Source organism: Gavia stellata, chromosome 37 (assembly GCF_030936135.1).
Source record: "Gavia stellata isolate bGavSte3 chromosome 37, bGavSte3.hap2, whole genome shotgun sequence".
NCBI lineage: Eukaryota > Metazoa > Chordata > Aves > Gaviiformes > Gaviidae > Gavia > Gavia stellata.
In genome coordinates, this window is record NC_082630.1 from 1,049,073 (window position 1) to 1,191,499 (window position 142,427).

Below are 142,427 nucleotides of genomic sequence, written 5' to 3' on the forward strand. Positions count from 1 at the left end.
GGGTTTGTTTGTTTTGCTGAGGTCGTATGCTGGTCCTTGTAAGTCACTGTGCAGGCAGTAATACATGCAGTTGGCTGTGCAACCAGGTAGCCCTAATAATGCTGTCAAGGTGCATCTGTTACCGTATTTAAAATATTTATGTATGTTCTGTTCAGTGCAGCCTCGTGTTAGCAGGGAATCCAGACCTGTCTGTCTTGATCGCAGCTTTTTTTGGGGGGGTGGTTTTTTGTTTGTTTATTTTGGGTTTTTTGGTGTTTCGGTTTTCCCAGTCATGGCTCCATCACTCCTTAATGGTCATAAACCTTTCAAAGGTGAAAAACAGTCCCAGTATCTTGCAAGCTCACCTTTAGATGTTTTGTTTTTTACAGACATGAAATGCTGTGAATAGCAAATCCAGAATTTCTAAGGCTGATGCCCTTGCATGCCTATGAGAAGAATATGTCACAGAGGAGACCTTAAGCTGCAGCTGCTAGGAGTTGAGCCTGCTCTCTGAGCAGGGTTTGCTACAGCAGAGGCAGGCAATGAAGGAAGATATGTGTCTTCAAGGAACAATTCAGAACCTTTCGAGCTCCTGCTGTCAGACCTGCCCTAAGAGCGTATGACTTGTTTTTAATTGCTGTGTCAAGTTCGGCAGGAGGTACGCTGTATTCCAGGGCTGAGGGGCTGTTAGTCCAATGCACCGTATTTCTTTTTTTAATCAACTTGTTTCCTGTACTATCATATGCATTTCTACCCTAATAACAGAATGCTAGTGCATGGTACAACTTATTTATACAAAGATTTAAGGGGTTTTTTTGTTTGTTTTAATGTGAGGGATTTCATTTTTGTAAGTGGTATTGTGGGTTGGAAACAGATGACGTTTGTAAAACAGCGAGGGACGCTGAGTGCGTGCAGTTCATGCTGCCATTAACTGAGCCCCAGTTCTGCTGCTCAGTTGCATTTGGAAACTCCACTGTTTTTCTTTCTTACTTCTAAGCACTCTCAATCCTACTTGTTATAGCCTCCTCTTATTCCCCACCCCATCCGCGTCAGTTTGGCTTAATGCCAGTAAAGTTCATGTTGGGAACAGCTAAGTCATGCTTAAATTCGGTTTCCAACTTTTTTTTGTTTGTTCCTCCCATGCAAGAATTAGTCAGGGAGATTGACCTGATTTCTAGACTGCAGTTTACAGGCGCTACTTCTTTTAGTTTTTGCAGATGTCCAGCTTTGTCTCACTAAAAAGCTATAGTTAGCATCACCTTTCTAAAACACCATTGGGGTCTGCTCTTAAGATGGCATTGGGGTCTGCTCTTAAGATGGATCCCATGTTCGTGGTGGGGAATTTGATCAAGTAAAGAGGGTCATGGGCTACAGCAGTCTTAATAAACTTCACTTGTTCTAATTGTTCTAATTTGTAGGCTTCCAGAGGTGAGGATGTGTCCTGAAATAAAGTGGGATATTGCAATTCCTCCACAGTGAGATTAAGACACTTAAGATTATCCGGGACCTTTAGTAAGATGGTGAGAGACAGACCTCCGTATAGCTTTGTTCTGCTGTTTAATAACCACCTTCCGTCTGATGAGTTTTCAACTTGATGTTTGTTTGAGTTTGGCTGTGTTTTGAGCGCTGCTACCACAGTATACTGAGACTGAAGTAAGCTAACATAGGAAAGATCTCATACATGCATTAGAAATTTCCGCAGGGAATGCTCCATAGTTATAAGTTTAATTTTAAGAGTGCTATGATCCTGTAAAATCAGGAAATTATTCTCCCAGTAAAGCTGTTTAAAATATTGCTTGCATGAAAGGGAACATTGTAAGATAAGTATTTGGGTTGTGTATATGCGACTTTTTGAGTGATTCTTTATTTTTTGGTCCCTGACCTCCTTGAAGGGATAAAGGAGACATATATTTTGTATATACACTACTTCCTCTGAAAGTAGCTGATAAAAAACCAAGTCTGGCCATGCTGAGTCATATCACAGGTCCATCTAGGCCAGTATCCCGTCCTAAGTTGGCCAAGAGTGGATATCTAGGGTAGAGAATAAGTGCAGGGAAAGCATATAAAATGACTCCGCAGAATGTTCTTGTCACCTTTAGTGATTTGTGAATTGAAGGCTTCCTAGGCTGAAGATGGAATATTTGTATGTAACTGTGTAATGGATTTTTTTTTATTATTTTTAGTGAATTTGTCAAGTCACTTTTTGAATCTATCTAAGCTTTTAGCATCTGCAGCGAAGACTTCTTCAGCTTAACAACTTGTATGAAGTTACTTTTGCTTGGTCTAGCTTGTCTCCTGATGAACACACGTGTGAACAAGGCAGATGCATTTGATGTAAGGCTCTGCCACACTTAATTGCAACATCAGGCCTTGCACTGAAATTCTTGCAGGCTTTCCTCCTAAGTTTGTTACTGTTGCCTCTCCCAGTCATGCTTCTCTGCCGGGTCTTAATTTTCATGTCGGCTAAATAATTGCTGCTATAATGCATCATTTTTTAAGCTGCCTTAAAAATAAGGAGACCATTTACCTGCGAGTGCTATTGACTGTAACTATCTTGATGCCAAATAGAAGGAACAGCTAGCAGAACAGTGTGTCAGAATATACAGTGGGGCTTATTAGCCTCTTTAAGCGTGTTTTTTTGGATATCTTTTTTTTAAAGGCCAAGACTAACTTTATGAAACTATAAAGATTCTCCTGTATGGGCTGGATGAGAGAGCAGTATGCAAGAGCTGATTTCACACTTCTTCATGCTGAGGTTGGCCAAGAGACGGGATTTGGTCCTGTTGTTCTCACTGTTTCTTTCTCACAGCTGCTTTCATTTCTGCTTCACTTGCTATTTCTAGGAAGCCAGTTTTACAGGATCTTACGATTGCTCAGCTCTCTTTCCTGTCTTCATAGGAGAGTGGTGCAATCATTTCCTGACATCCTGTACGTTTCCTACAGGAAAAGACAATCTGAAAGTTCTCATCTTCTCGGTCACTATCTTCAAAAGTATGTATCTTGACATTCTACGGTCTGTACATTTTAAAGCTAAAAGCGATGCAGGTATGTCAAAGTTCATATCCTTGGTCACCCTTTGAATCAGGAACAGCTTTACTGGAGCTCAAGAGAGATATAATCCTGCCATCTCTCCTCCAGTTCCCCTTAACACCACTTAACTTTTAACGTGCAGAAATGATGCTTTCTGCTGTGTGTTGGGGAAGAGACGGTAGTGCCTTACCTCTCCCCTCTGACCACCCTTTGCCACCTCCCTTCTGTAGCTACATTAGCAAATTCAGCTCTAGCAGAGGGCTGGTTGCAGGCTTTAATGCTAGTCAAACAATATTTACACTACATTTTATTGATTTAGAAGGAATGACGATAATGCGTAAGTTAAAAGCATCATTTAAATGTGCTTATGTTTTCTGCAGAAAGGTAACTTCTTCCGTTCTTTTGCCCTTTCTTTTGTGATGCTTCCCGGAGATCTAGGTTAACATGTTACGTCTTGCCATGGGTGTAGACAATGCCTCAGGGTTACTCTGGTAAACCCTTGGTCCGTAGGCCTGAACGTGTTTCTGCAGTATTAGTACTGCCTCAGGAACACATTTTTGATGTGTCAACACCGCTTTGTGCTGCTCCTGTGATCTAAAACAGCTGGAAATTTGTCTCAGGCTGTAATTAAATTGGCTTTTGGTTTGGCTGCATCACTCTGGCTACACCAGAGCATATCCGTAAACTTAGTTCTGTAATTCCATAGTGCCAAATGGCTGCTCTTCACGGTAGTGCCCCGGAGGATTTTGTTCTGTTTCAAAGCCAGTGAAGATTTATGTGACTCCTTTAAATAACAAATGTGTTATCTTTGTACACATGTATTATAACATTGATAAAGGAAAGTGGAATAGTGCGCCGGGGAAAGCAGTTCTACCTTGCCTGACTTTGAGTGCTCATAGACTTCCGTGCTCTGTCTCTCCTCTAGAATTATTTCTTGGAATTACTTTCCACCATTAGTCGCTAGACTGAAATCTTAGTATGCACATGCATCGCTAATGCGTACATCACGTACCGTGCTTTTTGGGTGTCTTGCTTCAAAGTGAAAAATAGTGCGTGGCTAACTTTCTCTGGAAAACTCCTAAACTTCTTTCTATCTGTCTTTGTTGCTGCTACCACCCCACGTCCTGGATCGCTAGCTGATGCCCTGTGATCCAGAGCCTGCGTTGTGCTGTGCTTGCCTTCATGAAGTGGTGCCAAGAGACCTTCAAGAGTAGGGAGGGGATACCTGCCTCTGTACCTGTGTGTTAATGTTGGGTTTTTTATATTTTTGTGATGTTGAGGGTTTGGGACGGTCTATAATTAAATGACTTTTCTTTAAATAACAGAAGAGAAGCCAGCCTTTGAAGAGATTTTGGCAGGGATTCTCTCTGCTGTGCAGTCTGTGGTGACGTGCAGGCAGGCTGGGTGCAGAGCATATGCAGAGCTCACTAGTGGCTTAGGGATGGTCAGTTCAGATGGTCTGGTGAGCATAAAGGAGCCTGAGAATGGCATTAGACTTGCTCATTAGGAAGAAGAAGCACAAATGTTGTGCTGCCAAACACAGCATGTACTTTCTCATTGGAGAGCTTTCCAGTTTCTTACTCCAATACCTGGCATCTGAAAGGGCTGCTACCCCATACAGATGCAGGACTCTTTTTCTATGAGAATCCGGAGCATTTTGCAGCACTTTCTTCTGAATTTCTTTAATATTCGGTTTCTTCCTGTTTCTCCTCTATCATTTTGATTGTACTTTAGCAGACGTTGGATGATATGAACATTTCTCAGCAGCCCTCTTACTGCATTAGTCTGCGGCTCCTTTTTTCCATGTAGTTATCTTGTATATCTAGAAAGAAATCTTCTTTTGTGAAGATCTTTTGAGAAGATCTCTTTGAGATCTTTTGCTCATGTTTTGTTTGGCCATCCTCTATGTCTTGCCCTTTTGACATACTTCTGTCCGCTGCTTCCTTGTGCGCACTACGTGCTGGTCATTTCCTACCTGCCCTTCTCAGTCCTTTTATTGCTGGGGAATGAGCTCTTTTCTCTACTTGAGCTCATCATTCACTGGTGACATTTTTCTCCTTTTAGGGCCTGAAGAAGTGTGACGGTTGAATGACCAGCTCTAGTCTTTTTTTCCAATTTGGTATTTATGTTGTTAATCTTATTTAAGTATGAAGTCAGAGTGCTACAGTAACACTCATTTTTAGGAAGGAAAATATTTCATATTTTGGGGGAAGGACGATAGAACTGCCAAGAAAGCTTAATAAAACAGCCATGCTTAATAAAAGATCCGGCTGACTTCTAAAGCCAGAAAAACACCTTACAGGAAGAGTCAAAATGCATTAGGAAGATCTTTTATTAGTCCTGTTTCAATTCATTTTCTTCCAGGAAAGTGGAGTTAATGTGTATCTGAAAGTCATTTTTGTAGAAGAATTGTAACCAAAAAACCTCAAAACAAAATTAATTTCAGCATAGGCTGTCTGGAGCTCCCTGAAAAAGCAGGAAAAAGGGGCATGAGGCAGCATGCAAACACCACAGGAACAAGATATCCCTCTGTATTTTAATTTGATCATTTTTAGCACTGTGTGTATGCTATGAGGAGGACTAATTTATACATGGCTGAAGCCCTTTCTAACCATCCCCATCTTCTTTGCTTGGCTGTTCATCACAGTGGTAGCGTCTGTAATCCTGGCTCTGTAAAGGCCCTTCTACCCTATTCAGATGCTTTTAGGCTTATTGAATGCAATACCTGGCAAACCTTTCTGATTTGTGGTGGATGTCTTCCAACGAAAACCATAGAAACTGCCTGTGTAGCAGCTGCTCTGTTCAAGCAAGACCTTTTTGCCTGGTAAAAATAACAGCTCTTGCAGCATTTGGCATTAGATTGTCTTTGACTTGTTGGCTGTCAGGCCCAAGAGCACCGGACTCCTGCATGGTATAGCCGGTAATTGTCACCCTTTTAATTTGTGCTGCTGACTTGAAGCATGGTTGCGTCTGCCAAGTTTATGCATGGAGCGAGCTCAGGTGTTTGCAAGGTGAGTTTGCCTTCTTTTCCAAGAGACCGGTTCCGATTTAGTCATAAGCAAAACCTGTGGAAATGTAGCATGTACTTCTGCCGTGACCTGTACTAATTTTGTCATTCCTTCCCCCCGCCCCTTTTTTCCCCAGATAAATGGCTCATTTAAATTGGGAGCTACTAAAATACTCTCTGGCTGGCAAATGCAGTGCCTAGCAGCAGTCATCAAGGACGAACCAAACATGAGTGGAGGAGGGGAACAGGTCGACATTCTTCCGGCCAATTATGTGGTCAAAGATCGCTGGAAAGTGGTGAGTAGCTCCGGCTTTGTGCTTCCTTTGGTGGCCCAAACAGACCTCCTCCTCCTCCTGTAGTAGGATAGAAACTTGCCTAGTTAATCTTGGGCTCCGGCACGCAGCAGCGGAGTGGTATGTTTTTACATGTTAGTAAGATACTGCAAGAAGATGGTTAATATTGCTCTAGTGTTTTTTAGACTGTCTGGTATTTTTAGAAGGCTAAACCTGCCGAGGATTTCTAGGTAGGATTTGAACTGTTGCAGCAGGCTGAGTCATCTTTTAGTAAGAAACTTAGATTTCGAGTTACCCTGGTAAAGAATACTACAGATGTGCCTATAAATAAATTGCATTACAGTAAAATAATTTAAGAGCAAATGTTTAAGGTTGGAATGTCAGCTACTTCGAAAGTCAGAAATTCCATAATTAGCTTGTTGGTACAACTTCTGCGTAAATTTATTAGGATACTTCTTAAAATTGGATCATCACATGTTAAGAGTTTCAGTTCTTCGTGAGACAACTGTCTCGCCTGTTGTGCAAGCCGGATGGGGTACACTGAATTAGTAGCCATTTCATCTTTTATGTATTCATTGAATGCTGTAGATCTCATTATCCATTTAAATTTATGGCATGAGTTTGCCGTTTAAACTCAGCTCTTTGTTTCTTATTGCTGTTGTATATGTCAGATAGATGTGGGTTTTTTATTCATGCTTTTACCTGGTGATAGGAGAGAGAACTATTAGCTTGCTTCTACAGATAGGGTTTCAGATTTAGTTAGATCTTGATTTTTATTACTTTTTTACAGACTGCTTAATATTTATGACCAAAGCACAACTCCGCTAGACATCATGGGCATCTAGGCATGCTCATCACTTCTATAGATTGGACCTGGCTGTCTTGCCTTAGGCACCCAGCAGATGAGTGTGTGCTGAATGATGGCTTGTGAGCAAAGACTTCAGCAGCTTGACCAGAATCATGCAAGAATGCTGTGGTAGAGACATGGGGAGAATCTCATCCTCTAGACATGCATTTCATTGCCACCAGATTTGTTCAGAGGATGCAGTTCCTCTTACGTGTAAGGCTTTCTCTTTAGTCATGAAGTGGTATCTCAGGGATGGTGGGGGAAGTAGCATTGTATTGTCACCTCAGTTAAAGAAACTAGAATATAACATGTGAAAGGATCATGTACCTTTATACTTCTTGAAATTCTGTATGTGTTTTCTGAGAGTTTTTGTTTTCTGGCTTTAAAAGCTTTGCTTTTAAAAAGCTGGAAAAAAAAAATTAAATCCCACGTGTGCCACTGTGTCCATTTTTAACTTGGATTGCCAGCAGTGTCTGAAACATGAAACTCGGAGCAGAAGCCTTGCCTGCTTGAACTACAAGTGATGTGTAGTAGTAGCACTGAGTCGTTTCTCTGTGCTCACTAGCTATGGTGCAGCTGCCCTGTGAGTTTTGCAGTGGGCTGTGAAGAGCAGAGGACCAAAGAGACTCAAGGACTCCGAACTCCCTTTGTTTCCAGGCTGTGGGTAGGTTATTTTCAACAGCCCACTTCAGACCACTTACTATCCTTTCGTTAGACTTGTCTCGTGCCTGTATCTCTTTGTTGCCCTGGACAGTTCCACCTTGCTCTGTTCTCGTTACTCCCCCATGGCCTGCCTTTCTTCATCCTAGCGTTTTGCTCCTGCTTTCTCCACAGCCTTCACTTTTCTGTCTGCCCTATCCCTGAAAAGCCTATTTATATTTAAGCAATTCAAACTGCTCTTCATTCTCCATGCTTCCTGAGAGCAGATGGAGAATCTCCATCTTCTCTGTAATGAGGTACCAAAATGGAGACAACCCCTATCCCCCTCCCAAAGCTTTCTGGCACAGCTGAAGGAAGGTCTTGCTGTGCTCTTGCAGCTCTGGGCTGGAACACGTATACGTGTTTTGGCAGGATGGTACATGTGCAGGTTAACTGACATATAGGACTTGAAACATGCTCCGTGCTTACGGAATTCTCGGAAAATACTGCTTGCAGCTTTTACCTGACCCTCCCTGCAGAAATGGAAGTTTCCTCAGAGCCTAAAATTTGGTCGGATTGGTGCACGTTCTTTGCGAAGCTGAATTTAGAGGCTCTCCTGATGCTAAGGCATTGCTTCAGGTGCATGGTTGCAAATACTCATTCCTCTCCATTCTCCTTTACCCTAGCTAGCTTCGGCTTGTACCACTCTTACTCTTCATCAAACTTTGAGTTTCTCCTTCATAGGCAGGGGTGCTAAAACTTCTGTAAGTGATGGGAGTATTTTTTTAACAGAGTCTAAACAAAGTAACTTTGTTCTTGGAAACGGCAGAACTCTTAAAAGTACCAAAAACTCCAAACAAAGCCTAAAATATGCTTAGTTATGCTCATAGGGGAACATTTAAAACTAACTTTAAATTTGGTAGAGGCACTAAACGTGGGATTCAGTGACCATTGTTGCATGAATCTGTGACTGGGGACTGCTAGAAGCTCCACCCACTAACTCTGCCTTAGAAAACACAGAAATGTGCAGCTATATTTTCAACAACAACTACCTCTAACTGGAGAAATAGCCTTTTATGTTCTATGATGTTGGCTCACAGTAGTTTTCAGTACTGCAGTGAGGTCATTACCCCACTTGAAGGCCCTGAGAAATTACATGACTTGCTACAAGGCGTAAATAGCAATGAGAAATTCCAATTCCCAGCTCTGGATAGAGCTGGGAATTTGGCCTTGTGCTTGCTGAGTTGTGTGTTGTGAGCCTTCATTGAACAGTCATTTCTGCCCCCCCACCCCCAAAAGTGCACGCCCTTTCGGCAGGCCTTCTGTGCTGTCCCCTTGCTGTGCTTCACGTTGGTGGGAGACCAGTCAGAACTGTGAGCTCTATGGGGCTCGAAATAATCTGGAAAAATATAAAAATACCTCTGTTGGCCCAAGGAAATGGATAGCATAGATCAAGTGACAGATGAAAAAGGGAGTATACCTTAAAGTGAGCATACAGCCGTAACATCAGTAGTGGCATTTTTTTCTTATGATAGACCTTTCTGAATCCAACCCATAGCATGCAAGCCGGACAGTCCAAGCTTTGCTGTGATGGATCCTGCTCAAGCAGGTGTGTGGCATATTTATGTGATGCAGGGGTCCAGCTGCCAGAAGGTGTTTTGTGTAATTTGTCCTCCCATTGCGACTGTCTCTGGCTGGGCATCTGCTTGAACCTTGTAGTTCTTCGGTTGGCATACTTCCAGTATTGAGCCAATTTCTAATTTTAGATCGGTGTAATGTATTCCTTGAATTCCTTTCCTCCTCTCCTCCTATATGCTGGCTGACACAGTTTTGACAAATGAAGGTGTTGGTTCTCTGCAGTTAGCCTCTTGGTAGTTCATTTTCCTGTCACTCCAAGTCAGTAAAGTTTGGCTGTCTGACAGTAATGATATTTTTGTTCTTATTTTTGTTTGTATTTTTGGAGAAAGGCATGGACAGGGAGTGCTTATGCTTTTTATGAAAACTTTTGGACTTGAAGAAGTAGTCTTTTGAGTCATCATTCTTTACTTGCAGATATTTTTGATGCTTTGACTGGATGAAATTTGGACGGCACTGGAGGTACTGGAACCGTGTGACTTTTGCTGAGACCCCAGAGGGTGACTTGATCCACACGTGCTCCGAATGATGTCAACCGCTTTATTCAGGGGAGGGAACAAAGTCAAACATAACTTGTACTTGCTTTGAACTAGGTATAGATGTTAAGGCTGAATGGCTGTATCTCTTTATTTCGCCTAAACGCTTCGTACTGGGGATTCACAACTGCGACTTATTAGCAAGACAGAGTTGGCAGCTCCTGCAATGAGCTGTGAATACAAGTGGTGACTCCTGTACACGTGTATGCTCTTTTGTCAGGTGTAATCCATGCTTTGGTTTCTGCCAGGTTTCTGAGGTTCTTGAAGTGAAGTTTTGCTTACTTTGCTTCTCCTGTTTATTTTGGAAACCTTGCTGGAAGGCCCACAAACTTTTGTGGACTCTGCACCTTGTCCTGGTCACAGAAGCCATTTAAGGTTCCAGGAGGGAACCTGGGACAAGGAAGGTGCTTTGTCAGTCTTGGGGCCTGTTTTGGTCTCACTCTGTGCAAAATTGCTTTAAGTGGGCTTTGGCAGGTCTTCAGATGATTTAGAGTGTGGCTGGTTGACTTCTCCTTGACTGGCTTCTCAGTTCATGCCTGGTTTATGTAAGTTAGTTTTCCCCTGAGATCAGTATAACTCCAGTCCTCCTAAGCAAGTTGAGTGGACTCTGAGAGTTTGGTGAATGTAGGTCCACTCTTCCTTACCTGTTGCGAGGTCCACTCTTCCTTATGGAGGTCCACTCTTCCTTACCAGGTGAGGCCTGCTAACCATTTCTGGATCAAGTAGCCCACTGAGCTGGGCTGCAGGAGTTGCAGGCTTGAACACACAAGTGCTCCTGAAAGGCAGTCACAGTAGTCACTGTTTGACCTTGTCAACACTAGAAGCCTGTGGGTGACAGCTTTGACCCTGGCTGAGTTCACCATAAGTCGCTGGTCCCTCAGTCTGGATTCAGAGCACGTGTTCTTGTTCATGACCTTGCCGCCAATCCTGAGACTGAACCACTCGTGCCTTGGTCCTGGAGCGTTTTCCTGGGAAGGTCTAGTCTTTATATAATATCCTTGGGAGGCAGACTTTGTTTAGAGCAGCGGTGTCTTATACACTTGCTAAATAAAAGATTAAATTTGTAACTGAAGGCTGGTTTTGGTTGGGGGGGTGTGTTGCGTTGGTTTTTTGAACTGTCCCTCTGTGAGTACTGATCTCTGTGTAGAGGGAAGGCTGTGTGTTGTGGTTGTTTTGGGTTTTTCTAATAGGCTCTGGAGGATTGTGCTGCAAGAGTCTTTTCAGGACAAATCCAAAATATTTCAGGTTATTTAAAGGAGACTTCAAAGGGAGCCATCTGTGTCCTGTGTAACTACTGATACATCCAGGGGGGCTTTTGGGAGTAGCTTCCCCCGTCAGGACGTGGCTGTTTTGTGTCGGTAGTCCTGAGGGACAGTCCGGTTTGGGGAATTCCTGGAACCCCCTAGTTGGAGACTGCCACACTGAGGGGTCAAGTAGAGTGGCTTTTCGGTAACAGGGCCTAATGTGGCATGAAACCTCTTAGAATACGGAAGAAGCACTGCAATGAGCTGTATGGTCGTGTGGCCGTTAGTGGGATGCTGAAAGAACTGAAATCATGTCTGAGATGCAGCTTACTTAATTTTAGTTGTCTATGTGCAAGTCCAAATAGATACCTGTGTTTGACCAGATGAATTGTTCCCTTGACTCCACAGGCGGTAACGGAAACCGGGACACCCAGCTCACGTACAGGCTCCGTGCATTTAGGTAGAATGAATCCTGCTGGTGTTGTCAGCCTGTATCCGAGTCTTAACAGTAAATGGACTGGTGGAAGGTAGGAAACAGGATGAGAAGAGAATATTCCCAGAGCGGTGAGGCTTAGCATGGGCTGGTGACTCATGATTTACCACTTAGGTGAATCTCGTTAGATGTTCCCTTCTCTTTCTTGACTTTGTGTTTAATGGTTTCATTATTCATTTATTTATTCATACCCTTTGTGTCCAGCAGAAGGCTGCGCTGAGTTCACCTTAGACAGTGAACTCCCACAGAGTACCCAAGCAATGAGGAAATGCCTGTGTGGTAAGCCCCTGACCTCAGCCAAGACCTGGAGTTGCAGGATAACAACTTGCTCTGCAACAAAGGAAAGGAAATGGCTGCTGATGGCCTCTGGATATTGCTGAAAAATCGAGGGGGATGGCAGTGCTGCTAATGATGAATGGGACTATCTGGTGTGCTGGGAAAAGTATGCCGCAGAATAATTTCCATAAGAGGGTGAGAAAGGATGTGAAAAAGCAGAGGCAGCCTGAGGGCTCTTGGACAGTGAGGTGCATCCGTTGGCTGGAATGTGTGTATAAAATCGGTTTTCTGATTCAGCAGAAGCTCTGATCTTGATCTCATGTCATCTCACATTTGTTGCTCTGTAGACTTACATGGGTCCTCTGATTTCACTGTTTTCCCAGGTGAGCAGCCTCAATCCCTGTACCTTTCTTCCTGAACCCGCTTCTCTGCACACGTTTGCTTTTTCTGAGGTAGCAATCCTAGTCTGAACTTGGTTTTTCCAGGCTCCTGATCATTCTCTTCATCCCAAAATGAACCGCTCCTAACTCAGTGAGAGCCTCTAGCAGCAAGTGACTGATTTTGTGCGTCGTACATGACTAGACCTCCCTATGGATCCTTGCAGTGCTGCTATCCTAATCACATTACTGTGTTGTTCCATTTATAGTGTAGTAGCTTTGCATTTTGACTACTGCGTTGGATGTGGGAGCTGTCCCTGTTAAGGCCAGTGAATGGAAAAGGATCATTGTGTGCGTCTGTGCTGGCTCAGCAGTATTTCTCCCCAGATCCATTTCTTGAATTTGCAACCCAGCAAGATGTTTGGGTAGCCTGTGTTTCTTTTCCATCCCAGCTATTTTGTGTTACATTTATTACTGTTGACTTTTGCTTGTTACGTTACCCATTTTCCCACTGAGAGTTTTTTTTAATCATCTTCCTCGAAGTCCTTCCAGATCCCGACTAAACTTTTTGCCTACTGCAGCTTTTACTGTCCCTTTCCCTTCGGTGTCATTAATACGTCAGGCAACAGAAGATCTTGTGTACTGAATCCTGAGGTATTAGCTGGCATGTTGTTGCTATGCTGAACGTAGCATTGTTTTGATTGATAGAAAGATTTTTAATAGCCAGCTCACTTAGTCTGAGCTTCCGAGCAGAAGTAGGGCTGCACTGTAATAATTTATGAATAATACGTGGTGACCTAGTTATTGGGCTGTTTACTGTATGAATATGCCTGTTTAGCCCAGTGGAAGGTTGTGAGGAAAAATAACAAGTAGAAGGAGAAGAAGAATGGCTCCGGACAGCAACTCTGAAAGGGTTATCAAGAAATAGCCTCAGAGACAATAGTCAGGCTGTTAATACGGAAAGTACTACCTTCTTCACACAGAGCTGTTTTTCTTGACCTGGGAGCCAGAAAAGCAAATGGTTTGGGTCACCTGAAGAAGAAAAAAAAACCTGCCCTTGAGAGGCAGGGCCCTTTGTTCAGCAAACTGGACAGATGCACAGGACAGGCCTTCTGTGGTGCAGAAGACACTAAAGTATCATCTAAACCTCATTAAACACTGTGTGAGATACATGTTTGACTGTTTGCCTGACTTAAACTTCTTTTTCTCTTCAAGTGTTATTGCTGCCGACGGAAGGAGGCAGCGCTGAGGGCTTCCTTAGCAGTTGTGAACAGAGGGAACACAAAATGCGGAAGGGAAGGGCTGCAGCTAGGTTCAGTGAACAAGTGCTAAGCAGATGAAAGGAGCCCTGATCTAGCTCTGCTGTAAACCTGAATTTGTTCCTGGGCAGCATACTATGCTTTAAATATACCTAAGAGAAACAAATATAAAGTAATTTTCCTGGCGTAGACATTGACACTTGCAACACGTTAGGAGTCTGTCTTATACGTGCATATGTATAACTGCATGTGCATATGCTGTCAAGTCTCAGCAGAAGGAGAATCAAGGAATCGCCTTCCAAGAAAGGCGGAGGATCCCAGCTTGCTCTCCGAGTGGGTGGCTACTCTAGAACAGGCAGTGATCTGTCTCTAGTAGGTGCATATCAAATATGCTGAAACTCAGACATCTTTAGCTTTGAGTTTATGTCAATTGAAATTGTTTTGATTTCCAAGGAGTGATATCCTTCTATTGTGACACAGTCTTTAATTGTGGTCGGAGACATAAAAAGCATCCTTTGGTGTGGTTTAAAATTAAAAAGAAAAAAAAAAAAGAGAGAGAGAAAGAATGAGAAACAACGGAGCTGTATTTGTGGCTTCTCTGTAACTGTATTGAGGTAATGCAGTTGGTAGTTCTCTGAAACGTGACACTGAAGTAAGCTAGCAGAGCAGGTCAAGCATCTTGTAAAATATTCTAGTGGATGTTTGGTTCTGTATTTAAAATCCTGTGAATCAGATGTAAACTTCATTTAACTCATTTCTTGAAAGCATTAGTTCCAGCTACCATGGTTGTGTTTTACTGCAGAGATGTGTTTTGTCGAGAGGGAATGACAGTTTTTATCTACCGTGGTCTGGATAGTGGTTCTGCTATCTCCTTGAAGGGTCTTTCCTTGAATTTTGGCAAGAACGTTATTGAGGTAATAGGTGTTATCATTTGCTTTTAAATGCATCACATGTCATCACTTGCTAGGCTTGTTCTTTGTTGTTACAGCAAAGAATTTATACATAGCACAGTCAAGTGGGTAGCTGGACTCTTGCCTAGCTGTGCAGTGAAGGGATTCGGGCACAGCACGGTTTGGGAGCCGAGTTTGTTCTCCCTGTGCAGTAAAGAAGCTAGTGCCTGGCTCTGTGAGAGCCAGTTTGATGTTGTCTGTCTTGTACCTTGTACCAAACCTCTTTGTACTTCTCTAGTTGAAGAAGATTGGTGGCGGTGGCTTTGGGGAGATCTATGAGGCGATGGACCTGCTGACCCGTGAGAATGTGGCCTTGAAGGTGGAATCAGCCCAGCAGCCCAAGCAGGTTCTCAAGATGGAAGTGGCTGTCCTGAAAAAGCTGCAAGGTAAGGCAGAAAGCTCTTTGGAAGTGCTCAAGGTCGCTGTGCGGGTTAACAATTAGGATCCAAAGCTGCAAATGTTTTTTATAATTTTCTCTTCAGCTTCCATCTATATGTGATGTTACATTAAGTCGTTCAGCTCAGAAAGTTATTGCATTCTGCAAAGTGTCCTACTCGAGTGAGTTCCAACTACAGGGACTATTTTTGTCCTCCAGGCTGTAAGAACAAGGAGGAGACTTTAACTGAACTATTGCTACACTGGTCTGTGCAGTCTAGTGATACTGATTAGATAATAAGGAATAGAGCAAGCAATGCCTGACTAAGAAATGAGGTTAGCTGATTGCTTCCCAGAGGACCGGGACGATGTTTGTGACTGTAGCACTGTGAGCGTGATGGAGTCTCCAAGTAAAATGGTTGACTAGTAGATGAGTGCAAAAAGTGGATAACATGAAGTATAGGGCAAGTGGCAATTAGTTAATTTTTCGTGTACCTGACTGTCCTGAAGGCAAAGTGTAAAGTGAATTTTAGGTTTTTTAGTTTTGGGAGTGGTGGTTTTGAATTACGTTAATTTGAATGATACGCCTATTCTTAATTTTCCCTAACACGGCTTTATATTGGTTTGGATGTGGAAGTCGGCCCTGGGACCATCGATTTCTGTAGTTGAACCTGGCAAAGCTTATAAGCAAGTTTCAAACTGAATGGGAAGCAGCAAAATGGGAGCCTTCCTTGACTCATGTCCAACCCTGCTTCCACTTAAGAAATTACACTGAAGGGGGATTTGCCTTATACCAGGATGCTGTTTTCTGTTTGCTCAGATGAAACTATAAATGAGGCGAAAAGTTAAAACTTGCTGCGCTGATCTTTAAGGTCGCAGTCATTCTCAGGCGTGAACTAGTAGAATAGGGTGAAAGAAGCCAGCCAGTATCCCAAAGGCGTTTGCGATGCTGATGAGATACCGTTTTAGCAGCAAAGGGTGCGAGGGAGCAGTCTCGCTGCAGTTGTTCCTGGCTGAAGGAACCGTGAGAGGGCTTCTACTAAAAAATGATAGCTGGGGGAGGATGTAAACAAGGAATTTCCAAATCTGCCTTTGAGGAACTGAGAACTGCTGTTTTGCTGAAGTGCATTGTGCATGGATTTCCTTGTGAAGGCAAGGCCAGCTATTGACAGGTACAGTTTACGTGTTCTAGTATAATATGCCTTTGAAGGGATGTTCCTTTTTGCAGGATTCCCACTTGGGCTGAGGAAACACCTTCCCATGAAGCAGTCAGTGAGTAGTATCCTTATCACCAGGGCTCATGCTTCAGAGATAGCGTTGTGGCCCTATGTCCGTGTCCATACCTCTGCCCTTGCACAAAACCTCCAAAGATATGATTGAATTAGAGGATGAGGCTGTTGCAGGTCTTGTGAAACGGGGGTTACTCAATGTTTGTGACAGATCGCATCTAGGTAAAAGTCAGTGAATCATGTTTGAAGGTCAAATATTTTTCCACAGCTCAGCTCTTCCAAGAGGAGGTCTGATAATGCCTTTTTTGAATGCACTGTATTGTAATAGATGCAGCAGAGCGGTGTAAAGAGAATTGAGACAAAGGAGAAGTCAACCCAGGTGATTAGGAGGAAGCTTGCTGTTGATCTGTGAAAGGCCTGGATACCCAGGGCTCCCAGCGAACAGCAGAGCGGGTGGCTGAGGTCTGAAAGCAGTGTAGTGAGGGCAAGCAAGGCAGAGATTTAGATTTTTGCATTTGGTTGTACACTTGGAACTGCTCTGAATTGAGTGAGGGTGTGACTGTAGAGCGGCGGATTATTAGGACACCAAGAGACGATGCTGTCATGCTGGCTAGTGTCAATATGTGTAACATCCAGGGCAGGGAATGCTTGAAAAGCGTGACCTGACGTCGCCAAATCAGAACTAGCACCAGAAAATGTGCAAGGAGTTGACTAATACTCGTGCTTTGCCATCAGTGTTTATTTCTGGAAAGCAGTTGAGAATACCAACTGCTTGAAAAAACACCCACAGTTGTACACAGCGTGACCCTGGTAACTGGGGAGGGAGAGTGGTGGCGTGTGGAGTTAGGGAAGTCCCTTGGCGAAGCCATTAGCAAATATGAAGGGACAGAAAAGACAGGAGCAGCAGAATTGGCTATGCATCAGCTATCCTGCATTTAAGAATGACAAATTACTTCAGCCATATTTTTACAAATCAAGCTGTGCTGTGAATAATTTAGTTTTTTTGGCTCAAGGTTAATCCCCAAATACTTTACTGAAATAAATGATAAAGCTAAAATAAGAAACAAGGTTGAGAGGGCTGGGAATCATGTATTGTCTATGTTTTCGCTGTGAGCTGTTGCGAAGAGGTGAGAAACATTTCAGAAAGGGAGATGCTGACTTTATCCAAACGGTGGACGGAGGAAGTTGGTGGTATTACCATAGGTGATATAGTCGGTTCATGGTTTTCCAGGTGAAAAGCAAGGGAACAGTGTTGTCTAAAATTCCTCTGTACTTTTCTGGTAGAATTGAACATTGCAGTCCCTCTTAAATAGTACAGCTTTATTGTTTGCTATTTGGGTATCACACCAACATTAAAGGACTAATGAGCTGCTGCTCTTTTCAGAGCTTGTGATCAGGGTCTCGCGAGTTGCTAGAGCTTCGCAGAGTTTGGGATAGAGAAGGCTGGCCATTAGCCCATACTGCAGAGCTACTTCAGGACCTGATTTGGGTGCAGCCCGACCTCTCAGTGCAGTAGCTCCTGATCCGTTTGGACTGCGGGCTGTTGCCAACAGTCAGACCTTCTGGGACACTTTCTGGAATAGCCACATAAGGAACACAGCTGCAGGTCCCTCACAATGTCCTTTCTGCACTGGCAGTCCACACAGAACAACTGGGGAACTAACCAGTTAATGACTCTTCTAGAGAGTCTCTATACCTTCTAATAAACACTGTGCGTAGTTTTCTGCTGTGCGGGTGGTCAAACACTGGCCCAGGTTGCCCAGAGAGGTTGTGGAGTCTCTGTCCTCGGCGATATTCAAAACCCAACTGGATGCGGCCCTGGATAATCTGCTCTAGCAGTCTCTGAACAGGGAGGGTGGACTAGGTGATCCCAAGAGGTCCTTTCCAACATAAATGATTCTGTGATACTTGCGCTTGGCTGTGTGAGATCACTGCCACTTCAGTCTCTCTCAACTGCCCTGTAGAGTCATTCTGTTCTGCTCTTACTTGATTTGATTTTTCTAGCTGTATAGTGCTTTTTCTTTATCTGTTTAGATATTAATGTCTTTGCCAAAGGCAAAGTTCTTTCTGACTTGTGTTGTTACTTGCAAGGATCATAGATCATCTTCTGACCAACCTTCCAAATCTTTATACTGTCGTGGGGCTGGGAAGCACCAGCAACGGTGTCGTTTTAGGCTTTGGGTGAAACATGATTGAGAAGTCAGCTTACGGAGTTTCTTGATCAAGCGGGTGATGAGCTGAAGCTCTCAGTTGTCCTGCTGTTGAATATTTACCCAAAAACTTTCTAGCAAAATTTCTGTCTTTGTTCTTGCCTTCCATGGATTATTTTAGGGTAAACCAAAAGCTCTTGGTCCCACGGAGTTGCTATACAGTATTTCCTTGTTCAGGCTGGGCTTGCAGGGCGTAGGACATTCTGTCTGGTGCTACTCTATCTGGCCAATTCTAATCAGAGCACCACAAGATAGCTTTTTTTTTTTTTTTTTGGTCTTTGTCAAGCACTGTTTGGCTTACAGTGTCCTGTTGCTCCCCTCTTCTGACAGGGCCTTGGCACTGTTGAACCAACGCTGTTTTCACGGTGTGTGTTGGTAAGCTTGTTTGGGGAACAAGGAAATTGTATTCTCTTTTTGGTATCATCAGGAACGTTCACCATTTGAAAATGAGTCTTTCTTTCCAAATCCTCACCACGTGGTGGCATTCAGGCAGCTACACCCTGTTGTAGAACCAGTGGCCACTACAAATTACGACCTTGGACCTCTCTTTTACTTGAGATCGCACTGTGTGTTTACCCGCTGTCTGCTGTAGGTGAAGTCCTCTGCTGTTTGTCAACACCAGCAATATGGAAATGATATGAAAAATTCATGATGTACAGCAAAAAGAAATGTGTGTATGTAGTTGGTAAGTATAGGGATAATAAGGTAATAGTATGAAAAAAGATAATAAGAAAAATTATTTTATAGGCGGCTAATAGAGAATTACCCTACTAGGGACAAAAATCTTACCTGTAACAAATTCAGGAGGTGTTTCAGAAATAGTTTGGCACATCTGCACAGGGAACTTCTGCATGAATAGAAGAGAAGACTCTGGAGAGACCTTCTAGCAGTCTTCCAGTACCTGAAAGGGGCCCACAAGAGAGCTGGAGAGGGACTTTCTACAAGGGCGTGTAGGGATGGGACAAGGGGTAATGGCTTTAAGCTGAAAGAAGGTAGATTGAGATTAGATAGAAGGAAGAAATTCTTCACCATGAGGGTGGTGAGGCACTGGAACAGGTTGCCCAGAGAAGTTGTGGCTGCCCCACAACTTCAAGGCCAGGTTGGTCTAGTGGAAGGTGTCTCTGCCCATGGCAGGGGGGTTGGAACTTTGTTGGACTTGATGATCTTACACGTCTTTTCCAACCTTAGTGATTCTGTGAACTAGATGATCTTCAAGGTCCCTTCCAACCCAAAACATTCTAAGATTCTATGAATACAGCTCTTCTGTCAGAAGAATACTATTTTAGTGCCAAGCCCTCATTTTATTACCTTAATCACTACTGTAAAATTATCTTTAAGTGAGATAATTGTATACAATTGTACCATTTGCACGTAATTTTAACCTATTGGGCTTTTCTGCTTTGCAGTCAAGCATTTTGAAACCAAGCCTAAGCTGCATTGGCAAAATACTTCTTGCAGATGCCACTTGTCTCCAGCAGAGAAGGTTGCCGGTTTGGTTGTATCTGCAGGTGTTTTGCTGTGTAGGCAAGCCTTTTGATCACGGACATTAAAAAGCGAATGGAAATAAGATCTGTATGGCTAAGTGAATTAGCAACTTGCTTATCCAGAGAGCGAGAAGGGCCTTTGCTGGGTGTTCTGTGTTTCACCCTCTTAAACTATGCCGGCGTTACTGAGCAGTGTAGTACCAGCAGGTCAGTAGGTAGAAGCAGTTGCTCAGGCATCACCAGCATAGATGGCTTGGGGATTTTACACTGTAAACAGCATGTGTTTTGAGGATTTTGCTTTTAGTTTAAATCTGGTTAGTTTTAATCTGGTCCCCCTGTCTGAGGGACCAGTTGTTGGTTTGGACTGTCCTCTTTAGGATTTGGGGACTATTTGATGTGCACCTGGAATGGAGCTTCTGGGTCTGTTTGCTCAGAAAAGTTTACGTGACCCAAAGCCACTCTGTGAACAACGCTGACACGTGGTAATTGCGATGATTTAAGGCGGTGTGGGGGCTTGCTTTAAAACCTCATTGCTATTATAAACCAGGACTCGGAGGCTCCGGTTCTGTGGAATCATGGGGAGAAAAAATAGGATGGTTTCCTGTCATTGAAGACCTGGAAGGAAGAGTCTTGTCACTTCCAGAAGAGTAGTTGTTTTTCCGTATCTTCAATGCTTTTCTAACCCTTTGGAATACAGACAGACAGAAACCGTCCTGCTCTCTCTGTGACTTTTTTCACCCACCCTGGATTTGCTGTGGAGCAAGACTCAGGAGGCAAAGGAGCATCTGTGAAGTAGTCTGGACTCTGTTCCCATCTCTGAGGTCTTTGAGGTTAATCAAAGCACAACAGCTGTTAGAACAGCTCTTGCACAGCTTTTGAGGAGCTTGGCTTGGGCTATCTCAGGGTCAGTCCGCCCTTCCAACAGCAGCCTTGATTGCATAAATAGTAAAGCAGCATCCCTGATTAAATCCAGTGGGTTATTTTCTCTAGCTTTCGGGCTGCTGCAGAGCAGGGTGTGGAAACCATCTTTACATGCCAAACCAGGCACTGTCTCTCCTCTAGATGCTCAGCTGGGGCTGTGTGAGGCCCAGCAGCAGATGCCTTGAATTCAAAAGTATTCTCCCCACTTCTTGACAGGTCTCTCTGGAGCACTCTGAGGGCTTGCGAGACTAGGACGGTGCAAAAGGATCTCTCACAAGGCGTGCGCTTTGGACACCACCTGGTCCGCAGGCTCCCCGAAATATGGATGTGGCCACGGCATTCAGTTTCCTTTGCTGGGATTCTCCTTGGAGCAGCCTAACAGTCAGATTGTCAGTTAAAACGGCCAGATTACTCTGGTGCTGAGCACTGTTTTCTGTTGATCCGCGGTGGCAATTTTGCCCTGGTGTGAGGCTGCGAGGCCCCGTGTACTTGCCTTTGACCCCACTCGGCAGCCAGATATTCCTAAGCTCCCTTCAGTGTGTCATTCTCTTTGTAAATGCCTTCTTTTCAGCGTAACCAATCTCATTGCGTAGGACTCTGATTAATTTTATTCTGCAGTGCAGCGATCTTCTGCATATTGAGTAGTTGTGCAAGATGCAGCCTGGTCACAGGCGTTGTAGTTTTTGAGTACCTGGTTTTATTACAGCAGATGGTGAAGCAGGTCTGTGTTGCTTGTTCCCCGTTTACTGCTAGGGGTTGGACAGGTAAGGGTTTCCTAACAAAATAAGGGAAGAAAAGGGATATTCCTTGTTTTTTCTCATCCATTCCCAGTCTTTTCTTTTCGCGTATGTGAGGGGTTTTTTTATGTCAAAGTGATGGCTTAACTCTCTGTGATTTGGTTTCTGTTACTTTTGTAGACACGTTTTATATGTTTCTGCAGTATTTTTGCTGGGTTGATGTAACCAAGCTATCCGTAAAGGCTGGAAAGCAGGGTGAATTACCCTTGGCAGGTTTTTAGGCTATCACAGGGTGGCAGATTCAGACACTTGATGTAGCTCTAGCCTCTCTGCCCAGCCCTGCATTTCCCATGTGGAAGAGTCCTATGGATGTTTGAAAGAACACATGTTTTCTGTGTCAACCGTGGTGTCACAGGATGGGGGAAGAACATGGGATGGATGAAAGAGGATTTAAACCACGCTTTTTTTGAGGCTATGTTGAATTCTTGCCCCTTCGCTATTCTGCCTTGCTCTGTGTGGGATCTATGATCAGTTGCTCATCTTAAAGTTTTTGGTGGTCTTGGGAAACAAGTAGAGGAAATCATGCGATGCAAGGTCAGGCAGTTTTAGCTTTTACTGTTCAATTAGAAGATGATGACCAGCCTTTTGTTTTTATGTCCATTAGTTCATTCATTTATTACAGAAGCACTAGCAAGGTTAATCCAGTTGATTAAATCCTAGTTGATTACTGTTGGATAATGTAGTTATTTAAGCCTTACTTTCAGCCTAGAATTTGTTTTCTTTCATGTTCAAAACTCCTTGTCTCCAGCTGAGTTGACAAGTCCCTGAAGTCAGCTAGTTTGTCTGGCCAGAGATGAAGCTTGCTAACTGCAAAGGAAAGAAAACTGTATGCTAGTCAGCTTTGCCAAGCTACAGACACCATTTCCAAGTAAAGTTAGAAAGAAGATGATGAAAATAACTCTCATTTCATTTTCTAGTCCTGATGGGTCCTCCATTTCTTCAGAATATTTGTACAGAAGCGATTTCAATATCCCCACAATAGAAAATCTATGATAAGCTGATAAACCTGATACTGATGTTGACGAGTGAATAAAAAAGAGGATAGCTGTAAAATGTGTATTATATCTACAATGTAGAGTGCATGAGAAACAGCTGCAGCTTTCCAAATGCCGGTGAGAGCAATTGTATAGCTAGATGTCCACAACTGTGCGTATAATAGAGACCCTGACAGTGCCAAGTGCTCAAGCAAGTTATGTCCCTACGCTGTTGGGCTTTTCCTGTGCAGTTGTCTTCAGGGTCGAGCGGCTGGATGACTGTGCCACGATGGTTATTTTTGGCCAGCAGAATACCATTGGTTTTGATACTTCATGTATTACCTGAATAAAAAGAAAGTTGACTGATGATTCTGGAATTAAGCTGAGTTTGTGAACAGAAAGGCAAATGAGTATTTGACAGGGGTAGATCCAGAGGATAATTTAAGCTGGCGGGGGTGTGGGGGGGTACCTCTGGGGGTTTCTAGTACAAGCTCCTCCTGCTCCAAGCAGAAGGAAATAAATCGGGTTGCTCTGGGCCTTTTCCAGTGAAGTTTTGAATGATCTCCAAAGATGGAGATCCCACAGCCTCTCCGGGCCTCTGTTCCAAGGTTTGACCACCCTCGTGGCGAAAAAGAAATGACGCCTAATGGGAATTGCCCATGTTGCAGCTCGTGTCCAACGCCTCTCTGTGCGCCTCTGAGAAAAGTCAGGCTCCATCTTCTCGGCACTCGTCTGTTAGGTGGCTCCGAGCAGCAGTTGGATCCCCCTAAGGCTGAACAAACCCAGTTCTCTGACGCTTTCTTTGAATGTCGTGTTCTCCATATCCCGCAACCACGCCGGTGGCCACCGCTGGGCTTGCGCTGCGATGGCAGTGCCGGTCTTGTACTGCGGAGGAAACGCAAGAATTGGGAAGGTTACAGTCATAAGAGTAACAATGATTGCGGTGAGATTTATGAGAATCCGTGCAGTAGAAGTTTCTTCAGTGTTTTGGGTGGACTGTTAGCAATGAGGCAGCTCGTCTATGGAGATGAATCTCAAAATAATTTTAGCATAAATTTAAAAGATTAAATTCTTGAACTCCTTTGGGGAGAAGAGTGGTTATTTGTTTTCTGCAGGTGAAAATGCAGGAAATAGGGAGTCTGTTACCAAAAAAAAGATACTTCAAATTGCAACAATAATGGCACATATTTCTTTTTTACTATTTATTTGATTAGTTTCATTGCTGTATTGAAAACACGTTGGAATATTTAATAACTTAAACAAGTAAAAGGTTGGAAAGAATATTGCTTTCCAGCAGTTTGAAATTGATCTGTGTGGGAAAATACATTCAAAAAGGATCACCGTTTAATTTTTTAAGTGCTGTGTAATGAATTTTTTTCATGTCATGAAAGTTTTTAGGTACTAACATGGGGGTTTTAGTCATATCTGTACAAGGTGAAGAATATCTATCCTAGGGTGGAAGGGTTTTCCAGATACTTGAAGTTATTTTTATACATGAGGACATGGTTAACGACTGTAATTTTTAAGTTCCCTCAGAACAAGGATGGTGAAGACCATCTCAGTAATGGAAATATTTGTATTTCTGACACAGTATTATATGGGAGATTATTATGTTCATTTTAGTTTAAAGGCAGCAGTAGAAGGAATGTTTTTCTCTGGGTGAACATTAAAACATTGCCTTAACAAAATGCTTGGAAAATGAATGCGTGCGAAACAATAAAACACATGTTCTCTGAAACTTTCCTCAGGTCAGTGTTTATGAACATCGGGCTTGTGATGTGATGTGAGTTCGTTAACAGGCCAAAACTCTTTATAATGTCTAGCTCTGTTCCTTTACTTTGTTGGAAGATAACTGTTTTGGTTAGTAATAAAAAAATACAGATGTAGGACTTATTTTTCTAAATCACGAGCTTGTGATCTTCTGTAGTATCAGCGTGGCTGTTTGGTGGAACAGTCTAGCCAAGGAGCAAGAGAGATCTGGCAGTTAGTGCGGTAAAATGGTTGTGAGGCTCCCCATACTAAGAATCACACAGAATCACTAAGGTTGGAAAAGACCTGTAAGATCATCAAGTCCAACCATCAACCCAACCCCACCATGCCCACTAAACCATGTCCCGCAGTGCCACGTCCACACGTCCCTTGAACACCTCCAGGGATGGTGACTCCACCACCTCCCTGGGCAGCCTCTGCCAGTGCTTCACCACTCTCTCAGGAAAGAAATCTTTCCCAATATCCAGCCTGAACCTCCCCTGGCGCAACTTGAGGCCGTTTCCTCTCGTTCTATTGCTAGTTACATGGGAGAAGAGACCAACACCCACCTCACCACAACCCCCTTTCAGGTAGTTGTAGAGAGCGATGAGGTCTCCCCTCAGCCTCCTCTTCTCCAGCACCTCAATGTCCTTCTTGTAGTATACCTTGAAGAAACTTTTTTTTTGCTTTTCTTACTTTTCTGGGTTTAAAGTATGGTTTGCTGCTCTCTGTGCTATGATCTTCATGCTTGAGGAGGGCATGTGTGAGGACAGAGGGCTATTTCCTTCTGCCTTGAAGGAAAGTATGACAGTCCCATCATCCTGGCTTCGCAGGAGGTTATTAACATGATTGTTCTTGTGGGCTTCATAATTCCGATCAGCCTCAGGACTGATCTGCAGGAATCCCAAAGTCACGCCCGACTGTCAGCCTCCATCTGCTATTTCAGCATGGCACGAACTCGTCCGAGAGAGCAAACAGTTGTAACCTGGTGCCTCCTGTAGTTGAAAAATGAGTAAAAGCCTCGGAAACCCAGAGGGGTCGATGCTGCAAGCATTTATCCCGTCTATATGACCAGCTGGCTGTACGTAATACCACCTCTAAATGTGGCCCCCTTTCTCTACGCTCGGTTATATTCCTTTTATTTCATGCAGGGATTGGCACAGTCTTCCCTACCCCTCTTCCTTCTTCTTTTCCTGGTGTTGCTTGTGTTGCAGAATAACGCATGGGAGAGCTGTTCCGGGGAGAGCCTAAATTCCCAAGACCAACAGGTCAGGTAGGAGCCCATTTTAGGCTGGAAAGGAGGATTCAGTATAAAATCAAGTCAGTTTGGGGATGTAGGTCATCAAGAACCATCATCAGTTCATCATTTGCAGAAATTACAGTAAGCAGAAACATGTTGTTGGCCTAAATGTGCATGCAATTTTCCAGTACAATAAATTAAAAATTTAAATGCTTTTTCTTTCTGTAAAATGTTGTGATCCAGAAAACAATAATGTTATGGAGGAAACTTTTTTTTTTTCAAAAAAAAAAAAAGGTCCCAGGAATATACTCACAATCAAAGAGGCCGTATCAAATTAGCAGGGATGTGTCTTAAGTGACAATCAAGTGTATTGGACACTCCTGTTTGGCTGAGATGATGGATTTAGGTGGCCAGGTTCTCCCTGTCAGAGGATTGGTTTTTAATGTTCTTGTCTGTAGTTTTACAGCAATAAAAAGCACATGGTGTCCTGCCTATCAGTGCTTTGCAATTACTTAAAACTATAAAAGCAAATAAAAATTGGAGTGATTTACCCTTTTTACCACACAGCAGCTCTCAGTGCCAGTAGAAATAGTCATTGTTTTGGCTGTTGCCTCAGTATCCATCTCCTGGTGCTCTGAAAGGCAAAACGAAGCAAAGCGGGACTCACAGTGTGTCTGCAAGCCAGGCTGGTCTGCGGGAATCTGTACGGACTTCAAGGAGTCAGGTCTGGGAGGAGCGCGGACCTGCACTGCCCTCTCCATCCCGTCTGAGACCTGCGCAGATTGCCAGTTTGCTGCAGCACACAGGTATCATAAGCTCCTAAAGAAACATAACTGGTTCTTTCCTGAGAGAGCGGTGAAGCACTGGCAGAGGCTGCCCAGGGAGGTGGTGGAGTCACCATCACTGGAGGTGTTCAAGGAACGTGTGGACGTGGCACTGCGGGACATGGTTTAGTGGGCATGGTGGGGTGGGGTTGATGGTTGGACTTGATGATCTTACAGGTCTTTTCCAACCTTAGTGATTCTGAGGTTATTCAGATATGTTGTCTTTGTAGCCACAAATCTGGCTTTAAGGCTGCCTTCGCATCGGCAGGCAGCGTAGCCATCCGTGTCGGGACCCATGGCAGGAAGACGTGTAGGACAGTTGAGGCTTGCTGGCGGTCCCTTCTCGGTAACGCCCGGGTCAGGACGTGCGCTACATCCAGACAGTGTCTCAAGGAGTTCCCTCAGAAAACCAAAAACCTGTATGTCAAAATCAACACTGAATTTGCAATGAATTTGCAGATAGTAGGAAACCGGTGGCACCCAGTACTCATGGGCGCACACAGGACATGGGCTTGGTATGTGAGAGAAAGGATCAAGGAAGAGCGTGCAGGCTGCCCTGATGTGTACTGAAGAGGGTATTTTGCAAGTCTCTGAATATTTTTTCCTGAAATATGGTGGCTTGTGACACTCCTTGATGGTTTCAGCATGGTCTTGCACACTCAGTCCTGAAACTGGACAGTGTCCTTAAGTCTGTGCCAGAGTCGTGAAGGATCTGCAGCCGCCTAACGTTCCTGCTTATCTAACCGGGGTAGGTGGATACTAGGCTGGCTGGGTGGGTTGGTTTTAAGCCTGTTCTCCCAAAGCGGGTAAGGGGTAGCCAAAGCCTCTGTCCCTCCAGTTCTGGTTGCCAGCAGCTCTGTTATCTCCTTGTGGTAGGAGGGAGAGGGTGGGTGTTCTGCTGTGGGGTGCTGCTGTGGCCTGGAGGGCAAGCTCTTGATGCTCTTACCAAGAGCCCTGGGATGGAGCTTCCTATTCCACAGCTGTATGTATTGCTCTGGTCGAAGCTCTGGTTCTCCAGTGAGAAAGCTGCTTCTCTGTCTCCTGCTGCCCTCCAGGTCCCTATTCTGTCACCTCTTGCTGTCCCCAACCATTTTTGATGCCCCAGGCCTATGGTGCACACAATGAGAGCAATAGCAGGGTCGCGAGGGTGTTACAGGCAGTGCAATTACTGAGTGCTGTATATGTTCCTGTTCTTCCTTTCTTATTTTAAAACTGGGAAGTATCAAACGATAAGCTTTGGTTTAAAAACTAATTAAAATCACCGTTGCTCAAGTGCTACAAAGAAATACAGGGCGAAGCTATGCAGTGATACCCTCTTCCCTGCGTAGAAACCCCATCAGGCAGCAAATGTCCTCCGCGGTGGTGTGCATCAACCTTCACTCTGTTATCGGTCGTCAGCTGTTAGAGGAACGCATGCAGCATGCTTCCCCTTCTGCTAATACAGAGAGCACACCATCACAAGTCCATTACAGGTCAGGATCTGAAACCACAGCCTCTTGCTCCCTTTGCATTTATTTTATTTTTTTAATTTTTTGAAGATAAGTCCTGCTTGGTGCCACGTGATGAAGCATAGACGTTGCAGCAGCACTTTTGTAGCACAGAGAATGAACCTAGAAGACTAGCTGAGTGTTGCAGGGTGGCTGATTGGTTTTGATTTTTGCCTGAATAGATGCAGTTTGTACCTCTAACACCATGCCAGAACCCGACATGAAATTGCTCAGGTTTATTTCCTTCTTTTATTATGAAATTGCTTTAATGTTTCAGTGGAGTTTTTCCATAAGCATCTTTTCTTTTCCAGGTGTTTCTGACTACTAAAATCAGGTTTCATCCATGTTGAAGTAGCATTAGTTTAGCTGTTTCAGGGTAGGTGATGCTAATAGGCAAGTGTAGCGGCGGTGTGTAGAAGTCAGCGTTTACCGAGTAAAGTTGGTGTAGTGAGCTTAAGCACGCTGCCAGTGAACCTGCGAAACCATGTGGTCGTGTGCGCTACCCATGGTTTAGCTCAGGGATGGTGGTTGCTCTGGGGGTGTTGCACGCACGTGGTGGTGGTATAAACTGCAGTTTGTCACACTGTCACTTGTGCCCCGTGTCAGCCTGAGGATGCGAGGATCCCTGACGCTGATTTCCACTCATGGCTATTTCACAGGCAGTTTTCTTGTTGAATGTCAGAACTCTCCTGAGCTACGAGACTGGGAAGTAGAAACAAAATCAGTCTGTTCTGCAAAACGCCCTGCCTGATGCCACTTACTGTTACAAGCCCGTGATCAGAAACCATTTTTCTAAAAATAGTGATCACAGGGTTGTTATCTTACGTTCCATTCTGTATGTTTCTGTTTCTTTTCAGGGAAGGATCACGTTTGCAGATTTATTGGCTGTGGAAGGAATGAAAAATTTAATTACGTGGTCATGCAGCTTCAGGTGAGTTCTGTGCTTCCCCTGTCCCATGGAGATGGCATCACAGGGCAGGATTTACAGTGAGAGAATAAGGCCAAGCACTGATGCAGAGACTTTGTTGTGCATAGAAAGTGGGTGGAATGGGAGACAGTGAGAAGGGGTGGTGTTGCTGTGATATCCCTTGGGATAGCTCCACTTGTCAAGCTGCGCAAAGATATTTCATAGCTCTGCTTTTCTGTTTAAGATGGCTTTCCGTCAATTTTCTGGGGGAAACACTCAATTCAGAATGCTCGCAGGAGCTACCCACAGTATCGTACAGCCGTGGCAGCTGTTTGAACTATCTCCTGCTGAGCTCTGTGTTGCAGCGTTCAAAACGCGTGTCTTGTATCAGAGCTGAGAGTGGGGTGGGAGCCAGCGGTGTCACACCAGCAGCACAGTCTTCTCTGTGAAAGGCAGTGATCTCCGGCTCCCCCGTCTCTACCAAGCTCAGCAGTAGCTTGGCTTCTGCTGTGAAAGTGTTTTCTCCTCTTTGAACACCGCTGGTGTAAGTCAGTATGGGTGGATACTTGGGTAGCTAGCACATCTGTGACTGCGCTCCTGTCAGCGTTAGCCCGCTGAAGTCTTACAGCGGTGTCTGCACAAGCCACAATAACAGCAGGAGCTGCAGGGACCTCTGCGTGGTTCGGCATGAAACTTCACCAGGAAAACTTACACAGTTAGACCTTCAGAGCCCAAATGTGGTGGTACTGACATGAAAACAGCTTTCTTTTTCACGAAAGCAGCTTTCTTTTACAGCATACAGTCACAGGAGAAAGAGTTGGAGGGGAACAAGTGGGAAGAGACGGCTGAGTCAAAAACACATGGAAGAAAGGCCTTTAAGGAGAGGGAGATTGTCCCTGGCTCGAGGGGAATACTTTCAAACTAAAGGTGCTTCTTTCTGACACAGGTGCCTTGGAAGCTGGCCTGTTTCAGCACCTGACGTAAGAGTTGACAGGGAACTTGTCCTGTCTCTCTTGCAGCTTGTATGATCAGGGCTTTGCTGTGCAAAGCACTCTATGATCATACAATACAAGCCTACCCTTCCCCTGAAGAGCTTACAGCCCGTGTCCCGTTTCTTTATGTATAATTTGGGTGATAGAACACGCTGAAGGGAAGAGAGAAGGTTGAAGCACTAAGTAATGAGAAGTAAGCTGCTGCATAAACTGGAAGGTTATTTTTAATTAGTGAATGGCGAATGAAGTAAAATAGACACCAGCAGACCCCCAGTACTTCTTTAAAATAAACTTCTGATTCTTTTGAAGTGTAGTTCTACTTTGCAAGGTGGATGTATAGAACCAGTAAGTTCCTGGTGCTTGGGTTTGCCTTTTGCCCACTGTTGGCATCCTCTTCCGGATATCTATCCAGATATCTATCCGGAACTGCTGTTCTGGATAGAAAAACCCTTTTGCTCTCTAACCAACCCTGGCTATTGCTGCTGCTGCTGCAGTGTGAGTGTGAATATGATTCCTGAAAGGGCTGATCTGGAGCTCATGGAACAACAAGGCTTCTAACCCCCCAGTCCTGCCCTTAACAAGCCTGATGATGACGACTATGCCCTGGAAAAAAACTTCTCTGCACAGAATCTCTTACTTTCTAGCCTGTTCTTGACTGTGTAGCTGAGCTCGTAGAGTGGGCAGAGCTGAAAACCATTTCATTATTTGCAAATGAAGACTTTGATACTCAAAGCATTAGCACCATCCCTCTTCAGGGTAAAATTCTCCTTCAACTTCAAGGTCTGCTGAGACGTGGTTTATCAGATGTCCCTCTGACTGTCGTGTACTGCAATTCTCCCTTTCTCTTCAGTCACTGGGACTGAGGCTTCCACCTCTAAGCTCTGCAACTCGTTGCATCTGCTCTGTTTCTTAGCCAGCCTGATGGTGTTTATTTGGAAAATAATGCTCATTTTCTGTCTTTTCCTGGGGGCAGCATTGGATATTCACATGCCTTGGGTTGTTTCGGGAGAGCAGGTGTCTGAGACCGTCTCCCAGACCAGCTGGGGAAAATTATGGCCCATTTCAGTGTGCGGATCTGAAAAAAAATCTGCCTTTCCCTATTACCACTGAATAAGAGAGTTGGCGTCCCAGGAACCAGTTTACAGTGGAAAGAAAGACCTGCTGTCAGTTCAGTAACTCAGATCTTTCAGGGTGGCGGTGACACTGTGATCCTTCCGGTGTTTAGTCTGTCCTCTTTTTTTTCCTAAATTGTCTTTATTTTCATGCACAGCTGGTAAACTTTTTTCCCCCAGAAATTTAATTAACTGGAGTTAAATTACCAATTTTTTAGTAAGCATTTTTTAAGTCAGTGGAAGAATCTTCCTTTCCTGATTTTGGATATGATTCTCTTGATAGACAATTTTCCCCATTGTGGCGTTGCCACAACAATGCTGAGTTGAGCTTGAGCCAGACAGTTGCGGGCTGGGGAGTTTCTGATGAAACTGCTTCTATGAGCTGTAATAGATAGTGGCTTCACGACCTGCTTATCATATCTGTACTGCTTTAATCTTGAGACAGCTCGGAGAACAGTCAAAGGTTGTTCTTGAATCAGCTTCTGTGTAGTCTGGGTTTAACAGTAAGGAGACGCTTGGCTCATACAGTCTGAGGCACTGCTGTCCATGCCATGCCATTTCCCAAATAGTACATCGGCTGACTTCCCAAGATAACGGTCTGGTACCTTCTTATCAGCAAATACATCACTTAAAAGTTAAAATGAAGTATCGGAAGATCATATACAAGAAATAAAGCAGACATAAGGTGAGCCACCTGCCTGATTAGCATTTCTGCTTCTTTGGGGATGCGTGTTAGAACTTGCAGCTGTGAAACGCTGTGCTTTGGTGTGGTGGTTTAAGTGTTTCATTGATTGTTTCAGGGCCGGAATCTTGCAGATCTCAGAAGGAGTCAGCCTCGAGGGACTTTCACGCTGAGCACAACGCTGCGATTAGGCAAGCAGATTCTGGAATCAATAGAAGCCATTCATTCCGTGGGATTCCTGCATCGTGACATCAAGCCTGTATGTTGTTTTGGAAATTTTCCTTTTGGTTGTTTGTCTGTTCTGCTTGAGTCTAAGTCTGAATATGGGCAGATCTCAGTGGAGCCCTTTAGGCCTCCTTGTACACTCCCCCTGTCTGACACATGGGCTATTTTCTATAAGTACAGAATAGTAATATGGTATTGGCATTCCTTTAAGCGCATAGCAAACTAGTTTTTGTCGGCAGAGGCTGCTCCGTGGTGGGTTAGTAGCTGTCAGTCATACTTGTACCAGTCAAGATCACATGATGAAGCAGTCTAATTTTGAACAATCATTGGGAGTCCAACCAATTATTGCTATAAAAGGTGTTCAGAAAGGATGTCTTGCTCTGTGGCCCATCGCTTGAATAAATGCTATTTCATGTATTTGACTTAGCTAAATAATCCTCTTAATCCTTTCTGAGCAATTGCCAAAAAAATCGGAGCAGTGTTGGAAACAGAGCCACAGTGTTGGTCATCTGCCTAGGTGAGGCACAGTAATTCCAGGTCTCGCTGTAGGAGCAAGTCTTTTTCCTGCAGCTCTTCACTACTTGACCTGAACACTTGTTGCTACGCCATCCCTGAGACCATCCTCCTTCCAATAAAATCATTTGCTGCTTTTAAAATCAGCTTAGCTGATCACATTCAGCTGAAAATCAGCCACTAATGTGACTGGCCATAGATCCTTTAGCAGCCATCCATTATGGTAAAGGCTATGACTTTAAGATGGGGGTCAAAAAAGAGCTGCTCCATTTGCCTGTTGTCAGTTTATTTGCTAAGAACCAGACCTGGTGTTTTTTAGATGTCTGAATGTTCGGATGAATTTAGGTAATGCAATACAGTGGATGGAGATTCTGGGAGTTGGGGCAGAATAAGGCGTGCTAGCAGCTGAACCACGAACAGACGCGTTTGTCTACAATAACTCCAGCCTGTTATGCAAGCGGTGGAGCTCTCACTGCAGAGCTAGTGGTGTTAAATGTAGCTCTTTCTCATAGCAGCTGAAATTTAGCTAAGCTAATGTGAATTTTAGCTATTTTGAGACTCCATAGTCACTTATCTGCAAAGTGAACTTCTTAACGTGGCAGTGATTCTGTAAACATGATGTTTAAGATGCATCTTATAATTCTTCTCTTTGACTTACGTTTCCACCAGCGGCATGTGGGGCTATGTGACAAAGTTTTGTTACCAAATGGCCACTCTTACCCAAGTTGCTGGTATCGAATTGATTTTTTTTTTCTTTCTTTGTCTAGTCCAATTTCGCCATGGGCCGCTTACCTTCAACGTACAGGAAGTGCTACATGTTAGACTTCGGTCTGGCCCGTCAGTATACCAACACTACTGGTGAAGTCCGGCCAGTAAGTAAATTTCAAGTAATTTTTTTCCACTTTTGCAACTGCTCTAGGCGTGGAAAGGTTTTGTGGGTTGTTTGTTTTGTGGTTGTTATGCTTGGTCATTATATTGGACTGCATTTTCTGCAAGGTGAGAAGCAGCAGGTGACTTCAGCTGAGTTGGGAATCTAAGAAGGAATGCTTGCTTTTGTCTTACAAGGTGTGTGGCCTTTTTTTTTTTCCTTTTTTTTTTTTTTTTTCCCCTTTAGGATAATAATGTTTTCCACAGGCTTGCAATACTTACTGAGTACATTATGGCCAAGCAAAGAGGGTGAGCCCGGTGCTGGCCATGTAACTTCTGTAGTCCCAGAGGACTGGTCTAGATCAGTTCTCTGCGATCTGGAGAACCAGGTCAGCGCGTTCTTAAAGCTTTTTATGAAAAAAATGCTAGAAGTTAGAGGCTGACCTGATCTCTGAGGCTGAGCTTACTGTGAACTGCAACCTGTAAAGTTGTTCTCACCCTTGCCTGGCTTTGGTTTTGTGTCTCTTGCCCCCTGCCCAGATTTTAGCAGGAGTATTTCAGCGTGCCTGCTTGGAGGGGAGGTAAGGGCAGGGGGCATACCTTGCGCCACATGACATGTGTGTTATCTTCAGTCCTTTTAACAGCACTGCATTATCCGAGGTCACTCGTAAGGATGTGTTAAACTTCAGGAGCTCTACGTATCAGTCAGAGCATTCCTAGATTTATTTATTTCAGCGCAAGCAGGGAGGGCTCAGGCAATCTCTCTGTTTACCATCCTAGGCTTCTACCTTTGTGTCTGCACATCTTTTCCATCTGCAAGATAATTGTTGTTCTGGAAAATGTTGATAATGTGAGAGCTAAATTCAGAGACTCCGTAGTGCAGGGTATGGTTGGGGAGCGGGAAGAAAGCAAAGATCAGTGAGCAGATTTTGTGTCTTTAGCAGATGAGCACAGCTGGGGGATTTTTCTTCCATTTTTTCTTATAAGTCTTTTCAGTTGGACATTGCAAGCCTTTTCTTTTTAGCTGCAGATGGGAGCAGCTCCAAAGGTTGTGTCTGCATCTTATTCTCAAAAAGACACACGCTATCTACTACTGGTCTTCCTTGTCCACGCTGTTTAGTTTGGGGATAACCCTTCTCCATATTGCCCTTTACAAAATGCAGCCCCGCTCCTTTGCTCTTTCTGCAGTTGGAATTCAACCCCATTATGGATTGAAACTGGCATTTGGTTTTCTGCAAAACTTCTTCATTGCTTCAGTGAAGCAACTATGTTTTGTGTCTGTATTTCAAGTCCCATTGTTTGAACACTGTTCTTTCTTTACAATTAAAGAAACTCATTTTTCCAGACGTCTCTTCTTTTGGATCCTCTCTTTTCTTCCTTTCTCCCACTAATTTAAAATTACTTTGCTTTTATTTTGCTCCGTCCTTAGAGATTACTCCCAGACCCTGTTTTTGGAAACAGCACTACATCCAGCCTTGACGTTTTTCAGAGCAAAAGATTCTTCAGCTGTGTCTCGCAAGCTGTGTCCTGCTTGGGCTGGTGTGGGTGAGGTGGGGCTTTGTTAGGACGCCGAGGCGCTGAGAAGGTCGGTCTTAATTCTGGTCATTCTGCTGGCTGGTTGCTTGCTTGTCACAGATGGGTCTCATAGAAGGACTAATGACACATAATCTTTTCCTGAAAATTGGCACGGGGATCCCCAGAGGGGTGGGAGTATTGTGGTAAAAAGTCTCGGTTTGTTTGGGATGCGGGAGGATCATACGGGGTACAGTCTCGTACACCTACTGTGCCTATTCTCACCACCCGAAGTGTGGCGTGGGAGGCTTTGACAAAAATGATACAATAAAAAAATACATAAATATTTACTTCCATCCATCCCTGTTAACATTATGCTATAGTCACTGGGCTGTTCGATCCTCGTGTGTCCCTGCTGCTGGATACCGCTGTTGAGTCCCGCTTACCGGACTGAGACATTTCCCTGGGGAAGCATGGTGTGATTGCTGCCCAAATAATGCGCTGAGGATTAGGAAGGAGATGGGGCTGAAGGGAGGTATGAAGACAAGTGAAATGAGATTTTTTTGTGGTGGTGTTGGTTTTTTTCATTATGAAATTTGTCGTTCATTTCACCAAAGAGATTATTTCAAGCCAGTAAGGTCGATTCTTCTTTCTCCATTCTCTTTCGGCTCCTTTATCCATGAAGAATACAATTCCCAGATTTCTAACGTGATCATCGTGAGCCTAGTTTTTTTGTGATTTGGTTCTGAGGTACGGTACACGAGATAGGTAGGGGAAGGAGCTCGCTTTCTCTTTTTCTGGCAGCGTGTCTGAGTTTTGCTTTCAGTCATACTCATTTATTAACAGACGTTTTCTGCTCTGTGCAGTTTCCTACAGTTTCAGAAGCATTAGCATACTTTATGAATAATACCATGAAAAGTATTTGCCATTTTCACATCCTCTGAAACTCAGAACCTCAGTCTTGCTTGTCAGCTTTTCAGAAAGACCCTGAATGACTGGCTAGTAATACAGATAATGGGCCTGGCCTTTAGGATGGTGGTGTTTTCGTTGGGTTTTTTAACTTACCTTTTGCCTTCTTATTTTTGGTCACTTTTCTATTTTGAAAAAAGGGAAAAGCCAGTGATTCTGTGGAGCAAAATCCTCTAGAAAGCTGTGTTGGCACTGATTTTATGTATTTATTTTTTTATGTGCAATTCACTGATGCCAAAACAGTAGGAATTATTTTTTTTTTTATATGAAAAGGCAAGGAGCTCCTTAGTAGGCAGATAGCATAGGCTGTCACTAAAAAGGTCTCATTCTGATTTTCTGGAGATTGATTAAAGCTTTGAGGTGGGATCATTCCTACTCTCCATGATCTTCACTGAGCATTAGTCCCTCCATCCCCAGCTGTTACTGCTCTGGCTTTCCAGACCCTCTTTCAAGGGCTACCACAGCAGCTTTCACCTAGAGAGCCATGACTCTGCTGAGCTTCTGATGAGTACTGTGTCTTTGGTTTGTATGTTTTTACAGAGGATAGCTACTTGACAGTTCACCTTGATTGCTCGGCATTTGTAAAGTTACGGGCCACTTGGCTTAACTAAATCCAAATTTATTCTGAATCTGAATTTATTCTGTGCTTCTAGGAAAACAAAACTGATCTGTCTTATGTGGGATGCTAATATTAGCACAAATGGTACTCTTTGGAGAAAAGCTGTTGTCTCACAGATTTGCTTTCATGGGAATGGTCTCGCCCCTCTCCCACTTGCCCCTTGCCAGATGTTGCAAAATCTTCTGGATAACGGTTTGTAGGAACTCGCATTGCACTGTAAGGACAGAAGATGGTTGGGGCCAGAAGGTGTGTATGGAAGCATCAGCAACAATTTTTTTCCCTCTGTTAAGAGTCAGGGGAGCTCAGCTGTTCTCAACAGTCTCATTACTTGATACTTCTCTGAGGGCTGTAGAAGTCAGTCTTTGATAGTTACTCCTTTGGACAGCCAGAGCAGATGCGCATCAGTCGTGTAGCCGTTCGGTGTCCATTGTGTGTTGAGAACTGCTTAGGGCCTGGCTGAAGGCTGTTACTTTGGCTACCATCAGCATTTCTGGCGGTCGGATCAGAGTCAACGTCCTGGCTAGCAGGAGGGACTCTGGCTATTACGATAAGTAGGACAGACTGCTAGTGCAGGAAAATTTAATCTTTCCAGAGGGTTTTGTTTTCAAACACTTGTGAGGACAGGGAAATGAAGGAGAAGACAGGCAGCTTGACAAACCTGCTAGAGGAGATGCTGATTTCTTTCCTGCTCCTCCCTGCCCCGCCAAGCCCCACTCTTTCCTGTTTGAAAGGTGGCAAATACTGGTTAAGGTCTGTGATCTGTATTCAGCAGGGTATGTTTGACCTGGGATTGCCCATTGCTCAAGGGAGCACTGTCAGTGATAATTCACAAAGTATTCCTGGTCCATTACCCTTAGCAACATCTTTGGTGCCCAATACTTACATGTTTACTGAAACCGAGAGTGGAAAAATTACTTAGTCACAGTAAACAGGGCCATCTCCAGGGCTGTGAGACACCTGAGGTCCCTTTTTTTAGGGAATATGTCTTAATTTTGTGCAAAACTGTAAAGCTTCAGTGAGAGAGATCGCAATATGTCTGCTCCCGTTCTGCGTGTGGCTTAAATACGCAATGTTTGTGGTACTCTGCTGTCAGGTGAGCATGCAGGAACTCCTGTAGGAAAGGAGGTTATTGAACCTGAGACTTCCAAACTTCAGGTGAATGATCTAATGCCGGAGAGAAGAAACTGTGCTCCTGTTCACTGTTGTCCTTTTTTTGTGACTCTGAACCTTCGTTTCTTCTTTTTCTGGTTCTGCTCAATGCTCACCAGCAAACTCCTGGATTGCTTCACCCTGAGATGTTGCCTCTCTAGGCAGACACAAGAGTTATTCAAGCCCTGGGAGTACCAGGGCTTGCAATTGCAAGGCTTCCTTCAGTTGTCTAAAGAAGGCTTCCTCTACTTTTTCTTCTTGATCCGGCAGTCAGTAGCAGATGCTTACCATTACATTACCTGTGTTTGTTGGTGCTGATCACTTACCCATCAGTAGTGACTGGCTCATCGCCTGCTCCAAAGAGAGCTTCATACATTCAAGCCACTTCTGGGCAACGCGCCTCCTTGCCTTCCTAGTCCTTCTTTCCATTCATTGCAGCACTCAAGCCGTGCGAGCTGTCTCGCCAAGTCTCTGTAATCCCAGTGAGATCGTAGTTTTGCAATGGCGCGTGGACCACTAACTCCTGTTTGTTTCACATGTGTAGGTGTTTGTGGTCAGGCACTTGAGGTGGGCCACCAGTTGTGCTGCTTTCCCAGGGGAGGCCTGAGAGCTTCTGTCACCCTCTCCTGAGCCACCTCCTCACAGCCTCCGTTCTTCCATTTCTCTTCAGGTGACAGTAATCCTCTCTCATTGTACCTGCTTTAAGCCCTCCTCTCTAGGTTAGCAAGCCTAGATGCAAAGCCTTCGCAAAGATACTCTTGCCACTCTGTCAGAGGGGTCCCTTCTTTCACCAGCAGTCCTTTTCCTTGAAGAGGGACCCATGGTCATAGAAGCCAAAGCCTTGGTTTTGATAGCTAGGTGTTGACTTGCAGGATGCATCCACTTCTACCTAAGTCATTCCCACTCACTGGCAGGATTTAGGAAGACACACCTGGGCCCCCAGATCTGTAGTCACTCTTAGTTATCCTCAAGGTCACCCCTTGAAAAGCAGGTGCTTCTGGTGCTCCCATGAATGAGCAGCAAGGGTTAATAGTCCGAGGGCCACACAGAACTTGGCAATCTGTCCATATCATCCCATATCCAGGCCCCCAACAAGCCACAAAGCTCTTGAGCCATCAACTCAGGCCAGTAGATGTGGCTTCCATCTCCTGCAGGAAGGAGCCTTCAGTGACCATCACTCATCTTTGCTTCTTGGTGCGGACGTCTGGTGCAGGCTCAGCTGGCTCCCCTGGCAGGTCTCGTTTCTCCTCACCAGTTCCCAGGTTAGGAATTGTGTTCTGCAACTGCAGATCTGCGTGTGGAGCAGGAGCCTCCCTTCTGCTGCTACTTCCCTCCTCTTGGGAGCCTCCATCTATTGCTCCTTTGAGCGTAACTGCTAGTTGTCCCTTCTTCCGTGTGTTGCAGGGTTCATGATCTTCACTTTCAGAGGTTCTGTGAAGATTCTGTTGATCTCTTGTTCACCCTCCCCGAGGCTACACAGTCCGCTCACCTCCTTTCCCACCTCACCGCAGCTCTTCACCTGGCAACTCCCCACCTCAACCAGAGCACTTCTCCTAGAAATGAGGCCACTGCAGAGGTACCAGGTGCTCTCTGCAGCCCAGTGTGGAGGGCCGCATCCTTCCTTCGGGGCTTTTTCCGCGTTGAGGTCTCCAATGTGCTAAAGATGGTTGCATCAGCCCGTGCGGGGGACCAGGCACTGTGGCCCATCACCACCATCACTGCAGCCTCAGTCAGGCCCACGTTGTCCTTAGCAAAGTTTCCGGACCCCTTCGCACCCTTGTTTTGCTAACTGCTGTCACAACTGCTACAGCTCTGTTTAGTTATCTCTTTACTGTGCTGCTTATAAATGCCATAAATAGAGGGAAAAATTAAATGGAAATTTTCATGCTTTTCATGCCAAAGTTTTTGTTAAACATCCAGAATCTCACAGTTAAACTTTGATCCAAAGGAGATCAGGTTCTGGATTTGGCTGAGCTCAAAACTTTCTTGTCTCATGATATGACAAATAATGTAACAGGAGAGGGGAAACCGAAAACGCAACTTTGACTGGGTTGTATCATAAAGTTCTCATTGTGTGCAGGTCTTTAAGAGTTTGTTGCCTCTTTAAAGGACAACTGTAATTGCCACCGCTCAATTGAGAGAGACACGGGGTCTTTTGCAGTGTAGTTTCTTGAAGTACGGACTTTCTCAGGGGCTGATGTTTTTGAAAATTCAGAGGTACTGTATGGACTAGGTTGCTCTTCTCTGTATGCACAAATGCTTCAGAGAGAACACTGTTGGTGGTTATGCTACTTTCCCTTAGAAAAGCTGTGTAGACTTTTCCTAATTACATCCCAGCTAGCCACGTTTCTACTGATTTTTGTTCTTCTGAAGAGTTTCAAGTATTCGTTCTGGTGCGTGGGGTCTGAACCAACATTACACCTTTTAAAAATTAGTATTGCACGTGCCAGATTAAACAGAACGCAAAGGGACTGTGTCAGCCCAACTAGACGTACCCTACCTGTAGCATATCCAGAAGCACCTTCCGTAGGGCTGGAGGCAGGTTAGCAGATGAGATGCATTGAGCCAGTGATGCAATTGGTATGATCCATATGGAATAGGATGATGAAAGCTACAAAACCTTTTTTTAGTGCCTTTATACAGATCTGGATAAGATAGCAGTTGATGATGCGTAAGATACCACCTGTCCGGTTTCAAAGAAGGTATCGCAGATCTAAACAGTATTCAGAAGACAGTAATGACAAACTCACGTGAAGAGGGATCGAAAAGATTGTGCTTATAAGCTGAGCAGGAAGATGAATAAAAGGAATTTTGTAAAAAGTCTGTAAAAGACTATAAAGTCTTGAGAAGTGAACGAGAGCGCTTCTGTTCTCTTTGGTTACACAGGAACAAGATAGTCAGTGAAATAGGTGGTGAATTTAAACCAATAAAGGGATGCATTTATTTATGAGGCATCACCTGCTGCCACAGGTAGTCAGCATGCATTGGGAAGATGTGTGCCGGTCGGCGATGGGGCAGAGCGTGCTCTGGTAAAGGTAAGGGCCAGCTATAGAAAATAGTGGGGGGGCTATAAACTGGCAGCTGAAATTCTGTGTGGATGAAAGGTGATGCTCATGGTGTGTGTTTGGGGGGGGTGAGAACAGTTCCAATTTCACATATATGATAGCAGCCTCTGAGCTGACAGGTATCACCGATAAGTGAGACCTTGATGTTATGGAATAGCTTCATGAAAACATGGGTTTGATACTCAACAGCTTTCGAGAAGGTGCTCAAACATCAGAAGTCGTTGGGAAAGGAATACAGGACAAATCGGAGATCACTGTTGTGACCCTTGATGAGATGGGGGTGGCTTTTCAGAGTTCTCATAGCACGCCTGCGAGAGAACTTTAGACTGCTCTGAGGTGGACTGAATATCTCTTGGCCTTGTTCTTGCAAAGAGCCTTTCTCTTTGTGTTGGTCATAGCGTGATGCTAGCAGCAGTTGTAGGTATAGGCCATCTCTGCCATCAGCTATTATAAGAGCTTGCTTTAGGGCGCTTTGCTTTTCAACCCCTCTCCCCCGAGATTTTTGCGGTGGCTTCACTTTGTGGTTGCACGCGGGCAAACTAGCCCAGGGTAGATATAAAATCTGTTTATAAACATTTGAAAAATGGAGGTAAAAGAAAGAACTGGTGTTCTCTTCCATATCAGTGGTCATCCTGCAGAACATCTGCACCCCATTTTTGCCTCGTTGGAGAAGAAAATTGGGAATTTTAAGTAGCTTGGGGGCAGTGGTGTCTTGGACCAGTCTGGCCTTTGTCCAGACAACTGATACACAGGGAGCAGTTTTTCCTTCCCTTAATACCTAAAGAATCCCAGTTGCCTCATCCAAGGCCACTGTCCTTGTTTTTCAAGCTTACATTCTGCACCCTCCCACACCGCACGATACCTTTTTCTCCACGGGATCTTCCCAGGGTTTGTGCTATCGTATGGCTTTAGTGATAAGGAAGCATAGTTTTTCATATGGTTATGCTGGTGTGTTATGTACTTCGTTATCAGCGCGAGGGTTCCCATCCAAGGGGGTTTGAAGCGGGCAGTAGTTCAAGCCGTGTGTTTCTCAGTCATGGACGGTTTGGACATCTGCTTAAGAAGAGATGGCTTATGGAGGCTATCTCTTAGTTCCGCTCTAGTTCATAAGTGCTTTTAGATGCAGAAGGTACTCTTCTCAGAAACAAGTCTAGTTTTCTCTTTGTGATTTCCACACACCCACCCCATGAAAAAGGCCATTTTTGGGGTGAATCCCAAGACCTTCCATAACAAATTTGATATTACAGGATGCAGAGAGCTTTTCTAGGGATTTAACTATTCTTTCCTCTAGATGCAACCTTCTGCCATGGTTCAGATAGAGACATGAGCAGTTCTATTCACTGTGATGTCCTGGTTGTACGACCCCCCCTTTGCCTTGCAGCAGTATAAGCAGTCAGTGCTGACCCCCATCTTAGGACGACAGAGCTAAGCAAGCGGGGAATGAATTGAAAAGTGGGGGTTTTTTTTAAATTTGTGGAAGTAATCTTCTCTAGAAAGCACACAAGTCAAAATTTTCATGTTGCGTTAATTTTTATAGGAGAGAGCTGGACTAGCAGAACGTGTTTGATACGGAGAACTAAGGCCAAGAAGAAAATTTGATCTTGGAGGGGAAAATAGGCATAAACGCTGTTATACAGATAATATGATGAAGAACATACGTGTGTATAGTGGAGGTTTTCTGAGTCATGAAGGTCTTCTGGGCTAATGTGGGCCAGGTTTTGGACAATAACTCCTTGATCCCACTGGTCTTTGTTCAGGTCCGCTAGTTTTGTCGCTAACATGCGGTACCGAAAGCATTATACTTTTCCTCTGTCTGTGATACCCTGCCTTCAGAAACGTGTTTCCTGTGGCTCCGCAAATACTACCTGAAAGCGGTCGAGGGTTTGGCAGCTTGAAAATAGAGGAGCGGCGGTGTTTTTTCCTGGAGTCTCTCTGCCGCTGCAGGATCTGACACGGGGCTGTTATGCTCAGCAAGCGTTTTTTTAGCTTTGTCAGCTGCAGCCCATTGATTAGATCGCGATCTCCTCGTGGCTCAGACTGCACTGCAGTAGTTTGCAGTGCTTTGCTGAAGATACTGTTCATGTGCGAGGGCGGCTCTGTGAGTCGGTGGGCAGAAAGACGATGCTGTAGGCAGGACAGTGCATAGCCTGTTTAGACGAGCGTGATGAAGGCTGCAGAAATGTGTCAGCTAATTGAGAAAAAGGTATTTATTTTCCAAACGTCTGCGCATAGTGTTAAAAATAAACTTTGCTGCAGTGAACAAGGTATTAGAAGAGGAGAGTATGGTATGTTCTTCTACTAAGTGAGCTATAAAATAACACAAAGGATATTAACTCCTACATCCTAAGACCCCAAATATTCAAACGTAGAAGCCCGGTAGCTTTTATACTTACTTTGTACTTGAAATATATGTAAAGCTGTAATGTTATGCAGGAGGTGAACATTTTGCAGTAGATGCAAAAGCACACAGAGCTGGGGAAAAGGAAAAAAAACGGACCTATGTCTTTAAAAGTATTGCACATTTAATATGTTATAGAAATGCCGTTTCCGTGGGAATGGGTTACTTATAAAACAGATCATCGTGAAAATTACATAAAGGTTCTCGTTGTTACTTCCATTGTTGGAGTAGTGAATTTGGACTTGAGAAGGGAGTTAATGTTCTGATTTAAAACACTAAAAGCCAGTGCAGTTGAAATGAAATGTATGAAAAGCAGACTAGCCGATGGATCTGAGAATCTGTTAGCAAGCAGGGACTCTTGTATCTTGTTATAACTAGCTGTTTCTCTGCTTCCCTCCCCTGGAAGCCCTGCTTCAGTGAGTGACCTCAGATCATCTACATCGGGTTGTTGGTGATTTTATTTTATGTAGCAGCTCTCTGGTTAGAGCTCTTGTGCTACAGGGGTGAGGGAGAAGGAAGAACAGCTCAGGTTCAAATCCCATATATGCCTGCAGGGAACTGAGATCCCGTTTTCCATTTCCGAGTGCCCTTACTGCCAAGCTGCAGGGGGGATATGGTACGCCTGAATGTGTCATTCCTTCTGGTCGATGCTGTTCCACTTGAAGCTCTGATTATTCTTCCCACTGGACTACAGAGAGAGGAACGGAAAACTATTACTGTGTCCGGCGGTGAGGGAACAGGGGCTTCACTCCTTGGCGAGTGAATGTTGAGTTGGATTGCAGGTCAGGTCTCCCCTCTGTCAGGTAAGTGCATTTGCTGCCAGGTTACAGAGTGCCTGTCATACACTTTCTCTCTCTTGGTAATAAATATTCAAATATTCCGGGGGGAATATTTCCAACAAGGGATCCTTTCCAACATGGATGTTCTTAGACTTGCATCTCAAAGCACCCTGTGGCTTCGGGGTGAGGGTGTACTCTGGAAGGAGGGACGTGTGGTTTTCATGTCTGTCCAAGGAGTGGGGAGATTTGAACTTAGCTCTGCTGCATCTCAGTGATTGCCACGACTGTCTTTTGTCTTCTTTCTTTGGTAGAAAAGGACCATCTTCTCCATCTGACTCCAGGAAAGCATTATGAGCTGTAAATCCCAAACGAGATGTGACTCACATTCTCTCCAAAACATTTCCATTTCAGTGGTTCCCCTGCTCTGTGGTACAGCACGTGAAAAACTTATCTTTCTCACTTAGCGCTCCCCATGCTTTCCACGGGGATATTCTGTGCTACTTCTTCCCCTGTGGGACCGTGTATGTAAGAAACAAGTGCAGCTCTGAGGCCAAAATTCTCTTTTTAAAAGTTGTATGATAACTGAATAATAGGATTACAGCTGGAATAATCTTTTGATTAAAAAATGCTCATTCTTAGCCCTATTTCTAACGTGAGAAGAGGCATCCTCATCTCCAGCACGAGTTCTGGCGCAGGAATCACGTGATGAGATGGTTGGCGCATACTATTCAGAAAGACAAAATTATTACCTTGGTCTTTTCTGGTGTTAACATCAACTGGAAATCTTGAATTCTCCTGAGGTAAAGAAGGAAAAATGGCATTTTAACTCTTCTCCTTTGGGTCTTTTGCTTTGGAAAGAACAGTAGGCGACTATTAAGTAACTTTTTCAAAACTAAATTTCATGCAAAATCTACAGAATTCGTAGAACTTGCGCATTTTTAGGGAAGAGGAATACTAAGACTCAAATAAGAAACTCCATTGGGTTGATTGCTTTCGATTAGTTGATTTCTGTTGGAATAAGTCTCTCAGCCGAGGTCTTTCCTCAGTTTACTGAATTGAGTTTTAAGGTTCTATAATACGTTATAATATTAACTCTTGCCTCTGGTCAGGGTGGCCGTTGTGTTTCCATCTCACATCTCAATTCACAGTGAGATGTCTCTCTCAAGTCACATCTCAAGTCACAGTGACTGCCCAAAAGCAGCGCTGACTTTCATTCTGCTGCCTTTCAAACCACCATGCTGCATCCCGCCACAGACGGCGGAGACCCCGCTGTTTGGAGGTGGAGCACTGGAGCAGTCAGCAGGGAGGGGTGAGATGCCTGAAGTTGGCAGCTGTGAAGCCTGTAAAGTTGGCGAGCCAGTGATTGTGCGGAGATCGCTGGTGAGAAAGCAAGGCGGTGGCTGCAGAAGCAGCCAAATATCTCGGGTGGGAACCCATGACAATTCAAATGGGAAGGGGACATCTCTGTTCGTATTTAGGAACTTATGCGCTAACGTTAGAACTTGCTCTGGGTTGAGAAGGGCAAGAGATGAGAACGAGCAAATCCCCTTGCTGGTTATTAGATCAGTTTGATGGGGGAGGAAGGGAGGTGGAGGCATCGGGTAACTGCAGGAAGGAAAATCACGGTCGAGCCATACAACTGACCTGTGGTTAGGCTGTACGCACCTCTGCTCCCAACTTTGCGTTTTCTACTGCTAGGTGTGATACGTGAGCAGGGGGAGGTTAGTCTCTAGAGGGACCCCTCTCACCACTTGACAAAGCACTTACAAACCACACAGGCTCACTCAGCGCTTTGTGTCCAAGCGGAACTAAATCCGGCATGGGCCCACAGCCCTGGGAAGGATGCTGGGAGATGGCAACAGCTAAACAAGAGACCCAGGTTTCTGGAGGGATACAATACTGAATTGTTTTTTAATTCATTTCTGTTTAATTTTTTTCTCATTTTGTTGGTTTTTATCATGTTTTTCTTTGGGTTTCTCTCTGTTTTACAGTTCTTTTGGGCTCTTCTTTTGAGGCTGTGTTTGATGCGTTGGCTTCCCATCCGCTGCTCGTAACCATCTCTGCTATGAGTTGTGAGTGAGCCATCACCATGCTTCTGGGTTTTCATTTTGTTTTGTGCTTTTGTTATATATGGAGGTCCGAATTACACCTGGTTTTCTTTTTTCCCTCATGATATGTTTGTCTTTCAGCAGGATCGTGACAGCTCCCTAAATGTGATGCAGAGGACACTTGGGATTCTGCCTGAGGGGCTGGCAGACATTTGGGTGGTGCCCGAGACTGTGATTTTGTCACTTCTGTGGTTTCGGGGGCAAGGGGAGGGGAGTTCGCTCATCTTACGGTTTTGGCTCCAGCTTCCTCTAGTCGTTTGTGACTCCCCGTTGGGATAAAATATGCTACTGTCATTAACGATTCTACGAAGTGCTGCTGTTTAAATCAGCATGTCAAAACGCGTGTAAGAGGTGCAGAATTTGTCTCCACAGAAGAGGTGGAGATGCATATCCCTGCGTCACCCCCCTGAGCCTAACTGATGGATGCAGGAGATTCCCAGAAGTCCCAGAGATACTTCCTTTTAGTTCAGTTAAAGCTTCCTTTCACTTTTCCTTCTTATCACAACTTTTCCAACAAGTCATGTCAATCCAAGATATATCTCCAAGTGCTTCCCATGATCTGTGGCATTTCCTCTCTTCCCGTACCACCTTCTCTTCGCTCTGCGCTAACTTCCTTTTCATTTTCTTACTGCTGGAAATCCTTTTCCTGTTTCCGGGAGAGGTGGGTTAATGATCCGAGATGACAGCAGGCCTGCCAGGGTGGTGGCAAAGGTGGTGGCTCTCATGAGGTGTTTGCACAGGCGTCCAGAAAGTTGGGGAGGAACCAGCGGTCATGTTCCATGAGAGTACCCCAGGCATAAGAAACGGGAGGAGAAAAGTACTGGCATCCAAATAGAAGTTTGTAGGAAGGAAGCTGGAAGCCAGGACATTCAAAATATCAATCTAGGGACCAGGGAGGCAAGAGGAACAATTTTAATCTCGGTGTATGAACGTGGTGTAAGGAGCAGGAACTCAGATCAACGAGGGAATACGAGCACTCCTGAAATGAAGGGAGCATATACAGGAAAGACAGACATCATGTGAATCGTAAGGGAGACGCTGTTGACACTTAAAATACAAATGTTTATGAGTGTTTGAACTGGAGAATGATGAAAAGCTGATGGGTACGAAGGAGCACAGTTTGGAACGGTGCATCCACTTCACACAGGATGTTGTTACCTAATTCTGCCTTTGTCTGTGCGGTAGTGTACCTTGCTAATATATTGAAAGGAACACAGAGTATAATTTTTGCTCTGTGGTAGTGATCTAACACATTCTCCCAAGCTAAAACTCATTTTAAACCAAGCTTCTAACACAATGCAATATACTTCGTATCTCCGTCATCTCCCTGACAGCTCTGTGTAATAGATTACTTTAGCTTTGTGCTAGACACAATCTGAATGCAGGAAGAGATATACTTTACCCTGAGTAACATTTTTGATAGTAAAACTGATGTTCAAAAATTAAAAAAGAAATCATGCATCATTTAAAACTGTATTTCAGCTTGCTAGCTTATTGCCTTCTTATCGGTTTTGGGATTCAAATCAGTTGCGTTATACATGATTCCATACCTAACTGTTACAATTTCAGTTCTGTGTTAAATGTGGACCGGTCTGGACAGCGAGGATGCTTTATCCCGGCTCTTTTCCACTGCTGGGCAATGCAGCAGTGGGATGAAATTTATTAACTGGAAGAAATGAAGTGTGTAAAGAATTCATCCGGAAAATTAACGTTGATGAATTCAGAAGAAAAGTCAATAGCAGTTGGGTATACAGCATGTGCTACAATAAATGCTCAGGCAGGAGCTGTTTGTTTGGATGAAAACCAAGGTTTCTCCACAGCCACGGAAATATTGATTGCAGTGATTAGTGACACAGTCAAAAGGCATGACGAATTGCCTTGTGACTGGCAGAGCAGTCAAATATGGTTAACAGAGGTGAAACCTTCATGAGAAAAAGATGCTGTTAACACAGTTCGCATCTGCCTGTTTTGTTCAAAGCTCTGAACGTCCTGTCAAAACAATTGCAAAGTCTTGCTCAGTTGCAGTGCTCTCCCTCCGCTGAGGTACCACATGAGAGAGGACTGGAGAGCGAGCCCTTGGGGTTCAGCTGCAGGACTGGCTTGGTGAGCCGTTTCATGCTGGCTGTGGGACAGATGCACGGTTAAAAGATGGCTGGGCTTTTGGTTTGCTCCTGAAAGAGGAGAGGAATACATTTGCAAACTGCCTAGAGTTGCTTTCAGAATAATTAAAGACTGCAAAGATAGCCTGTCCGCCAAAAATAGTAAGTATTGATCTAAAAAGATTTTTGGAGACATTGCCAATGGTACTAAAACCAGCACATGGAGTACTTGGTTTGGTACGTACACCGTTGATAACTGAAGACATTGAAGCAGGGAAAGAATGTGAAAGCAAACTCCCATGGACTGCAAACATTGAACAATAGTTGTTTTGAAAACATTACGGGTTACACGCTCGAATTGTTCACAATGTGGTCTTATTTTGTGGCTTGTGAAAAGTATCCAAATACACTAGCTTCCACTCATAACGGAGAAGGGGAATGTCCTCTTGCTTTTGAATACGTAGAGGACATTTACGGCGATGGCTGACTCCAACAGATGTATTCCAGTGGGCAGTATTCTGCTTTTCAGGAGCTCACATCAGTGAATTCACTGGAATTCGGAGAAATATTTTGCAGTCATTTGTCAGTGGGAATCCTCTGTGTGCTTCAGGAGGAATGAGGTACATGATCGTGAATATAATATCTATCTCGACTATTACCTGCTGCTAAATAAGTAGCTTATAGCTCACAGTGGCGTACTGCAAGATCAGATGCTGCGTTAAGTGCATGGGATATGCATACGGGTTCTCCTTGTGGAGTATTCGATTAACGTAAAGGAGTTGTAAGATAGACTTGTAGCTTTTTTGCTTGGAGTCACTATAATTTAAAAGCTGCATTGTACACCGTTCCGGTGTGTGTTAGTGGCACGGTGTTGGTGAATGTGTTTAAAACACGTTTGAAGTTTTATTCTTTCTGAGAGTATTGAAACTCGGGGGAACCTCCCTGTACCCAAAAGGAAACAACTGAATGGTACGTATTTAAACTGGCAGAAGGGTGCCCTGGAACAAAAGTACGGGGTTGTAGGCTTAGTTCTAAAAGCATAGGCACAGCTGAAAGAACAAACGTGAATCGACTGACCTAAGTGGGACAAGTTACCCAGTTAGAGCTGTTATTAATGTACTCAAATTTCTGCACGAGTAGGATCTTAATTATGAGTATGTTTAGTTCTTGACGCGAGCTCAGCCTTACGATGGAAGATATCTGGGCCTGAACCTGGCTTTGCCGCGTGAATTTTGAAAGCACTGCTGTTAACTCTGGTGCTTCTAGCTCAGCTGAAAGGATTTGGTGGATGTCGTTATTTAAAGGCAATTTTTTCAGAACAATGGCATCTTCAGTAAGTGAGCTCACACAGTCTGATGTTCTTGTGGAGGCAGCAGTGGAAAGAGTTGCTCAGCGCCCAGAACAGAGAAAACCTCCGGAAGGAAGGAATAGTCACAGGAGGACTGCCTTCTTCCCAAGGCCGCTGTATCAAGCCTTCGCTTCCCGAGGACACAAAGAACAAGAGAATCAGAGAAAGAGAAAATAAAGATACATGGTGTGGGATATACTGGGAAGAATCTGGAAAAAAGCAAGAACTCTGAAATTCAGTCAGAGGTTCTTAATTTGTTTAAGGCTTAGAGAGGACGTTGACAAGCAGCGTCAGCAGACGCGTGTGGTCATCTGCCCTGCGTCAGAGTAGGGGATCCCCGCTCCTGCCCCGATCAGGCTGCCCTCAGGCTTTGCTTAGCTCATGTTATGCACGACTCAGTTTTACACTTGAGCTTCTTTACTAGCTTTTCCCTGGACCTGGAGTTTAAAAAGCAAAATATGACCTTGGCTAATGTTCTTACCTCTATGCCTAGACTATTACTATTCTAACCTATCACTGTGACCACCTTGCCCTCTCTGTAAAATAAGCTCTTCTAGGAAAGCGGGACTGGAGAATGCTGTCTGTTTAGCTGGCTGCTAGAGCAGATAAAGGCAGTAAGAGCTTTGTATCCCTGGGGTGCGTACAAAACAACAGTGTAGAGGAGGAGTTCTCGGGAGTTAGCTGCACAGGGGTTTAGTAATCTGCTCTGTCGCTGAGATTTTCTGTTGTCTCCCTGCAGCCTCGCAACGTTGCTGGTTTTCGAGGAACAGTCCGCTACGCTTCGGTGAATGCACACAAAAACCGAGTGAGTATTTTTGCATTATAAGGAGTTAACAGCAAGGTTATTTCTCCTCAGAAACCCGTTTTCAGGAGCAGAGGAGTAAGAGGCGTGAGTTCTGATTTGTTACCTACAGAAGTTAGTATATCAGATGAATTCCATTAGGTGGTCAAGGCTGTTGACTGTAAAATGAAAACGATGATTCAGTTATTGGTTCCTCTCTAGATGGCAGCCTTAATAATGGTAATTATTGCATTATCAGACACTTTTTAAGGGGCAAAAAAACCCCCACGCTAAAGTGGAAATCAGGTTAAGTGCCAGGCTGCTTGCTGCTACTTTCTAGCAGAACTTGGCTGTGAGTTAGCAAGTGCCAGGTCCCCAAATCCATTCTCCGCCTGGAATTTTTAATACTAACATCATGCCGTCAGGTGAAGAGCCACCGAGTGAAAGCTAGGTTTATTTTTCCCTGAGAAGAGCCATTACTTACACAGTGTCTGGCCTGTTTCATTCTGAACGCTTCCAGAAGTCTCATCCAACATTCTTCTCAAAACACTTGTTTGTCCTATTTCAGTAATGTTCCTGTGCAGACAGTAAACCGTAAGTCGTCCGTATCTGCTGCTAAGCGCTTGCCAGATGGAAACTATCAGCCCTCCTGCATTACCTCCAGGTTTCTGGCCTTATTTGGGATGAGTCTGTAGGATGACCTGGGATGTAGGAGGAAGTTTCCAGATTTTTAGGGAGAGAAGTTATTGTCTGAAGAAGGTGGAAAGGGTGATGTGGGGAGGGCAGTTGAATGCCATTACGAACTCATTCTGTTTCCTGGGAGACACTGAGAAACCTGAGGGATAATTTTTGGAAGAGCTGAGTAGTGCCAGCTGTAGCTGGCATCAGCTGAAGGTATATTTAGACACAAAAATTGCTGTATAATACATGCTATTCTGAGAAATCGTGTTCTAGATGCTGGATGTTGAGCACCAGAAATGACTTCATTTGCTTTGACAATTCCAGCCTTAATCCCCATGTTTCCATTTCCAATTTGCTAGGCCAGGAGGAGAGTGGTGTGTGGAAATGTTATAAATCTGTAAATTGTGGTGGTGCTTGATGACAAGTGTTTTGCAAAAGCCCTTGAGTAAATGCTGTGTTGTGAAAAGAGTTTGAATGATATTGAGCTTAAAAATAATAATAAAAAAGACTTTCTACACACAGTTTTTTTCTTAATCTAGGTTATTCCACATGCCATTAATAAATATTCCACTTCCATATACTCAGTGAGGGAGAGTCCTATGGAAAACTTGTGCTTTGTTGTATAGATAAAAAACTCTTTCCTAACATATTTACAAAAAGGAAAACAAATAAGGTTATTCAGGTGACTGTATTGACTTTGCCAAGTTTAATAAATGCTTGATTTTGCATCTTGAGTCTTTAATCGAGCTTCTTCAATCATTGAATGGGAAGTATGACTTCTCTTCCTGCTTTTTAAAATGAGGTAGCTCATCTGGAGAGCACACCTGGACTACTGAGCAGCATGGAACTTTGCTCCTCAGTCTTCGTCTCTCTTTTCTCCAGGAGATGGGTAGACATGATGATCTGTGGTCCCTCTTTTACATGTTGGTGGAGTTTGCGGTTGGTCAGCTTCCATGGCGAAAGATCAAAGACAAGGTAGGAAACCTCGTGCCTGTGCGTAAGATAGTGTGACTCTTATTATTCCTCCTGCAGCTCAGCGCGGCTTTTTGCTGAAGTAGAGCCCAGAGCCTGCTGTTCATCAGATCTTGCTGCAAGATGCTAACGTGCTTTTGTGTGTTCTGATGCACAGTGTGGAGCTTGTCTTATGTGGAGTAGCTAGACATTTCCTTATGCACGTTGTTAATCATATTTGATCAAGTGACTTTGACTTTGTTCTTGCAAAGCAAACAACAAAAGTGGAAAGGCTGAGCTGTGCTTTTGACAAATAAACAGAGCCTTTAGAAAGGCAGGAGGATAACGCTTTGCCATGCCAAACAAGCCAAATGGGAATTGCAACTGGGAAGTTAAACAGAATAAAGCTAACTGTTCATGTTGTCTTGGAAATACTTTGTGCTAGAGAATAAAATCCCTGGAAGGAAATAGGTCACCTGCGCAGAAGGCTCTGCTAAAGGGACAGCTTCTGAAGAGGGTTTCCGACTCGGGATTCCCCTTTGACCTTTGCCTGCAGCGACCAACCTCGCTTTGCCAGGGACACCAAACAGGAGAAGTGTGTAGACACAGCGCTGGGTCTAAGAAGAGGCTGTGTTCCAGGAGTGATAAGACTAGATGCTATTCCAGGAAGGATAAGACTATGAAGATGAAGCAATAGAAGAGATTCTTGGCTCTGAGATACTTTCTTTTTTCCAGGAGCAGGTTGGCATGATAAAAGAAAAGTATGAACACCGAATGCTGCTAAAACACATGCCTTCAGAGTTCCACCTTTTTCTGGATCATATTGCAAGCCTAGACTACTTCACCAAGCCAGACTATCAGGTAGGAGCCTTTCTTTGTTACCAATCTGATGCATGGCACTGTGGATTGGCATCTGGATTTTCTAACATTTCCATGCATGTGTTCCTATCTGACTGAGGAATACCCTCTCCTAGGGTCAGGAGAAAAAGGTTGGACTGTACGGTTCTTCAACATCTCAAAAGGTTTTTTTCTTCTCCTTTCACCACCCTGTCCAAAGTAATCCTGTACTCCAGACCAGAAAGCTCTTCCCAAGCAACAAAGTACTTTTGGCTTTCATTAAAACACAAAAGTTTTGAGGTACTCCAAATGTAAGAGAATTTTAGCACAGCTTGCCAAAGTCTGCAAAGAGCCTATGCCAACAGCTCAACAGTTCACACCAACCCCTTTGTTTTCTTGCAGACTCATATGGGCCTTGGCTATTATTCTTTCTTTAATAGTCATCTTAACACCTTTTTCTCCCGTTCACTGTTTGCTATCAGCATGTATGTGATCAGTTACAGTAGCTCAACTATTGCAGTGTAGCTGAGGCAACTTGATTCTGTGTCCCTTTTTTATCACGGTGGTTTTCTCTGTACATTAAAGCCAGAGTGATGAAAACAACATTCTATTAGCAGATCTGTGCAGTCTTATATGAGTGCCCGCTCCTGTTGATAGCGCATCAAATGAGTGGGAAAATGGTAGGAGGGTGTTCCAGCAAACTCTCTCCAACAGTGCTTTTGTATTTCAGCCACGTACGTGTTGCAGCATAGCAACCACAACTTTTTAAGAAAGAAAGAAAAAAGGCAAATACTTTCTGGACAGTACAGTGGAAAAATAACATTTGCCGCTAAGATGGAGGGCTGTAGAGGGGTGGAGGTGGACCGAGGAGATGCTGAGGGACCTGGATTTGTTTGGCCTGGAGAAGATAAGTCGAAGAGGGGATCTGATTGCTGTCTTCCACTGCCTCAAGGACAGTTGTGGGGAGAATAGAGGCAAACTTTTCTCAGGGGCAGCAAGGGAAATTGTGACTAAATCTGGTGGGGAGGAGGGGATCAGAATGAGAGTTCTTAAGTATGGAACAGGTACCTCAAGAAGCTGTTGAATTTCCATCCTTGGGGATTTCCAAAAGCCAGCTGGCTGAGGAACCTGATCTGACTTTGCAGTTAGCCCTGGTTTGAGCAGATGGTTGGATCAGAGATCTCCAAAGCTCCTTTTGAACCTACATCCTCCTACATTCTATTTCAGTTTAAAATAATTGTGTCCTAACGGTACTGAAAAGCCATCTTTGAGATGGAAGTGGAAGATGTTTCCAGATGATTTTAGTGCAGTACAAGTTGCGAACAGCTCCTTCGCAGTAGGGGATTTGGCTGAAGCTGTGAATTGCCTCTTTGCCTTCAGTTTCTTGCAGGTGCAGCTCTGGGAAGAAGCCTCCAAAAGGGGACTCCCCACAAAAGTCTGGCACCTGCAGCTTGCCACCAAACACTGATTCTTCTAGCTTGACTTGGAGGCCTATTCCAGCCAGCAAATTCTCCAAACATCTCAGCTCCAGAGATGTCTTTATATTGGTTTATCTGGATTTATTACTGTGAAAGATTAAAAAGTATATCAGATGGCATCTGAGTTTGTCACCAGTACGAGACCCTCAGGAGAATTAAGGAAATTGGGGAAGTATGTCTAGTAATATATAAGTAATGGTTTGTTTAAAAATTGGAATGACAAGATTAGAAATGAGGCAACAGAATATAACATATATGAATATAACTTGAAGTTACAGTTCACCATTTCCTTTCTTAGCTCTTTAATATATTTCAATTTAAGATATATGCTAATCACCAGGTGAGGATAATGACTCTGAATGCTGTCCTGTAGCTGGACAGGTTTGGTGTTTCATACAGCTACCCAGCTCTAGTCGACCTCCGAGTTCTCCTCTTTGAGGGAAATGACAATGAAAGGGCAGCTCCACTGGGCTGGAGGAAAGGTTTGTCTGGCCTCGTAGCATGTCTCCAACAGTGTTGGCTGCGGGTAGATTCTAGAAGAATGAGCATGCAGTGACATTTCCCCGGAAAACTCCCAAAGCTTGAGAATCAAGGATCCTTGAGGGTAAGAATCTCCTAAACCAAAAATGTCTCTGTATTTCATAGCCCTCAATGAATTGGTCTTCCATGAACTTGTCCAGTCTCCTTCTGAATTCATGTAAACGTTTAGCATCCACCATGTGACCGGCAGGCGCCGCAGCTTAAGTGCTTGCTGTGAGAAGAACTACTTTCTTCTGTTTGCTCTAAACTTGCCACCTGCCAGCCTTATTTAATGCCGCTTACATCTTGGACATAACTGTGAACGCTGGTCCCTAGCCCCTCTCCCACTTCCCAACCACACAGAATCTTAGAGACCTCCATGGTATTGCTCTCAGTTACTCTTTTGCCCAGACCGAAGGATCCTAGTCTACTTACTTGCTTTTTTGCCCAGAAGGAAACCTCTCCACACCTTTGGTTTGTGTCCTCCTCTGAACCTTGTCCAATTGTACCTTCGTGAGGTGGGGGCTTGGCAGCATTGCATGTTCAAGATACATATAGCCCATGAAGTGATAAACTGCAGTTACGACGTTCTATTCCATTCCTAAGGCTTTCTAATATTCTCTCTGTTTTATCCAGTGGCAATGCAGTTTGGATTGCTCCCATCTCCATGCACCAAGTAAAGCTTTGGCTTTTTTTTTGCAGTAGCATGAAGTTCTGGTAAAATCCTTCCTCTCCCACGTCCATCATTTTGAAGTGGGGAATGATGCATAAATGCTGCATGTGAGCATCCAATAATAAGATCATTCTGACTGCTCCCTCCACCCTCACTGTCTGAATTCTGATGTGTTATCTCTAACTTCTCCTGATGTATGTCTTCTGGCTTTGCAGGATGCTGGATATCATAGGATGCTTTTGGCTTTAGAAAGAGGCCAGGCATGAATGTAAGAAGAGCCGTACTGGGTCAGCCCCTCCTTTCTTGCCCCTTTGTAAATGGGGACAGACAATAGGGGACTGGCCGCTGCTGCCGCCCTCCTTGCTCCAAGTGGTCCATGCCCTGAAGTTTGCAATCTTTTTCTTCAGCTCTGCCACCATCAGCACCTGGAATTGTCCACCTAAGCAGATATGCTAGGGTGAAGGATGGGAAAGGGAGAGAAATACACCTAGAGCCCTCACCACCATTGTGCAGCACACCTCAAGTGTTGCATGAAGGAAAAAGCAACTGTATCTGCTGTCTTCAGACTTGTTTTATCGCTGTCTTCAGACTTGTTTTATCGCTGTCACAGGAAAAAAACTTCTAGGGGTGGAAGGCAATGCAGATACTTCATCTCACTGACCCCATGACTTCCCTCCCCCCATCCTTCCTTCTCCATATTGTTTAAAAAAACCAACCAAACAGAAAAAAAACAAACAAAAACCCCAGTCCTCTCCCACGACACAGAGCCATATTTCTCTCTCCATCCACCCCCGAGCCTGGCTTATGGCTGCTTCTTCGTCTGAATTCTCTCCTCTCTGTCTCCTAGTTTTGCAGTTCTCCTACTCACACTCTTGCCCTTGTGTGATTGGGTTTTTTCTTCTTTGCACTTGTTAGCCACCATGATTATCTCTCATTTGCCTTAATTAAGTAATCCCATTACTGTCTTTTTCCCCTACCAGCTGTGACTGGGAAGATTATAATCCTGCTAACGCATGGAAATAACAGTGCTAACACTCAGGCCTACAGCTGACGCTCTGCCGCATCCAAGTAGTCACCTGCCTTGGGGGGAAAAGGGGATTACTCCATCGTGTGTCTGCAGCAGGTTCACTCTTACTTAGCCAGTGATCTTAGCTGGGCCGAGAAGCTGATGGGATGGTGAGCCTGTTCTTCCTGGACTTACTCCCCATGGCAGCGAAGGTTGCCAAGACCACACCTGGTCGTGGACTGTGGCTCTAGATCCATGGGAATTGTCTAGTTCTTAACTGTCGGCAGCTATGCCTCAAAGCCAAGCCATCAAAAAGCGTTTGTCAGTAGTCATCTGCCTTCCCTTGCCACTTTAGATCCTGCTAAGCACACTTCAGGCCGAGTGGTGATTTTATCACAGTTCTGGGCCCCTGAGATCATGTCAGAAGAGATACCAGGCTGTAACTGAACACTAAGTGTGACTGGAGATCACTACTCTGATGGATGGATGGCACAAGCTTTGCCTAGGCATAGGCGAAGAACGTGACGGTAGAATAAAATGGAGTTGAGCCATCACGTAATGGATCTTGCTTTCACCTTGTGTTTTTATACTTCTTGGGCTCATGGCCTCTGACATCAGGCCTGTCCCTTTAACGGATCACTGTCATTATTGGTTCATGATTAGGATCAAACTTTTAGCACTTTCACAGCAGGAGGATGTGGACATTAGAGCAACGTTTTTTTGGGTTTTCTGACTCACTTGACAGCAAGAGAGACATGCCTTTTCCCTGGTGTAGTAGTGTGAGAAAGGTGCATGAAAACCTTTTCTACTACAGTTGCATGCTGGGTCCAACTGGTAGAGGGATAGTTTCAGGTATGGCTGGGGAGGCGGGTGGCTTCTCTCCCCAAAGATCCATCTTTTTGCAATGAATATCAGAAAAGGAATGGTGACGTTTGGTCCTGGAAGGTTATAGAAATTGGTGTGCCTTTGCTTGCGAGCCCATCAGATTTCCTCAGCTGGTGGGTTGTGAATTGCATTTCACCCAAGAAAAAGTGATCACATCACCTGTGATGTGTAAGAGAATGGCTGTCTTGTACACATCCAGAGCAGATGTGGGAACGCAAGAGCTTTGTACACGGACCTCTTCCTTTCAGATCCGGTCACTACCGGATATTGTCAGAGCATTTGGGAAAGACTCGCTGTGGACAGCCAGTGCCAGTTTGAGATCTCTCATGCCGGCCAAGTTACTGGAAGCCTTCCATCGTAGGCTGTGTTTTCTCCCCAGGCATCCCTCTAGGGTTACAAACACGTATCGGGAGCATTCCCTTGTCGAAAGGGGACCCCTGCCATTTAAGAGGCATGCCTAATATTTATTCTTTAATACTGCATTGGGGATTACAGTGCAGATTAGAAACTTGAGCGAGAGCAGCTTGCCACACGTGAAGTTTGCACTGAAAGATTCCATATTCCTAGATGAGCCCCGAAGAATTCAAGGCTGGAGCATCTGGACCATCCATAACTGTTTTGGGACCTTTTTCTCCTGATATTTCAGGGTTGACTGTGAGTCATTTCCTGAACCTTGGCCAGAAGAAGGCATTTGACAAGATGTATCACGACAGTTTAATGGGTAATTTCCGCACAATTCGGCTTCTCTCTCATTCTATGAGGCATCAGCCCAAAACATGGTATGCTACTACAAAATGTGCAATTAAGCTTTATGTCCTCACGGACATTAGCATCTTTAATAGAGAAACATGCCTCTTCTTTATCCCACCAGTGGTTTTGATACTCAAAGGGTTGGAATTGCACACTGTCTTGTGGAAGTTGATGTGCTCTGATGTGACGTGGTCTGGACCTGGCACGTGGCCTGACAAGCCATGCCCTCACGAGCCTACATCTACTGAGTCATGAGTCCTTGTCTAGTGCTAGGGCGGGAAAGGTACCACAAGGGTTCCCTAGTTCCCACTGCTGTGCCGCAGTTTGGTTTATCCGATGTATTTTCTGTACACCTTATCCCTTTCTGTTGTTAAATCTGGCCCGATAGGAAGCTCAGGAGTCTGAACAGCCCTAAAGGGGCAAAGCTGAACCAGTCCGTGCTCTGCCTGTTTCAATAACATTCTCCTGTGACTCTGATAATCTTCCAAGCGAGAATTCTGTGTTTCTTCTCACTGGGGTGCTATGGATCTCTGCTTACCCTGTAGGCGGGGGAAGAGGATCTGATTTGCATCTGTAGCCATTGCCTCCCTTCTCTTTCTGGACCCTGGAGAGGTGGAGTGACTGCCGTACAGTGCAGCCAGTCTGAATGAAATATACTGCCTTGTGCCTTCCCTGTTACCTCCCAGGGTTCTAGAATGGCCAACATTTCCTTTGTAGAGGAGGAATTCCTTGTGAGACTGATCCAAACTGTTGGTCTTCTGCCACAACTTCCCTATGACTTGGAAGCTCTTCTCTAAGTAGGGCCAACTACAGGCACCGTGATAACGGGTTGCTTTCATAGGTCCCTCTCTGCATGTGCTGTGGACCTGCTGGGTGTACTGGAGGTTAGTCCTGTCTAGTAGCTTCATGATTGGAGCTTAATTTTTAAGTTACTATTAGGTGTACCTAACTTTTTTTCCCTGGTGGGTGGATGACACATGCATTACTCTCAACCAGTAGAGAGAAATTGGAATATCTTCCTGCATCGAGGAAGTCTTATGAGAAGAAGTTACTTGGTCATCTACTACCTTTTCCTACATTCCCTCATCGCCTGAGCTCAGCCATCCCTGAAGGTTTTGAAAAAATCAAAAATACTGTTCATGTATGCACATGCTTCGTAATCACTTTCCTTGGTTTTGTGTTCTGCCCAGACACCAAAAGGCTCGGTCTGTTACTGCCAAGAAAATACGGCAAGGCAGTCTCTATCTACCCTTATGTCCACGGTATACAAACTAAGAACTTCTTAGTGGAGTGGTGTATACAGGCATAGCTATGGTGGGCATTATATTCTTGCTGAAGAGGGATGCTGGGCTCATTATGAAATAAATACTTTTGGAAAGCATGTCCAGGTACATGAAAGATTAGAAGGGGACTGGGAAGAACCAGCATGGGTTTATCCAGGACAGAGCATACCTGACCAGCCTTCTGTGAGGAGGTGACTCCTATGGATGCAAGAGAGCAGTGAATGATACCTACCTTGGCTTTACACAGTCTCTCATAATGTCTTTGTAGCCAGACTGGAAAGAGATGGTTTGAATAAGTGGACCACGAGGTTGGTGGCACATTGTCTGTCTGGATTGCTGGGTGTCAGAGGGTTGTGATCAGCAATGCAAAGTTCACGTGGTGGCTAGCCACTAGTGGTATCTCTCAGGGAACAGTACTGGAGCAAATAGTGTTCAGTGTCTTCATTAAAGACCTGGATGATGGGACAGGGGGACACAGCACACTCTCAGCGAGTTCACAGAAGATGCCAATTGGGGAGAAGCAGCTGATACGCTGAAGGGTAGTACTGATCCTCAGAGACACCTTGATGGGCTTACAGGAACCTCACAAGGTTCAGCAAAGGCAAGTACAAAGTCCTGCACTTGGGATGGAATAAACATGTGGAACAGTACAAGCTGGGGATCAACTAACTGGCTAGGGAGGAGCTCTGCTTCTGCAGACCTGTATGACTTAGTGGTGACCATGAAACCGTAGTGTGTCCTTGTGACAAAGCAAACTAACCTCACGTTGGGCTGTATTAGGAAGAGCATAGCCAGCAGCGTAAGGGAAGTGATTATTCCCTTCTGTTAGGCACTTGTTAAGTCCCATTGGGAAGGCTGAGTCCAGAACAAGAAAGACATACAAACTGGAACGAGTCCAGTGGAAAGCCACCGAGATGACTGGGAGCTAGAGCATACGCCGTAAGGGGAGAGGCTGAGAGAAGTGGGTTTCTTTGACCTTAGGGAAGAAGGGAAGGGGATCCTGGTTTTGCCTTCTGTTATCTATAGGAAAGGCTGAGCTAGACTCTTCGGAGGTGCACAGTGAAAGGATGAGACACAATTGATGCAATCCACAACAAATGTCTGCGGGACATGGTTTAGTGGGCATGGTGGTGTTGGGTTGATGGTTGGACTTGATGATCTTACAGGTCTTTTCCAACCTTAGTGATTCGGTGAAAGGAAATTGCAATTAGCTATACGGAAAAAAGTTATCGCCAGGAGATGTCATCCTTGGAGATAGTCAGAACGTAACTTGACAGGGCATTGAGCAAGCTGATCTGACTTTGAAACTGGATCTGACTTGAAGCTAAGCCCCGCTCTGAGTAGGGGGTGGACTAGGTGATCGCCTGAGTTCCCTTGCAACTTAAAGATCTTTTGAGTTCCAGCCCTCTGCATCTCTAGCACCTCCTGCCAAGGCTCTTGCTGTGCTCCTTATCTGACGTCCTGTGTAACTGAGGGATCTCTTGTCATCTTCCTCCTGGCTCTGCCAAGTTAGCTCTTCTTGGGCCCAGCAGAAGGAAACTCAGTATGGGAGGCTTGCAGTGACTGTGGAAGCTCTTTGGTCCCTAATAGTATTGTGTCTGCAGGCAGAGGATCCTTAGACAGGATCCAGTAACTCTTTACATGCCTTCTGGGAGCAGTGGTTGTTGATGGGACCATTCTGTGCAGTTTCCCGCTCCGCTTTCCTCCTTGTAAAGCTTTGATCTTTCATCAGAAGTATAAAAGGTTCAGAGAAAGCTGAGAAGGCTCAGTAAGACCTTGGAATAGCTCAAGCTATTATAATGGCAGCTGAGGACACTAGTGTCCTTCAGCCTGCAAAAAAAGACCCTACAGGGAATACAGGGGAGGTCTGTAAAATCCCAGATGGGCTGCAAAGTCAAATGCAAGCGTTAGAGAAGAAGTCACAGCAGAAAGTAAGAAAAGTTGTTTTGACTGAGTGGGTCCTTGACGGCATGAAGGAATGCTAAGAATAAGACAGCTGAACTTCTAATTTTAGCATGTGGTTTCTTACTTCAGACTGCTTCAGTATCAAAGGAATGGAAGGTGGCAGGAGCGGTACCAATTTTTAAATGGCTTCAGAAGATACCAGTCCCTGACGCTGACGTGTACATCACAAAGGATCAGAAACTGTGATAAAGACTGGGATTAGTGGACAGATGGGTGAGGATGATCTAATGAGCAGAAGTCAGTATGGCTTTCATAAGGGCATCTCTCTACAAATGTACGGAGTTCTCGGAAGGAGTCTTTGAGGATGTGAGGATATTAATTTCTAAAAGAAATTACTTGCCAAAGTAGCAGTCAGAAAGCAAATATAATCCTAAGAATAATTAGAGTAGTATTATAGAGTAATTAGAGGGTAAACAGAAAATATCCTTATACGACCATGTAAATCTGTGTGAAGCATACTCTTAAATACTGCGTGTAGTTCCATTCCTGCATCTCAAAAAGGATGTCGTGAAATCAGAGAAGTTGTGGGGAAGGGTAACAAGGAGGCTGGAGACAGATTCACTTCCGGACATGGAAGGACTAATTCGACTAGGACAGCACACTCTGAAAAAAAGGAGGACTGACACGTACATGACATCTTTAAAATCCAAGGCAGAATGGCAAGAAGTGAATGGAGAATGATTGCTTTCTGCTTCTTCTGATATGCAAATGGGGAACTGCCAAATGAAATTAGCAGGCAGCAGGTTTGAATGAGCAAAGATGATAGTTCACATAACTGGGGCATTCTTTGCCATAAGATAGGCGTAGTCCAAAAGCTTATGTATTCAGTAAGTAATTAGGCAAATTCATGCAAAAACATCCATCTAAGGCTACTAAATACCAGAAGTGCATTTACTAAAAGCAAGGCTGTGACCCTTTAGTTACTCGCATTCGGTTTTGAGCAAGAAATTCCCCACCAACAGCAGCAGCACACCTCCCGTTTCCATCAGAGGTGAAAGGGGCATCGTGACATGAGGCTAACAAGCAGAAACACAATCCTATCGCATTAAACTGTCACAACAGCAAAACCCCTTTCAAATCAAAGAAGCTGCTACCACTGCCGTGTCACGGCCACTCTCCGGAGAGGTGTTACCTGTTCCTTGGTCTGACTGACGCCCAACTCTGGGAGTTCTTTTAATCAAACGTAGTGCCACTGCAGGAGTGGAGCACCTGATTCTGGGAGTCTAGGTCACAAAAAGAAGGCAAAAGATGGCTTAACTGAAAGCTGCAAATAGGCGTTTTACTGCGGTTTGGTAGAAGGTGGGCTCTCCTGGCCTTCTGATCATGCTGATAAACAGAACTGGAATATAAATGCAAACAAATTGGGGGGTTTTCCATGGTAAGTTTTATTCATAACTTGGTGCTAATTCTATGCCATAAGCCAAATGTATTTGTCACCATATTCTCTCTCCGTATAGACTTTAGGCTGAACCCTCTCAGTTCTGCATTATTTATCTGAATAATTTTATTAGAAATGCAGGACCTCACATACGGCTGCGTTGGCCTATAGCACCCAGTTTCCCTTTGGCAGCAGAACGTCCGATTTCCCTGGGTAATGCATTGATGCACGGAGCACTGTCGCCAGTAGTTTCATTCTCTCCTGAAGAATATCTGTTCTTAGAAAGCAACAAGCATAAACCATGTCAGCGTGAGCATTTGTACCTGCCATCTTATAAAGAAAATTGTATCATCCCTTTTACAGTTTTATTTTCTTCTGCAGCCAAATGTGGCAGGCCACATTGTGCGTAAGCATATCATAGGGCTTCTAACCAAGCTGTATTTGAGCCAGACACTGCCATGATTCTGCATCCTAGGACTGTGTTTTCCTGTTGTGTTTACATCTTCTGGCAGCCCTGGAACCCTACGTATTAAATGTACTATTCTGCATAGGTCTAATCTACAGGAAAGCTGAGCTGAAGTTAAGGCTTTAGAGTTAGAGTAACAAGCCAACTGCAAGATTTCATCAAATCAGTGTCAAAATGTTGCATGCACCTCTTTTGGAGATATAAGAAGTTTCATTTACCAACCCCAAACCAGCCTGAGAAACAACTGATACGATTTTATGACATTTGCTTTCATACCTTGGTACGTTTCGTAGGCACGATGGAGATTATAAGCTGCACTTGGTCCTCATGCTCATACTTCAGTTTTTTTGCGAGAGCCACCCTCAGCTACTTAACAGAAATTGTTTTTGTAAATTTATTCCAGCTAATCATGTCCGTTTTCGAGAACAGCATGAAGGAAAGAGGCATCACTGAAAATGAAGCCTTCGACTGGGAGAAGGCTGGTACGGATATCTTGTTGTCCACTAGCACCTCTACTCCACCACAGCAAAACACCAGGCAAACAGCAGCCATGTTTGGGTGAGTATTGCAGTTGCGCCAGTCAGTTCTTGGACATCCTCAACAGCAAGCTCAGTAAGAAGTTCATTTTTGAAAGATTTCAAGGCCATTACGATCCTGGGAAGTTGGAGCTGCATGGCAGCCACCACTTAATTTGGCTTAATATATGTAAACATATATTTAAAGTGGTGGAACCCGGTTTCAGACCCTTGCTGTCCTGAAAACACGTTTTCTACTGGGGATAAGTGTGTGAGTTGGAGTCACATTAAGGGATGTCTGAGGGCTTTGTCGAGGATTGATGGAGCCCATATGCTTGTATAATTTGCATACGATACGGCACGTATGGCTGGAGCTTCTGTGAAAGCGCCTGCTGTGAGGCAGTCGTTGCCTTGCTGTGGGGTGGGTTTGTGACTGATAGTGAGCTGAACGCAGCAGAGCGCGTGCACTGGTCACGCCTCGGACACAGCTCCTCGACCTTTGCAGGGTGTTTCACGTGCTGGTGCAAAGGTACCCAGAGCTTGGTGCTCAGAGATGGAAACGAGTCCAAACAAAAGTTGATGAGGCTTAGTTCACTGGTCTGTCTTGGTGCTTTTGAGGGGGCTGACATTAAGGGATAACAATAATCCTTAGTAATATTATAGAAGATAAAAGCTTAATCATAGAATCATGTAGGTTGGAAAAGACTTTTAAGATCATCAAGTCCAACCGTAAACCTAACCCTGCCAAATCCACCACTAAACCATGTCCCGAAGCGCCTCCTCCACATGTCTTTTAAAGACCTCCAGGGATGGAGATTCCACTACCTCCCTGGGCAGCCTCTTCCAGGGTCTGACAAGCCTTTCCGTGGAGAAGTTTTTCCTAATATCCAGCCTGAACATCCCCTGGCGCAACTTGAGGCCATTCCCTCTTGTCCTATCACTAGTCACTTGGGAGAAGAGACCAACACCCACCTCACCACAACCCCCTTTCAGGCAGTTGTAGAGAGCGATGAGGTCTCCCCTCAGCCTCCTCTTCTCCAGACTGAACAACCCCAGCTCCCTCAGCCGCTCCTCATCAGACTTGTGCTCCAGACCCCTCACCAGCTCCGTCACCCTTCTCTGGACATGCTCCAGCATATGAGAGAAGATAAAAGCTATAAGGCCTATGAAGCCTCGTTTGCTCATGCAAAGAGTGAAAGTTTCTTCTACACTAGATATTGTGTAACGGACACTTCTGAAGAAGTTTGCAGCCTGCATATCAAGGGTCCCAAGATGCTTTCACTGATCCATCCCACTGTCTTTGTGACTATACATTAGGTGGAATCCTTCTGTTCTGTTTCAGATTGTCATATCTGGGATAACGCTGGACTGCCTGTTTTTTCAACCTGGTAATACCCTAAAAGCTGTGCAGGAATTTCTGTGGGGCAGTGTGATAGGCCACCTCGTTTAAGTACTAATAATTTTACCTCTCTTCTTGTCTCCTCCATAGGGTGGTTAATGTCACTCCAGTACCTGGCGACTTGCTTCGTGAGAACACTGAGGATGTCCTACAGGGTGAACATCTGAGTGATCAAGAGAATGCTCCTCCCATCCTGTCAGGCCGGCCAGCGGAAGGTCTTGGTCAGGCTCCAAACACCGCTTTCAACGAGGCTGAAGTTTGGGAAGAGACAGATGTGAATCGCAACAAACTCAGGATCAGCATCAGCAAAGTAAAGAACATTTATTTATCTCCTGTGGCTGTTGGATTTGGGGCAACGTATTCATAGACTGCTAGAAGCCGCCCGGATCCACTGATGTAGCATCCTACACAGCGCAGCCCAAAAACCACTGTGGAATTTCCCTGTGGAAATGGGAAATTACAAACAATTTTTTCACAGAGTAAAAGCCATTGGGATTAATTTGGATCTTTATGCAAATGACATTTTGGGGGCCAATGATGCTAGAGTGAATCTTTCATACAACCATTATATCATTCTCTAGGATCTTGATACTTCAAGCAATGGAATTCTAGTCTTTGCATAGCTGATACGATGTCAGAAATGTCCACGGTTTGGAAATTATAAACCAAAATTTTATTGCATCCTAACCTCTTGTGTAAATAAATTTCATCAGAGATGTCTTCATAAGCCATATTTTTCTACATCTTGAGTCATCACTAATTTTTGTCTTCCAATTTTTCAACTTTCCTTTCTAAGGGTAGCGCAATCTATGAAGAGCTTCTAATGATGGTTTCACCCCTGTGAAGAGTGAGAAGAGCTATCACTTAATATTCTCATATTTCTGCATTCCAAGATCATATTAGACTTTTTAGCTTGCATACAGTGTATACTTCAGTTGGTTTTCCTTATAATCCCTAAGCTGTTTCTCAGTCCTTTTTTGTAAATGTTACCTAATTTCTTGGAGGCATCCCCACTGAACGATGATTCCTTAGTAAATGTTAAGTATGAGAATCTACCAGTTAGTTTATTTATTAGATCAACTTACATATTGTAAGTAAATTAGTATTTGTTGTGTTGATCTCAATTCTTATTGAAAAATCGGAATGTTGCATGGCATGACATCAGATGCATAGAGAATCTGTTAGCAGAGAAACCTTTCTCAAACAGACTTAAAATATTATCAGGGCATATCGGATTCATTTCACAAACCTGTCTTTAATGGACATTTGTGGAGTAGCATGTTAAATCTACCCACCTGCTGGGTCTGACCAGAATTCACTTCAGTCTCTGCTGGCACAAAGTTAGTCCTTCTTTCAGCCCTGTAGATATCTCCACGATCCTTAGTCTTATTAGAAAACATTATTCATGGACAAGAAATAATCGCATCTAACTTGCTTAAAATTCTCCAATGCAAATAATTTGGATCAACGTGTTATCTGTATGGAACATTACCAGCAACATTCCCCAATACTGAGAATTATAAACCAAGTTCAAATCACTTCTTCACCTCTCACTGGTAAACTGTGTGCATTCCCCGGAGTTCTCGTTTGAAGGCGCATGAAAGAAGACAAGCCTGGTAGAGTGGGAAAGTTCTATTTCCACAACATCCAAAAAAAGCGTATTACGGAAAACTCCTGGTAACCCCTATGTGTTTTTCTGTTCCTTTGAACCACCAGGTGCCTTGACGCTCTTCAGTCAGACTGAGATGTGCACAAGGGAGTCCTAAATGTCCTTTCTGCACGCTAGTTGTACGTCATGTCTTAGGAACCCCGCGCTGTCATTCGCAAGCCCTGTCATAACAGCAGCTAGAGGCAGGAGAGGTTTCTACAAGATCGGCAGCACGACCAGGTGACTCTCCTGCCAAGGGATATGCTATTTCTTGTCAGTTTACTGGCAAAGGAGCTTAGGGCGTTAGTCAGCTTGGCAATGAGCACTTCAGTTCTGACAAGCTCTGTAGCTACGCAGCAGTCTATGAAAGAGAGCCCAGGGCATCATGCTCGCCAAAGCTAGAGAAGTTTGTCCTTTCTCTCTGTGGTCTTCAGTCTGACTCTTGCCTGTCCTTTCGCTCTGCTAGGCTTATTATCTTTAGCCTGACTGTTCCCTGAGAGAGAATCGGTTTTTATTCAAGTCACAGTCACCACATGGAGGAAAAAAGGAGGCTGCAGATTTGATACGTAAGGGCACAGCTTCACCTCTGCTTGTAATCTCAGGCATCCCTTGTGTCCTTCAGAACCGCAAGGGCAGCTGGTGTGTGAAGCACCCTTCTGCTGTTCACAGCTTCACCATCCTTCATCTCCCAGTCTTGTAGCACTAAAAGAAACTCTGGCTCTCCCTGTTCCTCTTTGTATTTAAGTGATGAGTAGATCTTGCCATGTTTTTTCTCCCCAATACCTCTCTAAGGTCATCCTTTTTTCTCTCTTCGCACAGATCTCCTTCTGTCCCACTTCTCCCATGTCTGTGCTAAGGACGGTTTCCTTGCTTACTGTCACTGCCCTTCCTAAATCCTCCTTCTGGTTCTCCTTCCTCCACTGGATCAAAGTTCTCATTCTGTGTTTTTTCAGAAGCTTCTGTCTTCTCTCCCACACCCTCCCCCAGTTCTCTGCTCTTGGATCTTACCAAGTTGCCCGTTACCCTACAGTACGTCAGCCTTTGCTCCCTCCACAAACACATTTGACCTTCCTTTGTCACTAACCTTCTCCTGGCCTGAATGGATTACAGATTAAATCATTACCATCTATTCTGCTTTTCCTGTAATGCCTGAAAGTTCTCCTCCACTCTTCCTAGCTGCAAAGGCTCCTTAGTTATGCATTCCAAACCCAGCCTGGATGGTCTAGATCTGCTAATCTATGGACACTGACTCGCCATATAGACAGTAACGCACAAAGGCAACTGTCTTCATCAGCAGCATTTTACTGAGGAGCCTGCTTACGTTCAGAGCCTCTGGCATTAATAGAGGACAAGTGAATGCAGGGCATGCTGCAGAGAAAGGTAAACTCTCCGTACAAGGAACTTGCAGCAGCACCTCAATGCACATCCCCACACAGAGGCAGTGTGTAGCAGCTGACGTTGCGTGGCTGGCAGCACAACAGGGTTGAATGCAGATCCTAGATGGCTGCTGTAGTCCTTGGACCGTTCTGCCTCTATGCTTTTGCCTAAGCGGCTCTCCTCTTCCAAGGGGAAGCACACAGTGGAAGGCAGAAGGCAGCTGTGTTACAGTCACCTACTTTTGCTCCTTTGTCTGCTGCTAAATGAAAAAAAATCAAATCCACTAAGTCCATATGAAAACAGAAAATACGTACTGGTAGAGTATGAACACTCAATGCTCACAAGTGTCCACGAGCATGTTGAGGTCCCTGCATGACCTTGGGTCTGTGAAAAGCTCTTACAGATCCTGTGGTTGAGTATATGTCCTGGAGGACTTTGTTCAGAGGACCAAAATTAAAAAAAAAAAAAACAACAAAACAACAAAATGCAACAAAACAAACAAAAATAAATCACCCTGGGAATTAGGAAATGGCTTAGTCATATCAAGTTTATCAGAAGTAAAAGTATGTACATTGCAATGTAATGCATGGACCCTGCTTAGATGAATATTGACAAACAAGGGCTCTTAGACATCTTGGGTACGCAGTTAAGGTTTGTGTATGAAGGTTAGCCCATGATAACTCCTTTGGATCAACTGTTCAGGGTAATGGAATTGCAAAGGCCACCTTGTAAAGATGTCTAAATATTTGAATTGATTTAAAATCCATACCTTCTTTTAGTACTAGGTAATTGCCAGGGCCCTTGCTTTCCTTCAAACATTGCTTGTGTAGATCTTGAAAATGCAACTGAAACTGTACCCTGGAAGAAGGCACACAGTGAAGGATGGGAAATCAACATCTTTGGTCAGATTTTGAGGTTCTCTGTGTTTACCCCCTACAGACTCAGTGCATGGTGGAAGAGGAGCAGAGAAACGGTGTCTGCCCCAGTTCCCCTGTCCGAGTGCCTCCGGAGTCCCCTACCGCACAAGTGCGCTCCCTAAGATACCGCCGTGTGAACAGCCCTGAGTCAGAACGCCTCTCCACCGCTGACGGCAAAGCAGATCTGCATGAAAGAAGGTTTGCTCACCCTCTGTAGTCTCCTACTGCTTTCGGCAGTGTCTTGCGGATTGACTGTTGAGACCAGCCTAATCGTTAGATCGGCAGGCACTGGAAGTTCATTTCTGGGTGGAGGTGTTCATGGGCTTTATGATCTTTCTGACAAGACGCTCATGTCTATTAATAAGGAGAGTTAGCGGAAACGATTCTCATCCTGTCCCTGGATGGGGAGAACTCCACAGATGGAAAGACGGACATTTGCCAGAGGGAAGGCAAAGCATCAGATCGGAGATAATGTAAACAGTCACAAAGCTTTTGGCTGGCCTGGGGTGGGAGAGAGGAATGGATCTTGTTAGGATACACATAGGGATGCATGTGTTCTGGGAGCTAGCTGGCAGAGCCTGATCTGGTGGGTTTCATTATTTCATTATTTTTCATTAATAGTAGTAATAGTATTCATTTTTCAGCACATGGCATGCACTTGTTTGCATGTGAAAAGTACGCCTTGCACCCTGATTTCGAGGGTAATAGGAATACCTTCGAGGGTAATAGGAATACCTTCTCACAGATTTCGAGGGTAATAGGAATACCTTCGAGGGTAATAGGAATACCTTCTCACAGATTTCGAGGGTAATAGGAATACCTTCTCACAGATCCACAGCAAAGAAATAAACAACAAACCAAGAATAATAAAAATAAGGAAAAGAAGCTTTTCAAAGTATTGTGTGCTGGAGAACACACGTGTTACAAGACATAGGCCCTTGGTGCTGGTAGCCCCCTTCACATCCTTTGTTACTCTGTCTTCCTCTTCCCAGTGAAGGTCAGGGTGTGGACTGCGGTTGCAGGACGTACTGGTGAAATGGCCCCTCTGAAGGAGGTAGGGGAGAGACAGACCTTCTTCTCAGAGACAATCTGACGGACTTCAGCCAAGAGGAACAGTCACAAGGAGACGGTAGCTGGAAGCGAAGGAGGATCAAAAAGAACTAGAGAGAGGATGAGCCCCTAGCACTACCCCCAGTTTGTCAGGTCCTGTGTTATTCGGGGTGGCTGGGGGAAGCTGTAATGCTTCTCTGTAATTCAGGGAAGGTTGTTTGTGTTGCTATTAACAGTTCAGGGTTTGAATAACAAATCTTGGGTCTTGCTACCTCTTCTTTTCTTGCTCAGAAGAAAGGCTCTTTAAAATAGGAAGGGAAAAAAGCCGTTTATAGCAATCGGCAACACTAGCCCTGTACGTTCACTGAATGCTTTTAACTCCTTCCTTTACTTCGCCCACTCTTCCTTGTCTACTCAGCGTCATGCTAACTTAATATATTATCCAAAACGCATCCCTTTCTCCTGCCTTCTTCCCTCAGCTCCCGTTTTTAAAATCAAGATCTTTTTTCATCTTCCAAGTAGCATCCACCGAGTATGGTACAAACCCAATCCCACTCTGCCACACAGTCTTCTCTTCATTCTGTTTTCATCTTTTCATGACACAGACCTGACTCCCAGCACTGGGAAATTCTTCTGGCTTTCTGGAGTAAATTCTTCCACTTCAGGAGTCTCCCCTCTGCTCATGAATGGATGAAGACATTGGCTAAACCCAGATTTTCTTTTATTTTTTAGCAACAGCTCTTTAAAATCCAGTTCTTCTTTACACACAGAGTATAGGCCATTTTTCATTCTCACTGTGCGTAGTGTTCCCTATTCACAATAATAGATTTTTAAGACTTTAACAAATACAGCCTTGCTTCTTTCAGATCCATCAGTTGGCTTTTGCTGAGATCTTTATTTTTGCTCACAACTTTCTCTACATCAACCTTTGGTTCACCTCCTTCCCTAATTCCCTTTTCTTCATCAAAAACTTTTCATTTTTGCTTGTAATTCTTTCCATCTCACCTTCCACTGTGTTAAAGGTACCCGGTTTCGCTTAGCAAGGCTCTCCCAGTGGTCGATCACTTCTCTGTTTCCCCTCACGCTTTCTCACATGTGGAAGGCTTTTCCCGGAAGAGTCTGCAAGGCTCCGGCATGGTCCTTGTTGAAATCCCTTTGTAGAACACACTGCAGCTCTCTTTTTGTGGGCAGCAGACACTCTGGCTTTGTGCAGCGAGCTGCAAGCCTCTGTGATAGACAGAGAAGCAAAGCAAGCAGCGGGCGCAGACCAAATCACACACGGAATCACGGAATCACGGAACGACAGGGTTGGAAGGGACCTCTGGAGACCATCTAGTCCAACCCCCCCACCAGAGCAGGGTCACCTGGAGCAGGTTGCACAGGAACGCGTCCAGGCGAGAATGAGACGTATGGGTCATAACGCTGTGGAGCAGAAAGACAGAAGTGCCACGGGCTTTTCCAGCCGAGGTGTCGCCAGGGCCGTTGGGCACAGGGAGCTCCCGGGGCCTCTTTGAAAGGTATTTCTGCATGGCTGCAGAAGCTGCTGCTATTTAGACTGTGACCACTGAACGTTGTACTAGCCTTTGTAAAAAGATACTTGCCGTATTTCCTTCCTGCTCCTCCAAAGTATTTTGGGGTTACCTACGCACAATGGGATCAAAGATTCTTGCTGTCTTCCAAGAACTCACGTGGCCGCCTTAGAGGCTTCAGCAGCCACCATAGAGGTGGCACAGTGCAGCCAAAGAGGTTATAGGAGCCCAGCAGAGACACTTAAGTCAGACAATAGATTTAGGATTTAGGGGTGTTTCGGGTTGTTTTTTTTTTTCACAAACCAGTAGAACTTACCAAAGGGGAAAGAGTATATTGGTGTTGGGAGGGGAAACCCATTATCATCCTGCCACCTTCAAGGACGAGAGATGCTGAATTGACTGTCGTACTGAAGCACTTCAGGGGGAACATCTTTATGCCATTGTAGGTTCTAAAGAAATATTTTTGCTTAAGCCTGTCTTTCTGAAGCGTTCCAAAAAGTGAGTGAGAAGGACTATACACATTTTCTCCCAACTCTTACGATCCCTAACTTTAACCACAAACCTGATGTATTTTTAATGGCTTCGTGTTCTGTCTTTAGATCTCGAATGGATTTACCTGGCTCTCCATCACGGCTTGTATGCTCCTCCCAGCCGGCCCAGATGCTGTCCATCGACACTGGCCAGGCTGACCGGCAGGCCAGTGGTAGGATGGATGTGTCTGCCTCGGTGGAACATGAAGCCCTCAGCAATGCCTTCCGCTCAGTGCCACTCGCAGAGGAGGAGGACTTCGACAGCAAGGAGTGGGTTATCATTGATAAGGAGACGGAGCTGAAGGACTTCCACCCAGGTGCTGAGCCAAGCACCTCCGGGACCACGGATGAGGAGCCTGAGGAACTAAGACCTATTGAAGAGGGTGAGGAGAGGAGGCGCTTGGGGGCAGATGCTGCAGTCAGGCCGAAGACGCATGATGGGCGAAGTCGGGGTATGCAGCCTGTGACTGAGGAGGACAGTTCCCACAGACACGAAGGACCTTCTCAAACAGTATCTGACAGTAAACACGAACAGCAGACAGGAAGTCCAGCCCACTCCCCCCTACATTCAGCACCAGCTATCCGACAAAGGAGACGGGAATCTGAACCTACTGGTCCTCAGAGACAGGTAAGACCCCTGGGTCTGTATCTTGTTGCCTAGCATAGCATCATCTCAGGAAACCTCAGCTGTGCTCGAGAAGTCTGTGATTCCAAGCATGTATTTCTGCTGGAAATCTTTCTGACGGTGCTTGCAAATGTTGTGAACACCTTAGAAGTGCTCCCTGTAGCTAGTAATGTTGTCCCCTACTAAGGACACACTTACCAAGATCTTCCAGCTGTTTTGGCACAGGGACAAGAGGAGAGCACAGTTGTGGTGGTGGGTATCTTTAATCAGTTCTCTCATTGCTCTCCTACAGTGCTTTATTAATAACCACTTAGTTGTATGGAGGTGTTGCTAGCAAATCTTCTCCGCATAGTTTCTCAGCAGCAACAACAGTGTATGGCAAGAGAATGCCCTCTAATCTAATTACACATCAGCACCGGGCAGGCCTGCAGCAATGCAAATCACAAAATAACTCCCTGAAATTAAACTTTCTTCTAAATACCTAACAAAAAGCTCAGAGTAACCAGCACACACATCCCGTCAACCTTACTTCAGTGACTGGCATTGTTGTTACCATTGTTTACTCACAGAAATGTTCTTTACCTACTGTGTTTTTTCCAGATAGTTGTAGAGGGCTTTTGGTTTTGTTTTTTTTCTGTGGTCCTCTGAAGATATAAAGAAGTTCAGTTCTTAGTGGGAGGTAATTTATTAGATTGCCTGGAGAAAGCATGATATACTGCTAGGCTCAGAGTTCCTCTGTCATATCTAATCTTCTTTTCTCAGACACTCAGAAGAAGGCTGTCCCAGAGTGTTCAGTGCAGGAGACAATAAAATTGTTCTCCTGAGGGCTTTTTGTATTTGTATGTTAAATGAAGATCTCTCATGCACGTGGGATCCATAAGTGCAGCACAGGGCAGGCGAGTCTCGGGGCCGTGTACGCAGCGATACCCTCCTACGGCGGGCGTTTGTGCAGTCTGTTTGTTCCTCTCTGGAAGATGGAAACTCCATCTCCCGTTCCCTCTTGAGCTTATTCTCTAAGGGCGTGTTCACTGGACTGGAGCATGTTAACACAGCATCCTTCCGTTCAGGCCTTGCACAGATTCTTCTCTTCTATGGATCCCGGAGAGGTACAAGAAAAAAAGGACTGTTAGTTTTGGCAGCAAAACATGAACAATACAAGAAACTATATAAAAAGAATCAAACCAAATCCTTGCCTGCTAGGCAAGGTGTTCCTTGCTAAGGTGTATGAGACGGCAGCGTTTACAGGAAGGATAGAAATACGGACAGCAGGCACTACTGGGACTGTCCTGCCCGGCGTGGAATAGTAGCAGTACGTGCTTCTCGTGGGGGCTGCGTCCAGTTGCAAGGTTCCTAAGTGGAGGTGTTTGCTGTATAAAGCCAACATGTGGAATGCCCCAGATATCTAGAGATTGCATAGGCAAGATGGGCAGAGCTGGAAGGGTCTGCGTCTGAATTTGCTCTATCTGTACACTTATTGGGCTGGTCAGCGCAAGGCGTGCAAGATCTGCAAGATGCGATGAACGTGGCAAGAGCCAGCTGTAAGAATCAGCAGGGACACTTCACTGACGTATTTAGCGTAGCTAAAGAAGGCTGGAGGTGCCTTCTTGGCCACAGCACGTAATACTGCTACGTGAAATAGCTGGGGGAGTTGGGTATGATGCAGTATGAAGGCTGCTTATCACTGCACAGTGACACTTAAAAAGCAGGCAAAAAAGGTAAATTAGTGGGATTGTGGGGGATCACTGCTAATAAGTTAGACAGCCTTGCTTCTCCAGCAGACTGCGCATTTTTTTGCTCCTTTGTTCTGAAATACCTTCTAGTTACTCCTGGGCCTAGCTTTGTACATACAGACCAACACTGGACTTCTTTGGCTGGCCAGGATTTAGCTGTGCTTCCTTTGATGTCTGGATCCTTCAGTTGCCTCTATATACACAGCTTTGCAGTGACATTCGTATTTTTACCATTTGCTGTCACAAAACCAACTGCTAACTCTCAAAGGAAAAATGACTTGGTGCCTAGAGGAAAGCAGAAGCCTCTTCTCCGTAGGTGCAGCAGAGATGGAGGGACAGTTGGTTGGGACGCTAATAAGACGTTGACCAAGGACTTAACTAATGAAAATACTGAAGGCCTCACTAGCAATGACAGAAGTTTCCAGTAGCTCAGGCTTGGGCTTCCTCTGGGTTTGACTGGAACTGTGATTGGATAGTGTGTGTGTGTGAGTAAGTCTTCCTTATCTTTGAATATGAACTGAGCTTTTAAGATAGGTGAAAATGTCCCTAAATGCAGAACTACCATGAGGAAGGTCATAGGCCTTGTTGTACCAATTTGGGACCTCATTCTGGTCTCCCAAAAACTGGTGGTCATCCATTGGTGTCAGTAGAGTACGTAGTGAGAGCAAATGGGTAATCCCTGCTCTGATGCTTTCTTCTGTTCCTCCATTCTCTGGCTCCAGTAGATAAGCCATTACTTGTTACTGGCAAAAAGACAGTCGCCTCTGAGTTACCATAGAATCACAGCATGGTTGAGGTTGGAAGGGACCTCTGGGGATCATCTAGTCCCACCCTCTGCTCCAGGATGGATCAACTAGAGCAGGTTGCTCAGGACGGGTGTCCAGTCAGAATATCTCTGAGGACGGAGACTCCACAACCTCTCTGGGCAACCTGTTCCAGTGTTAATCACTCTTATGGTAACAAACCTTTTTCTTAGGTTTAAGTGGAATTTCCTGTATTTCAATTTCTGCCCGTTTCTTCTTGTCCTTTCACTGGACACCACTAGGAAGAGTCTGGATCCATCATCTTTTTCCCGTCAGGTATTTATAAATGTTGATAAGCTCCGCCCTGAGCCTTCTCTTCGCCAGACTGAACAGTCCCAGCTCTCTCAGCCTTTCCTCAAATGAGAGGTGCTCCAGCCCCTTCATCATCTTTGTGACCTGTTGCTGGACTATCTCCAGTCTGTCCATGTCTCCCTTCTACTGGGCAGCCCAGAACTGGAACACGGCACTCCAGGTGTGGCCTCACCGGTGCGAAGTAGAGGGGACGGACCACCTCCCTCAACCTGCTGGCAACGCTCCTCCTGATGCAGCCGAGGAGGCTGTTGGCCCTTTTTGCCACAAAGGCACCTTACTGGCTTGTGCTGAGCTTAGTGTCCACCGGGACCTGCAGGTACTTCTCCGCCAAACTGCTTTCCAGAGAGTTGGCCCCCAGCGTGTACTGTTCCTCCCCAGGTGCAGGACTTTGCACTTGCCTTTGTTGAACTTCATGAAATGGTTTTTTTGCCTATTTCACCAGCCTATCCAGGCACCTCTGAATATCAGCACAACCCTCTGGCGTGTCAGCCACTCCTCCCAGTTTGGTATCGTCTGTGAACCTGCTGAGCGTACACTCTGTCCCATCGTCCAGGTCGTTAATGAAGTTGTTAAACGGTAGTGGCCCCAGCGTCCACCCCTGGCTACACCACTAGTGACCAGCCTCCAGCTGGACTTTGTTTCCCTGAGCACAATGCCTTGAGCCCAGCAGCTCGGCCAGTTTTCAGTCCAACTCACTGTCTACTTATCTAGCCCATACTTCCTGATTTTGTCTATGAGGATGTTATGGGAGAAAGTGTCGAAAACCTTACTGAAGTCGAGGTAAAACAACCTCCCCCCCAGTCATCCCATCACTGAAAGCTATCAGGTTCATCGGGCGTGATTTCCCCTTCATATAGCCGTGCTGACTGCTCTCAGTCACCTTCTTCTCCGTCATACGTTTGGAAATGGCTTCCAGGAGGATTTGCTCCATGCCCTTTCCAGGCTGACCAGCCTGTAGTTCCCCGAGTTATCCTCATTTAGAGCTCAGATGTTTGTTCAAATGTATGAATCTTTTGGAAGAGAGATACTGTAGTGCAAATCTGAGGGATGGTGGTGTCCTCGTGAAACTGTGTGGGAGAGGGAGCACAGTACGAACAGATGCTGCTGTGGGGAAAGTCAAGTGCAGAGGAGGCTCTGAATAGCCTGGGGGAATTTCTGACCCAAATATTCTCACGTGTTAGATATCTCCTGGTTTCAGCTGGCAAGGAGGTAGCTGCAGTGGAGCGTGGACCTCATGGGAAGCTGTGGTGTGGAGGGAGAACAGGTCTGTCACGAAACTGTGTCCTGTTCAAGCCCTTCTGTCTGTGCACCGCTCCATGCAGCGCTGAGCACCCAGCAAGCTGTTTAACAGAGCTCTTAGGGTTTACTTTAATGTATGCGTTTCAGGAATGGACTAATAAATCTGTGCTTATTTTTATGCCCTAACGTGCAGATAAAGCTATAGAAATAGCTATACATGAGTGGGAAAGAAAGATTGAACCTGCGCTTCCGTTCACATCCTGACATAGGATTGCTGTTATTGTTGGAGATCATTTCTATCCACGCCTAGCAATATAATTTAAAAATCTGTCAAGATCTTAAATATGCTGATTAAATTCACTGACACTTGATGGAGATGGCAACTTACTGCTGCCTTCTGTGTTGGAAAGAAATACAAATGTTCATACATTTATGAGTCTTAGCAATTACTTCTGACTGTAGGTCTGTGCTCACAGGTATTTCTTGACTCTGAATCTCCCTTGCTGCTAGCGCAATTGGCAGTGTAGAAGATATTTTGAGACTTGCCTGCCTAAAACATGCATGTCCAAATGATGTCGCATCTAAAAAACACGAGAAAAGTGAAGCACTAGTGGGAGTTCGTAGTAACTCTTTCCTTACCTATTCTTGGATATACTCTGCAGAGTTCAGAGAGCGTTTTGCTTACACTGTGTCTTACAGTCCCATCTCCCAGAGCCAAGAGTTCATCTTTTAGAAAAGGTCGCAATGTGTAGAGGCAGTGGTGTACTTCCTTACCAACTTACCTGTGTCGTTAGAATCACTCTTTAAAAAGTCTCCCTTGGTGCTCTAATGGCCTCTTTTCTCCCACAGCCAGGAGAATGCCACAAATGGACTTACTTAAAGTTGTCCATGTCTTGACCCTGAGAGGGCAGCAGCTGTAGAGCTTACGAGTCCTTCCCAGCCATACCCCACCATTGGCGTCTTTGCTGAGAGATCAGGCAGGGATGCTCAGCGTGAAGACCTGTGTTGGTGATGCCGTGGGTAAGACAGGAGGCAGTCAGAAGCACGTTGCACAGGCTGCCTGGGCTGGTTTCGCCTGGGAGTCCGACTTGACCTATAATCACTGGTTTTCTTCTGTAAAAAACTGTGCTGAGACCCTCACTGAGCCAAGAAAATATTCTCTGTTCTGGCACGCCCATGCTCCTGAACTTCATCATTGCCTCGTCTGAGGGGTGCTATAGTCATGAGATACTGCCTGATGCCTTTGGGAGCAGCACAGCTGGTCAGGGGCTGAGCACTTCAGTGACCCCAGTATGCTGTCCTCCTCCTCCACTGATTTGAGTTGGTGGTTATTCCTCGGAAAGGGACACAGAGGCACGGGAGAGGGCTGCGTCACAACGAGGACAGGGCTTTAGTGTTTTGGGTGGTCCGTACTGCCTCTCTGGTTCACGTGGTGTAGAGCGTTGCGTTGCCCTGGCTCTGTTACCGGGAGGAACTCTGATTTGCACTGAGGCCTGAAAGCTGAGCAGGGCTTTCTCTGGGTTATATTTTGGGCCCGGCGGCCCCCGTGGCCCCAGACCCTGCAGCAGTGATGAGCGAAATCCTTGTCATTCCCAGAGCGCCTATAGACAGCAGGAGGAGCGGACGGAAACTACAACTTCACTGCCTCTGAGGCAGAAAGAAGAAAAGCTGGGCTGAAATAATCGAGCAACGGGTAGACGCAAAACACAGCAGGCTCTCAGGTTTCTAACCCTGGGCACAAGAGGTAGGCTGGGGGAAGAAGGCGGCAGGAAAAATGAGATATGAAAAGGTGCTGTATGTGTCTTGGTTTCCTTTCCCTTCGACAGCATCATCTGTGGGCTGCTCTGAGGGGACCTGAGGGACCATTTCTCAGGGGTGAGAAATGGGCATTTGCAGAAGAGGGGCAGACTCGCGTTGCCCCTCACTCAGTGTCATTCCCGTTGAGCTGCACTTGGTGCCCGTTGTAGATGATGCGATTCTTTGACATTCAACTCCTCCGGCTTCCCTCCACAGGAGAAGAGCTTGCCAGCCGATGGAGAAGGGTGAATGTAGAGTTTTTGGCTTCTGTCCCTTACACTCTTTAGATTCAGGGTCTCTGTCCATCCATGTGTTAGGAATAAAGGATCAGCGAAAGGGTGATACTGTAAGAGAAGTAATGCTCACGTATGCTCGTGATATATATAGACAGGTCATAACAACCAAAACCTTAAGCTCACTAGAAATTCCTAATTACATTTTATAGCTTTAAAATATATTGAGCTCTATCAACATCACGTTTTTATGGGACTTCACATGAGAGGTGTGATACTGCTCCTGTCCAAACAGAGCAGAATAGGCCTGATGGGAGGTGGTCCAGCCTGATTGCTGCCAAGGGCAAAGGGATAAAAGGGGGCAGCACCTCCAGCATTGACTGTGTAATTTAAGCATTAGAGCATCAGTGAAGAAAAGCGGTGCGTCTGTAACCTCAGCTTCAGCCGGGAGGCGGCAATGCCTAGGTGCGCTTGCTGGTGGGGTGTTGCAGTTTGCCCCTTCATGGCCTGGGCAAGGTCCTTGGTCCTGTGCTGTAGCGGAGGTCCATCTGCGTGGTTGAAGTGATCTTTTTTGATCTGAGAAGTCTGTACCATGTTGGGATGACGTATAGATTGGAAATCGTACAACATGCTGAGCCCAAACGTGGAGCGAAAAGTAATAATAAGAATTCCAGTATACTTAGTTGTGCAGCCTACAAAGAGTACACCCAGGGCTCAGTTTCTACACCATCTGCGCAAAGAAGAGATGGTTGTCTTTGTAAGAAATTAGGGCTTCCGTCTAGAATTTCTTTTGTCTCTCTCAAATACTCGGTATGACAACATTACATGATTATTAGCCGAGAGTCTGATCTATGCAGTGACATGCAGTACATTTAGGACTGTGAATAATTGCTTTTCACATCTAATGCCCACCACAAGCAGAGTAGTTCTCAGACGCTTCTGAAGATAAGGTACCTGCCTCAAAGCACTGCAAAGGTATTGAAGGTGACAGGACAGAGATGAGACTGGATGAAGTTCAGCTCTTTTTCTCATATCCTTTACCAGGGCAACATCTCTAGTAAGGTAAGGAGAGCAGTGTTGGCTTAAGAAAATGCAATATTGCCTTTCCACATTTCCCAATTACATTTTGAAACCTACAGAGCCTTCCTGAAAAGAAGTGCAGCACAAGGAAGGGAATGGATTTGAAAGGAAAAATGTAATTCCAGGAAAAATGGTCTGGTTTTGGAAAGTGAGGTTGCTGACCCCTGTGGAAGTGCTAGTTCCATAGCAGAGTTAGAAAGGGGAGGAAGGGCTTAGCGTTTTCAGGGCGAAGAATTGGAGTCATTCCCGTAATCCCTCTCTTCCATTCAGTGCGTAAAGGGAAGGTAGGGACTGCGATCTCATCCTGGCACAAGCTGTCCTCTGTGAGTATACTTTCCTCCCTCTCCTGGCCGTCCCAGGATCACAGAAGCAGGAAAGGGACCTAAGAGTGCCTCTTCTCCTCACGTCCTCCCGTGGCTCTGTGGTTTGAATTTCTCACTGAAAGGAGAATAATACTCTGCCTGCCTTTCCAGCTGCTGCCTGTCCTCCGCTTGCCAAAACTGGAGGCATTAACACTCCCCCTGCAGAGGTACTTCACGTAGAAGTGTATCGGGAGGGCAGCAGTGTATGGGTGAGAAAAGGAAAGTCCACTAACAGCCCCCAAAGTTGCCGTTGCAAATCCCCGGAGCGAGTTTTCAATAAGACTCATTGAAAGAGCCCCTCGCTTTTAAATGCACATAACCACTTTAGCACCAGGCGTTTCACCTTTTCTCGTCCACGTGGTTTCCAAGTGCGTTCAGAGTTTGACTGTTTCCTCTGTGCAGGATGTCCGAGTAGCCTAATGCCATGTCAAGATAAGTGATGCCGGAGGAGCAGAGAGGTGAGGCGTGTGGCCTGAAGGGCCACAGGAGGGGACTGACGTAGCAGAGCCGGACGCCGCTGGTGTCGCTCGTGTCCGCGTGTGGCGGGGGAGAGCATGGCAGGCCCCCTGTAGCGGCAGGCTCCCGCGGCGCCCGTAGGGTCCCCGGGAACTAATAGACCCAGAGCAGTAAGTAAGCCCCGCGTAGAGCAAAAGCATTTTTCATCCGCCGGCGAAGATGTCTGCAGCATGCGCATCACAAACCAGGGGCGAGTCAAGTCTTTGCCTGACACCTTTTCCTCCACTCTTCTTGGTCTTTTTCAGTTGGAGGAGGACAGGCCTTCTCAGCACTCCCTCCCGAGGTACAGCCCCCTGAGAAGACTGGCGTCCTCCGTTTTCTCCTCCTCAACCCTGGAGACAGAACACTACCCTCACCTCGGTGGCACTTTCATACAGCGCAGCCGTTCAGCGGAGAGCAGTCCCGTGCGCATGCCCCACCGCAGGCACATGCCCCTCACGGCAGGAAACCACAGACTCATGCCTTCCGTCCTCCGCATTTCCAGGTCCCAGCTCCAGCAGGTGTGGGCCCGCTTCACACACAAAACATAGCCTGTTCAGGGAAGCAGCAGCCTCCATAATGCAATAATAGATCCCACCCGCCCACAATGTGTCACCACTTAATGCAATATTGAATCCCAGACAACACTGGCCTAAGGTACTGTAACTTCCAAAGCCCCTGCAACCAGACCCCACAGAGACTGACAACATCTGCCTTCCTAAAGCTCCCAGCAGCCTGGGCGAGGGGCAGCAGCGTGGCCGAAGATGAGAACGCAGATGGTGAACGGGTGATGTGTGAAAGAGGTGGATGCCAGGGCTCATCTCAGAGACTCGCGCGCGCGTATCCTGCAGCCTTGGGGTAGGAAGTGCAGGGCTGCCTCACTGAACACACCCCATCACGCCACAAACGTTGTCAAGTTATGACTGGAGTGGAGAGACCGTGGAGGTATCGGCAAGCGTTACCTTCCCCGGGCAGATCGGTTCAAGCGTCTTTGCTGGTATCTTACACTGGGCCAAATCCGTAGGCGGTTTTACTCCATCTAGATCTAGGCAGGCTCCCACTGGAAGCTCACCTGAGGCAGGACCTCAGGATTTGTCCCTCTTGTGGCGTTACGATCGTGTATCTCTTTGCTGCTTTGGCTTTGGGGACCCCCTTGCTTTTGTTGCGGTTTGGTTTCCATACAGCGGCCGCGTATTTCTGTCTCTCTGGCTTTGCCTCTGTTACGCGGCCGCGGAGCTGCTGTCTGCTCTCCACTCCTAAGCTGCTCCAAATCTACCTGCCTTCCCCCAGAGGCGCTGACTGTCAGGAGTTGGATAGCGAGGATTTTCTTACTCATCCAGCTGTATATTACGCTGTTTCTAAATCCCAGAAATTTTAGGCACCTGCGGCTTTTCATTGGCAGAGCAGCCCTGCTTCTCGGTCTCGCTGGGAAATGCCTGTGATAGCAGATCTCACCTGAGAAATAAACTCGGCACTTGGTGTACAGAGCCCCTGGAGCCCTTGTCTAAAACTGACCTGAATCTCAGAGGAAAAGGGAGATCAAAGTTAATTTAAATTGTCATAAGTATCCTTATTTCCCGCGTTTGCAGGGATATATTGCCCTTCTCAGTGTAGCTGCAGCGTAAAACACCAGGCTGTATGAAGACCTTCTGTAGTTAAGTGAATGTAGTAACCGTCTTTCCTTGAAATGAGCCTTCGGTCCGGAGAAGAGGCAGTGTGGGTGTTGAGGTTGAAGAAGAAGGGGTCATTGCTGGTGCTCAGGGCTTCAGGAAAGCGCGAGTCCAAAGTAAAATACTCTGCAGAAAGTATACAAGCACGGGGTACAGACAAGAAAACATACGGAAAGCTCAGGCAGATGTGAAAACGGCATGGGATTAGTATGGGTGTTGGCAGAAAGTTGTGACACGGAGGTATTTCTGCATAGGTAAGGTGTTTCCGGTGGAGTTACAATGAACGCTTCCAGATACTGATTTCTGTCGGTATATCCGCCCCGCCTGAGGCTATTTTACATCAGCTTCGCCCTTCTGTGAGCAACCCAGGGAGTGCAGCCCCCGCGGGGTGGGTGATGCTCTCTGAAGCTCTGGAGCTGGCCCGGTGGGTCTGCGTGCCGCGGGACGTGCTCAGGCAGGCTGGGCCTGCGCCGCCGCGGAGCATCCCGGGGGATGCGGGGACGGAGGGCGGGAGTAACACACCCTCCTCGAGAAGACTCAGCGTAGGCATGGCCAGTCTCCGCCCGCAGTCGTTCTGGAGTCAGTGACATCATTTTCTTTTGATTTGCCCCGAGAACGTGAGCGAACAGGACGCTGTACTGCCCGGCCAAAAATTTTTATCTGCAGTTTGTTGGTCGGTTTTATTTTTAGAAAAGGCATTGCCAGAAATACTGGGACTGAACTAAGCCAATCCTATTTGGCAGCTCTTCTCTTCTCAAGCGCAGAAACCAGAAAGAGCAAGGCTTTGCTTTTCTCAAAAGTGACATGAGAAGGGATGATTTCCCAAAGTAGACTCTGCTCTGATGGTATTTTTTCCGTGTCGAGTAGAGATTTTAATAGAACGGCAGATTCCAGGGAAAATGGAATTGGTGAAAGAAGTAGATTTAAAATCAGCGGCTCTTAATAATTTTTAGTTCCTAGTCTCCAAAACACTGATGTTCACTTTTCAGGGTCAATTTTAGGAACGAGAATTGCTATTGTTTTATTTTTTAAAAAACAATTTTTCGTTTCGCCAGTGAGAATAGGGAACAAACGGTGTAACAGGGTATTTATAAACTCTAACCTGCCCGTTTCAGGCAAAAACAATGACTAGGTGGTAAGTAGCTCCATATATAAAATTTAAAGGGCAGTAATCTATCTAATGCTACTCATGATGGTCATACAGACTCACGGTGGTTGTACAGAACTGTTCTTGCCAAGTAAACTTGATGATACTTTCTAAGTTCGAAAGTCTGATTGATGAAGATGGTTGATTTATATAGACTTCAGCAAGACTTTCTTCTAGTTAAAATTATTAATAAATTGAAAGCCAACTAACCGAACAAAATATCTTTATATCTTGGTGTCTCTTACAAGTGGGGATGTTTCTCATTAGGACTCCTGATCTCCTGCCCTCAGCTCAGGACTATTCCATGCCATTAGTGGCTGTCAAGAAGAAAAAAGAAGTCACTGAGGAGAAAGTTTGCAGCGACAGGACGATGGGCGGCTTGATAAAATAATCCTGGCAGGCCAGCTCTGCAGAAAGATCTGGATGGCTTGAGAAGTTGCTTGCATGCAAACTAATTATTGCATTCAGCCAGGGAGAAGGTCTCGTTTCGAGTACGAAGAATATAGGTCACGCACGGAGTGGGAGAAACTGTGCCCTGGGAGGTGCTGTCTCCCAAAATAAGGTGGGAGTTAGGGGAAATAATTAGCTGCAGGCAAGGTCTTCTTTGATGTATCAGCAGGAAAATGAAGATGTGAGCAGAGGGGAGATCTTTTGCACTGGTGAGATCACTGCCAGACATCATATCCGAGTCTCGTATGGAAATTTTTTTAAAAGATTTTCAAAACCTAAAAAAAGGAGAAGTGGCACGAGAACGGTTTGATTCTGTAAAACCTGCCCTGTAGAATGAGCTTGAAGCAATGCAGTCTGTCGTTAAAGACAAAACTAAAAAGTAACGCGATTGCTGTTAGAAGTACCTGCCTGAAGAGAGCAGGACGCGTTTCTAATCTGCCAGGCAAAGGTATGGATTTAGGTGCTGGATTATAAAGTAACAAAGGTCAAACTAGAAGTGATGCTCATTTTAAAGACGTAGGTGGGTGGTAAACCGCTGAAATACGTTGTTAAAAGACACCGAATTCTTCGCTCTTCAGATTCAGTAAGGTGGGATATTGCTTTCTAAACCAATCCTGGTAAACCATCAATTTTGGGCTCTATTCCAGAATAATTGGACGTGTTGCGGTCACCTGGGTTTTATGGGAAGTTTTATTTCGTCATCAATATGGCTTTTACACTTTAATTCTGAACAAATTAATTGGTGCTAATGGCTGGAGTCCTGATGTTACAGTAGTATGCAAAGAGTATTAAAAGTAGTCGATTTGCAGATTTTTTTAACATCTTCATCTAATGCTGTAATAATTACTATGGAATCCACATATTGTTGAGGAACAGTTGGCAAATTAAAGAAATGTGAAAATAATTCTCTTTTTATATATATGGAAATTTAATAAATTAATATTAAAACTAGTTACAGTGCAATTCTAAAAAACCTCTGTAGATTACATTTATATTGCATTTATTGATTGTGTTGCATTTATAATGACTGCAATTATAAATGTAAATATGTCCAAAATCAGTTGTCAAAAAAAAACCCCCACCCAACTGGAAAGCTCAAAGGAGGTGGCAAGCAGCCATTTCCCGTTGAAGGCTGCGCTTCCGTGGTCAAGTTAGGGGAACAGAAGTGTCGGTTCTCCCAGAGCTACCCTCCTACCCCCACCCCATCCAGCCCTTTCAGCCCTTTCCCCTGTGCCAGTGCCGGTGTTCGTGTGGCTGCGTGGACCTGCACGGGGAGAAGGGAAGCTGGTTTCGGCTTTGGTTCATTTGCTGCTTTGGTTCACTGTCCATTTGCACAACTGGCAGCGCTGGGAAGCCAGGGTCAGCAGGGAAACAACCCAACTGGTGGAAGGCTGTCAACGCGAAAAGTGATCTTGGGGCTCTGGGCTGAAAAGTTAGTTGCCATAGTTTTTCCTTTTATCTTTGATAAGGTTCCTTCAATTCTTCAGCTGGGGTAAGGCAGTGTAAATCAATACTGGTGAAATAAAATTCCCTTTCAGCATCAGACTCAGGCAAACTGTGTTCATCAGAAGGGTTTGCATCCTGAAAGAGATGTTCTGGGTTTTACTTCCCGCTGTACATAGCACTTCTTCTCCTCCGAGTCCAAAACGAGGATTGAAATGAGCATTGGCCACTCCTTTACGATGCAGAGATCATTAGCGTCAGACGGAGAGGTAGCTGTTGCTCGGATCTCGTGCTCTACTTCAGTGAGCGAATGCACATCAATTGTACATACATATAAAAGCCATCTTTTTTTATCTTGGCCTCTTGGCTCCTTTCACTTTGTTTCTATGCAGAATGGGAGATGTTTCCGATTTACCACTCTCTCCCCAGCCGCCTTCCCACAGGAAGGAGCTAATGAGATGTGATTTCTCTGAAAACGTTACTGCAAATGCTTGGGTTAAGCTAGCATGAATTGGGTAAATGTAGTTTCACCAGCACATGTTCGCTTTCAGTGGAGAAGGTTTTGGTGGGAGGGGGCTGGCTGAAAATAAGCTATACTGACAAAGGCGCAATTTTGCAGATGCCAGTGCTTCTGCATTGCGAGTATCCTGTTGATATACCCGTGTTGAAAAAGTCCCTGGTGTGAACCTGACTTTGTCCGCCATTCCCATACTTTTTTGCCAGTGTTGAAGGACAGGTAAGTGGAAGGGTTACGTTGCATCACCTCTTTCACTGTTTAAAGTCTCTTTCATTACAGTGGTGACAGAATGTAAGATAGAAACGCCCCGTAAGACAGCTGTGTGGGTGATATAATCCCATCCCTGTGCTACCTCCTCATGATGAAAAGTATCTCTTGCTCTTCCACTCCTTCTCTTTGTTGTGGGTCTGAACCTGGACGTTGCAGTGGTCCAGGCTGCTGCAAGACTGTGGCTCTGAAAGGGACAAACTGGTTCAGAAGTTGTATTTGTCTTTGTGGTTCCTGGAGACTTCCAACCCGGACTGATGCTTTCCTTTCCACATGACAGATGTTGACTCCAAGACCTTTCCTTCAGCTCTTTTCCTGTAGTTCCTGTGGTGATTCTTTAAGGGTCCCTAAGGACAGAGGCAGATCAGCCCACCTCTCAAATCCTGTGTCCACATGACTTTTGAGGAGCGTGTAAGAAGCTGCTCTAGCTGCCTTTCAGTTTGTGGTGAGGTGGGTGTTGGGCTCTTCTCCCAAGTGACAAGCGATAGGACGAGAGGAAACGGCCCCAAGTTGCACCAGGGGAGGTTCAGGCTGGATATTAGGAAAAATTTCCTTACTGAGAGAGCGGTGAAGCATTGGAAGAGGCTGCCCAGGGAGGTGGTGGAGTCACCGTTCCTGGAGGTGTTCAAAAAACGTGTAGACGTGGCACTGCGGGACATGGTGGGGTTGGGTTGATGGTTGGATTTGATGATCTTACAGGTCTTTTCTGACCTTAATGATTCTGTGATTTTCCCTTCCAGTGCTGGGAGGCAGCAGGCACCACCTGAGCTGTGAAGGGTGTTGGCAGTTGCCACCTCCCCAGCCCAGCGTGACGAAGCTGTACTTGGACAGTTGGTCTCCAGACTGGCTTGAGATAAGGCAGCTGACTCCAGGACCGGCTGACGTTCTCCTCTGGGATCTCATCCATTGCTCCATAAGCAGAGATATTGCTGCTCAGCTGCCACCCGATTAGCTTATATTTAAATCTGAACCTAGACGCAAGAACAACAGCAGTCAGCCGTAGCCCTGAGCTGTTGGTAGGCTTCACACACAATGTGATGAGGAGGCAGAACCCCCTCATCTTCACCTCACTGCTTGAGAAGCTCTCTTAGATCTAGTTGCCTCTTTGTTCCCCTTTGCCCATCTCTTCCCCATGTGACAAAACTCTTTTCACTCCACCCAGGTTGCCAGTACGTATCCCGCTCCACACATTCACCTGCCCCCGCGGTTTACCTCCGTTGCCGTTCGTGGGATCTCATCCCTCGCATCCTTATGGCGTTCCTGGGCACCTGCGCTACCTCCTGCCTTTGCCGTTCCCAAGAACGCGCGAGGCTTGCCTCCTGCAGCAGTTTCCTACACGTTGCGTATCTCATGTGTCTGAGGAAGAGTCATCATGTTGTTTAAAGGCAGTTTGATTTCAAAGATGATAATGGAAGATACCCTCCATTTTCAGGACAGTTTTACGAGTTTCAAATCCTGGAATCCTTAGGACTTAGCAAACTCCCCAAAATTATTGTGTACATCAGCTGCTGAATTCAGAGAGCTGGCAATGCTCTTTCCCTTAAGACACAGCTCCCATCTGTGACGGCAAACCATGTAAACATCTGGTTAAACACCACTTCTGTTGTTGCGAGCTCGTCTCTAAGTTCCGTTTAAATTGGTGTCTGGTCTCTGTAAGGGAGAAAAGGTCTCAACTCCAGTTGCAAATACTATAAGCTCTTCCAACTGGCTGTTCTCTGGGCTGGCAAAAGTGGCTGTCCCCGTTCTCCAGCCTGGGATCTGGGAGGGGGATCCAAATAAAGACAGAAATAAAAAGGGTATCTCAAACAGCCAGGACAGGGCAATTTTAAGCACAACAGAGCTGACACTTTGTTCATTAATTCTGAACTTTAACTTGCTGGAGTTTCTTCTCTTCGCTGTCTTTATCTGGAGGGATACATATCTGGAGTGGAGGATTTTTTCCTTGAGGATCAGTGTTCTTCGCTTTGGCACGTATAACGGCAGTTCTTCCCTTACCTAGCCTGCGCCACGGGCGTTTGGCCATCAAAGTATCTCGTTTTAAACAAGCTCCCTATTTCTTCTGCAATCCCATTTGGCAGCTAGCTCTGCCCAGCTGCTCTGCAGCAGTCAAACCCGGGTGTTACGTGAGAAGGCAGTGTGCCTTTAAGAACCAGTCAACATTCTTTTTTTCCTTTTCGAGGTGAAAAAAAATCCATTTTTGATACATTTTTTGCATATAGGACTTCTGGAAAGAGGCCTGTTGTTTCACACTGATCAGCGATAATAAGGAGAGGTGTCCTCAGCAGCTTCCCTAGCCTGCTCGGGAGGCAGAGGGGTTGAGTGGCTCTTCAGTCGTTGGGCTGCGTTTCTTCTCCAAAGGCGACTCTAAAGCCGGTTAACGTAGACCTTCTTTCCTAACTCCTCTAGGCTGCGAGCACTTCGAGATGAGAAACAAAACAAATGTCGTTTGGGACATTTCTCTGCTCCCTGCTTCAAACATTTCTTCCAAAGGGTTGACTTTGGAGTGTTTAACTACCTCATTTGTCTTTTGTTTCAGTAACATCGCCAGGCTTTGGTACCATCATTATCCCTGGCTGCACTGCCCCAAAGTGTGCGGCCTCTTCTGCGAGACGTGATGATTTGTTTTGTAGGAGAAGCCTTCTGCAGTCGGGTGGGAAACCGGGGCAAACACCTCCATTTAGCCTTTCCAGGGTCATTCAGAACCAATACTAATAGTCACTATACTCGTACCTTCCTATGGCCTCTTAACCTAAAAGATCCCCACGTGCTTCATTTTTCCTGTGAGTCACTCACTTCCCCGCTGTTTGACATGCGGGACCGCTGGAGGAAGTCGGCAGCGACTAAAGCCTTTTCGGAACATGTCAGGATGAAGCCAGATGTTAGAGTTCGATTGCACAGAGAGAATTTCAGGAGGCAGAATATTATCTCATGATCTGGAAGTTGTCAGGACAGCGGGTGGGACCTATATACCAAGTAGAACAAATATCATTGAGGCATTTCTTTGACTGCAAATCACCAGGAACTTCACTCGCTCTCGCATGTAAAAATGCACTATTTGAATCTGGTGCTGCGATTCTGTGTAAATAAATTAAGGCAAGAAAATATAACCATTGCTAGTTTAGTCCTGTATTGTAAAATAGCTCAACAATAGGATGCACTGTGAGACCGAAGATCAGAAAGCATGGAAAGATGTGTTCAGTCCTTTTCCTAATGTCTTTCCCCCTCACGCCTCCATCAGTTAATCTCCCGTGATGTCCCTATGCGGAACTTTGAAGTGCTTGGCAGCGGCACAAGATTATTCTTGAAAATATAAGGAGATTTTCTACTGCTTGTCCGCAGGGATTGGTGACAGTTGCCCACCGTGTTTGTCCAGTGGGTCTAGCATCTCTTCCTTGGGCTACGTGGAGTCTCTGAGGTATCCAGTCACACTCGTGTTACAGCCACATAATACTGCGTCAATGACCTAATTTATTTTTGTTGTAAACTGCTGGGTTAGATGAATGACATGTTTTGCTAATGGTTGTCAGTGGAGATTTATTCACGCTGCTCTCAGAACTTTACCTGGAGCTGAGACCATTTTGTGACTTTCACATTGAATAAGAAAGGGCTCTTTTATCCCAATCTATTCAAAAGAGAAGCTTTTCTTTTTATTTTTCCTTTTCTGTTTTTCCTTTGGTGACAAATGGGAAGGAACTATTTGGAGATAGCTATCACGTAGCTGTCTAGCTCTGCTCAGCAGCAACAGATGGGCTTCAAGAGGCTGGCTGATGAAAATAAAATTGCATTTCCTAGCAGACAAGGTCTGAAGCCTTGAAAATCATGGATGATTTGCAAATCCCTAAACTCCTGTTAGTGTTTATAGTGAATGAATTGCCCCAGGTATTTCTCAGCTGGAGGACACGGGGCGCTTTTCTTCTTGACCTGCTTCCCCTGTAGTTGGCAGCCCTCCCCGGAGTGACTGGAGGAGATGACAGTTTCTGGAGAGGCTGGCCAAAGTAAGCCAGATGTGCTTCCCCATTTCACTCTTGTCCCCAGGGTGGCGTTGGGATGCTTTTTGCTGGAGCTTCCATTGCTGACTGTATGTACGTTTGTAGGTGTTCATGACCCACAGGCGGGGTGTGAATGGCCACGCGTGGTCATGCCTTCCAGAAGCGTTTCTGTGCCAGTAATGGGCCACTTTGCATGCATCCAAGTGCTCAAAAGGCTGTTGCATAGAACGAATCTCAACCAGTTACAGAAAGTATCCTCGTGCTGTCTGGTGCAGACGGCACACCCGGCCTCCTTTGCACGTTGCAGATCTGATTTTGGCAACCTGGCCCGGCCCCGATTTCTTTATTCAGTGTCTTGTAGCATACATACCCCTCCATTCGCCATCAGCTGGTGGCAGAGTATTCTGGCGATAGGAACGGTGCTGCCACTTGGGACGTGATTTATTAGTACGCAAACACCTACTTTGGGGAATGTTAAAACGTGAAATAAAACGTGTAAAGGCTGATCGTTGCGACACTACCTTCCTTTTTGTTGCATTTTTATACCATGTGTTTTGTGTTCGGGTTGCTATAACACGCAGACCTGCATTTGCAGGTTCTGTTCCACGGGACAGCGCAAAGATTAATTTCTGGGAAATGTTTCTAAGTATTATTTGATGTATTGCAACACCTTTGTATTACACCTGCCGTTGAAAAAATGATGTTACAATGAATGTACATTTTAAACAAGCTGCTAACCATGTAACCTGGGGATTAGAAGCAATCCCCGTTTTACATTCACTTGCATGTCTTTTAGTATTTGAAAAGAAAATTGGTTTATGTTTGGAGGTTTCCTTTTTTCATATGCAAAGTGTTTCAAGTCGGTTACCTCATCTAGTGCACTTGCCTCGTAAGAATCCCCAGGGCTTCCTCCAACAACTCCAACAAGTTTCTCGGTTTAATTATGAGTGCAATTAATTCATCTGGCAAGGTGAAACACAGTAATGGCAAATTTCCTCTGAATAAGTCAGATATAAGGAGGATTTCCATGGGACTCTTGCCCCTTCAGCTTGGTCCTTCCTAAAAAAAAAGCCAGATCAGGTTCTTCTTCGGCACTGCTGACTTCTGGTTATTTTTATGACTGAGGAAGATGTTTAGCTTTCAGAATCTCCTTCTTCTTCTTCTTTCTTGCTGCTATTAAGTTGCCTTTACGATTAGGGACGAGAACAATTGTTGGATTATCATTTCCTTCCACTTTGCTCGCCGTTTCCTGAGTCTCTTATGAGTGATAAAAAGGAGGTGGTCCCCGTGTCTGCTCAGACAGGGAGCTCTGCGTTGGCTCTTGCTGGAGACGCTGGTGAGCGCAGAGGTGGGAAGCTAAGTGGCAGGCGTACCACCTTTACAGAGCTGTTGCTTCCGTCCAAGACGCTAGGAAAACTGGCGCAAACCTAACAACATACGAAAGCACAAATAGGGAGGAGGAGAGCACTTATCCAGCATAGGACCGGACTGTCCTGTTCACCTTGGTAGCAAAAAAACCGCAGAGAAAGGCTATGGAGCATTTGGTGTTAAGATGCTGGAAAGAAGAACATCTCTCTGACATTTATGGTGCTGATTCTTGGAACGCGGAGATCCTGCAAGCAAGCGTGGCAGCTCTGAGACCCCTGCTACTTTTACCTCATCTGATGCTGGTTTGAAGAAAGAGCTGCTTCAGAAACTCAGATTCTAGGGTTTTTTCCACTCACTGTTCTCAATCCTGCCAGATCTCCCAGTCCCAAACAAGCTTAGTCTATGTTGGCAGAGGATAATGTCACTCCCAGGATATGCTAAGGTCCTGATAGTATCCAAATCAAAGCTGTTACAGGGAAGACCGGACTGCGGCTCTTGCTGTCTGTGTGCCATCTGCATCTCTCAGGACTAAGGCCTCTTCCCATTCCCAATGGAACAATTAACGTCACGTTGGGAACTTGATTTCTGCTTCTCGGACTTCCCAGCTCCCATGAAGAATCTCAGGGACCAGCATATCCTTCCTTTGCATTACCTTGTGTCACCTGTTAGACTTCTGTTGCTGCTAAGAGAGACTCCAAACCATATTTAACCAACTGCTATTCAAGTAGGAGGTGACTGTGGGTTTCTGTAGTCATTTCTACTGAGAGGAGACAAAAGCTGTAGGTAACCTGTTGTACTTCCTGGCTTGCTTGAGAAGCGTCGTCTGCTGGGACTTGGGTTTGCTTGAAGCAGTGGGTCTCAGGAAAGTCCCCTTCAAGCAGGTCGCCGGCATCAGGAGGCACAGCAGAAGGGCTTCCTTGAGTTGCCGGAAGTCCTCACCGATTGCGAGGGATGGAAGGTTTGAAGAAGCTCTGGAAGTTCGTCTCAGGGGGAGAGCAGCAGGGAGATGGAGGGGAAGCAGCCTGCTGTAGCTTTAAAGGCGGTACTGAGTAGGGATCCATTTGGAAGGACGTAGTTGACTAAAGGGATCCAAAGCGTGTTTTCCTTGAGTCTTTTTATTCTTCCTGTATCTAATCCCTTCAGAGCCTAAGGTCAACCCCTTTTTGTACTGCAATAACACTGTAATATATGCTTGCACTAATTCTTCTGGCACACCAAGCATGCAAGACCAATTTAAAGCTTTTTTCAGAAGAAAAACACTGTATTATTGTGTATATAGAAATACTGAGAGAGAATTTGAATTCTGTCTCCTGTATAAAAGCATGCATTGATTACCTGTATGTAGACCATGCTGTAAATGCTGCAGAGTACTGTAAAATCCTACACTTGAAACTACAATGAACAGGCAATGTCATCAAAAACAAACAAAACAGAAGCTGTGCAATGGATTTTGTGCCTTTTTAAAATCCATGTATGTTAATCCAGACAATCGGGGGGAAAAAAAGAAAAAAAAAGAGCTTGTATACTACCAAAACCTTATTAAAGAATCAAAGGCAGCACCTTGGTGATGGTTGGGTTTTTTGTTTGCTTTCTTGCTTTGTTTTCCTATTCCCTTTGCTTTCCAGCTCTGGGAAGGTGTCCCCTGCTCATCCTTGGGTACATGGGAGCACCGGGCAGGGAGATGAAGGAGCTCTGGTAGAACAGGGAGCGTTTAATTATCGTTTACTAACGTGATCACTGAAAACTTGCGGTTAAGACAGATCTGGGAATAGAAACAAAGTTCCGTGACTGTTGGACATGTGTTTCATGCACTTTGGGAAGGCCACGCTCTGAGTTCGATTTACGTGAATTTAGGCTAGTACCAATTTCACTGACTTGAACCCAGTCGTATCACAGCAGCAGGTTACGACGAGCCCCAACTTATGCAAGTTTTTAGAGCTCTGCCTTGATGGTTACCAGCATCGAAACTGGCTAAACTTAGACTACTACAATTGCACACCTATAAACACAGCGGAAGCAGTTTATCACATTTCTCTTGGTTTCGTAGACCGGGCATCTTCCCCTGGCTGGCGGCATGGCGTGCATGGGGCGGGTGGGCGGCTCTCTCCCATCAGACGTTTGACAAGGTGTTTAAGAACATCTGGTGAACTTCCAGCCCCTCCACCCCCCGAAACCCCAGGGAGATGGATGCCAAACTGTGCCCGTCCTGCAAGTAACGTACTCCTGCCGTAAGCCTGGGCTGCTCAGTTGATCTGACCGTGCTCTGCCTTTCATCGTGGCTTATTTGAACGCAGTCGCTGCTGTAGAGTGGCAGGTGGTTCAGCCCCAATTGCTGTTGGTCTGTCTGGGATCAGGTTGGAAGAGGAAACACGGCGATAGACCCGGTTTGCTTTGGTGTGAAGTGCATAGTTAATAATTTTCTGAAAGTGGCTGGAGAGGGAGGCTGCAGGCAGTAGGTGCATGCAAAGGCTCTGGTACCTGTGGAAAGGGTGGTGGAAACTTTCCCCCCTTGCAGGAGAAGCACAAGACGCCAACTCCTCAAGGGCAGAGAGCAGTTTGTGCAGGCGGGCGACGGTCTGGGGGGAACAGCTAAAATTAGGCTGTGGTCTCTGACTTACAGGGGTGTACAGCGTGCGAGCCCCTTTTTTCTCCTGGGAATTGCATGGAGGGTCAGGCTTCTTCTGAGTCTGCATCTGATGGGGTCCACAGCCCATCTGCTCCATGACAAACGCCTCAAAGTCTGGTTTGGTTTGCTTCCCTAAGGCTCTTGGTATGTGGCACGTGTGTACATCTGTCACACAAACACTGCAGAAGGACACACTGATGCCGTAGCGGTAACCATGGTCTGAGACATGGTTTAGAGCATGGTCTGAAAATGAACGGTAGATAGAAGAAATGCGGCATTTCCTGGTTTTATGTTAGGCAAATACTGTGATTTTTTTTCCTGTACTTGGTGGGTTTTTGGTTGTTTGGGGTTTTTTTTCACAAATTATTGCATTTAAAATGTTTAAAACTGAGAGACGGGAGAGAAAACAAAACCCAAATTCTACAATCTAAGGGAAAATTGATTAGGTTCATGTGGGAAACTGTTCCCTTTCCCCCAGGTTGGTGCAGAGCTGCTCTGCTGCAGGGGCATGGGCACAGGCAAGCTATAGCGTCTCTTCTCTGTGCCCTCATGAGTCGTGAGATCGCCAGAAAGCCATACAGGCAGAGCAAGTACTGTCATCGCTCTTCATTGCTGTAGGGACCTGGGCAGAGTGTGCATGGCTTGGCATGGGGCAGGACATATCCCAGAATCACCGAATCATTAAGGTTGGAAAAGACCTGTAAGATCATCAAGTCCAACCACCAACCCAACCCCACCATGCCCACTAAACCATGTCCCGCAGTGCCACGTCCACACATTCCTTGGACACCTCCAGGGATGGTGACTCCACCACCTCCCTGGATATATGAGCACGGTAACGAGCGGGATGCCAGCACTGCTCCTGGACCCACCAGCGTGAGTCTGCTCCGTGCTGCCTGAGAAGAACACGTCCGGCTACGTTCCTGGTTACAAGGGGACCTGGGAACTTCTAATGCATGGTTGTGAACTTGCAGTAGCAAAGTGGAGGCTGCACCGTTGCTGATTTTTGCAGTATTTGCAGCATCGCTGGGATGTAGGAACTTTCCTGCTGCCCATATTGGGTGATAGAAGTTTCCTCTGAGGATGTCCCAGTGCCAATGATCCTGTTAATTTGAAACTCCACCAGTTTACAGGAAAGACAAACCCCAGACTCCACTGAGCTGTACATGACCAGGGGGGCGGAGGTGGACTTGAAGGGGCTGGTTTCTGCCTCTGCCAAATATGAGCAGGTAGATCTTTTTCTCCCCTGACTCTCCTTCCTCTCTATGTTCTAACTCTGGCCTCTGTGCAAAGTAGGGCTATTTACTGCCTTTCAAATACATATTGTGACCCAAAGTAGTTACTGGCTAAATTTAATTTAAATGCAGTCAAGTTTTATGGAGAGAGAGAGAGAGTTCAAGAGGTGAAATGTGCAGACTTTGTGGGGAACACAGGCTCAGACACATATACTGCCATATGCATTCCTGGACAACTGACTGACAAGTCAAAAGAGAGTCAGGAGTGAAGATCTGAGCCCGAGCAGGTGGGAAAAAAATGGTTCACTGTCCAAGGACAGGCAATGTGTCTTCTCAGAAAGTGAGGACGATAGGCAGAGATCAGAGCTTGCTGGAGGTAAAGGAGGTCCTTTTGACTCAGGTTCGGCCAGCTCCAGTGTAGCTCTGCTCACGCACAGCCTTGGCAGCTTTTTAAAATGGGGTGGCTGCCGCAGCTCGCAGCATAGGTCCTGCTCATAGTGGAGTGAACCTAGCAGAGGGCTGCCAAGATGATTAGGAACTAGAAACGTATGACGGGAGGAGAGGCTGAGGGAGCTGGGTTTCAGAATCCCACAGAATCACAGAATCACTAAGGTTGGAGAAGACCTTTAAGATCATCAAGTCCAACCACCACCCCAACCCACCATGCCCACTAAACCATGTCCCGCAGTGCCATGTCCACATGTTCCTTGAACACCTCCAGTGATGGTGACTCCACCACCTCCCTGGGCAGCCTCTGCCAGTGCTTCACCACTCTCTCCGTAAATAGATTTTTCCTAATATCCAGCCTGAACCTCCCCTGGCACAACTTGAGGCTGTTTCCTCTTGTCCTGTCACTTGTCACTTGGGAGAAGAGACCAACACCCACTTCACCACATCCCCATGTGTTTTCTCTTTCCCAGCATGGACACTGCACCCTAAGCACAACCGTGATTGCTTGGCTTCTACCTACCCTTGGGAGACTTGGACTGCTTAACCTGTTGCATGCAGTACCCCAAAATTGCCAGAAGGCATTCCTTAAAGCAGCCTGCGACTGTGGTTGTTTTGCCACTGTAAATGCACCACGGAGAAAATCCAAAGAGCATAAATATGCCAAACAGTATGGAGGGCAGAAGTTACCTACCAACCCAACTAAAAGAAACTTTGTTGAAATGTTGAATGGACTAATTTCCAAGAAATGCCTGGGGGAGGAAGCCAAGTGGGTAATTTCCTTTGCAAAGGGTGGTAAGTCCCTCGTACTAGTCCAAGTTCCACATCTGTCATCCTGATACAAAAGGTCGAGTGAAAGCCCAAATCGGGCTAATACAGGGCCATCTTCAGGGCCAGGCTTCAGCTTTAATGAAAGAAGAGGAGAAGCTTTGGACGCCAGAGGCATTGCCAAAACAAGCCTGTGTTTTAATTTATAGGATATAAAAAGAAATATTAAATGGGTAACAACTTATCACCATGCAGAACAGCTTGATGCTGCCCACCAATCTGTTTGAAATGTCCCTGTTACACATGAGCATAAAGATCTTGCATTTTTCAGGCATACTAATAGAGCAATTGCTCTGCACAGAATAACATGCAGATTTTCAGCACGATTTGAAGTTGTGTCATTGGACTGAAAAGCTATTGAGCTCTTTTTTCTCTCCCCTAGAGACAAAAAGATCTCTTCCCACAGCCAGGTGAATGTGCTAGCTGTTGGCAGTGCTGTAGCCCACAGAGTTGAATGGGTGCTTGTTTAGTCGTGTAGCCTAAATAGCCTCTGACGCTGTCAAATGCTGCTTCAAAACGCAGATGGTTGGAGCCCTTCGGTTCATGATTAGTATTTTTCAAGGGTAACCTGTGATGCATCATTGACTGGTTGAGTTATGGAGAGGCTTTTCGTTTTCCAGCCCTCTTAATAGAAGGGTGACCTAAATGGTTTTTCCTTTTAAATCCATTTTGTGGAGTGGTGCTGCTGTGATTTCCATTTACAACCAATTGTTAATTAGGCCAAACTTCATTTCCTATTTATTTTGCCCTTTTTTGCTTGTTCGGTCAAGTGTCTGCACGTGTGTGTGAGTGCTGCTTTTCTGTTAGGCTTATTTGCAATCATTTCACAGCCCACTCCTGCTGCCTTACGGGCAGTCTCTCCACCACAGACTGCTGCTCAAGAAGCACTGCCTCCACCAACTGTCCTGTCCTCCCGTTGCTATTAACGGTTGGTCGCCCCAGAGTCTAATAATGACACTTTATATGTCAGCTTTCATGACTTACTTGAGTTCACTGTGGCCTGGGCATAAAAGAGAGTTGCTGAATGGTTCCAGTAAGGAAGGAGTGACTATGTAAATATATAAATGCTGAAGAAGATTGGGAAACATGAAAAACCCCTGAGGAATTGCTTGTAAACACCTCTTTTAGGTCCAGGTTAAAGGCTGCTAACAAAGGAACGCCTTTGGCACATTTTTTTGCCTCCATTGATAAGTATCTGAATCTCTCCTTTCTAAGGTTTGTACGAATCGAATGATGGAGTGATCACTGCTCAGGCATGTATTTTGGAAGCGTGATGAACTAGATGCTTTCCACTGATGCCTCCCACTGCTGTTGATCCTGATGTCTTCTGTGTCAATGCTATGTCTGAATACTAACCCTTTTCTTCTGTCACGTCTGTCTCCTTGCAGGCATATATGCTGAGGTCATTTGAAATGAATGGTCTGCCCAAGGCGGTGCCTTTAAGTTTGCCTTATCAAGATTTCAGAAAAGACATGTCAGACTACTGGGAAAAGCCTAAGGTATCCCAGCGGATAAAGAAGGTTGATTTCTCAAATGTTGTCTTGACTGCTCCTTGCAAACCTCTGGAACCTTATCTGGAAATGAATGGAAAAGAGGAGGAGGAAGAAGACGAGGAGGAGGAAGAGGAGGAGGAGGAAGATGAGGAGGAGGAGGCGGAGGAGGAAGGGGACGAGATTGACATGCGCAGTGGTTCCAGCAGCGACCTGAGTCAAAAAAGCACAGAGCGCAGCCAGGAGTGCGCACCATCCACGCTCCTGGCTGATGACCAGAAGGGATCCAAGGGTCGAGCATCCACTGCTGACGGGGACCTGGAGCTGGAGGAAGGCTCAAAAACGCTAGTGCTGTTTTCACCAGGTGATCTGAAAAAGTCTCCGGTGACCACAGACTTGGCTCCAGAAGTTGATCTGGGCACTCTTGCTGCACTGACACCTCAGAGCGAGCGGCCACAGCCTATGGGTAGCCAACTGGATGTATCCGAGCCAGGGACCCTCTCCTCAGTCCTTAAATCTGAACCAAAGCCTCCCGTGGCAGTGGCTACAGCTTCCTCCCCCTTCACCAAAGTTGAGCGCACATTTGTTCATATTGCTGAGAAGACCCACTTAAATGTCATGTCTTCCAGCGGCCAGCTGATGAGGCACGAAGAATACTGCCCTCCGGGCCAGTTTGAGGAGGTCATCGTCGAAGAAGAGCTGGAGGACAACCTGGTGCTGGTAGAGAATGGAAGCATACATTCGGGGCTAGAAGGGGCAGAGACGGAGAGCTGCGCACTTTCGGCTAATCCCATTGAAACCACCTCAGAGACAGTAGGGGAGCAGCTGGCCCTTCCCAACGGCGTAGCACAGCCTCCCGAGGACAAGCCGGAGCTCTCCAACAAAGTGGCACTCTCGCTGGATGTGGAAGAGCCTGGCAAGGTGGTTACAAGGGAGCCTGACCTTGAGAAGTCAGCATCGGTGGCAGAACACCGAGCAGAGACCCTCCTCGACACACCGCAGCGAGGCCCCAGGAGACCTCTGGGCTCCAGGTATAGAAGTCGGATACCCATTTTGTTCTCTGAGGAGGACACCGGCTCAGACCTTTCAACTTCACTCTCGGCCAAAGAGAGGCTTTATAAGAGGGCAAAGCAACCTGACTTGGCGCGCCTAGTGATGGAGAAGAGGCAAAACCGCCTCCTTCGGCTGGCCTCAGGGGCCTCCTCCTCAGCGTCCTCCAGTGATGAGAGGCGGCGGGCCTCAGAAACCCTGTCGGCCACCGGTTCTGAGGAGGACACCCACGACTCGGATGACTCCATCCCAAGGAAGGCAGGGAAGGAGAAGGCTGCCCTCCTGGGGAAAGAAGAGAGACCCATAAGCACAAAGAGCAGAATTCCTCGGCCCATCACGCCAGTGAAAACACCGCTAGAGGTGGCGAAGTCTGAGAGCTCCACGGCCGTTGCGATGGCGGCGCTATGTACCTCCCCGCAGGACGCGGCTGTTGCCTACAGGTAAGACCAAAACGGTGAGCAACGCAAAATGTCGGACTTGCGAAGGAGGCGCAGCCGGGGCTTTGCTCACCTCCCACTGCTTTACCCTTCGCTTGGCTTGAATGCGTGGTCCAGCCCCGTTTCCTACAGCATTTTCACTTCACCGGTGTGTGACATTCCACCTCTCTGTCTTTTTTGGCTCAGTCTGGCCAAAGGGCCAACCCCCTCTTCGCTTGCCTTGGCTTTGAGGCCTTCTTCCCGTCCACCAGCTCTTTCATTTGGTCTGATCCCGCTAATAGCAGATCCCGCTGGTGTTGAGCTCTCCGTTCTGCAGCCTGCTGGGCACAGCCGTGACTGCAGGGAGGCCTGGCCTAGCTATTGCGATTAGAGCTGCGAGGGCTGCGAGGGTGCCTGTTGTGATCGCCTCAGACGATGGCCAGCGTGCGAAGGGCTGGCGAGAGGGAGGTGCACGCACGTGGGCTTTGGCAGTGACCTGGAACAGCATGGGCCACCTCCACATGGTCTGAATTCCCTACACATCCCTGTGCCTTGATTTTTTTGGAGGTGCCTGGCTCTCTATCAAATAAGCACAGAGATGGAAGTGGAGGTGGACCTCCTGAATTCACCAGCGTTTGGCTTTTCTGCCTGGCCTTGGGACTGGAGGTCCAGCCCAGGAGCAGAGCTGCTGCTGTGGCTCTGCCACAGGTCCAGCAACTTCTGCTCTTTCAGAGACGTGGGGTGAAAGGAGAGGATCCCTGTGGGTTGGTTTATCGTCCAGCACAGCTACCATCAGAGGCCAGCTGGTGCAATCCAGCTCATGCCCACGTTCCCAGATTGTATCTCCTGCCTTGAAGGAGGTTGCTGCATCCGTGCTGCATGTTAAGAAGAGTCCCAGATGTGTGCTATCAGCCAAACCATGCCTGCGCGTTGTCCCAGAGGGTGCTGGAGGATCAGGGCAAACACTCACTAGTTAACAGCATCGAGAGTTACAGGATGGCGTTCAAGCCAGTGCCCCATCGTGTTCACAGCATAGCTCCTCTCGTCCTGGTGCTGGAGACTCCTTGTAATTGCCCCGCAACATTCCTGACAAACCTGCCAGGAGCCCGCAGACCCTTGCGGAAATTTCCCTTCATCCTCCCTCTTCTCTTCCCCCGCAGGCTTCAGGCACAGAGACCAGCTGGAAGTGTCCCAAACGAGTGCCGAACGATGCAGATACAAAGTCGGGTTCCTCCTTCGCCGAGCTCCACTTCTCTTCCTCCACGGAGCAGCTCCCGGAGGTCCAGCTGTGCATCCCCTCGGAGCCCTGTCCTTCCTTCAAGAAACCCCGGCGCTTCCCCCAGAAGCCAGCTGCCGCCTCGGAGGGAAAGTCCTTCTCCCTGCCGACAGCATAAGCCAGGGACTGCTCTTCAGCGAGTTCCTCCTTCCCCCCGACCTCAGCCCCCAGCTCAGGCTCTGGCGCCGACAGGAGATTCCCTGCCCTCTCCTGGTGTGGCCAAAAAACGACAAAGAGGAAAAACCCAGACTCAGAGTCCAGCAACCAAAGGAAAGCAGGTGTCCCTGGAAAGTAAGGCAGCTGCCAGATAATGATCTTCTTCTGCCAGCCCAACAGACTGGGTAACTTCTGCATATGGTATACACTTGAGATGCTGCAGCACAGCCTCCCATGCAGGACCCACGAGTGTATAGCAGTAGCTGTACTTCAATGCTTCACTCACTCTCGCCCCACACCGTCGCGATCAGCTCCCACGGGCCTGAGAGCCTCTGCGCCACGGAGCCTTGTTCAAGGGAGACGTCCAGCCCGCAGCGCACGCTTGCTAACGCACAGCACCAAGCAGCGACCCAGGCAGCCTGCCTAGTGCCTGGCCCTCCTCCCTCCCCAGGCATTCCCTCTCTCTGTTAGCAATACCAGTCGCCAACACCGACCCTGGCTTTGGAAGGAGGAGCAGAGGCGACGGGAGCGAGACCTGCTGGAGAGGAAGGCTCCTGTCCCGCAGGCAGCTCCCTCCTCTCTCCTTGCTGGGAAAAGGCCAGCCTTGGCCGCCACCGTCTACCTGAGTGTTGGCTTGCCTCCTGCCACCTGTCTTAGCGAGGGATTGTCACCAGCTTAGCCAAGAGGGACGGATGCGTCCTTGTGTGCTAAGAGCAGGGGCAGGGTGGAGGGGGCTCTTCTCTCCTTTCCAGAGATGCCTCTGCAGGTGGGAATCTCCCAACATCTCCCAACGTGGGCGGTTCCTCTCGACCTGAGTGTGGTTGGTGCCACAGACCCGTAGTCCACCAAACACAGCTCCATCCTGAAGATGTGAATAGCCACTGGATGCCTTTAGCTTGGGTGCCCCTTGCACCTAAATTCCTTGTGCTTTATTGTCACGCTCTTGGTGTTTGTGAATTTTGGCACTGTGGTCGAAAGTTCCCCTACACGGCAGGGTGGGAAATTATTATCCTGTAGTATACTCAAAAGCTGCTGCTTTGCGAGGAGAGGTTTGCTGGCGCGCCGTGGCTACCTTGTGCATTTCTATCTGAGAGTACAGTGGGTTGAGTTGCGGAGGTCGGGTTTATGTCTTTCTCTTTCTCGGTGCTCAGCTCTTCCACACATTGTGTGAGAACTGACATTGTGAACGTAAAAGCAAGGGCTGTGCTCTTCAAGTAATATTATCAGAGCAGAAGCTTAGCGCTCAGCTAGAACTAATTCAACCAACATTTTAGCCCCCAGACTAATTAGGAAGGTTTGAAAAGGAAAGCCGGGAGGACTGACACCTGTCTGAGCTTGATGAGATCTTGAAGTAGCCACAAAAATTTCCCCATACCTCACAGGGGAAACACTCCAGACCCAAATACTTCGGGCTTCACACCACTGGCATGCCTAAAAGAGGCTTTGCACGAGGCAGAACAAAAATAGGGCTGGAACTAGCTGCAAATATTTACTATTTGCAGACAACAAAGCTTGATAGAGGAACCTGGACAGTAATATTCATTTGAATGTAGATACAGTCACACTGATTGATGGCCATCGAGTCCGAGGAATCACAGAATCACAGAGTCACAGAATCACTACGGTTGGAAAAGACCTGTAAGATCACCAAGTCCAACCATCACCCCAACACCACCATGCCCACTAAACCATGTCCCGCAGTGCCACGTCCACACGTTCCTTGAACACCTCCAGGGATGGTGACTCCTGAAGTTGTTCACATCTACAGGAACTGTTCTGGAAAGGAGCATGAGAGCTGTGACGGAGTGGCTGGGAGAACAGGGTACTCATTGGACATCTGAACAGGGAAATGTCTAGAAATAGATGACAGGAATTACCTCTCTATATGACAGTCTCAGTGTTGCCAACGCTAAGAATTTATTTCATCTAGCGCAAAGTGTTTGCTGTTTTCTGTTGACGTTGTTCACCCTGGTAGAGCAAGATGCACAACCTCTAGTCTAAAAGCATGCCCTCATCTTTGCAGAGAAGCATTGGGAACTCCAAGGTCAGGTTGTGGTTGGATGGACTGAGCTGATGTTGCCACCAAAAGCAGCGGTCCCTCCAAGTTCCAGCTGCTTCATTGCGCTGTCCCACCTCCTTACACTGGGGCAGTTATTTGGTGAAGTGGCTGGAAATGCTGATCCAGCGTGACACCAAGCGCTCTGGCTTGCTGGTTTGGTTTTTGTCCGGTTCAGTTCATCAGTCTGGTTCCGCATTTGGTCACACAGCAGAAGTGGGGGAAGGAGAGGACGGAGGGTGTGACCACTTCTTCTGGTGGCATTGTAACTTCATGTGAGTTTGAAGTGTGGGTCAGACTACAACCTGAATGTGCCCTACATGTTTAGAAACTAGAAAACAGAATACACCCAAACACAGATTCTTTCCAGAAATATAAACCGTAATGGCACTCCCATTAATTTGTTGGGGGACTGTTCATTTTAGAGTGCTCAGATGGTAAGACTTTGTCGTCAAGCCTTTACCAGATGCTCCTTCCAGGTCTTTTAGATGCACATGCCAAAAATGACATTGAAAGAGCTTGGAAAGAAGGCTACAGGACTATTAACAACATTAGCAAAGCTGCCATATCATGAGAGGCCAATAAAGCACAATCAATGTATTTGTTCAAGAGAAAGTTTAAAGGAGAGTTGTCCGTGGCCCAGCCATACCCACGTCAGGAAGGAAGCTCCAGGGCAGAGATCTTCCATCTGGCACATGAAAGCAGGGAAGATGGAGTAGCCAAGAATGGCAGATGAAGAAATCGGGCAGGCTTTTAGTTGCGAAGCGACTGTCCAATGAAATCTTTCACAGGAATGTGGGGACTTTTTCTTACTAAAAGGTTTTCTGAGAAACCTAGCTGTCTTCTCAGAGGTCTTCCTACCATGACCCAGCCACAGGTAGCAGGCAGGATGCCGGTGACACCAAGGTATCATCTCTCCGCGGTGCGGTAGATTCCTGGTCCTGCCAGACACATGCCAAAGCTGTCACACGTTGGAGAGCCACCAGACAGGTCCCGCAGGTTTCGGAAAGCCAGTGAAAGATTGCCGGCACGGAAAATAAGAGCCGTTCCCAGTGTTGTTTGACAGGGCTGGGCTGAGGGTGCAGCTGGGTCCACAGAGATCTGGGACTGCCACGAGCTCTCTCTCCGTGTGGGTGTGCTGCCAGGCTCCCTGCCCCAGCACAGCCCTGCTTCCCAGCCGTCCCTGGCACGGAGCGGAGCAGGAGAGTGCCGCAACAGCACGTAGTGCTCCCCCGGTCATTTTGGGCGAGAGTGGGCTGCGCCATCAGGTGTGATGGCAGTGAAAGTGACTGCAGCAATGCTTTCTCCCCAGAGAGCCCGCGCCGGCGCTGCCGGGCTCTGTCGCTAAAAGGTTCCTGCAAGGCCTGACTGTCCCCGTGTATCCCAGAGGTTTGGGTCTCTGGACCTGCTCCCCCTCCCAGCGGCAGGTGATGCTGTGATCTTGGCTGGATGTCGCATTGCCTCTTTCGTGCCTTTGCTAAGTTATTTTTACAGGACGTTGCTAACGAGAGGTGGTCCTCAGAGCCGCGTTTTGCTGGCGGAGCCGGTCACAGGGCGCTGCCTGGCCCAGCCATGCCCGTCAGCCCCCGGTTAGCAGCCCGCGTGCTGCAGGAGGTGATGTCTTGATCCCTCTTTCAGGTGTCAGCAGAGCGACTCAGGGAAAGCCCTGCCATGCGGGAGCTGCCCTGGATCTCCTCCCCGGCTCTGATTTTCAAGGTTCTGCCCTTCAGTTGCTCAGTGGTGAGGGTGACCCCAGGGTACTCCCATCGCCGGCGTGCTCAGCACTCCCTGCTTGCAGAAGTCCCCATTCCTCTTGCGTGTCTCTCTGGAGGGGTTTTCTGGCAGGCAGGTGGACCGGCAGTGATGCTCTCAGCTAGCGTTACCGTGCAGACAGCCCTGCAAAAGGGTCAGCAGCTCCTCCGCGTCCCCTCATCCTCTCTTCCTCCTCTACCCTGCAGGGAGGCTGGAAGGGCACCTGCCGTAGTTGGAGCAAACGCGGGAGATCACGTTTGGGGGCAGGAGGGGATGAGGCCTGTGATGTTAGGGGGAAGTTAGGTGGTTGGGGGGTGCCAGACGATCCAGTCCGGCATCGCAGGACATGATGGGCTGTCACATCCCAGAAAGACGGGAGAGGCAAGACCCTGCTGTTCTCTGCCATGAAACACGGTGTGCAAGCTCGTCGAGCCTCGAGGACACACCGGGCTGCTCAAACACTGCTGTTGGTGTGTGGCTGCATCCCTGCTTCACTGCAAGGAAGAGAAGGTCGCAGAGAAGATCGAGCTGACCAGAGCAGAGGAAATGGCTAGGAAGAATAAAGAGAACTGTCTGGGGTCAGGGGAGGAGGAGCAGGCTTCCCAGCACTTTCCCATGTTTGCGGGAATTTCTGGGAACAGCCTGACACTACGTGGTTCCCCATCGGTGCCTTTGCGGCAGGGTCTGTCCTGGCAGCTGCAGATGGTTGTGCCCATGTCTGTTTTGAGGGGACTCCAGGGACAGGCTGCCACCGTGCCTGCGTCTGTGCGTGCCACGTGCATGGGTGGTAGGAAGGGATAGGACTTGTTCAGGGGAGCATTGCGGGGTCCTGCGTGTGTTGGGAACATAAGTGTCTTTGGGACTGCCTGGTATCACGAGATAAAGCAAACGCTCTGCTGAGAGTCTTCGCTTTGCTGGGGTCTGTGAAGGTCCCTCCTGCCTTCTTATCTGCCGGCTGATAAGACGGCACGCTGGCTGGTAAAAAAGAGTCAATGGCTGCTGTCTGGCCAGGAGATGTTTGCAAAGAAACAGGGATTCGGGGCGGGGGGATTGTGCCAAGTGGCAAATCTGAAAGACAGTTCTCAGCGCTAAGCCAGTGTGACGACAGGTTATACGAGCAGAGGGAGCAAAAGGACCGATGGCACCGGTCAGACTAATGCCGCGGAGGGGCTTGAAGACGTGGATGGAGCTGCTTAACTGATTCATCTGGTTGGCAGCATGAACACTTCCGCTTGTCTTGGTGCAAAAGGTGTTTCGGTAGCAGACCCCTCTGAGTCAGTTGTGCTTGGAATCTGTGAGAGGCAGGAGACTTCGCCTGCCCTTTCTAAGAGTATTATAATATATATAATATTATAACGATATAATATAAGTAGTGCCCATTATATATAGCGGCTAAAGGTTGAAAAGGATCCCGCTACCTTCAGAGAAGTGCCCTGATGCTATGTGACTTCCGATGCGTGCAGGACTGACTGCTGTGTGCGGCGGATGTGGATGGAGGAGCAGGGTACCACTCGCCCAAAGCGCGTGTGAGCTGTGAGCATGAACCAGGGGCAAAACACCCCACCTTGGATGGTCGGCCGCCGGCATGCTTGCCGTCAGAGTTGTAATAGCTGGTGGACTGCCACACATCTTTGGGTGGCACGGGTCGGGGTCTGGAGAGTCCCTGCTCACACGGCTGCGCTTAACTAACACAACCATGGTTTGTCTGGTTTTCCGTCCAAAGCAAGTTGTGTTGGGGCAAGAAAATCTTTGTTGTTTCTCCTCTCCAACACAGAGGTATTTTCTCAGTGTAGATCCTCTGTAAGAAGATGGCGAAGTATCTACTGATAGCCTGAACAGCTCCAGTAGCAGTTCCATGGTCCCTGAGCACACTTCTTTATTCTCTGTATAGTTTACTGACCCATGGCATGATCTCACCACTATTCCCTTTGCACAGACACCGACGCCCACCCATCAATCAACTGCAGTTAAAAATTAACCGTGTGAACACAGTAAAAGTCCCGTTGTGGACACAAGTTTGGTTTCAAATTAATTTCTTCTGGCTTAACTGAAACGTGCCCGTGCTCCAGCGGTGCTAGGCTGGTTTCACAAAGGACACGGGGACCACTTGGGAGTTTGCAACCACCTTTGATTCCATCTGTTTGCCAGCTACTCCAACATCTGGACACGAGGGAGAGAGCTTGGGCTGCTCTTCAGGCCCTTTCCTCTCGTGTGCGTGCCTACACCACTGATACGGGGCGGGTGCCCAGGGGCTCCCGAGGTCCTCTGCAGAACCCTCAACGGTTGCGTTGCCCTTCCTCAGCCCGTTGCTGCGCTCCGAGGGGCTGGGGCCGTGCTGACGGTAACAGCAGAGCCAGCCGAGGTTACGACAGGTTGGCAGCATCTCCGTGAGCGTTGGGGTTTGTATCTTTGTGGGGCCAGCGAATAGCCCTGGTTGCAGGTTGTGGTGAGCGACAGTCCTGAGCACAGCCGGGATCCCACGGAGCGACGGTCATTTGTACGCCGTAACTCTCCTGTCCCCTCATTCCTAACACACCTCCTCTAGCAAATCTTGTCCTCGGAGTCACTGGGTACTCCCTGGGGGTCAGTCCCTCTCCGGCTGGGGGCTGCATTTCTGCCAAGCCTGAGGCAGACTTGGCCGCCAGCCGATGCAGCAGGCCCTGCGGCGTGCCGGCTGGGGCTCCGGGTTGTAAGGAGGAACGTTATCCCTTTGATTTCTGGAGCTGCAATATCTGGAAAGCAGGTTTGAAGTATGCGTTGATGCCTTCTGTGCTAAAAGGAGGAAGGGAGCTACCACAGAAAACCCAGAGGTGGGTTGCTGGTGGGGACCAGGGTGAGAGCTCCTCCTGCTCTTAGCGCCCAAACCGGAGGGGGCTGCAGGGGTGAGGGCTCAGCTTTGGCGAGGGCACTGCTGGGCTGGTATCCGCACGGGGCTCGCCAGTACCTGCTCTGCCTCTGGCTTGCCTCGCCTCGCCCTGAGTGCAAGGAGCTCTGAGACAGGGTCCGTGGAGGAGGCAAGGGCTGACGTTTGCTCAGCACTTGGGTACGCGGCTGCCGGGGTGCAAGGCAGAGGCTCTCGGACCATCGCCTGCAGGTGGTGGGATGAGCCCTGCAGGACGCGGGGCTAGTTGAGGCGAGGAGTCCAGGCGTAACAGCGCGTGAAAACCAGTGTCGGCAACACCGCTGTGCTGCTGCGAAGGACCTGGGCTGCTGCTTCGCCGGGCAGGAGTTGGAGCTGGAAATGCAGATAGTTTTGTATATCTCCTTTTAACACAATAGCATGCGACTCTACACTCAGACATTGTATCTGGCGCACCGATGTTGTTTTCCTTCGCCTCTGGCACAGTCTGACGAAGTCTTTTGGCCTGGAGACAGGACTTCTGCTCCTTGGTACTGCCTGCCTGGAAATGCGGCTGGGTCCCAAGGCTAAATCTCTCTACGTATCTTCTTTGCGTTCTTTAGGAAAGCAGCTGGAGAATGTTTACACACTGCAAACAGAATGTACGACTCCGACCGAGGAACCACAATCCGGTTCAACTGCATGGCAAATTTCTTGGCCATAAAATCTGGCATGCATCACAGAGGCCCTGTCTGTGTACAGATCCACCTGGCATTTGTCATAACTTCCGATCACATCTTTAAGAAAAATAAATGATGATGCCATTTCTTGTTCATATCAGACACAGTTGTCATTAGATTTGTTATTATAAGGGGATTCTTGATCATGCCATTAAAAGCCTGTCTACCTTTTCATTGGTGTCTTCTCCCGTTTATTGTTGTTGCCACATGTGAAGCAGAAATATCACCTGAATTGCTGGCAAGGGACCTTGGCTACAGTTGTGCTGGGGTTTCATTCCAGCTGTGTGGCAGCTGTGGCCCTCGTTCCTTCTCTGAAATCCCCTGCAGAGCTGTGCCCCAGGTTGCTATAAAATCTCTCCACAAGGTACGTTATTTTTTCTTAGATCGTGACAACGCAGTTGGCTGTGACCAACCCCAAAACACATGCTGGCAAGGACCAGGAGCGTTCCCTTCTTTCAGCATGAGCGTCAGTGATGCCGCTCCAGCCTCGTGCACGTAAGCAGGTGTGCAAAAGCTCAGAGCGGTCTGATTTGCTGGTAGCTTTTCCCTGTGCCACAGCGGTAACGCTGGCTCGCTCGTCTCTTGTGGCTTGTGATTCACGCAAGCAGGCGAGGTCAGAGGAACGGCTTGGAGGAAGGCAGCAGAGCGGGGCTGTTGGTATTCATGCAAGCGTTTCTGCACCATAGACGTGTTCCTTCACCATGAATCTTGTTCGCAACCACACTGCAGGCAGCAGGCTCAGCTATCCACTACCAAAACAGCATCTGTCAGAGAGCAAAGCCTGCTTTTTTAACAAAAACAAAAAAGGATGCTTTTAGGGTAGAAGCCTAGCTGCCACAGCTAAGCAACGTTGGTGCAGTTGTTTGCGGAGCCCACGCCTGGCTGCTCCACGCAGTCCACCTGGGACCTGCCTGGGGGATCTTCGCTGAACTCCAGAGCTGGCCAGGACCAGTGTTTTACGTGACCGGACTCTTGCTCCTCTGTTTTATGTGGTCTTCTCAACTGGAGCACCACTGGGGCCGTTACGATACTTCACCGGCCCCGTCTGTAGTCTGTGCTCAGACCAGCCAGCTGGGGCGGCAGCTGGACCTGCACATGAATATGCTGGAAGTGGAGCAGAAGCAAACCAGTGACTTGGCACAGTTTGACTTTTAGTACTCTCTGACAGTCTGACGTTTAAGCCGAGGACAGCTCCTACAACAGTTGTTCCACCATGTGCAAATTGCCCAGTGGCGATCGTGTGCGGACCACATCCAGGTATGTGTGGTACGGTTTCTTACCTAGGTTTGGGAAGGGTGGTGGAAGAGGAAACAGGGCAGCTATGAAGGATCATTTTCATCAACTGGTAAGTTCGTACCCCTTCACCGCCTTCACGTGGGCACCTTCACTGAGCACTCTGCAGGCAGGATTAGGCACAGCTTACAAGCAGACAGCTCTCCTTGGTAGCCTGACGCAGGTAGTACAGGGCTCAAACACGTTACTTGGCCAAACATTCATAAACTCACGGCCACCTTGCAGGCACGCAGCAGACGTCTGCTGGCAAGTGGGTGTCAGCTTCCGTGGCTCCCTGAAACAGGATCACTCTCCTGTCGCTCAGTTGCCATCTCAGTTTTTCTGCTGCTTTTTTGGAGGGTTTTGTCCGTCAGTCCTTGCAGCGCTCAGTGTCACTGTCTCAACCATTTTACTTTTGCTTCTGTTTTTAGTTTTCCTTTCTGGCATTGCTTTAGCTCACAGACTCTCTCATAACGGTCTTTCCCACAACCTAGAGATACTCTCGTTAAACTCAAACCAGGGTTTGGCATCACATCTGGTCCTTAGCTCCCAAAAGCCTGGACCCTGGACTGAAGGTTTTGAGTTGAGCTAGCAAAAATAAGAGGTAAGACACCAGTAAACACAAAGGCATTTCTGCATCCTGGCCCCATGGAATGGGACGTGAACCTAGCATGATGCCACAAATGTCTTTTGAGTTTCCTTTGAGCCACCTTGTGTCTGATTCATATCGCCCTGTGTGTGGCTATGCCTGTGTTTCTATGCATCTGACCCTATTAATGTGATCAACACTAGCGTATTTCACATGTAGCTTCATATCACAGAATCACTAAGGTTGGAAAAGACCTGTAAGATCATCAAGTCCAACCATCAACCCGACCCCACCATGCCCACTAAACCACGTCCCACATGGACTGGATTTCTCTGCTCAGCTGTGTAAAGTTCCCTTTCTCCTCTTACCAAAAGACACGCATTTACAGCTAACTGGACCAGAGTTTCAGAGGGATGGAAATCAAGGGATGGCAGACAGTACGGGAGAGGACGCATCCGGGCAATGTCCAAACAATGACCGTATGGCCATTATCCAAGGATTTGGGAAGAAGAAGTAGTAGTAAGAAAGATGAATGCTTGGGAGGTTTTCACAGATCCTTCTGGTAAGGTAGGACCCAAATATTCGTGGCTGTAACAGCTGGTAGCTGTGATAGCATGGAGGTGATCATTTCCTGCAGGAAGAGGCATTGCTATTTCACGTGCTAGATTTAGACCAGTTGTACTGATTCTGTCCTGAGCATTTTCCATTTCAGACCGTATGTCAAAAGTCAGGTTTTAATTCTGAGAACTCACTGTATTGGTGAGTTTGGTGGGATTTAGAGCTTAAGAACGTGAACATGGAATCACTTTTAGTAGAGGAACAAAAGCTATCAGGAGTTCATATCCGGAGGGAAGAGAGAAACGAGCCCAGGCAGAGCTCCCGAGGCGACTGTATTTGAACGTGACGCAAAGGACTTGTGTGCTTTGAAGTGGCTCTCTTGGTGCCTGTTCCCTCAGGTGAGCATGCCAACATGAAAAGATCTTTGCACCTCTAGAACAACATGACAATACAACCTGTCTGCAGGCATACAAAATTACCTAGAAATAAAATTATGTTGGAATTTTAACCCAAAGCATAGATGTAAATTGAAAGCTGTCAGTAAGCATCCAGTTTGGGACAACGCGTCTAATAGGAGGAGTCACAAAAACTGCATCCTGAAAGAACAGGTTGGAGGCAAGAAGACCATCTGGAAAGTCATTCTAGATGAATGCCCTGTTCCTTCACTCCTTCCCAGGCTTCTTGCTAGTGTTGGAGTATTGGGTGAGTTTCTTACTGATTCGAGGGGTCAAAGCCTGAGTCAGTTCCTGTAGTGCTGAAACTGCAAAGTGCAGAAGATCCCTATTCAAACACAGGGCAGAAAAATCAAAACCGAAGTCTTGGTCACCCGAGACAGGAGCTAGGGGATGCTTAGGTTTGAATGAGAAAGTTGGTGGAAGGAAGGTAATGGGTGGAGGAAGGTGATCAGTGCAGGAAGGCGGAGCAGTTCCAGTGCCGGAGGTCTGGTGCTGTATGGTGAAGGCAGCTCCCCTGGACACTCTGCAGCTTTTCTTTATTCCTTTTGGGGAGGAACCCATCGAGAACGGCCTGGGAGAGGGAGGGAGGGCAGGACAGAGCTGCGGAGCTGCTGGGACGTGATGAGTACACAGCCATGTGGGCAGAGAAACACTCAGCAATTACCTACAAATTACTCTCGGTGACTTTATGCCATTCTGACTTGGTTCCACATTAACAAGACTCCCGTACTTTCCATTACTTGGAGTTGTCTTGTGTGCAGCCATTGTTCTCGGTTACACAAAGGACAACTACTTTGTAAGTAAACTGCTTCGGGCCAAAGCTTCCTTTCTTGCCTATCAGAAATATGAACATTGATCCTGCTTTAATGTGAAATGACGTCAGCCACTCCCGCGTCCTCTGCCACGCGTGATCGTGGGTCCACAGCCAGCGCTCACGTCCTGCCTGCTCCCTAGCCAGACCCCTCAGACCTGTCTCGTGTCCCTTCCTACAGTCATCTTACGGAACTATTGTCTTCACATCTTCATCTCACCAGTGCTGTTGGGAAACTGTAGCAGAGATTCAGTCCAAATCAACTCCCTCGCTCTGCACAAGGTGTTACGAAATTACTGCTGGAAACTGAAAATCCAGCACATTAGTGACTGAGTGATTTAATAATCTTCCCTCTCGATGAGTAGTTGGCATCCCGACAGGAAGAATAAAGAAAGATTGCAGAAGAAAATCGTACACATGTGAAGAAAAAAGTAAACTCTCCTTTCCAGCTTTATACGTGAAAGCAGCAGCAGAGGAGTCCGCCCGCTCTCACCGCTGCCGGGCAAGTCCAAGCCCTTTGAGTCAGGTCCTGGGTGTAATTAAGCAAGTGGTGGGGCATAGTCAGTCACAGCGTTTGCACGCATGGTGGTCATTAACTGAATCTGGTGACTGGTTAAATGAACACGTTTGGGTTAGAGAACTACAGCAATCAACTGATGTACATTTTAAGCAAGTGCAGTATGAAGAGCAGAGCCCCAGGAGATGCGGAGCAACGACCCGTAACGTCATTTCTGATGGGGAGGCTGGAGCTGCTTTGCAGTTTAAATGTGCAACAGCATATCAATGAGAGTTTCTGTTCCTTGCTCTTAGAAGACCAGCGGTGAAGAAAAACAGTTTGTCCTTTAGTTCAACTTCAGCTTAAACTGCAACCCTGGAGGCAGAGCATTGTCAGGTGTCCCTGCTTCACGCCTCTATGCTTCCTTCACGCTCGTCCCAGGACGAGCATCGAAACGGTTCATAGCAAAGACTGGGGCAGGGCATTAGTTAAACAAGGGCGACCAGAAATGCTGCTGAAAGAGTGAAGATCTCCTAAGGTCACAGCGCTTTACCCGTGCCCAGCCTCTCGATGTGCCTGCATCCCAACACCGAACGTCACCGCGCTCTAGGTGGATGGCCAAACGAGAGCTGCTTTAAAGCAGAGCGTGTCCCAGGACAACAGCTTGGAGAAAGGTTCGGGATGACACAGCAGCATCCACCAACGCTCAGGACTGCAGGGTTGGTGGAGGAGGGAGGAACAGAGCGTGAAGGTGCAGCGGGAGATGACCTATAGCAAGGTGTCAGGGACTGTGCTACCTCACATGCACCCTGCAAAGGGGTTGTATGAAGAGGCCACGGGGTGCTGCCCCTGCTTGCTGCACAACGCGCTGCTCCCTGAACCTGTCAGGACGCGACCGTCTGGGATGCGTTATCCCCAGGGGCTGCCCCACGGGTCCAACCTCTCCAGAGCACTCGCTGCAAGGGAAGCGTGCCCGTGTCTCGTAGCCAGACGTGGTGAGGGCATTAAGGGACTTGCAGGAAAGGGTCCTGCAGGCTTTTCAGACAGCGTCAGGGTAGAGCCCCTTCTCCCACTGCTTCCAGTGTAACTGCCCTAATCTCATCCCTTTTCCTAAGCTTGCTCAGTTGTGAGGCAGGGAGTTGTGTCTGTCTTGTCTTGAAGCGCCAGTCGTCCTCCAGCCAGGTCTCTGCCAGCCACGGAAGAGACTGTACGCCTCCTGGCAATTTTGGCAGGCCTGTGGTGCCTGGAGCTGCCACTTCTGCTGGACTTTTTGTTCCTGGCGCATGGACTAGGGACTCTTCTTGGAACCATGTCGCTTGTGTGAACCAAGCTGCGCCAGCTCTGATGCCACATCTCCCCAGTTGCTGGATTTTCCAGGCATCGTTTCTGTAACTCTTCCAAAAAGTCAGCGATTCTTCTGCTCCCTGCCAGCCTGGGGCCGAAGCTTTCGCCCAGCAGCTGCGCGATACACGGCTGCGTGTTACACGCCTTTGATGACCAGCCACCTTGCAGCCTCTCAGGTGCATCGTCCATTCTTGTTCTAGCACACTCGCCCCTTTGGCTGTCGCATCGGTCCCCGGGGGACACCAGCGCGTGGCCGTGACCTTGCAGGAGGATGTCACGGCCCCTCACGTGGCAGGCGCAGCGTCTCTGCATGCCAGCGCTGCAGCTCTTGTCGCTTCCTTGCGTGTGTTCTGGGAAAGCACTTTCCCAGGCGGAGCAATGGACTTTGTGGGGAAACGTTTTCTCTTTTTCCATCCTTTAGAGGATGGACACTGGCGAGCGGGTGGCCCTCACCTGCAGCCCACCCTTTCTCCCCGGAGTGCTCACCTCCCCGTTTGCATCCATCCTGAGACTCATCTTTCTCTTCCGAGCACCCTCTCGCCCTCGCCGTACTCCCTGCTCCCAGGTCACGACTTGACACAAACACTTGGCTGATGCACAGCAACCAGGCTTTAGTGGCCCTGGGCACCCTACACAGGGGGTCACCCCCGCTCTCCCGGGGGCCTTGTTTTATCATCCAGCTGGGCGGGTTGGTGATCAGCTCACACTAGACACAGTTTGCTGCAGCGCCCGAGACGCTGCACGGTACCCCCACCCCCCGAAACAACAGTGCTTTCACAGGACGCTTCCCACAGCCTCCTTTCCCGGTGTGGCTCTCCCTCCCAAATACCACAAGGGGAGAAAAGGACTCTAAAAAGAGAAGGCGCCTTGTGCTGGGTCCACTTGAGACGGACGTGTTGTGTGCACACGGGATGATTTCTTTGGCCCTACCCCAAATGGAGAGTCTCACTGTGACTTTTGACGACCTTTCAGCAAGGTCTCAAAGTCCAGCGAAGGGGCTGTATGAAAAGCCATGGGAAGTGGAGCTCCAAGGACAGAGACCGCTTTTCAAGCTCGTGTCGCTGCTCCTTGGTACATAGTTGCTCTGAATGAGCAAACTCCATAGAAAAGATGAAATTTGAGGATCTCTTGCTGGAAATTGGTGGCTTTGGCAGATTCCAGATTTTGATTTTGTTTATCCTCTGCCTCCCAAGAATCAACCTTCCCATGCATTTCCTGCTGCACAATTTTCTTGCTGCTACCCCCGCTCATCACTGTGCAATTCCACACCAAGAGGCATTTGCGAACCTCACCATGGAGGAAGTTCTGCTCATCAGCATCCCCCGGGAGCCCGACGGCACTTTCAGGTCCTGTGAGATGTTCTCGCAGCCTCAGTTTCACCTGCTGCTCAACTCCTCTCTGCAACCAGAAAACAACTCCATCATCCAGCACTGCCAGCACGGATGGGTCTATGACCACTCGCAGTTCACCTCCACCATCTCCACCCAGGTAACGCCTGGCCTGCGATCTAGCCAAATGTGAAATTAGCTCAGTGTTTTGAGGAGCAGATGGAGAAGTGTTTGCTGGGTGCACAGAGTCAGAGGGGAACCTTTGCATTTCAACCAGTGGAAATGACTTGTTTAGAGATTTTCTGGGATGGGGAAGCTCTCCGAAGCTCAGAGTTAGAAGCCAACATTTATTAGTATTAGTATTAGTATTAGTATTAGTATTAGTATTAGTATAAGTATTAGCATTAGCATTAGCATTAGCATTAGCATTAGTATTAGCATCAGCATCAGTATCAGTATCAGTATCAGTATTATTACGAGCATCTTGCTTAGACTGATAGAAGCCAACATTTCTCGTTGTAAGCATCTTAATTTCTCCAGGTGATTGAGAGGTTGGAGGGGGCAGGGGGAAGACAGACATACAGGATATTCTCTGCTGGGGCCACATGGCATTTGCACAGGATTACGCCCTATCAGGATTTCATATGAGCCCGTGACTTGCTTTCTTGATTTTCCAAACACTTTGTAGCTTCTATTCCCTTGTCCACCCCTCCTCACTGATCTCCGGCTTCCCCGCCTCTTCCCCCCAGGATCGTGCTGCGTCTCTTCTCTTACCACCAGCGTCTCTCGCTGTCAAGCCAAATGTGCCCTCAAAGGGCCTCCCGCCGAGATGCAGCGTGCTGGCCAGCCATACCCTTGAGCCTGCCCAAGGTCCCTGCCCATCAAACATTAACCACCGGCCTTCCGAAACGCCTTGCTAAGGCTCACAGTGATACCTCTGGGTGGTAAAGCTTTACCTTCCTTGAAAGGAGACCCAAAGCACAGGAGGGACCACTTGGTCAGACAAAAGGGGCACGGCTGGGTTTGAAGCGATGGCAGCTGACTGTCTCATTGAGAGCAGGGCCAAGTCTCAACCTAGAGCTGGTGCCTCCTCCCCACCACGCAACCACCCCTGGTTTTGGCAGGCACGGAGGTGAGGGTCATCAGGTCTGTACCTGATTTCTGCACTGTTTCAGGAAGAAAAGTGTGAAGCACCCTTGGGGGGAAAGGCAGAGGGTGCTCTGCAGCATGGATGCTGAGCATGGAGCCTCGTGGTGCTGCACCCACGGTGCAGTGGGCTCAGGGCACGTTCAAGGGGCCAGGGCTTTCTCTGGAGTCTTCTGCTCTTGCAGCGAGAAAGGTTGCTCAAGGTCTGGCTGGCCTCGTCAGAGGGGCTGTGAGGCTGGGTTGATGATTAAATTAACTTTTGCCAAGCTTGCACGTATAGAAAATTAACCCTGCAGCTTGGGCACGGCTTTCGGTAATGATTAGCGACATCTGCACCTCCGAGAAAGTAGAATGATGCTCATTAACTTAATTAGGAAGAATGTCTAGACCAACTTCTCAGTAAGAAATCAGTGGGTTGGGATCAGGACCAAGTATTTGGTCTGACTCCCTCTCTGCCCTCCTTCCTCCCCGCACGGACAACTCCACAGGACACTGGTCAGGGCAACGGTAACTGGGTATCAACACGACATTCCCTAATGATGGTTGAGGCACGTCTCTAGCTCACTGCAGTGCGGCACCCTGCAAACCCCCATCTCGCCAGGGCAAGCCCAGGAGCGTGACAGAAGGAGCTAGGGGAGACATGCACCCGAGCAGGCTGAGCGCCGCTATCGCAGGGGTCAGGAGAGGAAAAAGGGGATCTCTCCATGATGAGTGGTAGCCAGGAAAGCTTTCCGATGCCCAACAAGTGTCCACGGAGAGGCTGTCACAGTGGGGACAGAAAACCGGGAGGCCTCTGAGTTTTGTAAGATGCAGCCTTACATTTTTCAGGATTCCAGCACTGTCCTATGTGCAGTTTAGTGCAGGATTCTACCCCTCAATCAGATTCGGCCCATATAAATTGCAAGACATGATGGCTGACCACCGGAGGGAAGGGGTGTGAAAAGGCAACTGGGCACTAAGTGTCATTTGGGTCTTGTGTTTCAGTGGGACCTCGTGTGCGAGCAGCGCGGACTGAACCAGGCGACTGCAACCTTCTTCTTCATTGGTGTTACGATGGGGGCCGTGGTATTCGGATACCTTTCAGACAGGTTTGACCCCTTTCAGGCTGTTCCTCCAGGGCTTCAGTTTCATGACGAGAACTTCACAAACCTGTGACCTGCAAAAGGCAATCAGAAGGGCAGAGAAAGGAGAAAACACAATCATACAATAGAACGAGAGGAAACGGCCTCAAGTTGCGCCAGGGGAGGTTCAGGCTGGATATTGGGAAAAATGTCTTTCCTGAGAGAGTGGTGAAGCATTGGAAGAGGCTGCCCAGGGAGGTGGTGGAGTCACCATCCCTGGAGGTGTTCAAGGGATGTGTGGACGTGGCACTGCGGGACATGGTTTAGTGGGCACGGTGGGGTTGGGTTGGTGGTTGGACTTGATGATCTTATGGGTCTTTTCCAACCTTAATGATTCTGTGATTCTCCGTGATTCTGTAAAAGGAGAATCCAGCCTTTCACATGAAAATTGCATTAAAGTCATACTGGGAAGCAACGCAGGGGCTAAATGCTCCATGGATCAGCCAGTTAGCAGCCCACCAGAGAAAGCACTTTGGCCTTGGTTAGGAGTAAGGTCAACTGCAGCAATGACCACAACGCTGTGGTCAGCATTGCTGCAGGAACAGTAAAAACCGAAAAAAAATCCACTGTCTGTGAGCCCGATTTCAGAAAAGACAACTAAAAAAGGAGAAAGTTGGCTAAAACAAAACCAAAACAAGAGGCTAAAAGAGTTAACTCCTTGCAAGTTATATGGAAATTGGTTAAGGACACCCAAGTGAGGGGCTCAGAGCAAATGCATGCCATAGCTGAAAAAAAAAGTGTCTCCAGAAAGCAAAAACTGACTCTACTTACTAGAGTAAGAGTTCTTCTTCTTACTAGAGAAGCAGCATAAAGAAGGTTATTAGAAGCAGGAAGGCATTGCTCGAGGAAGAGGCAACGAGGAAAACAGCAACAAATCTCCTCTCTCTGGTCAAATGTCAGAATGTGATAATGTAAACCTGAAAAAAATCTGAGTAATAACCTAGAAAGGGCATCAATTAAGAAATTAAATATTTTCGCAAACGGCAGAACCAGGAAACCTCCCAGAGAATACGTAGTGCAAGCATGCGATCGTGATGTGCTATTCACGGTGTGCTATTCATTATTTAATGCCCGAGTTTCCTGCGCAGGAAACTGCTTCCCAATTTCCTTCCTCCGGGAGCAAACAAGCATTAGTGTTCGGCAGGCTACAAAATCACTGCAGAGCAGAGGGGAACCAGCTCACAGTACGAAGCACCCAGTGCTGAAGATGGGACTTTTTACATCCATACCTTTGCGTACATCAGTACACTTTTACAAGGACCCAAGACACCTGGCTGATCTTCGGCCAGCGTGTCTTGGCTTTGTATCCAAAATGGTTTTCTAGCACAGTGGAGGGAAAGAAATTCAGAATCATGAAAGGGAGCGGGACAAGATAAGGCAGAAGAGAAGGTCTCTGCTAGAGCAAAATGAAAAATAATTTGTTTTTCAAATGGACTGTGAGGGGGAAGAGACGATCAGGGCGGAAAAGGAGCATCTGGAAATAAAAAGGCTGTAGTGTGAGACATAAATGTGTTTGTGCTCAGAGTGGGAGAACGTGTAGGGGCAGGTGTTGGAGCTGGAGCTGTGAAATAAGCTGATAGAAGAAAGCAGGGAGAAACACAGCAGGTGAATGCCAGCAAACTGCCAGGAGCAGGGAGTGGTCATCCCAGAGCCCCGCAGGACCTTGGCGATGGAAAAGCCGGAACACTGTTGGCATTGTGTGACCTCCGCAGCAGAGGGCTGGGCAGGTACGGTGTACCAAATGGGTTTTAAACTCATTTCCAAAAAAAAGATCTCAGGAACTACGCTCCAGGCAGCCTGACATCTATCCGTACCGGGCAAATTAGTAAGAACTGTTCGGAAAGACTGAGTCGGTGGCCGGACGGGTGGATGTGACATAGCAGTGAAGAATCGGCAGGTTTTTTGCAAAAGATTCATGCCTTACAGAATCACAGAACCATTAAGATTGGCAAAGACCTTTAAGATCATCAAGTCCAATCATCAGAAGACTCCACAACCTCTTTGGCCAATCTGTTCCTGGTTCCAATTACCCTTAGGGTATTCTTCTTTCCTTTTTTTCTTGTGTTTAAGTGGAATTTCCTGTATTTCAACCTGTAGCCATCCCATCTGATCCTTTCCCTGGGCACCATTGATGGCTGGGTCATACATACTGGATTTCTTTGAACGCACTAACAGGCACGTGAACAGGGGAGATACCATCTACATGGATTTCAAGAAGTTTCCTTACCAAAGGCTCCTAAAGAAACTGAGCTGCCCTAGGATGAGAAGGAAGGCCTCTGCATGACTAAATAATTGACTAAAAGCCAGGAAGGCGAGGGGAGCTGTGAGTGTTCAGTTGTGACAATGGAGGGAGACCTCTGGGGACCTGTGCTTGGATCTGTGTGGTTTTCAGCACATTTATAAATTATCTGGAAAAGGAGTGAGCAGGGAGGTGATGCTGAGTGACCGGGCTGGTAGAGATGAGATCTGAGTGTGGAGAACTTCAGAAGGAGCTTAAAGAGCTCTGTGACTGGATGGGAGCATCAGAAGACAAAATTTCAGGGTAGATTAATCTAAAAGAAAAAGAGAAACATTTAAAACTGAGGCCTCTGAGCTGACCACAGCTGCTCAGGGGCAGGACTTCGGGGTTATGACAGGCAGCTGTAGGCAAACATCCCCACAGCAATGAGTGGTGGCTGGGGAAGCAAATGGAAAATCAAGAATCACTAGGAAAGGAATATAAAATTAAAGATAATATCACTGCGCAGTAACATGTAAGCGCGTGGTGGCCCCACACCTTGAATACTGCGTGCGGTTTTGATTTCCCTTCACTCTCCTTCCCCATCTCGAAAGGATACAGAAGAAACGGAGAAAATTCGGAGAAGCTAACAAAAACGACCAAGTCATGGCTTGACTGCCAGCACTGACGTGCCCTGCCCACCTGAGCTACCCGGCCACGCGGGTCACGTCAGGAAAGGCTCGCAGCCCATGTCATCGCAGTGCATCCAGTGAATGTGCAGTAAATTTGTCAGATCTGTTAAACCTCAGGCGCCGTGCCGCCCATCTCCCCTAAGACCCCTTAAAAGCTCATGTCCCATTAGCAACCTTCCTTTCTACAACGGAGAAGAGGTTCCGCTTCTTTGTGCTAACAGTAACGCAGAGATTTCATCTCTAGCGCTCCAGGGTGAAAACCATCTGGTCCTGGCGTTTTGCTACGGTTCAGGTTCCTTTTGTTCTAAGCCTCTGCAGACATTTGGATTTGAGAACAGCTCTACTGACAAATTTTATCCTGGTAAAACCCTCCAACAACCTTCACTGTGAGCATGTATATGCAAAAAATATATATATATATCTTGTTTCTGTTATTGTCTGCTCTTTTCCAAACACTCCTTTTGTACCTTGTCCTTGTACTGAACTGGCTGTATGATGCTTTGGCAGACTTCCAGATTGGGATATTTATGAAAATAGCTTTTTAATTAATTTTTATGCTTGTGCAGTTTGCTCCTTTTATTATATTTTCTGCATTTAATCTTTCAGAGGTTGTGCTTTCCTACCTCTCCCTTTGAAGACAATTTTAACAGCATTCTTTCCAGCGGCCTCCCTGTATCCTGCAGGTCAATCCTGCCAGCTCGCCTCTGGTTTCCCTAGCAGGTGGCATGCATCCGCTGAGAGAGTCTAGTAAAGGGTCCATAAATAGCTGCCTTGCGCCCTGCAGGGAATCTTATGGATTTATATCCTTCTTACTGTATTTTCAAGAAAAATCTTCATTTAAAAAGCGTATCTTCTTTCTTAGGCAGTCACCCTATTGGAAACCGGATCCAGCTCTGGTGTGTTTCTGGGTGTTTGCTGCTCCGACCCAGGGGCATTACGATGACTTTTGCAAACTGGCTCTGCTTAAATTTCAAAAGAGATCCAGCGAACTGCCCAGGCCCAAGCCACAAGCTGTTTTTTTCTCCAACAGATTCATTAACTAGCTGCAGCATTAAGTCATTTATGATCATTTTTAGGAATGTTATTGTGGCCTTATGTGCCGGCACATCACTTTTTCCCCTGGAGCAACCGTTCTTGCCACCATCCTTCTCAGGTGGCCACTAAGAGAGCCCTAATGCCAGAATCAGACCAGGATTTCAGTCCCTATAGAGTGAAAAATACCTGTTGACAGGGTCAATTTACTACTCCAGTTTGAACCCAAGCTTTCGTCACATGCAGTTCTGATGTTCATCAGAAGACTGATGCCTTGTGCTCCATTTTGATTTTTAGATTCTCATAGGTTGTTCATAGGAATACATACAGACATATTTCTGTGTGTCTCTGTGTGTATATACACGTACATTTGTGTGTATTTGATTTTCTGTATTCCTCCACACTCTCCACATAGGACTCTGCACCAGGGGTAAGACGGTCCTACAACTTCCAAAACCTTGGGGAACGACCTCCTGGCAGGTTCCTCATAGACCCCTTGCGACATCAGGGCTATTGGCACATGTGGGCTGACAATTGGATTCCTGTTATTTTCCTTTGGGATCTTCATCTTCCTTCCAAGGATCGGGGTGAAAGTGTCACGGCTCGCTCTCCTCCTCGAGAGCGGTGGCAGTGGCTGGTCCTGAGTGCGCTACGGGAGGAGGACATGCTGAGTCAGGCGTGGGGACAGCCATTGGAGGGAGCTGGGTGTGCCAGCAGCGTGGGATTTCAAGCTGACATCACTGCCTTTCATGATGGTGTTGATCAGGGGAGCCTGATGTATTGCTTTGATCAGTGCTGCTCTCTCCATCAGAGAGCCTCGTGCCCGATGCTCACGGGGCAGGCTGGCCCTCTGAACGGGATTGCACCACTGTGGCACCAGCTACATCCCGAGCTGTTTCCTCCTCGCTGGGGCGTTGCATCTTGCGCTCTTTGCAGACCAGGCAGTGTTTTCATTTTCCTTCTCGAGTCTCTGGTTTGCCCCATTTCAAACCCTACTCCTGGGACAGGTTTCCAGCCGCTGTAACCCAGCCTGTGCTCGTGGCAGGTTCGGACGGAAAGCCATGCTCCTGCTGTCGCTGGTGTGCTCTCTCGTATTTGGGATGCTGAGCGCCGCCTCCGTTTCCTACAGCATGCTGGTCATCACGCGGACACTCACCGGGGTGGCCCTGAGCGGCGTCTCCCTTATCGTATTGCCTTTGGGTAAGTATGTGGGGGTTTGTGGGTGCCCAGTCGTACAGGGGGACTTCTGACAGGCCGTGGGTAGGTAGGGGTTTGTCTACCAGACAGGGCAGAGCTAGTAGAAACAGGAGTTTGGAAATCGTTATGATGTGTGCAATCTCACTATAGGCACCTAAAAGAACAGCCCCCTCGGGAGGATCCAAGAATCACGATTTTCTGTTAGTCTAATTAATGCTTTAACAGTCTACTCAAAATATAACCACCACTTATTAGTACTTCTGTTGCAACATTAACACTTGCAATCCATGCTACCCCATTCCTCTTAAGGTTCATCAGTAATGCAATAAAAGCCATAGACCAAAGTATCAGCCCCTTTCCTCTGATACTGAGTTCTCACCCTTCAAACACACCGTTAAGACAATTCATCAGCGTTGCCGTGCCCTCAGCGGGAGGAGGACGGTGTGTCCTTCTTGGGGTGTTTCTACCTCCGCAGTCTTGAGTTTGCTCACTGTTTTCCTAAGTTCCCAATCTGTATTTTTAGAAAGAGTGGGGGGAAAGAACCAGAAAAAAAAAAAAAAAATCATACAGAGCTAGGCGAAACTGAAGCTGAAGAATTTAGGTAATTATATAACAAAAAGAAGCTCCAAACATCAGGGTACCCAAGAGAGCACTGGATGGTTTTGTAGATACGGTTGGGACGTACTACGCAAGACTCGTTGTACCCAAGAGCAAGTTACAGGTGCAGTAAAGATTTCCAGGATTTTTGCAGATACAGCCAAAATCAAGGTAAAATGGCTTCAATACTGGAGAAGTCCACACAAGACCAGAAATCCCAAAGCCTGCTATGGTTTTTTATTGTTATAAAGGTTGTTGCCTGCAAGGCAAAGCAGAGCTTGCGAGGGACATTTCTGATTGTTAGAGGTTGTAGCAAGGTGTGCAGATCTTTGGAGGAAAATTGGCTTTTAGTGCACACACACAAAGGAGACCACATTCTATTCTGGCTTTACATGTGCATTAGTGTCTACTTTGGGTAGATTCCACATGAATGACAAGTTGTCTTAATATATTTCTTTCATCTGGAATAATGGCAGTGAAATGGGAAACTGCAGGCAAGATGGATAGGGGAAAAAAATTACCAGTATGATGAAGATGACCATTTGAATGCTACTAAATGGGATAAAAAAAAAGTATCACCTCAGGTGCTTTTAGCACTGTTTCTTACTATATGTCCAGTATTTCTTCTTTTAAGGCTTTACTTTAGTTGCTTACAGCTTTGCAAGAGGTTAAGCATTGTGGATGAACGTTTTAAATGCGCCGTATGTCGGCCAAACAGTGGAAGTCTCCTGGAGGAGAAGACCAGGGGTGTTACCTCGCTTTGCCCTTGCTAAAAAGCCCTGCAGACCCCTTCCTGGAGAAGTCCGGGTTGTCCCAGCTGAACACTGCCTCCCTCTTGCAGTATGCTGTGGACATACAGCACCGCACCTTCTCCGGGATCCTGACTAGCATCTTCTGGAGCATCGGGAACATGCTGCTGGCCATGGTAGCGTACTTGGTGCGGGAATGGCACTGGCTATTAGTGGCCGTAACAGGACCTTGTCTTCTGAGCGTTGTCTGCCTGTGGTGAGTGCAGCGACCTGCGGCCGGACGGCTGGTGGGGATGGGAGCGGGCTGTGATGTGCCTCCTCTGCTCTGTGAGCGTGGCAAATGTTGCAACGCTGATCCTAGGATTGGCTCCAGCAAAGAGCAGCAGGACTCGTCTGCGTCCTGCACTCGGATTGCCCAGGCACGGCAGCTCTTGAAAACTGGAGTGGCCTGGGTTTCATCTCTCCTCGCCTCCGAGAAGGCTAGGAGCCCAGGTCGCACCACGGCTTTGGGGACACGGAGGAGGCAGGACTGGGGCTGAGGCCAGGCGTTTGGGGGACAGCGCAAAGGAGCAGCATTTGGGCTGTGAGCACTGCCAGATGTGGCTCAGAGCAAGCAACGAGTTCCCAATAAAGGGAGGCAGGGCCAGGACAGATCCCTGACTTTAATCCCTGGTAGACTAACGAGAAATAATTTATCCATCCTCTGTCCGCACCTCCTTGGGGAGGATGCCTCTGGTACCAATTTTTCCATATGAGCCAGTGACATCTCCAGGCTAGGTCAGGTGCATTTATCTCTGCATGTCCCACGGTCTTTCTCAGCTGTGTATCCATCCCGACGGGTCAAATACATCCGCTTTCCGTGGGCTATTTCCCTCCTGTAGCCTTACTTAAGAAATAGCTAACATCTCTTAAGCCTTAAAAGAGGAGATTGTTCATTTAATCAAAGAAACTTATTTTCCTTCTTCATTTTTTCACGTAGTAACACAGACTAGAATACAGGGTGGATTCGCTGATACCGTGACTGTAATGTGAAGTGGATCAACTTATCTGATGATCCAAAACAGTCCTTTGAATAAGCAGCTCCATTTCCCGGCTGGGGAAAAGTCCCGTGTTGAAATAAGCAAGAAGGTATTCCCACAACTGCCCCACTGAAAACATTCAGAAATGGGGGTCTGGGCCTCCTCCACCTTCGGGTGGTTGGTTAGTTCCTCTTGGACATTGGCGTGGTGGTGGGCCACGCTGCAGAAATCACAGACGTGCCTCTCGGGGCAATGGGGAGATGGAAACCACGCGGAACAAGCTCTGATTGTTAGACACACGGGCCCCAAAACTGTATGCATAATCGCTGAGCAGAAAGAGTGAAATCCAAATGCTAAAGTGCCTTTCAGCTGCCATCAAACAGTCTTCTAGAGACTATGGTTTGCCTGCTTACTATGTCTGTCTGTCAGCACGAAGCAGTAGATTAAATAGCTGCACAGCTATTTGAAAAATTTCAAATAATACTTACAAAAAATGGGATATAAACCGATGCTGTTGATAACCAATGGCTCAAAAAGATGCATTGTTTCACTGGTGATGAGGGTTTTCTGGCAAAGAGTAACATCTGGTATTTCGCTGATCAAGCCCGACACAACTGAAATACGTGTTCCGCTGACTCTTTGAGTTTGAGTTGTTTTGCTTTTTCTCTAGGACAACCAGCCATAAAAAAATTTGAGTCCTGGGAAGTGCTGAAATTCACAGATACATTTGGACCCACCCTTTCCAGGATAGCTGATTTTTGTTTTTTTCTCTTATGTTAATGCCTTTTACGGAGATCAGTTCTCCAACAAATTATACTGTAGTCTGATCAAAATTCAAGCACCCAAGAGGTCAGTGATTGTTGGATAATTAAAAGTCCCTGAAGTATGGAATCAAGACCTAATTTAGCACACTCTGTAGATACTCTTGACACCGTGTCAGAACTCAGCTGAGACATCAGACAACCAAAAGACATAATATTGTACTCTGGAGATGGCAGCAACGAGTGCAAAATGCCATCTTTCCCTCTTTATATTTCCCAAGGTGCCTGGAGCTACAGGCTTATGGGAAGGAGTTGAAAACTCTCCAGAAGACCAGTTCTGCAAATGTTTTTGCTCTACACATCCTTTTCAGCTACTGCTCGAATAGTGACAGCAGTTGTTCATTAGATTTTTTGGTAACCTCATTTAGGGCACGTCAATCACCAACAGCTTATAGGGAACTGGTCTCGGACCGCTCCAGCGGGAGACTCCAGTGAGAGATTTTTTGACAACTGTGTGACGTCAGTAGACCTCAAACCCACGTAATTCTTCAAGGTTGTAAGTCTTCCCACTGACTGCACAGGACGCTCAGCTGAAAGTCTCCGTGAGAACAGCGGATTCTGTTTTCTACTTCTCTTGGGGACAGGTTTGGTGAGCAGGAGGTAGGTGTTGGCTGCTCGAGCAGAATGTAGCCACTGTGGGGTATTTCCAATGTCTTCTGGACGCTGACCGCTATGCAGACCCACAAAACACCATGTACCCTCTAGGCCAGATGGGCAGCCGTGAACTGCAACCAGATGCAAGATCAGAGAGGAGTCCGAGAATGGGGAGTTGCAGGTGCTAATTTATGACAAATGCTGGAGCAGACAGAAAAATAAGAGTCACAGGATCTCCACCCTACACAGGTCTGCTAAGCAGTTGCTAATTAGCTCTACAGCAGTACAGCATCCCTTGTCGCTCAATGACTAGCACGGATGCTTCACTGCGGGCCACAGCCGCAATGATTTAGACCCCAGATGACTGTCTAGTGCAGAAGGCTTTGATTATTGTGAAAAACACATTATTTTAGCAATTAACAAAGTATAGAGCCCACTAAATCCTTTCTACATAGAAATTTTTTATATCCTACAATTTCAAAGTTTAAAGAGTCCCAAAAAGCATGAATCTGTAAATATAAGCTCTCTGGGGCCAATTTTAATTGATAAGAGTTTGAAACTTCAACCAGATCAGAAAATTCAAGCTTTGATCAAAGATCCCATGATAAAAACTTTGGCTAGACATACCTCAGTTAGCAGACTGTACTCCTTTAAGGGTAGAACAGCATGCACGTGTAACAAGGGTGTCCCATTACTCTTATTCTCACGCACCACAGTTGCTATTTTTAGCTGAGGTTGGAGTCGAATAGAGAAGACCCCTCTCTTTGGCCAGGGCCATGTACGTGGGGTGGAAAACGCGGAGCGCCAACAGGAACGCTGTCTTCTCTCCTCGTACCAGGTGGGTCCCAGAGTCTGCCCGGTGGCTCATAGCCAATGGCAAGGTGAAACAAGCTCACAGGCATCTGCTCAGGTGTGCAAGAATGAACGGAAGGAAAGACTTTGCTGTCTCATCAGAGGTGAGAAAATGAAGATCCAGACACATGTTCTTCCTCTCCCATTTTCTCTCTCTCTCTCTCTGACTTCTGTTGGATACCTGAAGCAATGCTCAGCCTGCAGTGTGATCTGTGGGGCACTGTGGTCCGCAGGGTGCCGTGCTCCATGTTACTCTAGAAAGCAGCTACATCCACTCCTAAAGGTAAAGCAGCAGCTCAGCTCCCATAAGGCCAGAAACCCCCTTCGTTAGGTGGAGCGTCTTTCCATTCATTATGGCCATGACAAGAAGCCTCAATGCACTGGACGCTGGATAAAATATGCAGCGAGAAAGAAGCATAGCCTGTAAAGAAATAGGGCAGAGGCATCATTCCCAGAGCAGAGAGGAGAGTATGCAGGTGCCTGAGCAATTTGTGCAGCTTAGCGTTTGCCGTCTTGGTTGCCGTAGTGTTTGCCAAGCGTTGGTACAGCGCTAGTGGAAAGCAGACGCACATTAATAGCGTGTAGTTAGCGTATTTTCTCTCATATTGCACTTGAGATACTGGGGGTAGTGTTACCCAAAAACGTAAAAGCTAGTCCACCTCAGGCTGCGTTTAGCGTACCTGTGAATCTGGAAGAGCATCAGCCATAGCGCCCCAGGGGCAAATGCGGGTTTAAAGAATGTTTGGCAAAATCAACTTTTTCCCCTGGCTAAAGCTCTGCTCTCAAGTCAGTCATGGCTCTTCCAGCAGTTTTAAAGGAATGTGGCAAGGGTGAGGCGTTGGGCGAGGTGGGCATGTACCCACTGGTTTGAATCCATTTTTGCTTGACCCCAGAGGTGTAAAGGATGGAGCGAAGATGCTCAGCTAGATGACTGAACAAATAAAGGGGAAGGAGAACCCTAAAAAATAGCCACCTATTTTCAACTCCAAAGCTCAGGGTGTGAGGCTGATCTGGAGATCTTCATCTTGTGCTGAGTTCTATCTTAAAAATGTATTTTTGCATTCGGACTCACAAATGTTGAGACCTTGGTCCATGACGCTTACTTAAGGACGTGGTGGTGGCTCCAGGGGATGGTGATAAGCTCGAGTGACATCCTCGCTCCAGGGAGGACTCAAGGTCCCGGCAGAAGCTGGTTTCTCCCTCTGGAGAGACACCAGAGCATAGTCAGTGCTCACAACTACCCTTCACAGCCAGGCTTGGAGGGCTGCGCCTCTGTCACCTCTGACTAATGTGGTCCACATGATTTGTCTCGATCTTCTCAAGAGCAACAAAACTCAGCTGTGAAATCCAGCGGGTGCAGAAGTTTGTGGTTCATTAAACATCAATCTGTCCTCTAATGTCCATCGGTTTTCCTCGTACAAAAAGAGGAAGATGGGAAACCCCTGGCACCGGCACAGGAGCCCTGTGCTTTGCTGTCACGGTCCAGCTGCATCTCGGTGTGCACCCAGTGCTCCTGCAACCACACCGCTGCCTTATCCTGGCCAGCATGCCATTTTTTAACAGCGGTTTCTTAATACCTGTTGAAGAGGTGGTTAGCCCTTTTGATTCACAACAGAAACATGTTGTTTAACCATGTGAGAAATTATGAATTTACTGGTTGTGGCAGAGACGAGTTGAGTGTGACTCTTCCTTGCCTTTAATCAAGCTAGTAGCTCTGACTAAATATGTAAAAATATCAAGTTATAACCTCTGTCGTTCAGCCCTGGCTGATGACTCTGTCTTTCAGACTGCAGTGTTTCACAGGGAAGGGCACGGGCTTGCACCCTCATACCATCTCTAGGGTTAGGAAACGTAGCTGGGGCTTCCCCACTGTCTCAGCCTGGCACCGTCACACCACACCGCGACCACCGGGCCACGATCAAGAAAGGTTTGCAGTTGTGACACCTTGCTGGCTTCATCAGCTTTATAGGGACATACTTGTTTTTTTCTCGTCCATAGCCAAATACGCAGGCAACACAGAACTGCCTGATTCTAGTTTGCTTCATTGACTTGACCGTGCATCAGTGTGTTTTGATGGTTTGTTAAGGCAACTGATTTTCCTTAGTTCAGAAGACTGAACTTTGAGAGACGTAAAATTGCCACACAACTGCACAGCCCATTACTGACATATTCTCAGGTATAATAACATTGCCTTATAGTACCGATTAAGGAATTTCCCAGTGTGAAATTCTTTTTTCAGTATGAAAAGCTTTGTCACTTACCCAAAAAACTGCAAAGAACAGTATGCAATTAGAAATAAAATCTTAGTTTTTCCCTAGTGAAACATGCTGTTACTTAGAGCTATCCTCTTCCCTTTCCTAACGCTTTCTTTCATTTTGTACAATTCTTTTAACCAGAGACCATGTGGGCCTGGGATTTCTCTTTTATTAGGTATTTCCACAAATCCTCAGCCCCATAACTGTTCAGCACCATCTTAATTGTAGGTGAGTGCTGCAGGCCTGCAGATTCCCTCACCCTCTTCCCTCCCCAGCCATCACTGAATTATGTGCTTGTTAAGTTTCTTGGGGTTCTTAATGTCTTATGTTACCCCTCTTAATAGCAAATCATGCAACTTAAAGAGAGGACAGACTGCCATCAGGGTAACCTGAATCTGATACTGAAGTTCTCAGCATTGCAGAAGTAGTCTGTTATCAGTGCTATGATTCATCCTACGCATTGGGATGAAAAGACTTCTCATTTGGCCGTGAAAAAGGTTTAAAAAAAAAAAAAAAAGGTAAAAGTTTAAAAAAATAACTGACTTGCCATACTGCAGTATTAACAAAAGTTACCAGATCCAGGGATAGGTGTAGAGAAATAAAAGGAAAACATGGGTTCAACAAAATGCTAGGTAATGTGGGAGGTGCTAAACAGACAGACACCCTGTCTGGTTCGGAGAGTCCCCGAACGTCTGGAGGTGGTGACATTTCTGGGGGAATATCTCTACATGCTTGCCCAGCTCTGCTGTAGGCTCCACTGCAGGATGCTGTTGGAGACAGGGCATGGGAGGAGATGATCCTCTGGTCCAAGATGCTGCGGGCCCTCTTCATCCAGCTAAGCTGTAGGTTCCTATGCGGCTCTGCAGCTGGGATTAAGTATTTATGCAAAAGCTTTGGCCGAGGCTTTGCTCGTTCCGAAGAGGGTATTGATTTGAGAATACGTGTAACTAGTTAACCAGGCTCTCTCCTCAAGGTTTCCTGTGACACCTCACCTAATCGATTTTAACTGTCCTGCCCTGCCCTTGCCGATGATTTTTGGACACGGTGAAGCAAGGCTGTCCTGAGAGGCATTCATCTCTCCCAACGTTAGATGTCCACATCGTCACTGTCTGCAGTCTCCTTTAGAGTCTGCAGTCTGATGAACAGCAGATGGAGGCTAGCACGCCATTCTTCTGACCGAAGGCGGTCGTTTGCTCTAGGATGGAAGGACTCCATCACTTCCACTGGAGATCTCCATTAACTACCCAGTGAGCCTACGGCAACTGGCGTAGGTACAGCTGCATTGCAGACCCGTAGTTGTGCAAATCTCTTACATCTCAGCCAGTGAGTAGAACTTACCAACCCTCCTGGTACTTACCCCTCAATCGATTGCTAAAAGACTTAGTGAATAAGTGCGCTCTTCTTCCTTACGGACAGGGCTCACTTCTCAGCGCCTGACTTTTTTATATACTCCGTATTTAGATAGACAGATATACAAATAACCACACTTTATATAAATGCACTCATGAGAATAAAGCGTGCAGTTCACTGTTAGCTCCTGTCCGAGACCTGACAGGCAACCACATGGGGAAGAGGGTGGAACTGGCCAACGCTGACTTTGCTAACACCATGAGCTGCCGTTTTTCTGCAAGCCTTTCTGCCACATGGGGCATGTAGGTAAGAGGGAAGAAGGGGACCCGGGAAGAAAAAGAGGTCTAGAATGGCAGGCAATCTATAAAGCTGTAGGAAGACGTGCCTCTAACAACGTACGCCCAGAGAATTGTTCTGCAATGGGAACGTACGGAAAATCCAAGGTGGAGCTGGAGCTGGGAAGAGATAAGGCCCCAGCCTGTCTAGGGTTTCATGTTTGGATCCTAAAAGTACAGCAGCTGAGCTATTTCCTTCTTTCCACCTCTCCCAGGCCCTCAGAAGGATGGCAACAGACAGAAAGCCAGAAGGGAGTTACTCCTACATCAGCTTGTTCAGGACACCAGTCCTGCGGAAGATCTCTCTGTGTTCTGGGGCTGTGTGGTAAGCGGCGTCACTTCTCACAGGGGATTTGTCCTGCAGTTCCCCGGCTGGATTTCCCTAATCCCCATCTCCACACGCTCCTTGCAGGTTTGGTGTTGCCTTCTCTTATTACGGCATGAGCATGAACCTAACGGGCTTTGGGCTCAACATGTATCTCTCCCAGTTTGTCTTTGGCGTCATTGAGATTCCAGCCAAGATGATCATGTACGTGCTGGTGAATCGAGTTGGACGACGGCAGAGTCAGGCGTGGGCACTCATCCTGACCGGACTATGCATAGGAGCCAACGTCATCATTCCCAAGCGTGAGACGCTCTTCTGCTATGTGCAGTACTTGCTAAAGGGGAGGTTTCCGTTCTGTGCAGTGCTAGAGAAGAACCGTAGATCTTGCCCACAGGCAGTTCTGTACAGAGATGTCCTCCACCTAAAGGGCATCTGTGGGCCAAGGTTGCTAATGTGGGCTAGCCCTAATATCTGGTGGCAACAGATGGTCTCCAGTCACTGGGAAGTGGCTAGTAAGGGTCCAGGGATGGCAAGGTGACGTGCCTATCTTTATTATAGACATTGTCCAATGGGGAATGTCAAGACCTATCCTTTCATCAGTTCAGCTCCCACTCAGGCTAACAGTTACCGAACCTACTGATCCAGACTTTGGAGACAGCAGCTCCAAGGCCACGAAGATCCCTGCTTTGTCTGCGGGAGCATTGAACCTTCTTCCTTCTTGTACCTGAGGCCAGAAGAAGCTTCCTCCTGGAGGCTGCTCTTTGACCATTGTCATAAATGTCTTTTTTTTTGTCCTCCTAGCCCTCACCTCCTTGCGCTCTGTAGTAGCCATTATGGGCAAAGGTTTCTCCGAAGCTGCATTCACTACCGTCTTCTTGTACACCTCCGAGCTCTACCCCACCGTGCTGAGGTAAGAGATGCCCCTCGCCCGAGTGCACAACCACAGCCTCGGTGGGATGTCGCCCTCAGGTCTTCGACATCAGGACAGCAAGACGTGCTGTTGGCTAGACTGCAGGACTGATGCCTTGCCTCTAGAAGTAGCAGGTTCGGGGGATTACACATACTCACAAGAAAGGGGCAGAAAGCCCCTTTTTTCACCTGGGTTATGCGTGGTTAGGTTATGTTGATAGGGAGAGGTATCGAAAGGTGAGGAGTATTCTGTGGGGGAAGATTTTTGGACTCCATAACCATCTGTGCTTAGTAAAGTCTTAGTGCTCTGTGATAATCTGCCAAAAACTGTTAAAAGACCCCGAAAATAATCATTTGAAATACCAAGTTTTATAAGGGACGCATACTACCACACGTTTGACAGTCTTCTGGACATCAGATGATATTAAAGCAGGGATTACCTACCCTTTCTGGAGGAAAAAGAGGGCTTGTTTGAAATAGCTGGGTGACGGTGACATAAAACCAGATTTAGCATCAGCGTAGTTTGGGATATAGCTGAGAGTCATGGAGGGAATCACCTCAGTGGTTTCTTTGTGGAAGTCGGAAAAAACCCTCATGGATCGCAGCAGGCCTGGTGGCTTATTTCACCTCTGTCCCTCCCTGCCCAGAGAGCCCTTCTCTGCCATCGAGTCCTTTAACTTTCACTGGTCTGCTGCATGTGGGCAACGATGCATATTTAAACCAAAACGGGCACGCTGATCTGCTACTTTTCTTCTCAGATTGGTTTGTATTTTTACGTGCTGAAAGACACTGACAGATAAATACAAAAATGTCAGTTCCTTCTGCAGTACTCGCTCTGCATAAGCACAAGTCAGCCCTGGGATCCTTGTTGTCAGTGTGAAATGCCACCCATCCCCTGAAAATTAGTAAGTGGAATAGGTCCTGGGTCTTATTTTTGGCCTCCTCTCCAAGCTCTCCGAGACTTACAGCTACAGCGGGACCACAAGTGCTCACGGGCATCCCTAGTACATGCCACCTGCCTAGAAGTACCTGGCAGAAGGAAGGGCTTAGGTTTGCTCTCAGCAGATCAGAGGACTTACTAGGGGATGGGTAGAAAACGCACTCGGGGTTTCAGACATTTAAAGTGTAAACGACTTTAGAGCAGATTATTTTTAGTGTGGGACTGCAGCTTCTTTCTCATAATAGACCTATTCCTCACAGCAGCTATGGTTACTCTCTGGGAAATACTATTGTTGTAGGAAGATACGAAGAAAGAAAAAAAACCAACCTAGAAAAAACCTGGCAGAGGAAAAAGCTGGGGGGAAAAAAGCCTCAGCACTTATAGAAAAATGGGGGAAGGGGCAGAGGGTCTGTGCTTTTTCCCAAGGTCTGATATGACCCGTCTCTTTCTCATGGTGGTCTGCACCACCACGGTGCCCTGCCTTTCCAGGCAGAACGGGATGGGGTACACCTCCTTCGTGGCACGCCTCGGCGGGGCTCTGGCCCCACTTGTGTTTCTGCTGGATGGGGTGTGGAGGTCTCTGCCCGAGGTGACGTACTGCGGTGTCGCAGTGTGCTGCGGCTCGGTGGCCTTCCTGCTCCCAGAGACGCTCAACCTGCGCCTGCCTGAGGGCGTCGAGGACATCGAGAAGGCACAGTGAGTCAGCTCCATCCTGCCCTGCACCTGGAGGCTGCGGAGAGAGGCGGGGACATCCCTCTCTGCCACTGTAATTCCCCATCTGTGGGTGGCCGCAGATGAAGGGACAGCCCGGTGGGGATCGGGGCTGTCAGGCAGGAACGACTGCTCTTCCGTCCATCAGCCCAAAAGCGCCTTCTTTTCTTCCAGAGTGAAAGGGCCGCCACAAATCAGTGCTCCCGAGGGCATGCCGCTCCAGTCTCTGCCGAAGTGAGCGACTCCGTGGGACAGCCACTGCGTAGGACTGCAAAACTGTGTCAACAAAAGAGCCTTTACTGTCCACCTAGCCTCCCTCTGCAGGGAAGTGGGACTGAGGGCACTGGAGGAAGGAGGCGGATCACGAAACCAGCTGCAGGGAGCTACCCCACTCTGTAGGGTGGCCGGGGGCAAGAATGCAGCGGTCTAACAGGGCGCGGAAATAAAGGCACCCTCTGCTACGCTCTTCCAGTCTTTGGCCTCGTTGGACTAGCAGCACCTTTCAGATCACCGCACAGCCCTCCAGAAACCGGTCTACACGCCACAAGAAAGGCAACGCAGCAATAAAAAATACTGAGCGTGAATCATATGAAACCAAATAATCTCAAATAAATCTAACGGGATGGTGGATAAAGCGTAAACCGTAGGTACAAATATTTCTTGAATTTGGAAATGCTCTGGACATTTTTCACGCTGAGGCTCAAAGCCAGCAAAAAAGCACAAGCAGGAATCTCACCGAGAATGGGGCAACTGCAAGCATTTGTCCCACATATAGGAAGAAGAAAAAAAATCCTTTGCAGATTATTTAGATCTAGTGTGTATACGATAAGTATCCTTTAAGCTAAAATAAAAAAAAAAACCTCACTACAGGAACTGTTGCATGGAATATTAAATAATTCATTATTGGACTTCAGTCTGCTTACTGGTCTAACACATTGATCTTAAACGTACGGAACGCCTTTGCCTCTTGCACTTCTGCAAACAACAGAGACAAGCCACCAAATGATCTATAAATTTGGAACCCTGGCAAACAGCACTTTCCTAAATTGGGAAGGGGGAATGGCCTCGGCATCCGAACCCCAGGCGCCTGGTGATTCCCGGGGCTGGGAGGCGTTTGAAGCTAAGCCCCACACCGCCCTGCGAGGAGAACGCAAACTGAGGACGCATCTGGAAGCGGGTGAAGAAGCCCACCCAATCCCAGGTCAACGAGCGCCTCCTGGTAGAAATAAGCTGCCTAGCAAAATTGTATACATCACCCTTTTGCTTTAAGGCAACAAAAGGAAAGCAAACTCCTCAGAACCACCCTAAGGCTGAGATAATTTTGCGTCTTATTTCTGTCTTAAAGATTGGGTCAAATAACCTGCCAAATTGCTGGGAAAAGTGCACGGCCTTGGGTTCATCAGCGGCAGACCAGAGCTAATAACCAGCTAGCCGCAACACGCTAACATTAATAATAGAGCAGAAAATACCTTCAAAAGCGCCACGGGCAGAGCGCTTGTTTGGGGACCTTTCCAGGGCATTCCCCTACCTACAGCAAATAGGTGCTGGAGATACCCCAAGGTGCTGGTGCCACGAGGCAGGAGGCCAGCGGTGCCAAAGAGTAGAAATTAGTAGAAACTTCCAGGTTTGGACAAGCCTGGTATCTCTCGCTAGTTCACATTTAGGAATTGCAGGAGTTTTCACATCTCTATATGCCTGCGAGTATAATACATTCTATTTGTAAGGCTGTCATCAGTTTCTGACCTGGGAGCGGTACAGCCTCACCGTCTTTTGGCCATCCTGCCAGCTGCCGTCGGAGAGCTGGAAAGGACGTTTTCCCTTGGTCGGCAGAGGAGCCTGAGCAGGTTAATGCACTTTCTTCTGAGCCGTGCAGGACAGGGGGCAAGACAAGCTGTGAAATCCACTTTGGCACAACCCAGCAAGTGCCAGTCCGGGGGAACTTTCGATAGAGAAGGTCAAATTTCGCTCCAGAGCAGGAGAAAGGTGCGATGTAATGTCCTGATTTCTTCCCCATCTCTTTAGTCTTGTCAAAAGGACAACAGAGGGGGCCCCAAATTAATGGGGTTGGGGGTTGGCAGTTCCCATTCCCACTCTGCCTGCACAGGAGCACACCCACAGGCTTTTCCTCACGGACCAAAGTGTGCACTAAAAAACTACCGGGGCTCACTTCTACATGGCAGGGTTGAGACAACATTGCTTTAAAAGCCTTTTCTTTTTCTTGGGGAGGTATTTTAAGCTCTGATTGTTCCTGGTTTACATTCGGGAAAAAACTTTTCGCTTCAAAAAGACTAAATTCGGTATCCCAAGTTTCATCCCGGTAACAAATAGGATACACGATAGCGTGCCAGTTTAACAGCCTCTGCTTTGGCATTCTGTCCAAGTTGATAAAACTTTGAATGTTGTTATCATCCGTTTGGTGTTCTGTATTTTCCTTAGACTATTAATAAAATCGGTGTTTTATTATGTCAGCTTAGAAACACTAATTGTTGTCCCCGTCCAGAATTCTTTCAAGGTGAAAAGCATTTAATTAAAAACATTTTTAACAATTCAGCAGGAGAAAATGAGATAGCAGCCATTTTTTAAATTAATTTTTCTGTCCATGAATCACATCTAACACCTTGTGCTGTGGAAGAAGAAAAGGCAGTGACATCAGTGCGCAGGTCACGATCAATCTACCGCACATCTGAGTCTCCTTCAGCAAAATGTTCTTGATTTGTTGGAAGTACATCATGATTTCTAGCAACCAACATGAGTGTGCAATGCTGATGTCATCCCTCATACAGCGTCCGTAGGAAAAAACAGGACATTAACCAACCCAAGAACTCACAGTTTTCATCACTGATAGGTTTGTTAAGACAAACCTGATTGGGGGTGGGGGGAATTTGATTTCCAGGTTCTGAATTTGTGAGATAAGATGTCTTTGGTTGGCTGCAGACTTGTTTACGAGGAGGACTGAAGCGATGGTTGCAAACAAAAAGACCTTTTCACAAACAGAAAAACTAAACTAGGTAATAATGCACGAGAAGAACACATCTTTAGGAAAACTAAAAGATACGGAGAAAATTGTGGTTTGAAGAGTTGAATAGGTTAAGAAGAGAAGGTCTGTTGGCTCTCCAGTCCCAGCGTCGCGTGGCTCGGAGCGCTGCATCAGCCCCGGACTTGGACAACCGAGGTCCGAGAGGACAAGAGCAGCCCCCGGGGAGCGCGAGCGACACGGAGCGCGGCGAACAGGGCGGGCAAACAGGTCGTGGCACATCAGAAGGACGTGGCGCGTCAGTTTGCGTGTCAGTTGGTGCAGGCAGGGCGTGCAGGGTAGGCGAGCGGGCAGGGCGCAGTCCTCCCTCCTGGCTCTGGAGGCTCTCCGGACGAGTGGTCATCACCCCCCCAGAAGAGGTCCAGCCATGGTCTCCACTCGGCCGGAAGCCATCGCCAGAAGGAATGTGGCGACCCAGACGGAGCTCCCGCCCAAGCACGCGGCTGTCCAGGTCTCCGGCTGCCGGGAGCGCCTGAGCCTGTCGCTCGTGCCGGAGGCCGGGAGAGACAACGCCTGCGTGCGGTGCGACCAGGTGAAGGATCTGCTCAGCCTGGGGGCAGAGCTGGAAGAGGAGGTGGAGAGGCTGAGGCGTATCCCAGTCTGTGCGAGAGGGAGATAGACTGGTGGAGCCATTCCCGACCGTCCCTGGGGAAAGGCAGAGGACGGAGGCTCCACGAGAAGCAGAGGCTCCCTTACCCTCTTGCCGCCAGGCAGAAGGAGGGGACCCAAGAGGCGAAGGGGAATGGAAACAGGTCCCTGCTCGGGGCCGCAGGCGAATCCCCTCCCGGCCTCCCTCACCCTCACCTTCCCAGCTGCCCCTACATAACAGATATGGGGCTCTGGAACTTGAGGTCCAGGATAACGAGGATATGGATGATAGTCCTTCCAGGGGGCTGCCTGGGGCGAGACAGCCTGCCCCACGCATCACAACCACCTCTACTAAGACAAAAAGGAGGGTAATTGTTGTAGGCGATTCCCTCCTGAGGGGAACAGAGGGCCCAATGTGCCGACCAGACCCAACCCGCAGGGAAGTCTGCGGCCTCCCCGGGGCCCGGGGAGAGAGGTCACGAGGAAACTCCCTGGTCTGGTACGGCCCAATGATTACTACCCACTGGTAGTTTTGCAGGTTGGCAGCGAGGAATTGCGCGAAGAAGTCTAAAAGTGATTAAAAGGGACTTCAGAGAGCTGGGGCGACTGGTTGAGGGATTGGGAGCACAGGTCGTGTTTTCCTCAATCCCTTCAGCGGCGGGGAGGAACGCTGAAAGGAACATGAAAGCAAACCTTTAACGTTAACACGTGGCTCAGAGGCTGGTGCCGTCGGAGGAATTTTGGTTTTTTTGACCACGGGGCGGTCTACACAGCACCGGGCCTGCTGGGTGCAGATGGAGTTCAGCTATCGTCAAGGGGGAGAAGGATTCTCGCTCATGAGTTGGCGAGCCTCATCGAGAGGGCTTTAAACTAGATTTGAAGGGGGAAGGGGATGAAACCAGGCTGCCTAGAGATGAGCCCAGGGCTGGCGTGCCGATGTTGGGGGCGAAATCGATAGCCCAGCTCAAGTGCATCTACTCCAATGCACGCAGCATGGGCAGCAAACAGGAGCTGGAAGCCATCGTGCGGCGGGGCAGCTATGACGTGGTCGCCATCACAGAAACATGGTGGGACGACTCGCATGGCTGGAGTGCTGCGATGGAGGGCTATAAGCTCTTCAGGAGGGATAGGCAAGGAAGGAGAGGCGGTGGGGTGGCTCTCTATGTTAGGGAGTGCTTTGATGCATAGAGCTCAACGATTGTGACGACAAGGTTGAGTGCTTATGGGTAAGGATGAGGGGGAAGGCCAACAAGGCGGATATCCTGCTGGGTGTCTGTAACAGACCACCCGACCAGGGCGAAGAAGCCAACAAAGCGTTCTACAAGCGACTGGCAGAAGTCTCACAGTTGCAAGCCCTTGTTCTTGTGGGGGACTTCAACTTACCGGACGTCTGCTGGAAATATAACACAGCAGAGAGGAAACAGTCCCAGAGGTTCCTGGAATGTGTGGAAGATAACTTCCTGACGCAGCTGGTAAGGGAGTCTACCAGGGGAGGTGCCCTGCTTGACCTGGTGTTTACAAACAGAGAGGGTCTGGTGGGAGAAGTGACGGTCAGAGGCCGTCTTGGGCTTCATCACCATGAAGTGATAGAATTCTCAGTTCTTGGCCAAGTAAGGAGGGGGGTCAGCAATACCACTACGATGGACTTCCGGAGGGCAGACTTCAGCCTGTTCAGGACAGTGGTTGAGAGGGTCCCTTGGGAGACGGTCCTGAAGGGCAAAGGGGCCCAGGAAGGCTGGACCTTCTTCAGGAAGGAAATCTTGAAGGCGCAGGAGCAGGCAGTGCCCATGTGCCGTAAGAAGAGCCGGCGGGGAAGACGGCCGGCCTGGCTGAACAAGGAGCTTTTGCTGGGACTCAGGAAAAAAAGGGGAGTTTATCACCTTTGGAAGAAGGGGCAGACAAGTGAAGAAGAGTACAAGGACCTCGTTAGGACATGCAGAGAGCGAATTAGAAAGGCAAAAGCCCAGCTAGAGCTCAATCTGGCCATGGTCGTAAGGGATAACAAAAAATGCTTCTATATATACATTAACAACAAAAAGAGAGCCAAGGAGAATCTCCATCCTTTACTGGATGCGGCGGGGAACATTGCCACCAAGGATGAGGAAAAGGCTGAGGTACTTAATGCCTTCTTTGCCTCAGTCTTTAACAGCCACACAAGGTATCCTCAGGGTATCCAGCTCCCTGAGCTGGAAGACAAGGATGGAGAGCAAAATAAACTCCCCGTGATCCCGGAGGAAGCAGTTAACGACCTGCTATGCCACCTGGACACTCACAAGTCTATGGGGCCTGATGGCATCCACCCAAGGGTGCTGAGGGAGCTGGCGGAGGAGCTTGCCAAGCCGCTCTCCATCATTTATCAACAGTCCTGGTCAACGGGGGAGGTCCCGGATGACTGGAGGCTTGCCAACGTGACGCCCATCTACAAGAAGGATCAAAAGGAGGATCCGGGGAACTACAGGCCTGTCAGCCTGACCTTGGTGCCGGGGAAGGTTATGGAGAGGCTCATCTTGAGGGCGCTCACGGGACACGTGCAGGATAACCAAGGGATCAGGCCAAGCCAGCACGGGTTCATGAAAGGCAGGTCCTGCTTGGCCAACCTGATCTCCTTCTCTGACCAGGTGACCCGCCTAGTGGATGAGGGGAAGGCTGTTGATGTTGTCTACCTGGACTTCAGCAAAGCCTTTGACACTGTTCCCCACAGTATTCTCCTGGAGAAGCTGGCGGCCCGTGGTTTAGACAGGTACACTCTTCGCTGGGTAAAAAACTGGCTGGATGGCCGAGCCCAGAGAGCCGTGGTGAATGGGGTGAAATCCAGCTGGCGGCCGGTCACAAGCGGAGTCCCCCAGGGCTCAGTTTTGGGGCCGGTCTTGTTTAATGTCTTCATTGATGATCTGGATGAGGGGATTGAGTGCACCCTCAGCAAGTTTGCAGATGACACCAAGTTGGGAGGGAGTGTTGATCTGCTGGAGGGTCGGAAGGCTCTGCAGAGGGATCTGGACAGGCTGGATGGATGGGCCGAGGCCAATTGTATGAGGTTCAACAAGGCCAAGTGCCGGGTCCTGCACTTGGGTCACAACAACCCCATGCAACGCTACAGGCTTGGGGACGAGTGGCTGGAAAGCTGCCCGGTGGAAAAGGACCTGGGGGTGTTGGTTGACAGCCGGCTGAAGATGAGCCAGCAGTGTGCCCAGGTGGCCAAGAAGGCCAACGGCATCCTGGCCTGTGTCAGAAATGGTGTGGCCAGCGGGAGCAGGGAGGGGATCGTGCCTTTATTCTCGGCACTGGTGAGGCCGCACCTCGAATGCTGTGTTCAGTTTTGGGCCCCTGACTACAAGAAGGACATGGAGGTGCTGGAGCGTGTCCAGAGAAGGGCGACGGAGCTGGTGGGGGGTCTGGAGCACAAGTCTGATGAGGAGCAGCTGAGGGAGCTGGGGTTGTTCAGTCTGGAGAAGAGGAGGCTGAGGGGAGACCTCATCGCTCTCTACAACTACCTGAAAGGGGGTTGTGGTGAGGTGGGTGTTGGTCTCTTCTCCCATGCAACTAGCAATAGAACGAGAGGAAACAGCCTCAAGTTGCACCAGGGGAGGTTCAGGCTGGATATTGGGAAAAATGTCTTTCCTGAGAGAGTGGTGAAGCACTGGCAGAGGCTGCCCAGGGAGGTGGTGGAGTCACCATCGCTGGAGGGGTTCAAGGAACGTGTGGACGTGGCATTGCGGGACATGGTTTAGTGGGCGTGGTGGGGTTGGGGTGATGGATGGTGGGTTGGGTGGTGGTTGGTGGGGTTGGGGTGGTGGTTGGTGGGTTGGGTGGTGGTTGGTGGGTTGGGTGGTGGTTGGTGGGTTGGGGTGATGGATGGTGGGTTGGGGTGGTGGTTGGTGGGTTGGGTGGTGGTTGGTGGGTTGGGTGGTGGTTGGTGGGTTGGGTGGTGGTTGGTGGTGTTGGGGTGATGGATGGTGGGTTGGGGTGGTGGTTGGTGGGTTGGGTGGTGGTTGGTGGGTTGGGTGGTGGTTGGTGGGGTTGGGGTGGTGGTTGGTGGGTTGGGGTGGTGGTTGGTGGGTTGGGTGGTGGTTGGTGGGGTTGGGTGGTGGATGGTGGGTTGGGGTGGTGGATGGTGGGGTTGGGGTGATGGATGGTGGGTTGGGGTGGTGGTTGGTGGGTTGGGTGGTGGTTGGTGGGGTTGGGGTGGTGGTTGGTGGGTTGGGTGGTGGTTGGTGGGTTGGGGTGGTGGTTGGTGGGTTGGGTGGTGGTTGGTGGGGTTGGGGTGGTGGTTGGTGGGTTGGGTGGTGGTTGGTGGGTTGGGGTGGTGGTTGGTGGGTTGGGGGGTGGTTGGTGGGTTGGGTGGTGGTTGGTGGGTTGGGGTGGTGGTTGGTGGGTTGGGGTGGTGGTTGGTGGGTTGGGTGGTGGTTGGTGGGTTGGGGTGGTGGTTGGTGGGTTGGGGTGGTGGTTGGTGGGGTTGGGGTGGTGGTTGGTGGGTTGGGTGGTGGTTGGTGGGGTTGGGTGGTGGTTGGTGGGTTGGGGTGGTGGTTGGTGGGTTGGGGTGGTGGTTGGTGGGTTGGGTGGTGGTTGGTGGGTTGGGGTGGTGGTTGGTGGGGTTGGGGTGGTGGTTGGTGGGTTGGGTGGTGGTTGGTGGGGTTGGGGTGGTGGTTGGTGGGTTGGGTGGTGGTTGGTGGGGTTGGGGTGGTGGTTGGTGGGTTGGGTGGTGGTTGGTGGGTTGGGGTGGTGGTTGGTGGGTTGGGTGGTGGTTGGTGGGGTTGGGGTGGTGGTTGGTGGGTTGGGTGGTGGTTGGTGGGGTTGGGTGGTGGTTGGTGGGTTGGGTGGTGGTTGGTGGGGTTGG

The 142,427-nt window shown here is 47.2% G+C and overlaps 2 protein-coding genes across 2 annotated transcripts; both read left to right on the forward strand.

Annotated features, from left to right (window-relative positions):
- Window positions 1-5,969: 5,969 nt before the first annotated feature.
- Window positions 5,970-101,023, forward strand: TTBK1 (tau tubulin kinase 1). The gene is made up of 16 exons (XM_009817764.2): window positions 5,970-6,020; window positions 6,154-6,312; window positions 14,804-14,951; window positions 28,713-28,786; window positions 31,667-31,807; window positions 33,054-33,158; window positions 49,939-50,004; window positions 51,544-51,636; window positions 52,348-52,473; window positions 63,256-63,410; window positions 64,857-65,076; window positions 68,731-68,906; window positions 71,887-72,445; window positions 80,774-80,797; window positions 97,869-99,460; window positions 100,597-101,023. Exons 1-16 carry the CDS (start codon window positions 5,970-5,972, stop codon window positions 101,021-101,023), a joined length of 4,116 nt encoding a protein of 1,371 aa, XP_009816066.2.
- A 13,867-nt stretch (window positions 101,024-114,890) lies between these two features.
- SLC22A7 (solute carrier family 22 member 7) lies at window positions 114,891-134,209 on the forward strand. The gene is made up of 10 exons (XM_059832969.1): window positions 114,891-115,268; window positions 117,239-117,342; window positions 122,363-122,525; window positions 123,953-124,116; window positions 127,133-127,250; window positions 131,302-131,411; window positions 131,499-131,713; window positions 132,213-132,321; window positions 133,750-133,956; window positions 134,146-134,209. Exons 1-10 carry the CDS (start codon window positions 114,891-114,893, stop codon window positions 134,207-134,209), a joined length of 1,632 nt encoding a protein of 543 aa, XP_059688952.1.
- The last annotated feature ends 8,218 nt before the right edge of the window (window positions 134,210-142,427 follow it).

What these genes read in the sequence shown, in the direction of transcription:
- SLC22A7 (XM_059832969.1), top strand. Translation starts at nt 114,891, where the DNA reads ATGAAATTTGAGGATCTCTTGCTGGAAATTGGTGGCTTTGGCAGATTC. An exon ending in TTCGGATACCTTTCAGACAG is followed by an intron (nt 117,343 to 122,362) that starts GTTTGACCCCTT and finishes TGCTCGTGGCAG; the next exon opens with GTTCGGACGGAAAGCCATGC. An exon ending in GAGGACATCGAGAAGGCACA is followed by an intron (nt 133,957 to 134,145) that starts GTGAGTCAGCTC and finishes CTTTTCTTCCAG; the next exon opens with AGTGAAAGGGCCGCCACAAA.
- TTBK1 (XM_009817764.2), top strand. Translation starts at nt 5,970, where the DNA reads ATGGTTGCGTCTGCCAAGTTTATGCATGGAGCGAGCTCAGGTGTTTGC. An exon ending in TCAAAGATCGCTGGAAAGTG is followed by an intron (nt 6,313 to 14,803) that starts GTGAGTAGCTCC and finishes GTACTTCTCTAG; the next exon opens with TTGAAGAAGATTGGTGGCGG. An exon ending in TCTCAGCACTCCCTCCCGAG is followed by an intron (nt 80,798 to 97,868) that starts GTACAGCCCCCT and finishes GTCTCCTTGCAG; the next exon opens with GCATATATGCTGAGGTCATT.